The following is a 108,969-nucleotide window of genomic DNA, read 5'->3' on the forward strand; positions in this document are numbered from 1 at the left end:
TATAAATGAGATCTTATATATTTTTTTGTCACTAGCTTCTATTACTTAGTATAATGTCCTCAAGGTTCATCCATGTTCTAGCATATTGCAGGATTTCCTTTTTAGGCCAGAGGAGTATTCCATCTCCTGTACATACCACATTTTGTTTATCCGCTCCTCAGTTGATGGTCGCAGGGTTGCTTCTGTGTTTCAGCTGTTATGGATAATGCTGCTATGAACATAGGTGTACAAATAGTTCTTTGGGGCTCTGTTTCCGATTCTTTTGGGGGAATACTCAGAAGTGGAATTTCTGGGTCATATGGTAATTCTCTTTAATTTTTTGATGAGCCTACATACTGCTTCCCACAGACGCTATACCATTTCCTTAACCTTTTTTTAAGATTTTATATATTTTAATATTTATTATTTTGAAAGAGAACAAGCTGGAGAGGGGGAGAGAGAGAGAAAGAGGGAGAGAGAGAATCCCAAGTAGGCTCCATGCTGTCAGTGCAGAGCCAGACCCGGGGCTTGAACGCAGGAACTGTGAAATCATGACTTGAGCTGAAACCAAGAGTCGGATGCTTAGCCACCCAGGTGCCCTTAAGATTTTATATATTAAAAAAAATTTTTTAATGTTTATTTTTGAGAGAGAGCATGAATGGGGGAGGGGCAAGGATAGGGGGACAGAGGATTGAAGCAGGCTCTGTGCTGACAGCAAGCCCAAAGTGGGACTCGAACTCATGAACCATGAGATCATGACCTGAGCCGAAGTCAGACCCTCAACTGACTGAGCCGCCCAGGTGCCCCAAGATTTTATATATTTTTTTGGGTAATCTCCACTCCCAACGTGGGGCTTGAGCTCACAATCTTGAGATCAAGAGTCGCGCCCTCCGCTGAGTGAGCCAGGAGCCCGGTATCGTTTTTAGTTCCTGCAGCAGTGCACGAGCTTTCGATTTTTCCACCTCCTTGCCCGACACTTGTTTTCTGTTGTCCTTGATAATCACCATCCTAATAATGGTGTAAGGTGCGATCTCCTTGTGATACTGATTTGCATTTCCCTAATGATCAGCGATGTGGAGCATCTCATGTGCTTATTGGCCATTCATGTATCTTTGGAAAAAGGTCTATTCAAGTCCTTTGGACATTTTGAATTGCGCTATTTGATTTTTGTTGAGTTTTAGGAGTTCCCTATGTATTGTGGATATTAATTCCTCATCAGATATGTGATTTGGAAATATTTTCTCCTGAGGGTTGCTGTTTTACTCTTGTGCATAGGGTCTGGTGATGTGTAAAAAAAAAAAAAAGTTTTAATTTTCATGAAGTCCGACTTGTTTTCCATTTGTTGCCTGTGCCTTTGGTGTCCTATTAAAGAAATCATCGCCAAATCCAACGTCCTGAAGCTTTTTTCCTATGTTTTCTTCCAAGAGTTTTATTGTTTTAGGAGCTGCATTTAGGTCCTTTCTTCATGTTGAGTTAATTTACAGGTCTGGTATTAGGTAAGGATCCAACTTCGTTCTTTTGCACGTGATTGTCCAGTTTTCCCGGCACCATTTGTTGAAAAGACTGTTCTTTTCCTATGGGCTGGTCTTGGCACCCTTGTCAAAAATCACTTGCAAGGGTTCCCTTCTGGGCTCTCTGTTCTGTTCCATCGATCTCTATATCTGTCTTTATGCCAGGGCCACACCGTTGTGATGGCTGTAGCTTTGTGTAGTAGCTTTTGAAATCAGGAAGTATAGGGGCGCCTGGGTGGCACAGTCGGTTCGGCGTCTGACTTCAGCCAGGTCACGATCTCGCGGTCCGTGAGTTCGAGCCCCGCGTCGGGCTCTGGGCTGATGGCTCAGAGCCTGGAGCCTGTTTCCGATTCTGTGTCTCCCTCTCTCTCTGCCCCTCCCTCGTTCATGCTCTGTCTCTCTCTGTCCCAAAAATAAATAAACGTTGAAAAAAAAAAAATCAGGAAGTATGTCCTCCACTTTTGTTTTTCTATTTCAAGAATGTTTTGGGGGTGGGGTGCCTGGGTGGCTCAGTCGGGTAAGCATCTGAGGATTCTTGATTTCAGCTCGGGTCATGATCTCGTGGTTTGTGGGTTTGAGTCCTGCGTTGGGCTCTGCACTGACAGCATGGAGCCTATTTGGGATTCATATTTTCTCTCTTGCTCGCTCTCAAAATAAATTTTCAAAAAGGCGGGGGGAGTGCCTGGGTGGCTCAGTCAGTTAAACGTCTGACACTTGGTTTCAGCTCAGATCATGATCTCATGGGCTATTTGCTGACAGTGCGGAGCCTGTGTGGGATTTTGTCTCTCCTCTCTCTCTGTCCCTCCCTTGCTTGTGCCCCCCTCTCCCAAAATAAACTTTGAAATGTTTGGGGAGCACCTGGGTGGCTCAGTTGGTTGAGCATCCAACTCTTGATTTTGGCTCAGGTTATGGTCCCAGGGTCATGGGTCAGGCTCTTAAAAAAAAAAAAAAAAAAAAAAAAAAAAAAAAAAAAAAAAAAAAGAGGAAAAAAAAATTTTTTGACTATTCAGGGTCCCTTCAGGAATGCATGTAAATATTAGGATGGGTTTTTTTGTTTTTTTGTATTTTAAAGTTTATTGGGGCCCCTGGGTGGCTCAGTCAGTTAAGCATCTGACTTCGGCCCAGGTCATGATCTCACGGTCTGTGAGTTCGAGCCCCGCATCAGGCTCTGTGCTGACAGCTCGGAGCCTGGAGCCTGCTTCGGATTCTGTGTCTCCCTCTCTCTCTATCCCTCCCCTGTTCATGCTCTGTCTCTGTCTCAAAAGTAAATAAATGTTAAAAAATAAAGCTTATGTATTTATTTTGAGAGACAGAGTGCATGTGTATGCACAAGCAGGGGAGGGACTGAGAGAAGGAGGGAGAATCCCAAGCAGGCTCCACACTGTCAGCACAGAGCCAGATGCAGGGCTTGAACTCATGAACTGTCAGATCATGATCTGAGCTGCAATGCAGAGTCGGTTGCTCAACTGAGCCACCCAGGCACCTTGGGTTTTCCTATTTCTGCAAAAATGTCACTGGGATTTTGATAGGGATTGTATTGAATCTGTAGATCACTTTTGGTAGTATTGACATGTTTGCGATATTAAATCTTTCCATGAACATGGGCTGTATCTCCGTGTATATATGTCTTTTTAAATTATTTTCAGCAGCGTTTTGTAGTTTTCGTTGTACAGGTCTTTCACCTTCTACGTATTTTATTCTTTCTGATTTTATTGTAAATGGAATTGTTTTTATAATTTCCTTTTAAGATTGTTCATTGTTTGGGTATAGAAATGCACTTGATTTTTGTGTACAGCTTTGGTATCCTGTTACTCTGCTAAATTCACTTACTCTGATAGTTTCCTTGTGGATTCTAGGGTTTTCTATATAAGATCATATTATCTGCAAACAGGTAGTTTTGCTTTTTTTCCAATTTGGATGCCTTTTATTTCTTTTATTGCCTGATGACTCTGACTAGAACCTCCAGTACTGTGTTAAATAGAAGTGGTGAGAGTGGGCCTCCTTGCCTTATTCCTGATCTTAAAGTAAAAACTGTCTTTGACCATTTATTCCGTTTGCTGTGGGTTTCTCATATGCAGCTTTTATTACGTGGAGATAGTTTCCTTCTTTTCCCTATTTTATTGAGTGCTTTTATCATGAAAGGGTGTCGGGTTTTGTCAAATGCTCTTCATTGATTGAGATGATCATGTGTTTTTTTTCTTCATTTTGTTCATGTGGTGTAATCATCCATCGTCCTTGCATTCCAGGAATAAATCCTACTTGGTCTTGGTGTGTAATCCTTTTTAAATGCTGCTGAATTCTGTTTGCTTGTGTTTTGCTGAGGATTTTTGTGTCAATGTTTAAAAGGGATATTGGCGTGTAGTTTTCTTGTAATGCCTTTGGCTTTGGTGTCACAGTTATGCTGGCTTCATAGAATGAGTTGGGTAGTGCTCTCCCCGCCCCCACTTCATTTTTTTTTTGAAAAAGTTTGAGAAGCATTGGTATTAGTTCATCAAATGTTTGGTGGAATTTACCAGTGAAGCCTTCAGGTCCTGGGCTTCTCTTTGTTGGGTGAGATTTGATTACTGATTTAATGTCCTTACTAGTTATATGTCTATTCAGATTGTCTATTGCTTTGTAATTTAGTCTCAGTACGTTTTGTGTTTCTAGGAATTTGTCCATTTCTTGGAGGTTATCCAACTCGTTAGCATACAATTTTTCATAGTATACTCTTCAAATCTTGTTCATTTCTGTAGAATCAGTAGTAATGTCCCCACTTTCATTTCTGATTTAAAAAAATTTTTTTTTCAACGTTTATTTATTTTTGGGACAGAGAGAGACAGAGCATGAACGAGGGAGGGGCAGAGAGAGAGGGAGACACAGAATCGGAAACAGGCTCCAGGCTCCGAGCCATCAGCCCAGAGCCCGACGCGGGGCTTGAACTCACGGACCGCGAGATCGTGACCTGAGCTGAAGTCAGACGCTTAACCGACTGAGCCACCCAGGCGCCCCTCATTTCTGATTTTAATAATTTGAGTCTTCTCTCTTTTTTTCCTTAGTCCATCTAGCTCAAAGTTTGTCAATATTATTTATGTGTTCAGAGAACCAACTTTTGGTTTTGTTTTTCCCTATTGGTTTCCTTTATGTGTGCTGTAGTCTTTACTATTTTCTTCCCTCTGTGAGCTTTTGCTTTAGTTTTTTTTTTTTTTAATCCTAGTTTAAAGTTAGGTTGTTGACTTCAGATCTTTCTTGTTTTTAAATGTGAGCATTTATAGCTAGAAATTTCCCCCTTGACACCACGCTTGCTGCATCCCGTGAGTTCCGACTGTTGTGCTTTCATTTTCCTTTGTCTCTGTTTTCTAGTTTGCCCTGTGATTGCCTCTTTGACCCACTGGTTGCTTAAAATGTATGGTTCAACTTCCACAATATTGTGAATTTTCAGTTTTGTTATTGATTTCTAACTTCACCCTGTTGTGGTCGGAGAAGATACTGTATATGGTATCTTTATTTTTCTTAAGTTTGGAATTTAATTTGAGGATAGTCGGCATACGGCGGTATATTAGTTGCAGGTGTACAATATAGTGACTGGGCACTTCCATACGGCACCCGGTGCCCATCGTGATAAGCTCACTCCTTAATGCCGCTGCCTATTTCGCCCATTCTCCCAATCCACGTCTCCTCTGTTAACTGTCAGTTCTCTATAAAGTCTGTTTTTGGTTTGTCTTTTTTTTTTCCCTTCCTTAGCTTGTTTTGTTTCTTAAATTCCACATGAGTGAAATCATATGGTATTTGTCTTTCTCTGCCTGACTTCACGTCCCATCCTATCCTCTAGCTCCATCCATGTTGTTGCAAACGGCAAGAGCTCATTCTTTTTCATGGCAGAATAATATTCCACTGTGTATGTACACCACATCTTCTGTATCCATTCATCTGGGTTTTTTTTAATTAAAAAAATTTTTTTAATGCTTATTTCTGAGAGAGAGACAGAGACAGAGGGCAAGTGCGGGAGCGGGGAGAGAGGGAGGGAGACACAGAATCGGAAGCAGGCTCCAGGCTCCGAGCTGTCAGCACAGAGCCCGACGCTGGGCTCGAACCCACAAACCGTGAGGTCATGACCTGAGCCGAAGTCGGACGCTCAACCAACTGAGCCACCCAGGCATCCCATCTGTTTGTTGATGGACATGTGGGCTGTTTCCATAATTTGGCTATTGTACATAATGCTGCAGTCAACTTAGGGGTGCATGTATCCCTTTGAATCAATTAGTGTTTTTGTATTTGGGGGGTAAATACCCAGTAGTGTGATTTCTGGATTGTAGGGTAGTGATTTTTTTAACTTTTTGGGGACCCCCATACTGTTTTCCAGAGTGGCTGCCCCAGTTGGCGTTCCCACCCACTGTGCACAAGGGTTGGTTCTTTTTTCTCCACATCGTCGCCAACACCTGTTGTTTCTTGTGTTGTTGATTTTAGCCGTTCTGACAGGTGTGAGGTGACCTCTCCCTTGTGGTTTTGGTTTGCATTTCCCTGACGATGAATCGTGTTGAGCATCTTTTCATGTGTCTGCTGGCCACATGCATGTCTTCTTTGGAGGTAGGCTGCCTTCTAGTTTTGTTGATTGTTTCCTTCACTGCGCAGAAGGTTTTTTATTTTGATGTAGTCCCAATAGCTTATTTTTACTTCTGCTTTTATTTCCCTTGGCTCAGGAGACCTATCTAGAAAAATGCTGCCACAGCTGATGTCAGAGAAGTTATTGCCTGTGCGCTCTTCTCAGGTTTTTTAAGGGTTTAGGTCTCACATTTAATCCATTAATCCAATCTTTAATCCATTTTTTAAGTTTTTATTTACTAAGAATTTTTTTTTTTAATGCCTGTTTTTGAGAGGGAGAGACAGAGCATGAGCAGGGGAGGGGCAGAGAGAGGGAGACACAGAATCTGAAACAGGCTCCAGGCTGAGCTGTCATCACAGAGCCTGACGCGGGGCTCGAACCCACAAACCGCAAGATCATGACCTGTGCCAAAGTCGGATGCTTAACTGACTGAGCCACCCAGTTGTCCTGAGTTTATTTTTGTATAAGAAAGTGGTCCAGTTTCATTCTTTTGCATGTGGTTTCCAGTTTTACCAATGCCATTTGTTGAAGAGACTTTTTCTTGTTGCACGTGCTTTCCTGCTTTGTCAAGGATTAACAGAGCATGTAATCATAGGTTTATTTCTGGGTTTTCTATTCCGTTCCACTGATCTATGTGTCTGTTTTTTTGTGCCAGTACCGTACTGCTTTGATTACTACAGATTTGTAATATAACTTGAAGTCTGTAATTGTGATGCCTCCTGTTGTGATGGCTTTGGCTATTCTGGGTCTTGCGTGGTTCCATGCCAATTTTAGGATTGTTTATGTTCCGGTTCTGTGAAAAACGCTGTTGCTATTTTGATAGGGATTGCTCCGTATGAGGTCTTTGAGACTTAATTTGTGGCCTAATGTATGGTCTGTTGTGGAAAGTGTCCCATGTGTACCTGAGAAGAATGTGCGTGTTGCTCTCGGGCGGAGTGTTGTGCACGTGTCTGTTAGGTCTATTGGTTTACTGTGTTGTGTGAATCCTGTTTCCTTCCTTTGGTCTGGTCTGTCCGTTATTGTGAGTGGGGTACTGAAGTTTCCACCTGTTACTGTACAACCATTTCTCCCTTCAGTTCTGTCCGTTTTTGCCTCGTATATTTTGATGGTCTGTCATTAAGTGCATTTTTTACATATTTTCTTGTTGTATGGAGCCTTTTATTAATAATGTCCTTTGTTGACTCCTGTAACGTTTTTTTAATGTTTAGTCTGGAAAGACCGTGAGCGGGGGAGGGGCAGAGAGAAAAGGAGACAGAGGATCCAAAGCAGGCTCTGCACTGCCGGCAGACAGCCAGACGCAGGGATCGAACTCACAAACCGGGAGCTCGTGACCTGATCTAAAGTCGGATGCTTAACAGACTGAGTCACCCAGGCTTCCCCTTTTTTATTTAAAGTGTATTTTGTCGGGGCCGCTGGTGGCTCAGTTGGTTAAGCGTCCAGCTTCGGCTCAGGTCACGATCTCATTGTTTGTGAGTTTGAGCCCACGTCGGGCTCTGTGCTGGCAGCTCAGAGCCTGGAGCCTGCTTCGATTCTGTGTCTCCCTTTCTCTCTGCCCCTCCCCCACTCACGTTCTCTCACTCTCTCAAAAATAATTAAACATTTAAAAAGTAAAATAGGTACAGGGGCGCCTGGGTGGCACAGTCGGTTAAGCATCCGACTTCAGCCAGGTCACGATCTCGCGGTCCGGGAGTTCGAGCCCCGCGTCAGGCTCTGGGCTGATGGCTCAGAGCCTGGAGCCTGTTTCCGATTCTGTGTCTCCCTCTCTCTCTGCCCCTCCCCCGTTCATGCTCTGTCTCTCTCTGTCCCCAAAATAAATAATAAAATGTTGAAAAAAAAATTAAAAAAAAAAAAGTAAAATAAGTGCATTCGTCTCCCAGATCGTGTAGAAAACGAGATTGGGAGTTATAAACCAAAGGTACAGGAATACTAGCTTTTACGTTAGTTTTCTTTTTTTTTTTTTTAATTTTTTTAATGTTTATTTTTTGAGACAGAGACAGAGCACAAGCAGGGGAGGGACAGAGAGAGAGGGAGACACAGAATCTGAAACAGGCTCCAGGCTCTCAGCTGTCAGCACAGAGCCAGACATGGGGCTCGAACTCACAGACTACGAGATCATGACCTGAGCTGAAGTCGGACACTCAACCGACTGAGCCACCCAGGTGCCCCTAATTTTCTTTAAATGAATTAGTCTCTTAAATTACACAGACAACAAAAAAGTACAATTGCAAGCCAGACGCTACAGTAATACGAATTTTTATCATTGCCTATGTTTACCTTTACTGAGATCTTCGTTTGTTTATATGGCTTCAAGTTACCTAATGTTAAAGACGATGCCTTGTAGGTGATGATTCGCTTCTTTCTCTCTTGCTGCTTTTAAGTTTCGCTCTTTGTCTTTTGAAAATGTGACTGTGGGGGCGCCTGGGTGGTGCAGTCGGTTGAGCGTCCGACTTCAGCCAGGTCACGATCTCGCGGTCCGGGAGTTCGAGCCCCGCGTCGGGCTCTGGGCTGATGGCTCAGAGCCTGGAGCCTGTTTCCGATTCTGTGTCTCCCTCTCTCTCTGCCCCTCCCCCGTTCATGCTCTGTCTCTCTCTGTCCCAAAAATAAATAAACGTTGAAAAAAAAAATTTTTAAAAGAAAATGTGACTGTGATGTGTCTTAGCGTGGGTCTTTGAATTCATCTTACTTGGAGTTCATTGAGCTTTCTGGATGTTGATGTTTTTCTTCAAATTTGGGAAGTTTTCAGGCATTATTTCTTCAAACGTTCTTTTTGCCCCTCCCTCTCTTCTCTTTCCGGGATGCCTGTGACCTGCGCCTTGGTCCCTGTGTTGATGTCCCGTAGGTCTCTGAGGCTCTGGTCACCGTTGCCTAGCCATTTTGTTTTCTCCCCCTTCCTCAGCCTCGGTCATTGCCATCGCCGTGTCTTCAATACCTGACTCTTGGCCCTGCCTGCTCAGGTCTGCCTTTGAATCCCTCTAGTGAAGTTTTCATTCAAGTTACTGTGCTTCTCAGCTGCAGAGATTCTTCCTGGTTTCTTTTTCGGTTTTCTGTCTCCTTAATATTTCCATTTCTCTTCACACTTTGACTTTCTCCACATCTTCCTTTAGCTCTTTAAGCACATTTAGATCACTGTTTTATTTACCTATTTATTTTAAAATGTTTATTTTTGAGAGCGACAGCCCAAGCTGGGGAGGGGCAGAGCGAGAGCGAAAGAGGATCCGAAGCGGGCTGTGTGCTAACAGCAAAGAGCTCGACGCAGGGCTAACTCACGAACCATGGGATCGTGACGTGAGCGGAAGTCGGACACTCAACCCACTGAGCCCCCCAGGTGTCCCTACTTTTTCCTTCGAATGATGGGCCATATTTACCTATTTCTTGGTATACCTTGTGACTTTTTGTTGAACACTGGACATGTGAATCCAGTTGTGTGGTAACTCTGGGAATTGGATTCTCCCACTTCCCCAGGGTTTGCTGTGTTTTGTTACTGCTTTTGCTTTATTGTAAGCTGTCTCTGTAGCGAGGATCCCCTGAGGTGTAGACTTTGTCTTCTTATGTCTTCTCTAAACCTTTCCTTGAGCATGCGCAGCGACTTTCTAATTTTTCCCATATATGCGGATATTTGTGAATGTGCTAGTCTTTTAATGTGTGGCTCCTGAAAGGGGAAAAGTGAAAAACGAAGAGGGAACAAAAGGGCACCGGCCCTTTGAATCACCAGGAAGTCACCTGAACCGGAGTGGGGACAGGCTTGCGACTCTGAGGGGAGGTACCACAATAACGGCTGCCTGCCTCTCTGTGATCAGAAGCGGCGACCAGAACACGGACCCCTGGTGTTCCGAGGACGGGTGCTTCTCGCCCACCCTGACTGCTGTACGTCGCGTGCGGCCGCATCAGGGGGTGGGGAGCCGCTACTGTGCAAAGCGCCGAAACCGCCCAGAACCGGTCAGTTTTGACCCTCCAAGCCTTCCCCTGGAAGTTGCAAGCCTTCGGCAAACCCGCCTTGCGAAACTGGCGCCTCGGTGTGGAGCCAGGGGCTTTCCTGCCTCTTCCCGGAATCCTCCCTGATGGGTCATGTACGTTTCTGATTTGGGGTCAGAAACCTCGCGTGCGCGGGCACAAGTTCATCTGCGCAATACTCGGGAGCCCTGGGCTGCCGAGGCGTCTCTGCCAGCGGGTCCGGTTCGTCGCGGCCCACACACCAGGTGGACAGGTGGCCGAGGCCGCGTTTCCCCACGTGCTGGCGATGTCGGGCGGCGTCCGTTTCATCCGCCGTTTGGAGTTGTTCTGTCTTCGAGTGGCTGTTGAAGTTTTCCTGCCCTTCTGAAGTTTTCTGTATTTTTCGTAGTGACTTGTTTTCCTCGTAAATGTTAGCCGCAAGTCCCTTAATAGTTACGGGTTCAGAGTGTCTTCCGCCGCCGTTTTCTCAGGCTCCGGTATCTTTTGATGTTAGCCATTTGTTTTAAACATTTATGTGGTGCTACTCTGTGCCAGGCAATGCTCAGGGTGCTTTACAAATACCTTATTTTGATGAACATGAGTTCTTAATGTGCTCAACTTCGTCAGCATTTCCTTTGATGTTAATTTGTGTGTATGTAGGTGATTTAAGAAAATTTTCTGACTGTGGGGGAGGTCTTTAAGATACTTTTTTTCTTCTTGTGGTAAAATATACTTAGATGGTTAAGTGGTAAATTTTATGTTAAGTGTATAATTCAGTGGTATTAAATAAGTTCACATTGTTGTCCAACGAGCACCATCCACCTCCAGGGCTTTTTTAAACTCTCTACACAAATTCTATCCCCATTAAACACGAACTCCTGGTACCTGCCCCCACCCCCACCCCCCGCAACCATCATTCTACCTTCTGCCTCCTTTGTATCCTCTTTCCGATGGCTGGCCCTTGTCCCCACATCCAGGGACGTGCGATGCCAGCATTGTCCTCTACCTAAGTTCTGTATGTGTTTGGGTCTATTTCTAGACCTTCTGATCTGTACCCCATTGCACCACAGCTTTGTGTAGGATATTTTGTTCTGATAGGGCTTGTACCCTTCCCCCTCCTGTAGGCTAGCTGTTTCTTAAGTTTTGGAAGTTCTTTATATATTCTGGATACACGTCCTTTATCAGATACATGATTTGCAAATACTTGCTCCTAGTTGGCGGTTTGTCTCTTTGGTCTTTAAGTATCTCATGCAAAGCAAGTCTAAAAGTTCAAGTCCAACTTACCAATTTTTTTTTCTTTTATGGATCATGTTTTTGATGTCATAACTAAGAACTTTGCCTGGCCAAATACCATGAGTGTTTTTTCTTCTTCGAAAAGGAGATTTTGTGTTTTGATCTTTGGGGGTTAATTTTTGCCTCAAGAGGAGTGAGTGAGGCATAGCTATAGCTCCCTTTTATTGCATAAGAATATCCAATTATTCAACACCCTCTGTTAAAAACACTATCCTATCTTGTCTTTACGCCTTTTTCAAAAACCATTTGACCATATTTGTGTGGGTCATTTTAGACTCGCTGTTCTGTTCACTGACCTGTTTGTCTTTTCACTCATCAGTAGCACAGGCTAGTCTCAGATGAGATAGGGTGATAGAACCAGCCTCCAAGTTGGTTCTTTTAAAAATCCTTTGGCTGTTCTCGTTGGTGTTTCCATATAAAGTTTAGTGTTAGCTTATCTGCTGGAATTACATGAGCTCTCCAGACCATTGGGGAGGACTGCTGTCTCACTTTGCTGAGGATTCTGACCCAAGAACACAGTATGTCTATTGAAACAGGTCTTGTCTCTTTCATCAGTAGTTTGCAGTTTTCAGCATACAGATAACAGGTTTTGATATGTACCTAGGTATTTGTTTTGGAGTTCTTTTAAATGCTCTTTTGCAAATTTTAGTTTTAATTGTTGATTACATAGTATGTACAAATGAGGTTGATTCTGTAGGTAAACCTTGTATCCTATAGCCTTGTGGAACTAATTGGAGCTTTTTGTAGGTAGGTTCCTTGGGATCTCCACAACCATGATCCCTGCGAATGAAGATGGTTTCATTTCTTTTTTCCAATCTGTGTGTCACTTATTTCTTCTTGCCTTATCGCACTGGTTAGGAATTCCAGTATACTATTCAATAGGAGGAGTACAAGTACACAGCTTTGCCTTATTTGTAATCTTATGAGGAAAACATCCAGTGGTTAGTTTTATATGTTACCCGTAAGTTGACTCTGGTAGATGCAATTTATCAGGTTAAGGAACTCTCCTATTCCTCATTTTCTGGAAAATTTTATCATAAATTTTGTCAAATGCTTTTCCTACATCAATTGATAGGATCACGTGGTTTTTTTTTTTGGTTAATATGGTAGATTACACTGGTTTTTAAAAATTATACATAATTCACATACTGTACAATTCACCCTTTTACTTATTTTAAAAAGTTTATTTCGAGGAGAGAGAGCATGCATGTGCAAGAGGGAGGGGCAGAGACAGAGAGAACCTCAAGTAGGCTCCGCGCTGTCAGCCCCGAGCCCAACACGGGGCTTGATCTCCTGAACCACGAGTCAAGAGTTGGGTGCTTAACTGACGAGCCACGACAAGGTTCAGGGGCTTTTAGTCCCTTCACAATGTTGTGCAACAACCATCACCACAATCGAATTTCAGAACATTTTCATCACCCCCAAAAGAAACCTCTTACCAATTAGTAGTCACTGCCCATTGACCTCTTGTCCCCAGCACCACTAATCGACTTTCTTTTCGTAAGGATTTGCCTCCTCTAGGGGTTTCATATAAATGGAATCCTACAATGTATGGCCTTTTGCGTCAGGCTTCTTTGACTTAGCAGTGTTTTCAAGGTTCATCCATGTTGTAGCATGTATTCCTTTTTTTTTTTTTTTTTAATTTGAATGTGTGGGAGTGGGAGAGAGAGAATCCCAAGCAGGCTCCACAGTGTCAGTGCAGAGCCCAACGTGGGGCTTGGACTCAGAAACCTGAGATCATGACCTGAGTTGAAACCGAGAGACACTTAACCGACTGAGCCAGCCACGTGCCCCACATGGATTCCTTTTTATGCTGCATAATATTCTGGGTGGAGATACTTTATTTTGTTCATCTTTCTGTCAACTGATGAACAGTTGAGTGATTTCCACTTTTTTGCTATGAGAAATAATGTAAAAATTTGTGTATGTGTTTTTGTAGGAACATTTAAAAAATATATATCCTGCCACCTTTTTTTAAAGTTTATTTTGAGAGAGCACGAGTGGGGAGGGGCAGAGGGAGAGAGAGAACTCCAATAGGGCTGTCCGTGCAGAGCCCAATGCAAGGCTCCTTCCCACAAACTGTGAGATGGTGACCTGAGGCTGAGTCGGATGCTCAACTGACTGAGCCACCCAGACACCCCAAACATGTTTTCAATTGGGTATTAATACCTAGGAGTGAAACTTCTGGGTCCTATCTTACATTCCCAAGCCGGCCTTGTCTTGCTGGGGTAAACCCTACTTTGTCATGATGTATTCTTTTATGTTTTTGGATTCAATTTGCTAATATTAAGGATTTTTGTATCTGTTCACAAAGGATATTAGTCTGTGGTTTGTTTCGTGTTTCTGTGGTTTTGGTACCAGAGTCATTCTCATAAAATGAGTGAAAAGTGGTAGGTCTACTGTTTTCTGGAAGAAATTGCATAGAATTGGTGTTCCATCTAATTTAAATGTTTAGTAGAATCCACCAATAATGCTGTCTAGGCCTAGAGTTTTCATTTTCAGGGTTTTAATGATGGGTTAAATTTCTTTGATTGCTATAGGACTATTCCGATTCTTCCTTTTGGGGTGAGTTTGGTAATTTGTGTCTTTCAAGGAATTTATCTGCTTAAGTTGTCAAAATTTCTATGCAGAGAGTTTGTAACTGTCACTCATGATCCCTTTCAGGTTTGTGGAGACTATAGTGATAGCCCTTGGGGTGGCTGGGTGGCTCAGTCAGTCAAGCATCTGACCTCGGCTCGGGTCATGATCTCATGGTTTGTGAGTTCAAGCCCCACATCGGGCTCTGTGCTGACAGGTCAGAGCCTGGAGCCTGCTTTGGATTCTGTGTCTCCCTCTCTCTCTGCTCCTCCCCTGCTCATGTTCTGTCTTTCTCTCAAAAATAAACATTAAAAAATTTACAGTGATAGCCCTACTTTCATTCCTGATATTAATCTGTTATTTCCTTTCTTTCCTTATCACTAAAAGTTTACTTTTTTTTTTTTTTTTAAGAATCCGATTTTTTATTTATTTCCTCTATATTGCTTTGGTCTTTTCAATTTCATTGCTTCCTGCTCTTAGGTTTATTTACTTCCTTTCTCCTTTTCAGGTTATTTTGTTGTTTTTGGTTTCTTAACATAGAAACTCATTGCATTGAGACTTTTCTTCTAAGATAAGCATTTAATACTGTAACATTTCCTCTAGTGCTTTAGCTGCATCTCAAACGTTGATATGTAGTATTTTTTTTTTTTCAGTTTACAATGTCTGCAAATTTCCTTTGAAAATTCCTTTCCTTTCTGTATCATTTAGATGTGTTATCTAATTGCCAAGCATTGGGGCATTTTCTGAGAGTTTGTTATAGTTAAGTTTAATGGAATTAAATTTTTCTTAAGATTTTAAGTCATTTTGAAAGAGGGAGCGGGGGGGGGGGGGCAAGAGGGAGAGAGAGAATCCCAAACAGGTTCCACACTGTCGAACAGTGAGATCATGACCTGAGCCAAAACCAATAGTTGGATGCTTAACCGACTGAGCCACCCAGGTGCCTGCATCATTTAAAGTTTTTGAAAACTTAAGGTTCATGCCCCAGACTATGGTCTATTTTCATGACTGTTCCATATGCACTTTGCAAAAGAACGTTTCTGCTGTTGCTGGATGTTGTTCTACAACTGGGTCCAACTGGTTATTGGTGGGAATCGTTTTCTCTATAGCCTTGACTATTTTTTATCCAGTTCTATCATTACTGAGAAAAGTGAAGTCTAATGGCAGATTTGTCCATTTTTTCCTTTCAGTTCTATCAGTTTTGCTTTGTTATATTTCAAAGCCATTTTAGGTGTATAAACATTTAGAATTGGGACGTCACTGAAAATGGTGTAGGGAACTCCAAGGCTCTGCCTTTCCACAAAAGCAGCTAATGAACTGGTGGTGGAAACCGTCAGAATCTACTTTTGCAGAACTCTAGAAATCTAGTCAAAAACTTCCCACGACCCGGGGAAGAAAGAAGCGCATGCTTTGCGGTGAGTGTGCTAGGACATTTCCAGTTGCCTGCCTACTACACCGCACGTGGGGGGCCGTAAGGAGGACAAGAGCTCACGGTTTTGGTGCGTGCTGTTAGCCCCAGCGGGAGGAATATAGTCCTTCTCAAAGCTTCGGGACTGTGGGCTTCAACACATCTGGCACTCGCCTGAAAGACCAACCTAAGAGCTGGCCTTTGTTTTGCCAGACTCTGTGTTCCCAAGGCTGGGTGGCTCTGGCCAAAAGTGTTCCATGGCCCTGGAATTGGCTGCAGCAACCTGGACAAGGGACGATCGTTGGGACAAGCAACAGACCTATAAGAAGACTGGAAAGAAAAAGTTGGGAAAGGAGATACTTAGGGAAAGGCCTTTCCGAGCTCCCACAGGCATAATGACGAACTGGGGAAACGTAGCCCATGCCCAGTGCTGATGTACTCCAGGAAAGGCCTGACAAATCACTCAGCTCGCACTCTGGCTCGTCTTCAGGCTCCACACAAGCAGAAGTGGAGGCTGAGGGGCGCCTGGGTGCTTCAGTCGGTTAAGCGTCCGACTGTTGATTTGGTTCGGGTCATGAACCCAGGATTGTGGGATGGGGCCCCGTGTTGGGCTCTATGCTGAGAGTGGAGCCTGCTTAGGATTCTCCTTCCCCAAACTCTGCCCCTTTCTTTCACTCTCTCAAAAAAAAAAAAAAAAAAAAAAAAAAAAAAGTAGAGGCTGAAACAGAGTGTGAATAGCCTGGCTGAGCCATGAAGGAATGGTCCACAAAGCAGAGCCAATTGATTAAGAGGGTATTTTTTCCTCTTTTTTTTTTTCTTTTAAATTAAGTTTATTTCTAGTAATCTCTACACCCAACAAGGGGCTCGAACTCAGGACCCCAAGATCAAGTGTTGCATACGCCAACTGAGCCAGGTGCCCCTTATTTTTCTTTTAATAAGTGAGTTTAGCAAGGTTTCAGAATATAAGAGCAATATACAGAAATCAACTGTGTTCCTACAGGCAGGCAATAACCAGAAATTGTAAGTTAAAAATCTCACAGTGGCATCAAGAAATACGAACTACTTAGGGATAAATCTGACAAAGATGTGAAAGATCTGGATATATGACCTATAAAATACTGCTGAGAGAAGAGCTAAATAAATGGATAGGTCACTTCTCCCTAAATTGATCAATAGATTCAATAACGCTAGATTCTTTTGTAGAAACTGACAATTCTGAAATTCATCTGAAAAAGCAAAGGACCTGGAGCAGCCAAAGTAACTTTTACAGGTATAAAATGGGAAAGCTAACACTACCTAATTTCAAGAATTAGTATAAATCTACAGTAATCGAGACCATGTCGTATGGCCATTAAGACAAATGGATCAATGGAACAGAAACTCAAGGCAACTGATTTTTGACAGAGGTACAAAAGCAATACGGTGGAGAAAGGGACAGCCTTTTCAACTAATGTTGCTAGAAACTGGATATCTACATGCGAAGAAAAGGAACTGAAAGTCCTAGCAGGAGCCATATACATGGATACACACAGAGCCAAAATGGATCACAGACATAAACACAGAACCTGAGATTTTAAACTTCTAGAAAACCTTTACCTCTTGGGTTAGGTAATGGTTTCTTAGAACAACAAAAACACAATCCAAAGAAAAATGGAATTCATCAAACTTAAACCTCTGCTCTTCAAAGACACTGTTAAAAGACTGGAAAGAGAAGCCACAGACTGAGAGAGAATCTTTGCAAAATGGGACCAACAGACTTGTATCCAAAGCATACACGCATGCCTCATCTTATCACACTTCGCAGATACTGTGTTTGTTACAGCTTGAAGGTTTGTGGCAACCTGCATCCATGAAGTCTCTCAGCGCCATTTTTCCAACACAGTTTGCTCACTTCTGGTCTCTGTGTCCTATTTTGGTAATTCCCTCAATATTTCATACTTGGTGATCTGTGATGAGTGATTATGACTTACAGCTCATGATGGCTATTAGCTATTTTAGCAATAAAGTATTTTTTAATTAAGGTAAGTACTTTTTTTTCCCTTAGAACTAATGCTATTGCACACTTAAGGTTTCACTATCCTGTGGTAGTTTATTAACTTCTGCATGCTCTGGGAAACGAAAAAAATTCATTTGACTTGGTTTATTGTGGTGGTCTAGAACCAAACCTGCATTATCTGAGGCATGCTTGGATAGAGAACTCTCAAAACTCAACCCAGTTTTTAAAATGGGCAAAAACCACGACTAGGTACTTGTCCAAACAAGGTAAGCATGGCAAAATAAGCACGTGAAAAGACGCTTGGCATCATTAGGGTAGCGCAAATTAAAACTACAATGAGATAGTGCCTCCTATCTCCTAAAATGGCTAAAATTACAAAAACAATACCAAGTAGTAGAGAAGAGGTAGAGGAACTGAAACCTTCATCTGTTACTGGTGAGAACATAGAATAGTTCAACCACTTTGGGAAACAAACGTAGAGCTACCATTCATCTGACCTAGCTGTTCCACTCCTTGGTATTTACCCCCCAAAAAGTACAGCTCCATACAAAGACTTGTACGTGAACGTTCACAGCAGCTTTATTTTTAATAGCCCTAAACTGGAAACAAACCAAATGTGAATAAACATAAAAAGTGAATAAACTGTGGTCTCCCCATACCACGGAATAGGACTCAACCATAAAAAGGAAAGAAATATGGACACAACAATATGGATGAAATTCAAAATCAAAGTCAAAAGAGCCAGCCCCATGCATAGGGGCACTTGTACCCCAACATTTATAGCAGCACTCTCAACAATAGCCAAATTATGTAAAGAGCCTAAATGTCCATCAACTGATGAATGGATAAAGAAATTGTGGTTTCTATACACAGTGGAGTACTACGTGGCAATGAGAAAGAATGAAACATGGCCCTTTGTAGCAACGTGGATGGAACTGCAGAGTGTGATGCTAAGTGAAATAAGCCATATGGAGAAAGACAGATACCATATGGTTTCACTCTTACGTGGATCCTGAGAAACTTAACAGAAACCCATGGGGGAGGGGAAGGAAAAAAAAAAAAAGGTTAGAGTGGAAGAGAGCCAAAGCATAAGAGACTCTTAAAACTGAGAACTGAGGGTTGATGGGGGGGTGGGGGGGAGGGGAGGCTGGGTGATGGGTATTGAGGAGGGCACCTGTTGGGATGAGCACTGGGTGTTGCATGGAAACCAATTTGACAATAAACTTCATATATTGAAAAAAAAAACCCACACACACACAAAAAAAAAGCCCCCAAAAAGAATATATACTGCAGGATTCTACTTAGCTAAAACTCTAGAAAATGCAAACTCCTCCACAGTGACACAAAGCAGATAAATGGTTGGTAGGGGTGGGGAGGGGAAAACTGTAAAGGGGCAGGAGGAAATTTTGGGGGTAATGGTTATGTTCAGAAACTGGATTGTGGTGATGGTTTCACAAGTGTGTGAAACTGTCAAAACTTATCCAAGTGTACACTGTAAATGGGCATTTATTTTCTAATAAAAATAAAGGCTGTTAAAAAACCAAAAAGCCAGGCCTATAAAAGATGTCCTGTTAGGGACAGAGAGCAGTGCAAATGGAAATTTACGTATCAGGAATTGGACTTTTTCTCTCAAACTTTTCTCAAGAAATATTTAGAAATGCACAGAACATAAAACCATACTCCCAACAAAAAAATCTTATATTTTCTTTTTAGTCTTTTCTGTTTTCCACAGACCAAAGCAACCAAAAAGTGATTTGGCCGGGGAGAAAAAAAAACAATATATCTTTTTGAAAGGTAAGTATACACATTTTAATTTATTTTTAAGAATATATTTATATTTTAAAAACAGGACATGTATATGTCTAAGCAGCATGGCGGACACAGACCAAATCCATGCTGGTGAGTTTTGAGAACCATTGAACGTGCTGACAGAGGCAGACAAGGTAAGAATAAATAGTGCTTTGGGGAGAGCAGTAGTGATCAGTAGGGTAGGTAAAGATGTGGACGCTGGAGCAGAAACAACTCCCCAATACTGATTTGTGCAAAGTTCCAGATCTCCACAACAGAAATGGCCCAACCCATCCAAACAGCCTCCCAGCTCGGCAACTGCCGGGGTAGATGAACTCGGACCTAGCGGGCAGAGGGATGGGGGGACTCAACCCAGAGGAAAACTGCAGAAACAGAGTTCAGACAGGCATGTGTTCACACACACATCCCCACAAAGGGCATTGCACAATAACAGAACTGTACACAGTTTAACAAAGGAGCTCCCAGCCTCCCTGTCACCTCTTTGGCAGTAGGTCAGGCCATCTCCACTTCTGACACACACACATCCTCAGCAGGAGGAAGGCTGTCCTGTGTGGCGGAGACAGATCTTTAGGTGAGAGCAAAGCTACTGTAGCCAGAGCGTTAACTCAGCGTCCCTCAACAAAAAAGATGTTAATTACTAGTGACAGCCTACGAGCCAATATTGCTTCAGGTCCCTACCCCAAGGACCGGCACACTCCTTTTCCCACACCGTGGTGAAATACGACACGCCCTTGCTCGTGCTTCAGCAAGCAGAATTACGGGGTAGAGAAAAAATTAGGTTCCATATGCTAAAATTTGCACTTACTGCTATGAACTAAGTTTTAATGTATTTCTTGGGTCAAAACAAAATCAAGTCTTTGAAGACCCACTAAGCCTATGATGGACTTTGCTCTGTGACACTCATTCACTTGTGTAAGTTAGGCCCGTGGTAGTGGAACCTGTCCAGATTCTCAAGCACACCTAAACTCAAGAAAAATGAAAGCCACATAGATAATTAGATCTCGTCTAGGCACAGGAAGCCACAGCTGGCTGACCGCTCAGGGCCTCTCAGGACTGGATGTTGGTCGAATTGAGGATTCGAGAAGTAGCATCAGATTTGGAAGCCTTTGAAAGTTCTCGCTGTTGAAAAATAAATAATGTCAGTGGCAGTACTGTCCCTCCTCTGCGTGCCCCGCCCTTGTAAGCATGGGTAAATGTCAGCACAAGGTCCCCTGAGGGCTGTTTCTCTGAGACAGAGGTCCTTCTCCAGCACAGGTTGTTAGGAACACAAGATGAGAGGCTCTGAGCCCCGTTCTATTAGTCAGAGATTAAGCACGTGCACACGTATGCCCGGGACCTCGTCCTTAGCCAGTTCGTTCTGTTACAACCTCACAGAACAGCAGTCCCTCAAGTTTCACAAAGTACTCTATTGAGTTGTCAAGCTAGGCAGGCAACAACCTTTGGTCTTTTGAGCCCTGGATAAAGCAAGGGGCCAGACCTTTATCTACCAATCCCTGGGGCTGAGGGCCTTGTAACCTGCTGGTGATATGATCTCATGCTGGAGCACATGGAAAAGAAGAGAAAGCACGAATACCACTGAGAAAGAGGTTAGTAAAGGTTAGTCTACCGGCTTTGGTGCCGCCTGGTGGAGTCTGTTACCAGCCAAAGCAGCCAAAACCAGATTAGAGATAAGCAGGGTACATTTAAGCCCCACGGGGATGATACGGGGCTTGGCTAAACAAGCAAGGAAGAGAAAGTTGGACTCTCTGTCCAGCAATCAGCTAGCCAGAGCAACATACACTTCTATATATAAAACTATACCAATCATTTAATTTGAAACAAGTGCCATAATATGAAACTTGTTTCAATGCTCAAAACAAGCTCTTGCCTTGGGGCAACTGCCCCGTTCTGTCACTGCAGCAGTAAGCGGGCACCATGGCTTTAACGCCGTATCCCCTCCCCCACGGTGAGGAACAGCCTCGCTTCCCAGCAGGAAGATACGGAGGGCAGAGAGAACGCACACTGGTAAGTCAAGGGCACTGCAGTTAGGTGTTAGTAAACACGGAGTAGGTTACTAGGAACTAAAGAGCATCTGGAAACATCTCCCAATGCCACATACATGCTTTAGCAGCTTAATGAGGTAGAAACAGGCAGAGGCAAGGAAATGAACACTGGCTAGCTCACAGAAGACAGAAAGTTGGCAATTCAGCCCTAAGGGGTTAGTAAGTCATATACTCCAGGAAACAATCAGCACACAGGCCAAGAACCTCATGATGGGCAGCACACAGCTGGGGCTCCCCTCCCCACGTGATGGGGCCTCTATTCTTTCTGGCACATTGGAGGCCTCTGATGTCACAACTGGGGAGGGTGAAGGTCTTCTGTTGTGAAAGACAGGATTAAAAAAAAAAAAAAAAACTTTGCCTGACTTTAGGTAGGGCTGAGAATCCAATTCAAGTCTGAACAAGTTTTCTTGTTAATCAGCAGATTAGTCTCTTGGGACTGAAGTCAGCTATCCTTGAGGTCCGCATTAGGACTTCTGCTCCTTTGTCAAAAAAAGGTTCTGTGGTAGTACAGCTGAGATTATTGGTTAGTGTAGCCCTGTGCCCAGACGGGAATTAAGCCAGCAGATGTGACAGGTGAGTTTGGAAAGCGGACATGGGACATGCAGGGGTTGCCATACAGACCTGAAGCCCGACAGTGGAGCTGTCAGAGAGGGACGGATCCTTCTAAGAACAAAGAATTAAGACAATTACCAAGAACTCCACCAAGAGAGCACCAGGGCCGTGATCAGAGGGTCACCTCCTGCAGCCAGGGAATGGTATTTCTGAAGCAGAAGGATCCAGGCTAAATGTCTAGTTGCTGCTGCCAACTTCCTTCTCGTATGCTCCTTAAACCAGCCCACCCCATGCCATGGTCAAGGCAGGAAAGGGATTCTCAGCCTCCAAAGAACTGTCCTCACGGCCTGGGTGCCCTTGGGAAGATACCCACTCTGCCCCAACTGTGTGCTCCCCAGAGACTGGCAGATATTAGAAAAGGTGAATTACCGCAAACTCAGAATAGGTGCTGGCAACAGAATTAATGCTGAAGTTGCGCTGGAGGGGGGCCGAGGCAGGGTACCCACCACTCAGGATGCTGCCGTTGAGCTCCAGGTTCTCCTTGTTGGCTCCATGCCTGCCAGCACGGGGCGTTTTTTTCCCCGAACAAGTGGAAGTGCCGACCGGCTGCAGAGAAGGGAAAGAGAGAGATCCGCGCACCATCCTCATAGTGACCACACACACACACACACACGCAAATGGCTAAAGGCTGATACTGTCTTTGTTATTCATGGGCCTATAATCCTCTACTTGTGGTTTCAAAAAATACATGAATTCTTAATGACTTGCAAAATACCTATCTTGAGCATAGTCTGTAAAATACTTGAAAGACCCACTTAGCACAGATTCCCCACCTCTCCTGATGTGAGAGTACCCGATTCTGTCTAGTGATCCAGTGTCGCTGGGCTTGAACCCACACACAGGGACCTCACTCAGCAGTAGCTGAAGACCAGGCTTTGCACTGAACCTAGTTACATCCCAGTGATTCCCATGATACTACCGGGGTTCAGAATGACCGCTGGGTGTATTTTGTTGTTGTTGGTTTCTTTTTTTGGCAGATAAGCTGGCTTACTCACAGCATCTCCCTGAAAACCGAATCCAGGGTTCTCAGAAACTCGAACGACGAGGTGGGGCCCCTGGGTAAATGGGCTGGAGGTGTGCTGGGGATGTCCCTTGTACACGGAGCATACATACTAACCTTGCTGCCAGAAGGTGGAAGTCGAGACACAGGGGAGCGGTAGATTGTCCCCCCAAAGACAGGCCGAATGCTGCTGTTGGCCGTAGCGTTGGACATGGTGGTAGTGTTCAGCTAAGGGGAAGAACAGAGATTATGGAGGTGGGGTAACACGCCTGGCAGCCCATCCCTACACTATAGAGAAAGGAGTATGGGAAATAGTCTAAGAAAGATGGGTTTACATGGTTAAGAGCTTTGAGGAAAATTGTGACAAGTGTTGAAAGTATTTCTATCCGGACTGCACTATAAAATGGTAGCCATTTTGTTTGTAATTCTATCATATTTAGGTATTTACCCAAGAGAAATGAAAGCAGATATCCCTACCAAGACCTATACATATATAGAGAGCAGCTTTATCTGTAATAGCCAAAACACTGCCTACAAGCCAAGTGTCCATCCACAGGCAAATGGATAAGCAAACTGTGCAATGGAATACTGCTCGGCAGTAAAAAGGAGTGGCCTATTATACATGTAACAACATAGATGAATCTCAAAAAAGCTATGCTAAACGAGAGAAGCCAAACCAAAAGAAGAATACATACTGTATAATTGTATTTGCATAAAATGTTAAGAGGGGCACCTGGGTGGCTCATTTGGTTAAGCGTCCGACTTTAGCTCAGGTCATGATCCCACAGTTTGTGAGTTTAAGCCCCGCATCGGGCTCTGTGCTGATGACTCAGAGCCTGGAACCTGCTTCATATTCTGTGTCTCATTCTCTCTCTGCCCCTCCCCCACTTGTAATGTGTCTCTCTTTGTCTCTTAAAAATAAATGTAAAGAAAAAATTTTTTAAACGTTAGAAATGCAAACTGGGGGCGCCTGGGTGGCTCAGTTGGTTGAACATCTGACTCGATTTCAGCTCAGGTCATGATCTCATGGTTTGTGGGTTTGAGCCCCATGTCCAGCTCTGCACTGACAGCGTGGAGCCTGCTTGGAATTCTCTCTCCCTCTCTCTCTGCCCCTACTTGTGCTTTCTCTCTTAAAAAAAATTTTTTTTTAAATAAAAAAGTGAACAAACAAAACCATAAAACACTTTTCGTTCATCAGCAAAACACCATAAAGAGTAAAAACACAAACTACACAAGACACAAATGCTGCCGGTAGACATGGCAAAAGGTTCAATTTCCATTAGTAAGGAGGGAGATACAAACTAAAATCATGAGACAGAACTTCATACCCTCAGATGGACAAAGACTTAAAGTATGAAAGTATCACCTGTTAACAAGGATCAGAGTCTGACACTTAGGCACTGGCAGCACAGATCATTAATCAGTGCAACTAGGGCTTCAGAAATGTCTGATTAGAGGAAACTTTCAGATTTTATTTTTAAGCAATCTTTATACCCAGTATGGGCCTGAAACTCACAACCTGGAGATCCAGAGCTGCCCTACCAGCCGGGCACCCCTGACTTCACTCTTGAGAGCAAGGGCCTCTCGCTTCTCTTTTATGCTCAGCATGTAGCACAGAGGTCTGCAAACTTTTAATTAAAACAGATCTTTCTATAATTGATTTTTAGTGTTCTAGGTTTTTAAAAGCTTATCACATGTTTTTTAAGTTTATTTTGAGAGAGAGCGCTCTCGTGCACATGCATGCCAGGGAGGAGCAGAGAGAGACAATCCTAAGCAGGCTCTGCCCTGTCAGCGTGGAGCCCCATGCGGGGCTTAGACTCCTGAGCTATGAGATCATGACCTGAGCCGAAAGAGACGAATGCTTAACCAACTGAGCCACCCAGGTGCCCCATCACATGATTTTCATAATAAAAAAACTACCTATTATGGGGTGCCTGACTGGCTTAGTAGAGTGTGTGACTTATCTCAGGGTTATGAGTTTGAGCCCCACGTCGGATATAGAGATTACTTAAAAATAAAATCTTTATAATACCTAATATTGGGGCACCTAGGTGGCTCAGTCAGTTAAGCATCCAACTCTTGGTTTCAGCTCAGGTTATGGTCTCATGCTTTTGTGAGTTAGAGCTCATCAGACTTGGGATTTTCTGTCTCCTCTCTCTGCTCCCCCAACCCCGTGCCACTTGCACTGTCTCCGTCTCCCTAAAAACAGAAAGTGGGGCGTCTGGGTGGCTCGGTCGGTCAAGCATTGGAATTTGGCTTGGGTCATGATCTCACGGTTACTGAGTTTGAGCACTGCATCAGGCTCTGTGCTGACAGCTCAGAGCCTGGAGCATATTTTGGATTCTGTGTCTCCTTCTCTCTCTCTGCCCCTCCCCCCCTCATGCTGTCTCTCTCTCAAAAATAAACATTAAAAAATTTTTTTTTAATCAAAAATAAAGTAAAATCTATCAACAATAGGGAACTAGTTTAATAAATGATGGTATGTCAAGAGAATAGAATATACAGCTAATAACGAGCATGTATTTGAAGAAAGTTTGATACTATGAAAAAAGAACCACAACCAATACCAACTAGGGGAAAGGCAGAAATCCAAATCATATGTGACCTTTATTTTGTAAAAATACGTTATTTAAAAACGAAGAAAAACGGGCACCTGGGTGGCTCAGTTAAGTGTCTGACTTCAGCTCAGGTCACGATCTCATGGTATGTGAGTTGGAGCTCTGAGTCGGGCTCTGATCTTACCGCTCAGAGCTTGGAGCCTGCTTCAGATTCTGTGTCTCCCTCTCTCTCTGCCCCTCCCCTGCTCGTGCTCTCTCTTAAAAATAAGTAAACATTTAAAAAAATTAAAAAGCAGGAAAAACAAATACTCTCAATAGTTCTCTTGGAGTTACACTACAGGTGATTTTTTTTTTAAACTCCCTGCAACGCAGGGCTCACATTCACGGCCCTGAGATCAAGATTTGCACATTCTAACTGAGCCAGCCAGGTGCCCCTGCAGGTGCTTTTTAAAAGATCTATTGGTTATAAATATGAGCTGAGGAAAGAGAAAGGAAATACTGCTCTATTTATCAAAGGAAAAGTTAAACTATCCCATTTACTAAACATGAAAGGCTCTCACAGAATATCATTGTCACTTGTTGGAATTCTAGGATGAACCTCTGAAGGTCTTCATCATTACGGAATGGTGACAGTTATGGTCTCCCAAGATTAATCCAAGACCTCAACCACAGGCACACATCAAAGCCAAGTCCTTGACTGTCATTATCAAGTTATTACTTGGGATTAAGTACTGCCTTCTGGTCACACTTTCAGATGGACTCAACCTGGAAGGTCCCCAAAGCCCTTTCCCATCTGCAGGGCAGAAGGCGAAAGGTGGCCAAGAGCCCCAGCCTCAACAACCCCTCACAAACGGTGGTTCACAAAGCCTCACGTTCACCTTGCGCACTTTGCCCGGTGTGTTGGGTACCAGTCCTCGCCGCTTGCTGGGGGTTCGGGGAGCACTGCCATAGAGCATCTCTGTCTCTGTCTGCTTCTTGTTCTTTAGTTGCTGTATGAAGGTCAGAAGGAACAGTGAAAACTCCCAGGAAAGGAACAGGTCTGGGATGGGGCAGAAGCTGGGCCAGATATCTAGAGCCAAGTGCCTGAACCCAGAGCTAAAAGAGGTGCGGTGGGCTAGCCCTTCAGCCAACCCAGATCCCTGGAAGAGACCCTGGGCTACTCACATTACCATCGTCCTCTTGCCCACACTGTGCTCACTTACTCTCTCTTGCTTGGCTCGCTCCTTCTCCATTCGATGCATCTCCCATTGTTCTGTCACATACTCCATGAATTTCTGCCCATTCACCACAAATGCCTGCGAATGCTCCTGTTCCCACATTTCAATCCGTGCCTTCAGCTCCTCTTCCAGCTGAGACCATAAAGAAAGAAATGTTAATCACTTCAAATCCTTGGTATGAAGCCCGAATGAAAGTATTCTCCCAAAGGAAGACTCCCGCCCCAGAGCACGTAAGCCTAATTTCAGGTAGCTGGACTCACGTGGGCCCAGGTCAGAGTGATCGGGAAGCAAATCCTAGGGACGATTTATTCGTAACACACATGAAGGTGGGAAACAGCAAGAACCCAGAGTCTAACTGGGTTTTGGTGCCTAAAGCTGGAGGCACTGGGGGGACAAGCAACATTAAATGAACAATGTACATTATGGGGCGCCTGGGTGGCTCAGTCGATTGAGCATCCGACTTAGGCTCAGGTCATGATCTCGCAGTTCATGAGTTCAAGCACCGCGTCCGGCTCTGTGCAGACAGCTCGAAGCCTAGAGCCTGCTTCAGATTCTGTCTCTCTTCCTCTCTCTGTCCCTTCCCTGCTCGTGCTCTCTCTCTCTCAAAAATGAATAAACGTTAAAAAAATATATATATTAAAAAAAAAAACCATGATGTATATTAAGAGCACCCCAATCTGGGTCCCGATCTAGAATCTACCTCTTATAGGCTATGAAAAGTTACCTAAGTTCTCAGGGCCTCAGTCTCCTGATGCATAAAAATGGAAATGAATAAAACAGAACTACCCTACGACCCAGCAATTACACTACTAGGTATATATCCAAGGGATACAGGTGTGCTGTTTCAAAGGGGTACGTGCACCCCCATGTTTATAGCAGCACTATCAACAATGGCCAAAGTATGGAAAGAGCCCAAATGTCCATCAATGGATGAATGGATAAAGAAGATGTGGTATATATATACAACGGAGTATTACTCGGCAATCGAAAAGAATGAAATCTTGCCATATGCAACAATGTGGATGGAACTAGAAAGTATTATGCTAAGTGAACTTAGAGAAAGACAAATAAATGACTTCACGCATGTGGAATTTAAGATACAAAACAGATGAACAGATGAAGCAAAAATAGTATAAAAACAGGGAGGGGGGCAAAACATAAGACACTCTTAAATACAGAGAACTGAGGGTTGCTGGAGGGGCCGTGGGTGAGAGGATGGGCTAAATGGGGAAGGGGCATTAAGGAAGACACTTGTTGGGATGAGCACTGGGTGTTATACACATAGAGGATGGATCACTGGAATCAACTCCTGAAATCATTACTGCACTACATGCTAACTAACTTAGATGTAAATTTAAAATGAATTAACTAAGGGGCACCTGGGTGGCTCAGTCGGTTAAGTGTCCCACTTCAGCTCAGGTCATGAGCTCAGGTTTGTGAGTTCAAGCCCCACATTGGGCTCTGTGCTGACAGCTCAGAGCCTGGAGCCTGTTTTGGATTCTGTGTCTCCCTCTCTCTCTGCCCCTCCCCTGCTCTGTCCCTCTCTCTCAAAAATAAATAAATGTTAAAAAAAATTTTTTTTGATAAATTAATAAAAATTAAAAAAAATTTTTAATGGAAATGACTAATTGGAAAATACTTTGGAATAGTATCTGGCACTTAATTCAATAAACACTATTACTATTAAAATAGAGAACAGTAACAAAGCCCACAGCACTTTCTCAAAAGTTTGTCTTTTGTTATAGGCTGAATTGTATCCTCCCAAAATTCATATTTAAGTCCTAACCCCCACCCCCCAATACCTCAGAATGTGACTTTTTTTTTTTTTTTTTCCCCACAAACAGGTAATGAAGTTAAATGATAAATGAGGTCATTAGGGTCAATGTGACTGGTAGCTTTGTAAGAGAAAAATCGGGACATAGATACATACAGAAGGAAGACCATGGAAAGATATAGGGAGGAAGAAAGTCATCCTCAAGTCAAGGATAGAGGCCTCCGAAGAAACCTACCCTACTGATAACTTTGATCTCACACTTACAGCCTCCAGAATTGTGAAAAAATAAATGTATTGTTTAAGCCAGCCAGTCTGTGGTACTTTGCTACACCGGCCCTAGAAAGCTATTAAGCCTTGATATTCAGTCAGGAGGAAGGCTCAGTATGTACTTATCCTGGCCCAAGCTTTAGAAGAGAAGACGGTTCTGGGGCAAGATGTTTCAAAGCCAAGGATATACAAAAAGTAAGGTGTTTTGTAGCCAAGCAACAAAAACTCTCAGTGGCAATATTACCTTAGGGAGTATTTTTTGAAGTTTGGCTCGTTGCTTTTCTTCTTTTAGAAGATTTCCTCCGCGGTTTGTAAATCGACTTGGATCTGAAGCTTTTCTCTGTGAAAAATAGATTTTAATTAGAGTAAGCCCTGAGATGGTCAGACCAGTTACTTCTGCTAAGATTCCTTGCTTTCGTAAACTGATCCATACTAAGGAGACTACATACTAAGGAGACTTCTGCATTCCATCCACTGCAGCAGAGAGAAATGATGGTGTTCCAAGGCAAGGGGAGTGGGGTGTGAGCTCCGTGGGCGTATGCGAGGTCATCCACTGGGGTGCAGGAAGACTATGGTTCGGTTCCTTTCTAATCTCAGAGTGAGGTAAGCTTTAATATGGAGTGCACAAAGTCACTGGCTCCCTTACTTGGTCCAGATGTCAGACGTGACTTGTCACCTACAGGGAATGAGGTATTTGGAGGGACAAGGGAGAGATCTACACTCGGAGGGCTTGGTGGTGACAACCCTGTGTACCCACTCAGCTCTGGCATACTAATGATGCAGGTTAAATGTGCCCAGTTAAGAGGTTCATAATCTGGTTTTTATGAAATTAACACTCACAAAATGGGCAAGTTAAAATGTAAAGTGTTAGGCTTCTTACTCTTTAAAAAAAAATTTTTTTAATGTTTATTCTTGAGAAAGAGAGAGGAGAGAGATTGTGAACAGGGGAGGGGCAGAGAGAGAGAGGGAGACAGAGAATCCCAATCTGGTTCTGCACTGTCAGGACAGAGCCAGATGCAGGGCTCGATCTCACCAAGTATGAGATCATGACCTGAGCTGAAACCAAGAGTCAGACACTTAACTAAGCCACCCACCCAGGTGCCCCCATTTCTGGTTTTTGTTCCTCTATCATGCATATATTATATCAGAACAGTAATCTAAATGTGTAATTTGTAAGTGTAAATTAGGTTTATACACTCAACAGTAGGAGCAGATCATCAGAAAAGTTTAGAAACAATCTTGACAATCTGGGGGCTGAGCTTGTAAAGAAATCCTATCTCCTTTCCAGACCCCTTGATTGATGACTGTCTATTAAACACTAACTAAAGGGACAGTAATCAGTTTCTCATCTCCTTAAATACCAGCACATCAACAAGACTTGCTTAATACTCTTCTTTCTTGCATTCAACCAGAAGTTAAGGAATAACCGAGAACTAGGACGTCTGTTCTGAAACAGCTGTAAGACCTCACGTATCTCTCTCTCCACGTGTTGAGTCCTAGTTTCCCTCCTATAAACCTGAAGGAGTTGAACTCGGGATTCTCTTAGGACCCCTTTGAGCTCTGAGAAGGACTCTCCTTGTGCCCTACATGTCTTGTGTGGCTCACCCAGTCCCAGTCCCAAGCTCCGAAATGCTTTGAGTGCCCAGTCTACCAGAAGAAAAGGAATTCAGACTAAATAAACGTGCCCTGATACCCAGGCAAACTTTCTAAGAAGACGGCAAAAGTTGGACTGGTAGTGAATATTAACTGCCTGCCCCAACATCCACCCTCTCCCTCCTACTAGTACCGAGAACGTGAATTTATCCGTGGCAGCAGGTGCCCCAGGCACGCCAGTGCTGGTGTGGGGAGCTTAATACTGGAAAGAGCCCTTAGAGGGGCTGAAGGGGCAATGCTTGAAGTGCAACGGTGGGGGCTCTAGAGCCACTTCGGACCACCCCTTAGTGGTCGGGGAGCCGTGGGCTGGAGAAGCCTGGGACACCACTGAGTGTGGAACAGCCATACCTGCTCTGGATGCTGTACCTCTAGACTTCCTTCACGCAAGAAATTCCTACCTTACTTAAGGCATTAATTTTGTTCTTCCACGCTCCTGCATATAAGCTTCACAAGTACAGATAGGTTAGCAGTAACTCGGACTTACTGATAAAGACAGGGTTTTAGAAGCCTGGTAAAGGGCACAGGAGAGTGGACTCTGACTGTCCAGGGCAGGCCTTCTTAACACTTGATCGCACTCTAGGGAAACAGAAGCTAGGGCGGTACCTCAAACTCCAAAAAAAGCCTCCAGCTTTCTTCCCACTTCTGGACACCTTCAAAGAGTTCTTTGTGAACCTCATAGTAGTTTCTTAACCGCACGATCTCGGCATCATGGAGCTGAAGCAGATTTTCTGTGTAGTCCTCTGCAAGATACAAGCCCAGGAGATGAAAAACTTCTAGTGTTTAGTAACCCTCATCCTCATCCTCCTAGAATGGAAATCAATCTGTCTTCCATAGAGTAAAAGTGATACGTGAATAAGCATATATCGTGGATAATAAAAGCCAGCTTTGTCACATGATCAGTCTGGGAGGAGAGGAGGGGCTAAGGGATTAGGGTGCAGGCCACAGCGATGAAGATTCTCAAAGCTCTAGGTCATCGCTTGCCTTGTCCTTGGTTTCCTTCATATTCTTCCTTTGCATCCTGCCCACAATTTCTAAAACCACTGCTGAATTTAGTACAGTCTCGTCTGTCAGACTAGAATTCTGCTGAGCTCTTGGGGACAGGCTCTGTGGGCTCAAATGTGGGCTCTGCTGCCTATGTGCTGCCTCTGGGTTAAGTTGCTGAGCATTTATGTGCTTCTGTGTGCTCATCTCTTGACATGAGGACTAAGTGAGATAATATCATTAAGGATTTGACACTGCACCTGGCCCAGAGTAAGCACCTGACAGACTTGAGCCTCACAACCACAGGCTACAGTGATACACTGCTTCAGAAATCGAGAGACCCCTTACTTCCTAGTAGCATTTGCAAATGTCTGTTTATTCAGGAATGGCAACTGATGCTAAATGGCTTGAAAGGGGAGCCGTATCTGTTGGGTAGAGGAAGCACTTCCCAGCAAACGTCTGCCCTCATAAAGACAAGTGAGCAGGCCACACGAAGACCACCACTTTTGTACGGACCAGCATAGTAAGGGGCAAAAGCCTGTCTCTGCTCCTGGCTGTAGAAACACTGGTCCCAGTACTGAGCCAGCTCCACTCGAATCGCCTCAATCACTTTCTTCATGTTCTGCATCTTCAGTTCCTCCAACCGATCCACTTCCAATTGCAGCTGAAACAAGGAGCTTTGGTAAAGGCGCTTGCCACACATTCATTTTCCCCCAGGAATCCAAAAGCTCCCATGCCCCTCCCCCTTCTAAATAAAATTATAACACAAAGCAACAGAGGTAAATCAATACTCTTTGCAACAATGAGCTCATGGGAGCCAGAAATCTAAGAAAGGCACACAAAAGGACAGAAGATGAGCAGCTATCACCACCCTCGTCTGATGCTTGTCTTTTTTTTTTTAAGTCATTTTTTTTTAATGTTTATTTATTTTTGACAAAGAGAGAGAGACAGAGCATGAGCAGGGGAGGGGCAAAGAGAGAGGGAGACACAGAATCCAAGGCAGGCTCTAGGCTCTGAGCTGTCAGTACAGAGCCCGACGTGGGGCTAGAATTCACGGACCATGAGATCATGACCCGAGCCGAAGTCGGACGCTTAACTGACTGAACCACCCCGGCGTCCCTTGTCTTTTTAAAAAATAAAATTTTTTTTAAATGTTTATTTATTTTTGAGAGAGAGAGAGCGCGTGCGCGCAAATGGTGGAGGGGCAAAGAGCGAGGGAGACACAGAATCCGAAGCAGGCTCCAGGCTCTGAGCTGTCCGCACAGAGCCTGACGAGGGGCTCGAGCCCACGAACTGTGAGATCGTGACCTGAGCTGAAGCTGGACGCTTAATCAACTGAGCCACCCAGACACCCCTGATGCTTGTCTTTAAAAACAGGCTCGCTTGAGGCAGGAAGCTGGTAAGGACAACAGACTTGACACTTGTAGACACTGCTGACCTAGCACCCATTGGATTTCTTACCGCTTTCCTGACCTTGGCCTTTGACCCACTCATAACCGTGGCCACAGCTTCTCTCTCTTCTGCAGGTATTTGTAACCTGTCCCAGAGCTCTCGGATTTGAGCCCGCAGACCCTCACACACTGCTTCATTTTGTGACTTTCGCATTTCCAGCTGTGGGGAGGAGAGCTGACAGTTAGGGCAAAGACAGAACAAAGAAGCCCAGCCCGCTGCCTTCCCACAAAGAAATGTCTGGACTCACAAGCAGTACTCTGACTAGATTGAGAAGAAGCGTATTTTTGTGATTCTGAACACAAACTGTATGGCTGTCATTATGGTAGGATCTCAAACACCAAGAACCAAGAATCAAATTTTTAACTTAAAAAATTAAACACTAAGCTAATTCACAGACAGTTAGTATCTCATTCAAATTTCAATTTCACATTCTTTGAGCTACATATAAATTTTTTGCTTAAAAAATGCAAATCAAGGATGTTCATATCATTTGCTATCTTTATCCTTCCCCTTTTCACTTATATGGGCTTCTTATTTAAGACTGAAGGAAGAAACTGTCAGCTTTTTCAAACTGCCGGACACGATGGAGTAGCGAGTGGCCATTACCTGCCGTAGCAACTTTTGTAGTGTTGCGATATTCTCCAGAGACAAACAAAAGGCATCTTCATCTTCACAGACCACATCTCTTTCAAAGCTTGTGTCTGGGGTGTGATCTAGTTCTTCCATACACAGTATGATCTGTCTCTTTATGTTGACGAACTCCTCACGTCTAGAGGCCTATAAAATACAATGATTACGAGCCCCTCCAGGAAAGTCAAACCGACCTTTAGGAAGTATGAGTGCAAACAGTATACCTTTGTCTCCCTCAACGTGGCCACGTGCTGTCTGAACTGGCTCAGCTCCTCTAGGCTGGGAACGGACGAGCTGTCCACGTCATAGTGGGGCAGGCAAAGAATTTCACACAGTTCTTGATCTTGTTCCTGAAGTAGTTTCAGTTCCTGTTTTCTCTCCTTTTTCTGTTTTCGCATCAGTTCTACCTGAGTGCGCAAATCCTTTTCTAGTTGCAAGATGGTCGTCTCTCCTTCCTCCTGCAAGAAACAATGTGCCATTGTTACAAGGTTTCAAGTGGATTTATTCACAGGAAGAGAAGGACAATGGAAGAAGGCTAGAGTGACAAACTTTTTTTTTTAATGTTTATTTATTTATTTTCAGAGAGAGAGAGCACGTGAGCAGGGGAGGGGCACAGAGAGAGGGAGACAGAGGATCCGAAGCAGGCTCCACACTGATGTCAGTAAGCCCTGATGTCAGGGCTTAAACTCATGAACTGTGAGATCATGACCTGAGCTGAAGCCGGATGCTTAACCTACTAAGCCTTCCAGGCACCCCTAGGATGACAGGCTTTTAGTTAAACTTAACAGTACATCAACTCACGGCCAACAAAATATGGCACAAGGAGGGTCCCCTAAGGAAGGTCTCTAGTAAAGGAAACATACCAGGGCACTTTGGCAAGAGGTGAAAAGTGGTTGGAAAGCTTGTTTTGAGTTAGCTATGGGGTAGTCTATTTAGCTCATAACTTGATGCTCATCCTAAAAAGCCTACAAACATCACCTAACCAATACAAATCGATAGTCCTTGCTTTACTCCAACAGATAAACAGGTGGCGGGGGGTAGGGGGGAGTGGCAGTTACAGGTCTTAAAAATTTATAGAATTTTATTCCACACTGGTGAACTAATAAAAACTGCCATGTAATTTAAGGGAGATATATATTTATCACTGTATATCTAACTTCTCACCCGATTTCACACTGAAAGTTAAAAAAAAAAAGACTAAAGAAACTATTTGTTCGAAATCAATGATATATATGCCATTTCTGTAGATTCCAAAAAACTACACTGATATCACGATCTGATTGCTCTTGGCTGCCAGGTATGAATTATCATTAATCCCTTAAAGGCGGTCTCCCTCCTAGCCTGATTCCATCTAGGTACCCACGTAGTTCTTCCTGTAGCAGAGTGGGACCCAAGAATCTTATTGGCACCACATTATAGCCATCCTGTGCTGGCCCTGCACTCACATCTATTCTAATTACCTTGCCAAGCTCCACAGTGGTTTTCACTTTTATGATCCCAACACTACTTATACGGGATCTAACCAGGGACATGTTTTGGAGTCCTGTTATTCATTCCATCCTTGCTGGTGTCCTCATTCAAGCTCTGCCTTGTGCTGGACCACAAAACAGCAACCTGTCAGCGTGGTACAGAGATAATCATGCTCTGAATTTGACTATGCTCTCCTGACACTCCAGCTTTTGAGACATTTCTTCCCAAGTAGCCATTTTGGCTGGTTCACTGGTGTGCAGCTACTGGGTATAAAAAACCACAAAGGCAGGTTTTTTGGTAACTTTCCCTTGTATCACTAGTCCCTTTTGCTTCCTAGGTAGTGCTTTTAATTTTTTTTCAAAGAAAGAATAGCATGGTACCATCTGTACTTAGCTCTTCCTTAGAATTAAAAAAGAAAAAGTACATATTATTTATATATATTAATATCAATATTATATATTAATAATATAATAATATACATAATATGTATATATATTATACACACACCCCACAAATATAGGGCTTGTTTTTGATCAAAGCATTGCACCACTTATTAGCTAGTATCTCTCAACAGGGCAACTCTTCACATAAGTGAAAGGTACTTTGGTGAAACTAAATAACTAGGTGACAAATTCTCCCTGCTTTCATGGCCAGGATTTCACAAGGAAACCTTCCACCGGTAGCCCCAAGTCAGAGTTCCTTCCTAATCTCAGACCCAGCAGGATCCCCTGAGACTCTGCCATGTACCTGAAATGGCTCGACATGTAACTCGCTGCACAGGGTATTCAGCTCTTTTTGACAGATGGATATGCTTTTGATGAGCCTTTCCTTCAGGCTCTCCTCTTCAGCAATCATCATATCCAGGAGGTCCTACAAAAGAGAATACAGTCCCATAAAAGTCTGAGGCCAATGGGGGAAAAAACCCCAAACCAACAAACGACACCAAAACCTTCATAATTTCAAATTCTTAAGAAAGGACTTAAATACAAAGAAAACCAGGAAGAGCCTGTGACATCTTCGTATCACTTCTGTAGCTATGTCAGATGAGACACCAATATCCTTACCCCTGAACCACCGTAAAGAGACCAGTACTACCCAACTCACCTTGATATGCTTCTTTACAACCTCCGTTCTTTGTAACCGCTGGTCCTCTGGAATCCCAATTAATTCCCATATTTCCCGAAGGTGATTCAGAGCTTTCTGGAGACATACTATTGACTCCTCCGCCAGCACCTCACTGAAAAGCAAAAGAGAAGCCAGTAACATGAGCCACTGCCTCCAGACTAAAATAAAAATTTACTGAAACTAAATATACTAGTTTCTCAGTGGCCTGAAGGCTAAAACAAATTGAAAACAAGCATTCAGCTTAACCACTCTTCTCCCCAAAACACAACACTGGCAAAGCAAAATTCAGTATTGCCTTACTCTGGAAGTTCAATCTTCCGAATAATAGAATGTGGACTTTCATCAACAATTCTACTGATGGCAGTACAATACAGAATTATAAAAGAAAAACCAGACAGGAGCGCCTGGCTGGCTTAGTAGAGCATGTGATTCTTGATACCAGGATTGTGAATTCGAGCCCCACGTTGGGTGTAGAGATTACTTAAAAAAAAAAAAAAAAAGTAGGGGTGCCTGGTGGCTCAGTCGGTTGGGTGACCGACCAGCTCAGGTCATGATCTCACAGCTCATGAGTTCGAGCCCCGTGTCGGGCTCTGTGCTGATAGCTCAGAGCCTGGAGCCTGCTCCAGATTGTGTGTCTCCCTCTCTCTGCCCCTCCCCAACTCACACTCTGTCTCTCTCTCGCTCTCAAAAATAAACAAACATTAAAAAAACAAAAAAGTAAAGATAAACCAAACAAAATAAAATCCCACCAACACAAGAGCTTGCTTGGTGAGAAGATCCTATAAAACAGGTGGCAATTTATCACACTAATTTCTTGTTCTTAAATTACAACTACTGACTTACAGAATGGCTAAAATTACAAAAGATAAACATCATGTTTTGGTGAGGAGGCACCTGGGTGGCTCAGTTGGTTAAGCGCCTGACTCTTGATTTCAGCTCAGGTCATGATCTCGTGGTTCCTGGGATCGAGCCCAGGGTCAGGCTCTGCACTGACAGTGTGGAGCCTGTGTGGGATTCTCTCTCCCTCTCTCTCTGCCCCTCTCCAGCTCATGCGTGCACACACGCTCTCTCTCAAAATAAACAAACATCAAACACGAAAGTGATGGTGAGGATATAGAAAAGCCAGAACTTTCATAAAGTTGGAGTATAAACCGGTACAACCACTTTAAAACTGTGGGCAGCACCTATTAAACCTGAACATAGCAGTTCCACTTTTACATGCAGGTCCAGCAGAAACGCACACATATGCACTCAAGGCAAGAACAGGAATGATCAGAGCAGCACTCCTCATAATAGCCTAAGAGTAGAAACAACCCAGATGTCCATCAACATAATAAACAGTACATTCCTATCATGGAATATTACAACAATGAATACACAACATGGATAAATCTCAGAAACATTACAAGAAACTATGCTAAACGAAAGAGGTCAAATGCAAAAAGACTACGTACTATATGATTCCATTTTATGAAGTTCTAGAAAAGCAAAACTATAGTGAAAGAAAGCACATTAATTGCCTGGGATCAGGGCAAGGGATCAATTGCAAAACAGCACAAGGAAATTTTTTCAGGGTGATGGAGTGGTCCTAGATCTCAACGGTGATTACCTAACTGTATACAATGACCAAAATTCGAACTGTACATGTAAAATGAGTCAGTTTTACTGTATGTAAGTTATACCTCAAACCTAAAAGAAAAAAAAGGAAGTAAAACAAACTACTGTGGAAAAACAAACAAAAGTTGGAGAAGAAAAGGAAAAACAGTCTTGAGTGAAAAAAGCCAGACAAGAAAGCATGTATCACTATGTGATTCCATTTATATAAACTTCAAAAAACAGGCAAAACTAAGGTGTACTTTCAGAAGGCAGGACGGTGGTCCATTATCCTGGGAGGTGGTGACTGGGACGGGGTACAAGGAACACTGGTTACCTACATGTGTGCTGACTTTGTGAAAATCCATTGAGTCTGCATTTGAGTTTATGTACATTTCTGTATGTTATTCTTCAATTACAGAAAGCTCATTAAAAAATTTCATTGTTTATCTGGAATACGAATTTAACTGGGTACCCTGCATTTTATCTCAAAAAAAAAAGGTTACTTTAAAAATGATAACCAGGGGTGCTTGAGTGGCTCAGTCGGTTGGGCATCCGGACTTTGGTACAGGTCATGATCTCGTGGCTTATGGGTTGGAGCCCCACATTGGGCTCTGTGCTGACACCACAGAGCCTGCTTGGGATTCTCTCTCTCCCTCTCTCTCTGCCCCTCCAGTGCATGCACACTCTCTCAAAAATAACATTCAAAGAACAGAGAAATTTCCTCTCCTTTCTTAGATACAAATGGATAACAAAGACATTGCTCTGGCACCAGACAAACTAGAATCTGGATGTGCTTTGCCACCAGTCAGCAGTGAGGCCCAGAACAAGTCACTTAAACTGAGGGTGTGCCATCTACAAATGATGGGGCTAGGGGCTCTCACTGGCCCCCTTTGTGCCTCAGGGTATTCAGTGGCTCTTATGAATCACCAGGCTAGATCTCCAAGAATAGCAGTTTCTCCATAGGCTTCAATATTTTCTAGGGTTCTACTCGGACAGTTCAGAGCCTGGAGCCTGCTTCCAGCAGAGAGAGCCTGTCTCCCCTTCTCCCTGGCCCTCCCTGGCTCATGCTCTGTCTGCCTCTCTCTCTCTCTCTCTCTCAAATATAAATAAACATTAAAAAAGATTTTTTTTAATACATAAATAAAATAAAGGTTGCCTGTCCTAGGTGAAGAGAAGTTTTGGCACAAACACCAGTTGCCTATACCAGATGGCCAGTATCAATACCCAGATAATGAATAGCATTTCCGAGAATTTATTGTGGGGCGCCTGGGTGGCTTAGTAGGTTAATGTCCAACTCCTGATTTCGGCTCAGGTCATGATCTCAGTTTGTGAGACTGAGACCTGCACTGGGCTCTGCTCTGACAGCAGAGTCTGCTTGGGATTTCTCTCTCCCTCTCTCTGCCCCTCCCCTGCACATGCTCTCTCTCTCTCAAAATAAATAAAGATTAAAAAATATTATTCATATCCATTCATTTTAGAAACGCTAACATGTAGGGACCCCTGGGTGATTGAGTCAGTTAAGTTTCTGACTCTTGATTCAGTTCAGGTCTTGATCTCAGGGTTGTGAGTTCAAGCCCATGCTGGGCATGGAGGGAGGGAGGGAGGGAGGGAGGGAGGAAGGAAGGAAAGGGAAGAAAGAAAAAAAGAAAGAAGAAAGGTTAATATGTAATTAAGGCATTTATTTCATCTCAATTAACTAAAGTTAATTATTTTAATCTCAATTAACTAAAGTTCAACTACAGAGTTTTCCCAAATAATCCCTTTGCACTCCAATCTTAAGATAAAAGAATGCATAAACCAAAAACCTAATTTTCACATTTTATTAAAAATAACCTACATGGGAATGCAAGCTGGTGCAGCCACTCTGGAAAACAGTATGGAGGTTCCTCAAAAAACTAAAAATGGAACTACCCTACAACCCAGCAATTGCACTACTAGGCATTTATCCACGGGATACAGGTGTGCTGTTTCGAAGGGACACACACATCCCCATGTTTTTAGCAGCACTATTGACAATAGCCAAAGTATGGAAAGAGCCCAAATGTCCATCGATGGCTGAATGGATAAAGAAGATGTGGCATATATATACAATGGAGTATTATTCGGCAATCAAAAAGAAGGAAATCTTGCCATTTTCAACTACGTGGATGGAACTGGAGGGTATTATGCTAAGTGAAATTAAAATTAGTCAAAGACAAAAATCATACGACTTCACTCATATGATGACTTTGAGACAAAACAGATGAACATAAGGGAAGGGAAACAAAAATAATATAAAAACAGGGAGAGGAACAAAACAGAAGACACTCATAAATATGGGGAACAAACTGAGGGTTACTGGAGGGGTGGTGGGAAGGGGGATGGGCTAAATGGGGAAGGGGCACTAAGGAATCTACTCCTGAAATCATTGTTGCACTATATGCTAATTAATTTGGATGTAAATTTTAAAAAATAAAAAGTAAAATTAAACTAAATAAATAAATAGAAGTGTAAAATATAAAAAAAAATAATAATAACCTACAAGATCTGGGGTACCTGGGTGGCTCAGTCAGTTGAGCGCTGACTCTTGATTTCAGCTCAGGTCATGATCCCAGGGTTGTGGGATCAAGCCCCATGTCGGGCTCCACACTGAGCGTGAAGCTTGCTTAAGATTCTCTCTCTGGGGCGCCTGGGTGGTTCAGTCGGTTGGACGTCGACTTCGGCTCAGGTCATGATCTTCTGATTTGTGGGTTTGAGCCCCGCGTGGGGCTCTGCACTGACAGCTCAGAGCCTGGCGCCAGTTTCGGATTCTGTGTCTCCCTCTCTCTCTGTCCCTCTCCCTCACTTACACTCGCTCTCTCAAATTAAAAAAAAAAAAAAAAAAAGATCTACAAGATCCAATCTGTGGTCAATATTCAATTTGAACGTAAAACCCTGGTGTTGAGCCAGACCAGCATGGGGCACTGCTCTGAGTGAGGGTTACTACTTCAGAGAATGCTCTCCAGTCTCTTCCAGGCTGCCTGGCCCACTCCACCCTAGCCAATCTCCACAGGAGAGCTAGGTTCTTCTGAAAACAAAATCCAGTCAGGCTTAACTGCTCCCTTGAAATTTTCCCATTGCCCTCAGGAAACAGTTCAACCACTTTCAAAGGAAAGGCTTTCTAAAACCTTTCTCCAGGTTTGTCTCTTAATCTCTCCTACCCCTCATTCCCTAAGACTCCAGCCAAGGGGACTTCTGGAACATTCCATAGATGTGTTGCTCCTCACTCGACCATGTGTAGCTTTCAGTTGTTGATGCTGCCATGCTTCTGCCCATTACCTTCCACCTGCCATCACCTTCTTCGGACAGCTGTGGATTCCTCACGGTCATTTCTACCCCCCCCCCCCCCCCCCCCCCGTAGACCATAGACTCAAGGACAAGGACTGCCACATCTTATCATCTTCATTTTACCAGGCCCAAATGCACAGCAATTATTCAATAAATGTAATATGAATGGCCTTCAGTTCCTGCCAAAGGTTCATTACGCCTCTAACGTCTAGTTACAATTCAGAGGAGATTTATAAGCAGGGCTGCCTAGCTCTGTAAAACATCCAGAAGGTAAAGCGATCATTTTTCTGAACGATAAAAATCTAGCACAACAGGAAAAGAATCTGAATAGACATTTCTCCAAAGAAAGATACACAGACCAACAAGCACGTGAAAGCAGACTCAACAGCACCCGCCACTAGTGCAATGCAAACCCAAACCACAAAGAGATACCTTCACAGGCACCAAGATGTCTGTAGTAAAAGACAATAGCAAGTGTTGACAGGGAAGTGGAGAAATCAGAAGCCTCATACACTGCTGGTGGGAATGTAAAATGGTGCCGCCTCCTTGGAAAACAGTCTCACAGTTTCTCAGTTAAACACAGAGTTACCATGTAACGCAGCAATTCCATTCCTGGGTATTTACCCAAGAGAAATGAAAACATGTCCACACAAAACTCGTATGCAAATGTTTACAGCAGCATTTTTATAATAGCCAAAAAGTACAGACAACTCAAAATGGCCACCAACTAATGAATAGGTAAATGTGATTTACCCATCCAGTGGAATATTATTTGACAATAAACCTTGAAAACATGATGCCAAGGAAAGAAGCCAGTCACAAATGACAAAGTATCATATGATTCCAAATAGGCCAGTCTACAGAGATAGAAGTAGATTAGTAGTTCTGTGGGGCTGGGGAGTAGGCAGGGAGGGTGGGAAAGGGGAGTGACTGCTAATGGGTATGGGCTTTCTGAAAGGAGGCTGAATATGTTCTAAAACTGACTGTGGTGGTAAGTGCAGCACTCTGAATATACTAACACCTGTTAAATTGTATGCTACACAAAGCTAAGAAATCGTTTAAAAGACCATTTGAGATCTTTTCCAGTCCAGTGACTTAGGTTCAAGAGACTGGAAAAACCAGACCTTTTTACAACCTTTTGCGTCCTTGGGATGTATTCTTGTACGTATCCTCAGCTTTTCAGTGATGTGCTGGAAGAAAAAAATCTCAAATTTCCACCTTTTAGGAAGTTACCTGAATGTATTTACAGGCGGTATATAATTGCACCAAGAGAATTATATTCACAGTGAATGTGCTAAGGCATCTTATGATCATACTTTTTTGTTTTTTTTTTTAATTTTTTTTTCAACGTTTATTTATTTTTGGGACAGAGAGAGACAGAGCATGAATGGGGGAGGGGCAGAGAGAGAGGGAGACACAGAATCGGAAACAGGCTCCAGGCTCCGAGCCATCAGCCCAGAGCCCGACGCGGGGCTCGAACTCACGGACCGCGAGATCGTGACCTGGCTGAAGTCGGACGCTTAACCGACTGCGCCACCCAGGCGCCCCTGATCATACTTTTCTGAAACGTCCAGTTATTCATTCAAATATACTACTTGAATGTTTATTATACACAAGGTGCATCCTAAGTATTGAGGATTCAGCACTGAACAAAACTGACATCCCTGCCATTTTGAAGTTTACATTCTAACAACAACAACAACAACAAGTGATAAGCGAATCTCACATTAAATAGTAGTAAGTGGTGTGGAGAGAAATCAAGCAGAGAAAGGGCACAAGGACTACTGAAGGTGTAGGAAAGGGGAAGTGCGGTTTTAAAGAGATTGGCCGGGAAAGACCTCCCTGAGAAGGTGATCTCAGCAAAGACCTAAAGGTGGTAAGGAGTCAAGCCACAGGACATGTGGGGGAAGAGAGACCTGGGTGGGGGAACAACAGATGCCCATGTCTGAGGTAGGACAGTGCCTGGGGTTCCAAAACAATCAAGGACTCTGGTGTGACTGGAGTAGAGTACAACAGGACTCCAGAGGCTTTTACTCTAAAATACAGAATATTGGAGGATTCTGAATAGAAGATAGGGCATCCAGCCTTGTGGCTCCTTGTCTTGTGTTGACAATAAGCTTCAGGAGGCCAAGGCAGAAGCCGGAGACCAGGCAAAAGATAATGGTGGTGACTTGGACCGGGGTGGTGACAGCAGAGGTGGGGAGGAGTGAGATTATGGCTGGTTTTTGAAAGTAAAGCTAATCTTAGGAATGAAAGAAAGGGTTGTCAGAGTGAAAGAACAATCAGCATGAGTGCTCTCAAGAGTGGAACACTTTTTTTTTTTTTTTTTTTTTTTAAGTTTATTTAGTTTGAGAGAGACAGAGACAGCGTGAGACAGGGGCAGAGGGAGAGGGAGACAGAGAATCCCAAGCAGGCTCTGCACTGTCAGTGCTCTAACGTGGGCTCGAACCCATGAAACCATGAGATCATGACCGGAGCCAAAACCTAGAGTGGAACACTTAACTATCTGAGCCACCCGGGCTCCCCAAGAGTGGAACATTTTTTTAATTCCTTGAAACTTACACTCGTGTGAGAAAAGTTCTCCAAGTAGAAGATTTGTAATTCCAAACACGCATTTTCCAACAGGCCCAATATTGTTAAAGTAATCAACCCTGAGGGATGGTTAACAATTACAATTGTGTCCATACTGCTTTTAGTTGGCGGCCCTAACCTCGCCAGAGGTTAGCAGTCCGTATAGTGTAGATTATTTGTTTTGGTTTAAATTGGATTTGCGATCTACAAAGCTCATGTCACTTAATTTTGTGAAAGTAAGGTGGCTAAATTAATTAGTAAACAGCTAAGTTTTTCAATTAAGTCACAACCCCTCCCCCCCAAAAAAAAGCCTTCAGATGATTGCCAAAATTTTTAAAATACCAGCTTTATTGAGATTATTTTTATTCTCTTTTAAGTTTATTATTTATTTATTTGAGAGAGAAAGAATCCCAAACAGGCTCCGCACTGACAGCACAGAGCCGGACGCGGGGATCCATGTCACTAACAGTGAGATCATGACCTGAGTGTAAATCAAGAGTCTCACATTTAACAGAGTCACAAAGACGCCCTTATTGAGGTTACTTTTAAAGCCCTGCATGTTTTTCCAGTGGTACCATTCTTTGTACTAAATTCCCATTCTGTGGAAGGCAAGCATTTGAAAAAGAACGATGGGATTAGTAATTATGGAAGGAAAAGTCTCCTACAACCACAAAGCAGCCAGTCTGACCAATAACTGCAGACTAGCCATGAATCATCACTGCCTCACCCACTGCTTACAGAAAGTAAAGTAAGGTCAACGTTTTTATTACTCTTAACACAAAACCTGTGCCCTGGTTTTATTCTTATTTTAGAACAAATTTGGCATCTCTGCCCTTTTGGAGGTAACAGTCTAATAGCAAAAGAAAGGTGATAAACCAGCACAGCATACATTAAATGGCAGTAAGTGCTATGGAGAGAAATCAGGCGGAGAAATGGGGATAAGAGAACACGGACATTCACCGTCCTGTCGCAAGTCACAAGGCTGGTGAGTAGCAGTGTGGTGAGTCTGGTCCCAGCACTGCATGAGTTGTTGTTAAAACCACCGGAAAAGAATTCCTTAATGGAGTTTCTTTCTTTCTTTCTCTCTCTCTCTCTCTTTCTTTCTTTCCTTAACGTTTATTTATTTTGGGGAGAGAGAGAGAGACAGCACGAGCAGGGGAGGGGCAGAGAGAGGGGGAGACACAGAATCCGAGGCAGGCTCCAGGTTCCAAGCTGTCAGCACAGAGCCGGACGCGGGGCTCGAAACCGTGAACCGTGGATGACCTGAGCCCAAGTCCAACGCTTAACCGACTGAGCCACCCAGGCGCCCCCTTAAAGGAGTTTACGTTGCAAGGAGACCCGGCTACTTTCCAATTCAAGTAAAATGTTAGCAATGCAGCCCCGACGCCGCGGAAGCCAAGGAGAAATGAGAACGGGCCGGCCTTATTTAAAGAGAACCGAGAAACCGGCCCACAGAAGAGCCGGGACTTGGAACGAGCCGCCGGGCCGAGCGGCAGCACCTGAAACGCGGCGGGCGGGGCTCGCGGACACCCGGCGCGTCGGGGCCTCGGGAGCGCGCGGCCCCGGCCGGTGAGCTTCGGGCCGGCCTCAGCCCCGCCGGCGCCCTCGGGCCGGGCGCCAGCTCTGCGCTCCGCGGCCCTGCCGGCCGCGCCCGGGCCTCCCCCGGCGCGGGCTAACGTGACACCCGCGCCCGGGCCGAGGGTCGTCTCGGGGACCCCGCACCGGCCCGCACCCGGGACGGGTGTCGCTCCCTCCCGCGTCCCCCGGACTCCCCCGCAGCCCGCACCTTCTCCTCATGGCGGACGCTCCAAGCAGCCGGGCGTCGAGGCCCCAGACCTCCACGCAGGGCCGAGCGCAGCAACCTCCCGCAAGCACCGGCGGCCTTGCTCCGGGTCGCGGCTCCGCGAGCCGTTAGGCCCCCGCGGAATTTCAAACCGAGCCCGGAGGCGGAGCGGCTCCACGATTGGCGCCCTGACCCGACGCTCCTCGAGAAGCCCCGCCCCTGGCGGCGCGCCGCGACCGCGCACTGGGTCCCACGCGCCCCGGGGCTGACGGCGGGGGCTGCAGGGCTGGGCGGGGGAGGCGCTCGCCCGCCGGCTTGGGTTGGGGTCTGTGTCTGCGCGTGTGCCGGGTCTCGCAGGTGCGCGGCTTCCTCTCTCAGCTTCGCCGTGGGCGGGAGTCCGGTACCCCCCACGCAGCCCCGCCCCGGCCAGCCGCCGAGTCCCGGCCCCACCCCTTCCAGGCGCAGTTTGGATTCGAAGTGCGCGCTGCCGCCCGGAGGCCGCCGGGAAGGGGCGAGAACCGCCGGGGGCCGGGGGCCGGGAGCGCGTCGCGTTTTAACTTGTTTCCCAGCGCGTCCAGAAGGCGATCCTGGAGGTGATCTTTGGTGGCGGCCTTCTGCCCTGCAGCGGAAAGGGAGGAACGCTGCACCCGTCTCAGGCCGGCACCTTTCTAGACCGTGGTCCCATTTAATCTCCACGACCGCCCCGTTTGGTATTATCGCATCACCATTTCACGCAGGAGAGAACGGTCTCTGAAAGCTTGAAGGGCTTGTCCAGGTCACGTAATTGGCACACAAATGGAGATCGCCTGGGCGTGGTTCTTTCAAGTAACGGGTTATATGGTTGTATAAAAATTTTTAAACTCAAAAGTCGGGGGTGCCTGGGTGGTTCAATGGGTTAAGCATTGGACTCTTGATTTTGGCTCAGGTTGTGATCTCAGTTGAGAGTTGGAGCCCCACCTTGGGCTCTGTGCTGGCAGGGCAGGGCCTGCTTGGGATTCTCTCTCCCTCTCTCTCACCCTCCCTTGCTCTGTGTGTGTGTCTCTCTCTCTCAAAATAAATAAACAAACAAACAAAAAAAAAAACCCTAAAATGGACAGTAAAGCACTTTTGTAACCCTTTTTTCGCTGAACATATGATACATCTGTAAATGCTAATATATAGCTTGGTTTTCAGTGATTCACAGTTGCATGATATTATGGCTGGAAAGTTCTCATAATTCAACTGTTTTGCTAACAACAGTTATTTAGATTGTAATTTTTACAAATAAATGTCTTCATACATAAATCTTTGCATCTTGCTTTATTTTCTTACAGTTGATTCATAGAAGAGGAGCTACTGAATACTCCCCTTCCCATGATGGCAGCCTCCCCAGAAGCATACCTTCCTCTCACCCTCCACAGCTCCTACTGTCCTTTTAAATCTCTGCTAATTTCACAGGCAGAGAGTGTCATTTCCTCGTTTGATCCGCACTTGCTGGATTACAGATGAAAGTGCACATTGTGCCTGTGTCTATTGGCCATCCATAACTTTGATGACTCCTTTTCATTTGCTTTTCCATTAAGAAAAAAGTAATGGATGCTTGTTTGCTTCGTGTGCAGGATCATGTATCTCTTACTTTCAGAATTTAATTGGTGCTTTCAACATCCTTTAACTTGTCAGCAGCACACCAGACATTCACATGGTTCATGGAGTGAACCGCAGACACATTTAAAATTTTTTTTAATGTTTATTTTTGAGAGAGCGCGACAAAGCGTGAGCGGGAAAGGGGCAGAGAGAGAGGGAAACACAGAATCTGAAGCAGGCTCCAGGCTCTGAGCTGTCAGCAAAGAGCCTGATGTGGGGCTCAAACCCATGAACTGTGAGATCATGACCTGAGCTGAAATCAGCTGCTTAACTGACTGAGCCAGCCAGGCACCCTGACACCACATTTTTAAAAAAGTGTATTTATTTATTTTTGAGAGAGTGTGCATGAGTGGGGGAGAGGCAGAGAGAGGGCAACAGGAGACAGAGAATCCCAAGTAGGCTCCTGGCTGCCAGCACCGAGCCCAATGCTGGGCTTGATTTCACCAACAGTGAGATCATGACCTGAGCCAAAATCAAGGGTCGGATGCTTAACCCACTGAGCAAACCCAGGTGTCCCTAGATACCACTTTTTAAATTTACTTGCACTCTCTGTTGATTAACTTGAAACTTATTCAGAAAGCTTCAAAAATTTGTGATCTTCAGACACGTTCCCGGGGCCAGCATTGTAAGTACCCAGAGATAAGGAAATGTTGCTATCACGTCCTTTACTCTGTAATTCTGAAGCCAACAAAGTCATAGGACCGTTGGAAGATAACCAGAGTATATACCCACATGTAAAACACCATGTAATTTGTGTTTAAATAGGACCCTTTTACAGGATCATGTATTTCTGTTGGACAGCATTGTTCTAGAACAATTATGTTCCAGAACGTAAGTGTGGTGCCGCTGTCTTTTCCCTTGGCCAAACAATCATTGTCCTACCACCACATATTCTTTATACAAACAGCCCTGCCACGGTGTCTTTGATCTTGTACACTAGCTTGACACGGCCCTGTAAAAATTCTAGCTGGATACCTGAGGTATGCATTTTCCTTGGAATATGCGCTGACACAGCATTCTGTGTTTTGAATAGTTTTGATGATCCAACAACACAGATTTGGATCTTTCTTCCAAGATCTTTCTTCCACAGTGGCAGCACTGTGAATTGGGGGACAAATAGGAAGCAGAGCAACTGGAATGGACAGTCTTGCAAAAACCCAGGCAAAAAATATTAAGTATCTCTGCCATGGGGACAGTTAGGAAAAGATGAGTCACAAGCGTTTAGAAATAATGGAGGGGCGCCTGGTGGCTCAATCCATTAAGTGCCTGACTTTGGCTCAGGTCATGATCTCATGGTTTGTGAATTCCAGCCTCGCGTCAGGCTCTATGCTGACAGCTCAGCACCTGGAGCCTGCTTCTGATTCTATGTCTCCCTCTCTCTGTGTCCCTCCCCTGCTCACACACTCTCTCAAAAATAAATAAACGTTAAAACAAATTTTTTTCAAGAAATAATGGGTAGTGGGACCAGCTGAATGTGGGGGATAAAAGAAAGCATCTGAGGTCTAGGATAAAATTTGTTGCATGAACAAAACTTGAGTAGACAATGAGGATGTCAACTACAGGATTACAGGAAAAGGAGCAGATGTAGGGATTCAAAGTGAAGACAGGTTCACACGCATAGTGAACATGTTGAGTTGAAAGTGCCTATGGAAGCAGGGAGTTGGAAATACTAATGTCAAGTTCAGCAGCAAGATGAAAGCTTGAGATCTGGAAGTGGATGACAACAAAGGATGGAGAGGGGATAGGCAGAGAGATGTAATCCAAGAAGACAGAAGGACAATCTAGGAGACCACAGGAGGACAACAAAAGAGCATCATGGAAGCTGAACGGGAGAAAGGAAAGGCAGTTATCAGTGAGGTTAAGTTAGAGGAGGACCGAAAAGAGGCTCACAGATGTGGTTACAGCTCACAATTTTTAAATGCTGAGCCTGGCTGGCTCAGTCGGTTAAATGTCTGACTCTTGATTTCGGTTCAGGTCATGATCTCAACATGAGATCAAGCCCCGCATCGGGCTCTGTACTAACAGCAGGGAGCCTGCTTGAGATTCTCTCTCTCTCCCCTGCTCACAAGTGTGTGCTCTCTCTCTCTCAAAATAAATAAATAAACCTTTAAAAAAAAAAAGATCAAGGGAGAGAAAGGCCACTAAAATCATCAATTGGGGAGCACTGCTGACCTTTTTAGAAGCACTGTTTGCCAATGCCTGAAACTGCTCTAACAGGACATGAGCTTTCATTCTGTAATAAAAGACAAATGCTTAAAAGTGAAGTGCCTTCTTAGGTTAAAACAGTAACGGACACATTTTTTCTAAAAGGATAATGAATCACAAGAAGTGCCTGGCTGGCTCAGTTGGTGGAGCACGCAACTCTTGATCTTGGGGTAATGAGTCTGAGCCCTGCATTGGATGAAGTTTTACGGAAGGAAGGAAGGAAGGAAGGAAGGAAGGAAGGAAGGAAGGAAGGAAGGAAGGAAGGAACAAGAAAGAGAGAAAGAAAGAAAAGAAAGAAAGGAAAGGAAAGGAAAGGAAGGAAGGGAGGGAGGGAGGGAGGGAGGGAGGGAGGGAGGAGGGAAGGAGGAAAAGGGAAGAAAGAATAATGAATTACAAATTTTTAGAAATGGAAGGGTGCTTACCGATCACCTATCTAATCCATCCCCCTCATTTTAGGGTTGGGGAAACTCTGGTACAGGGTGAGTTTCGGGGAGCACCAGACCAGCCCCAGAGCTCCTGCACAGTCCAGGCCACAGAACACACGAACCCCCAGTGGAAGGCACCCCTGTACTCCACTGAGCAGACAGAAGTGCATGGCAAGGACTAAACATGACATCTGAGAGCAGAGGTTTTATTTACAATGATACTCAAACAGGATTTAGCAAAAGGTACCTCTTCCTCCCCCTCTTTTCAGCACAAGCTGCACTTCATCAACAAAAAAGAAATTTCCTGGGGGCAGGAAGTGAACGCTCTGCTCAAGTAACTTTCTGCTAAAGCCCACACAAGTTCTGCGCTCCCCAGCTCTGAGTAGGGTGGTTGGTGGACACTACATTAGCAGCTGGGACCAATTCCTGCATCCCCTCGGGAACGTGTCCAGGGAAGACGTCGACAGCGGCAGGGAGAACGTCAGGCTTTCACCTCACTCATGGCTTCCATGAGGCGAGCACTGTTTGTGACTGCCGTGGTCAGAAAAATGAACCTGTACCCTATGGAGTCAAAAGCACCGGCGTCCGTGACTAAGAGCAGGTCGCGGGCCCCCAGCACCAGCCACGTCAAGCCCTCGGGTCCACGGCCCCGGCTAGATCAGACACAGACGCATCCGCGCCCCAGTCCCGCACACGACGACTTGCAGCACTCGGTGGAAAGGGCGCCCTGCTATCCCGCCCACAGCCAGACCAGCGAGCGGTGCCGGGGCCAGTCGAGGAGCCTTCCTGAGCACTGCCCCTTGTCCCCCACATCCCACCTTCTGCTCCCTCTTACCTTTCTCTCTGCCCAGGAAGCGGAGGGCTGAGATCTCAGAGAACGTGCAGCCACCCAGGAACACCACCAAGATGAGGCGCAAGGACTCGCTGGAAGCCTTGTCTTCCTTGGTCATGTCTGCGAAGATCAGAGCAGACACTGCGTGTGGCGCGGTGCCCGCCCCCACCCGCTGCCGGCACCCGCCCCGCCCGCACGGTCAATGCCACGCACCTGTGAACGCCAACTCGCTGCAGTTGAGCAGCCTCAGCACCTCGTCCAGACCCTGCCAGCTCCGCCGCTCCAGCACCTGGGGGGGGGGGGGGGCACAGGCACCGCTTTCAAGCCCGAGACAGTGTCAGGCCTGGGAAAGGAGGGAGGCGGCAGGCGACCGTCGCCTTTCTTGTTAGTTACCGCCTTTCTAGTTAGTTAGCTAACAGTCGGGACAGGCCAGGCGGCCAGAGAAAGCAGAGCGCAGAGTATGAACGGGAGCGGGTCGCCTGTCCTCACCTGCTCAATGACTCGGCAGCTGAGGGGCACGTAAGCGCCACTGAAGACATAAGCCATGTCCCGAGGCACTTTCAGGTCATACTCGCCATCCACACGTGGGATCTAAGGGGTAAAGGGGACTATGTGAGGCGTGTGACAACTCATCCCTCCAGCCCTTTATGCAGTCAGGGAAAAGTAGCATATCCCCCAAAACAGTTCTTATTTCAACTAAAGGGAAAACCGGCAAAATCCCTATTAAAAAAAAGGAAAAAGACTCCATAACCAAAGATTAAAGCTTTTGTTCAGTATCCACTGATTCCCTTGAATGAGCTCCCCACGTTCCCTGTGAAGGGCTGGAAAGAAAGATGCCCCTTTGCTGATTTCTTGGTGACATGGGACAGGTCTGTCACTGACGTGGCACTCAGCCTATCCTCTGGCATTGGCGGGTGCTTGTTACATGTTTATTAAGTAAATGAATTTTGTGTCTTGTCTTGTTACTTTTTAATTTTTTCAATGTTTATTTTTGAGATAAAGAGAAACACACACAGAGTGGGAGCGGGCGAAGGGCAGAGAGCGAAAGAGGGAGACACGGAATCTGAAGCAGGCTCCAGGCTCTGAGCTGTCAGTACACAGCCTGACACGGGGCTCGAACTCACGAACTGTGAGATCATGACCTGAGCTGAAGTCGGGCGCTTAACCGACTGAGCCACCCCAGTGCCCTGTGCCTTGCTTGTCTCATTATTAAATTAAGCTCATGCTGTAACGCTACCGAACAGAAGGATCTTTGTAAGAACAAAACAACAGAGAGGTTTGTGTGAATTCAAAGCGCTCCACAAAGGACTGGACCCACGGCTGCCCCGTCTGTCCTGATCCTACGTACCAAATTCAGCTTCTTACTGATGGCACGAAAATTGCTCCTCTTGGCCAGAGAACTGAAGGCATCAGTAATCTTCCCTGGGAAGGAAATCTGTGCTGGATTTCATTTAAGGTCTACAGGGTCATGACATCGCCACAGGCGAAAGCACTCAGGAAATGACAAACGGCGGGACCGCTCACGTCTCAAGACTCTCCTCAAAGCCATTCACCTAGAATTCCCTAGACCCGATCAAGACATCACCACCCTTCTCCCCAGCACGGTCTCCCTCCTCCTACAGGGTGCCAACTATCTACTAAGCGCAATCCGCAGGGTGAACCTCGCTTACTGGCTAAGTGTGTGGGCCTTGGAGTCAAACTGACCTGGGCTCAAATCTGACTTATTGAGGGATGTTGAACAAGTCACATAACCTCTCTAAGCCTGTTGCCTTATCTATAAAATGGAGATTACGAACTTACTTTGTGAGGATTGACAAACTGTTACCTAAAGGTCTTAGTACTCAGTAAGTGGACAATACGTGGAACCTGCTCGCGGCGGAAGCAGTGGTAATGACAGTGAGAGTGAAGAATCCCGTTCTCCTTCCCCAGCTCATTCTCTCCCTCCCGGGGTGCTCTGCCTGTTGTGAGAAGAGGGGACTCGGGCCAAGGAAGGGGCTACCCGTGCCCTGTGCTCACCTGCAGCCTTGTCCGTCACCAGCTTGCTCACTTTACTCTCCATGGCCGTGAGGGTGTCCCCAGGGGCCTGCTCCGTCAGGAGCCCCGCTCGCCGCAGATTGGAGAAGGTTAGCAGGTGCTCGGGGCCATAGCTCTGAAGAAAATGCAATTCAGCCACTTACTGCGCACCCGCCACACCGTATCACATTGGGTGATATGGAGGTGAGGGACAGAAGGGTCATGTATTCTGTGCCCTGAAGAAATAACCAAACAGCAAACAAAAAAGAAAAAAAAAGCACGGAACTGAGAGAGAACAGAGAAGGCCACTGATGTAAGGGTGGTGGGAAGGGCTTCACAGATGAGGTAAGACTGGAGAAAGACCTAGAAGGAAAGCTGTATCAACGCCTTCCAAGGCGCTGAAGTGAGGGAGAGTCCCCGGGGTGAGAACTCAGCTCTGTGGCTCCAGTTCTCCCAGCACTGGCCATCCACCAAGAGAACCGAGAGTGGGAGAGACAAGGGCGTGGGAGGGTCTCCACGTGCTGAAAGGTGACCGTCCTGAGACGCTCTAAGAGGGAGGCAGACGGGGAACAAAATGGGGACACAGACAGGAAAGGGGCCATTTCTTCTGTGTCTTTTAGGAACGTCCCATGACCTCCCTCCACCAAGTTCCCCCGAGTGCATTCTCCTGGCCTTACCTGCAGATACTGTGTTTTCAGAGATCGGTAATCCTTGGGAATCAAACCTGGTAAGGAAGAGGAGACAGGCTCCTGCAAACACCAGCTGAAGTGTCCTAAAATCTACAGTCAGACCACCCACCCACCCACCCAACCATCCTCTTGCTGCCAAAAAAACCCTTAATCAGGAGGAAAGGAATCGGTAAATGTTAACCTTGCATCCTATCCAGCCGATTCTAAACTGACTCTTAAATTTAAGCTTGCTCAGCGAGAGACAGAGCCTGGATCTGAGAGTTCCATGGCAGAGTCCTGCCTGAGCCCCAGGGCGCAGAGGGAGGGACGAGGGGAGGCGGACTGCTCCCAGCAGGGGTGGCGGAGGGATGCGGCAGGAGGGAGGGGGCTCCTGCGCGTTTCTTCCTGCCGTTGGGCCAGCGCTACTGCGAATCACTTTACCGCTACCGAGGAATAGGACAGATGTTCAGATGAAGTCCAAAAGTGCAGCCTGCCATGCTTTCCTCCAGGGAGGTAGGGAGAATGGGCTTGCGACTCTGATAGTCAAAGGAGATGTAGAATAAGCCGACCACTCCTCGGGGCGGAAAGCAGCCTTGAAGACTAGTCCCCACCTGGACGGCTTCCGCGGTACACACGAGTTGCCGTAAAGGGTGAAGGGAGTGGAAGGTGCCTCCGGCCGCGGATGAGTAAGTCACGGGGAAGAATGGCACAGCACGGGGAATAGTCAATGGCACTGTAACAGCGCTGTGTGGTGACAGGCGGTAGCTGCCCTGGTGGGGAGCCCAGCGTCACACGCACGGTGCCACACACCTGAAACTAACGTGACATCGTGTGCCAACTATACTTCCCGCTGAAAAAAAAGCAGGTGAAAAGGCTGCATAAGAAGGTTAAAAGGTCTGCCACAAAAGGTCGCAGGATCTGAGCTTTTGGAAATGTTTGTGCAATTCCAAAAGGCTGTCCCCTTTTCCTGGACTGTATCTTCATTAGGAAACCTCGTTGAAGGCAGGAGGCCAGATGGAATAAATGCCACTCTGCGCTAAGCCTCTGCGGTCCTACGATGTGACGGGGACTGTTCTGGGGGCTTGGCTGTGGTCCTGCTTAGGGTCGGGATGATAAATTAGGACCTGGGGTGTCTCACTCAGAACAAAAACTGCTTTATTTTACGGGGGAAAGAATCCAAATTACTGGGAAACGTTCTGTCTGCTAGGACATTCGTCTCCGTCCTTCCAAATGATTTCTGAGGGGCGCCTGGGTGGCTCAGTCGGTTGAGCGGCCGACTTCGGCTCAGGTCATGATCTCACGGTCCGTGAGTTCAAGCCCCGCGTCGGGCTCTGTGCTGACAGCTCGGAGCCTGGAGCCTGTTTCGGATTCCGTGTCTCCCTCTCTCTGACCCTCCCCCGTTCATGCTCTGTCTCTCTCTGTCTCAAAAATAAATAAACATTAAAAAAAAATTAAAAAAAAAAATGATTTCTGCCATCCCTAAGGTACAGTTTTGCAATCTGGCGTCTTCGGTTCCAGGGGCTCACCATTCTCAGTGATGGACAAAAGGCACATGAGGCGAAGGCTCTCTATAGGCGACACCTACACGGGAAGAAAGAGTCAAAGACAGTTCAAGTTTCAGGACATACGTTCTCTCCCTTCCTCCCGCTGGAGGCCAACCCCACCGCAAAACACCGTTCCCGGAACCCCAGCCACCTGCTCACCTGCCGGTCTATGTGTTCTTCAATGTAGCTGGTGCTCTCCCGGATGTTGAAGCCCTCCAGCAGCGCTGTGAGTAAAAAACAGGGGAGCCTGTTACGGGGCCGGGGTGGGGGGGAAGGTAGTGGGGGGGGTTGCCACCTGTGCTAACAGGTGTCTATCTCCCCATCTTTCTCCATCCTTGGGGTGGGTTAAGGACCCCCAGGACTTCTAGCAGGGAGCAGCACTCCCCACAGCCAGCATCGGCCGAAAGGAGCCAGAAGGCATCTCTGCCGGGTGGGACGGGGCTGGGAGCAAGGGAAGCCTTAGCAGGGGCAGGAGCCCAGCAGGACCGCCGCAGCTACCGTGCTCGGTCTTGATGAGCTCCTGGAAGTCCTGTTTGGTCTTCTTCTTCATGATGGATTCACAGGCCCCGATATCTACAGATAGGACAAAAAGCGAGCTGACGTACTCCTGGTTCTAAAAGGATGTGCCTTTGGGGCGCCTGGGTGGCTCAGTCGGTTAAGCGTCCGACGTCGGCTCAGGTCATGATCTCACGGTCCGTGAGTTCGAGCCCCGCGTCGGGCTCTGTGCTGACAGCTCAGAGCCTGGAGCCTGCTTCAGATTCTGTGTCTCCCTCTCTCTCTGACCCTCTCCCATTCATGCTCTGTCTCTCTCTGTCTCAAAAATAAATAAACATTAAAAAAAAAAATTTAAAAAAAAAAAATAAATAAAAAAAAATAAAAGGATGTGCCTTTATGTCCAGAAGAATAAAAACTTCTTACTGGCCATGTTGGAGACAGTTATGTGATTACGTGAGAGAGTGCGTATAAATTAGTTAGAATGATACCTGGCGCTTCAACTATGTAATAAAATTATCTAACGTTGTAATCGTTACTGCCGTTAAACCTATAGAAGTATACAAAACAAACGAACAAACAAACAAAACTTCTTAAGGCAAAATGCAGAAGCCCCTCTTCCCATGTCAGACCAAGCAAGATCACTGTGTGCTGGGTGAACAGAGAGCTCCTCTCTTGGGAGAGATCTCTGAGGCATCCCTTCGCCCTCCCCTCATGAAACCTACGGACGCTCAGCAGGCGGTGCTCCTGTTTCAGTCCCTTGAGCTCCTGGGACACGAAATTCTTCATCTGCTTGATGTCCATGCCTCTCCGGCGCTGGCGGAAGATCCCCTAACGTCAGCCTCTCCCGGCCCTCAGACATGAGCAGCCACCCCTCTCTCCCGGATCCCCCCGATGCAAGAGAAAAGACAGGGGGCTGTCGTCATATCAGAAGGGAGCCGAAGGGCAGCAGCCTTGGGAGGCCACTGGGGAAACAGAACAGAGGACCCCCGGCCTAGAGCCTCACGTCATACTGAGCCTGTAAGTTCCGGGCCTTCTGGCTCAAAAAGCCAAAGACGTTGGAGAAGTGTTCATTACGAATCTCATTAAACACCTGCAAGGGGAACAAGACGGCAACGACTTACCAGAGAGACACCTAACCAGCGCCTCCTCCCTGAGCAGTGTGATGAGCGCACGAGAGCAGCGCCCAGCTGTTCTAGCAAAATCACAGAGAAAGCTGAGCTGATCTCCTAAGTGTGTGTCAAATACCAGCTCCGCGCTCGGGGTGTGCTCGCTCCCGGTGGGGAATCCCTCTCCCACAGGCTCAGCCTCCCCTCCCAGAGCCGGGGCCCACGCCCCGGGCAAGCCCACAGCCAGCACCCATCCCCTCACCTTGTCCTCGGCATTGAGTAGCACCTTTAAGCTCCTGTCAGAGGATGTGACTTCTGGGCCAAAATCGACACTCCCTTTGAGAGCAGAGGGAGCAGCTATGAGGACCTCTGCTGAAGCCTTCTTTCTCCTACCCTTTCCTGAACTGCCATTAAAAGTCCCTGAACTAGGGGCGCCTGGGTGGCACAGTCGGTTAAGCGTCCGACTTCAGTCAGGTCACGATCTCGCGGTCCGTGGGTTCGAGCCCCGCATCGGGCTCTGGGCTGATGGCTCAGAGCCTGGAGCCTGTTTCCGATTCTGTGTCTCCCTCTCTCTCTGATCCTCCCCCATTCATGCTCTGTCTCTCTCTGTCCCAAAAAAAAATAAAAAAACATTGGAAAAAAAAAAAATTTTTAAATGGTCTCTTTAAAAAAAAAAAAAAAGTCCCTGAACTATCTGGAAGCTAGCAGTCGGCTCTGAGTCTGGGGCTCTCCCACCAGCCCTGCCCCACGCAAGAGGCCCCGGCCGCCGAGCACCACCTCGATCTTGCCGGGACGCCGCTCACCACACTTGATGCGGAACGTGTCATCCACCAGGCCCTCGTAAACCACCTGGGAGCAAAGTGCCGTCACAAAGTCCACGTCTGAAATGAGATCCCCACCCATGAGGGTCCTCCCGGACCTATACGTCTACCCAGTTCACTCCGCGTCAGCTCCCGTGCCTCCAGAGGGCCCAAGCGCCACGCTCCCCATCAACGATGGCATTCACAGCCCCAACCTGAGGATCCCATCTGGGCCGCCACGTTCGCCATATCCCCACGTCTCCGAGGGTCCAAAGACAACGGGAGTGCTGAGTATAACGTACCTCTGTCCAGTAGGAAGATGTGTCCAATTTCTGGCCTTCGGCCCTTGGTTTCGCCATCCTCCTCCTCTTCCAGTGTCCTCCACAATTCATACGACATCTGCCAGGGACCAGGAAATTCCCAGTCTTGTGTCCAGGTCCCTGTGACAGCCCGCACCTACTGAAGCCCTCTTTTCCACATGACACCTCTATTTGACCCCAGGAGGGAAACTAATTGTTAACAATACGAACTCCTGCACCCGCACCTGTTCCCACCCCTTGCCCCTCCCCATGCCCATAGAGGCGTGTCCTTGGCCCCAAGGAAGACATGTAGGAGTGTTACCCCTGAGGCCCTGGCCCTGGCCTTTCCGTTAGCCACACAAGTCCTCCTCTCTGAGGACCTATTCCAGAACAAGAAAAGCAAGCTAAAGAATATACCTCTTATCACACATGCCCATGGGCAGTCCTTGGTGGGTAGAGAACGGGTGGAATGGGGGCTATCGGGACAAGATTGCTGCCAGTGCCCACCTTGGCACATCTGCCAATTCCATAGCAGTTAGGGAAGGGTCCGTACAGAGTGCTGAGGAGGTGTAAGGCCTGCGCCACGGTGTTGATCCAACGCTGATCTCCCTCCTGCAGGGGCCATATGGGCCACAAAGATATGGGCCAAGCCAGCAGACCCATCTGGAGAGGGGCTAGGGCAGGAAGGCAGGGTGTGGGGACTGCTTGAAAGCTTTCATTCTGATTGGCCCCAGAGCAAGGCCTGCGGACATCAACCAGTAGCATTTGATCTAGAAACCAGTATCTCGAGTTAGGGGAAGGTTCCATCAGTATTTCCGGCCCACTGTAGCCCACTGGACTCCATGTTTGTCCCCACCTGTCAATGCCAAGACCCAAGGACCCTGAACTTACCAGGAAGTAGTCCCTGAAAAATTCTGGGAGCTCCATGCTCAACAGATCCACATCAAGAGGTAGCAAAGAAAAGGCCCATTCGTCACAGCTCACATCTGTGGGTACAGACGGCGTGAGTCTCCCTGCCAAAGGCACGGGGCTCCGCGCTGAGAAGGTCGGTCCCCACAGTCATGCCGAAATATCAGAGCACCTGCCACATGCCCAGCATGACACGAAGCACGGGACACCCAAAGATAAGTTTAAGACAGAGTCTGTGCCCTGAAGGAGTTCACGGTCTGATAACAAAAGGAGACCCGTACACCACAGCCACACCACGTGGTAAGGGGTGTGTGTGCGTTAGGGTGCCGACAAAAGTGCTGAGGAAACATCATTCCCTAGTGGACAAACACTGACAGGAAGCCACACAGGCACAGGCACTGGGGCACTGGGGGTACTGTGGTGAACGGAATGGACACGCTCCCCATCTTCCGCGAGAGAACCTCATTCTAGTGGAAACGCACCAGACACATCTCATCACGGCTGTGCCCCACGGAGCTAGAAGAGGAATCCAGGAGCACAAACGTTCAGGGATCGAACCTCAACTATAGAGAGCATGGAAGAGTATAGGGGTGCCGGGGCAGAGGGAAGACAAGCGACATTTAAGCTTAGAATTTGAGTAAAATTTGGGTATGGAAAAAAAAAAAAGCTGAGGGTGGAAAATATTCTAGGCAACGGGAACAGCATGTGTGAAGTGCCCAAGGCAGGAGGAAAGGAGGGAGCAGCGCACGGTGAGGGGGAGGGGGGAGGGAGGGAGCAACCACAGGAGGCCAAGGAGGCCCCCGGGTCCCAGCACAGGCGGAGTTCAGCGTTCCAGCCAGGAGCACGGGGAGCACTGTGCCGGATGCAGAGGCAAACAGAATGGAGGGCGCGCTCTCCCTGTGGGAAGGAGTCTCGGAAGGTAGGAATGGCGGCACCTGGCATCCCCTTCAGCCCTCCCTTTAGGGCCCTCTCCGGCCCCCCCTCGTCAGGAGCCTCCCCTCCTCCCAGGCCCACAGGCAGACACAGGGAGCCAGCGATCATTCCCTTCTTCGTGCTCCCCGTTTCCACTCACAGTGGCCTTCTCTCACCTCCATAGACTCCCTCTTCCTCCAGCACCATCTCACACGCGTGAAACTGAAAGACAAGAGGGAGTGGCTGGTGACCGCCGCCTTCTCTGTGCTTCCGTCTCTGGAGCTCCACTGTCGCTGCTGAGGACAATACCTACTGAACCCAGCACCCACAAGGGAACGTGGACTCGGACGGCCAGGGAGGACCACTGGGACCGTCTAGCCCAGGGCTTTGTTTCCCTCTCATCCCCTTTATTTATGTATTCAGTCCAGTGCTCCTCTCTCCCCGAGAAACTGGAAAACTGCACAAAGGAGAAGGTATTTCAGCTGTCACCGAAGGGTGAGTCCCAAAGACAGACGTGCGAGGGAGGGCACGACCGCGCCTCGGAGGAAAGGGGTGGTGGCATGGAGAGGCTGGTCAGCGCATGTCCAGGGGACCCCTGGAGTCACTGAGAGGGGTCTGGGGATCCAGCCCGGGAGTCAACGGCACAGGGTGTTTAAAGTAAGTGGTGTGTGCGAGAGAAGAGAACAGGGAGGGGCACGAGAGCTACAGGGAGGATTCTAGGGAACACTGAAATTAAAAGGGCGCACCATGCGAGACCTGGAGAGAAGACAAGGGTGGCATGGAGGGGGGAGCAGGGGACGCAGCACCTCTAAAGGCAGGACGGTCAGAGTCTCAGGAAGAATGGGCAACAGTGTCAATGCTGGAGACATTAGGACGCGCGTGAACCAGGCATCACTGGATTTGACAACAGAGCCCTGGGAGGACTCAGCTTAAAGACCGAGGTGGGCGTGAGGGTGTGGGAGCAGCGGCGGCAAGACCTCTTCACAGAAGTGTGGACACAACAGGAGGCAGAGCCCCCGACAGGGAGAAGACACGAAGCAGGGAGGATCATCTAGAAGACACAGACACGGGGGCGCCTGGGGGGCTCAGTCGGTGAAGCGTCCGACTTCGGCTAAGGTCGTGATCTGGCAGTCTGTGGGTTCGAGCCCCACATCGGGCCCTGTGCTGACAGCTCGGAGCCTGGAGCCGGCTTCGGATTCTGTGTCTCCCTCTCTCTCTGCCCCTCCCCTGCTTGCACTTTGTCTCTCTCTCAAAAATAAATAAACACTAAAAAAAAGTAGAGAAAAAAAAAAAAGAAAAAGTGGCAGACACGGTTGAAGACAGAAGAGAAAGGTCTACCTAACAAAGCAAGAGGGTAGAGAAGGAGCATGGATGTAGGGCTAAGAACACAGGTGAACCAGCTGATCAGGGAGGGGAAGAGGCCAGAGTCACTTCCTCCTTTGAGACCAGTGGGAAGAAGGCAAAATAATTAGAGGCAATGAGAACAGTGAAGCATATCATCTGATACTGACGATGATGGTACCAATGTACATTAAGCATTTTACACGTGCTAGGCATTGTCCTTAGCGTTTTATAAGGATTACCTCACAATCCTAGACTGACTCTACAAGATGTGGAAGATTAATGCTACGTGTTCCTTATTTTACTTTACACAGAAAAATCCTATTCATCCCTCACTTCTTTTTCTTTTTTAAAAAAATGCTTATTTATTTTGAGAGAGAGCAGGGGAGGGACAGAGAGAGAAGAGAGAGTCCCAAGCAGGCTGCACAACGTCAGTGCAGAGCCCGACGTGGGGCTCGAACTCACTTACTGCAAGACCATGACCTGAGCCGAAACCAAGAATTGGATGCCTAACCGACAGAGCCACCCAGGTGTCCCTTTCTTTCTTTTCTTTTCTTTTTTTTTTTAAAGTAGGCTCTGGGGCACCTGGGTGGCTCAGTTGGTTAAATGACTGACTTCGGCTCAAGTCATGATCTTGAAGCAGTTACTGAGTTTGAGCCCCGCGTGGGGCCCTGTGCTGATAGCTCAGAGCTTGGAGCCTACTTTGGATTCTGTGTCTCCTTTTCTCTCTGCCCCTGCCCCATTCTCGCCCTCTCTCTCTCTCTCTCTCAAAAATAAACATTAGAAAAAAATTTTTAAGAAAAATAAAAAATAAAGGAGGCTCTACACCCAATGTGGGGCTTGAACTCACAACCCCGAGATCAAGAGTCATGTGCTCTATGGACTGGGACAGCCAGGTGCCCCATCCCTCACTCATTTCTGTCAGTAAAACTGAAACTGTAGGCCTACTTTTAGGGCTGAGAGTTCCAGAGCCCAGATCGACAACTGCCAATCTTCATAATTAAGAAGAGGAGTCTCGGGAAGAGAGAGAGATAACCTCTTTGCTATGGCTACTGAGAAAGAGGTGGTTCAGTGACAGAAAATTCGGTCAAAGAATCTGATTAGTTAGGATGTGAGATGGAGAAGATTCACTGAAATACCGATTTTGTTTTCCTGTGTAAGAGGGAGGCTTGTAGGATTATCTGAAACTATTACCAACTTGTTCTATCTCATTTAAACAAATCTGTCCTTGGAAGTACACTTTGAAAAAAGGGGTTCTGTAAGACTCCAAAAACTGGAATTTACTGCCACAGCTCCTTTAATAACATTAAAAAGTAACCTGTAACTCCGAACAGTTATCATAGTCAATAATTTCTTGCCCTGGTAATGATGTTATACTTGAAATATCTGTATTTCTAAACAGAATAAACAGCTGTAAGACTCTTCGACAAATTTTCAAATGATCTTCAATGGAAGATCATTGACTCTTTCTTCTTCTTCCTTTCACATAAGAAAACAATATAAGCCTGTGATTTCACAACAAAAGTTGAAAGCCACTTAAATCAAGCGAGGTAACTACTTGCCATTTGCAACGACACGGATGGATCTAAAAAGTGTAACGCTAAGAGAAGTAAGTCGGTCAAAGAAAGACAAATACCATATGATTTCAATCATATGTGGAATTTTTTTATGTTTATTTATTTATTTTTGAGAGAGAGAGAGAGCATGCAGGATGGGGCAGACAGAGACAGAGAAAGAGAATCCCAAGCAGGCTCCACACTGTCAGTGCAGAGCCCGATGTGGGGCTCAATCTCACAACCAGGGGATCAAGACCTGAGCTGAAATCAAGAGTCGGACGCTTACCCGACTGAGCCACCCAGGTGCCCCTCACTTCTGGAATTTAACAAACGAATGAGCAAAGGGAAAACAAAAGAGAGAGAGACATGAAGCAAGAAACACTCCTCTAACTACAGACAATACGCTGACGGTCATCAGATGGGAGGTGCGTGGGGGGACGGGGGGAACAGGTGATGGGGAGTAAGGAGGGCGCTTGCGATGAGCACAGGGTGATGTATGGAACTGGTGACTCACTGCCTTACACACCTAAAACTAATTACGCTGTATGTTAACTATACCGAAATTAAAATAACAAAAAGTGAAAATGCTCAGCCCTGTTATAAAAAAGAGAGGTAAGTACTACTATCAACTCCATTTCATAGATGAGAAAACTGGGACACAGAGCACTGAGGAACCCCATCCAAGATCACACAGTTAATCAGAGCTAAGCAAGGATTCGCAGCCACTTTGGCTTTATTAGTCTTAGCTACCGCTTCCATTTTCTCTAGTTTTTTGGGGAAAATTGAAAAAGAATAAACCCCTGTCCTTTCAACCTTAATTTCCATCTGCTCTACATGCGACATGCACTATTTCGTTCAGCTTTATAGGCCTAGGGCAGGCAGTGCAAAGACCTGGTACATCATTCCTTCTCATCAGTAAGACGGAAGATATACCCATGATGCACCTTGCTGACGTGGCAGTGAGAGTGGAGTTGGATGGACTCAGGAAACGGAGGAGCCACGGCAGGTCCCCAAACACTACAAGTACTGAGCTAAAAAGGATGGAAGAGACCTAGCCTGGTCGTGCTAACTCCTGTGGGACCGTGGGCCTTGCTTCCCTCTGCTGCTCAAAGCTGGGGTGGAGTTCAATGGTCTCTAAGGTTCCTTTCTCGTGTAAGAAAAGGCTTTTCCAAAGTATATCGGTAGAGTTCTAGTAACCCGGAGGCAGCTGGCCACATGCCTTGGATGAGCATGACAGGGGGTGTGGGGTGGGGGTGGGGGGGTAATGACTTATTGTATTTATTATTAAAGGGATAGAAGAAGAAAGTCACTGAAACCATAATACAGTGCACCTTACAGTACAGAAATTTGTGTGAGAAGGGATACACAGCAGGTTCTACTTCACAAGAAGTCTACATAGAGGCCACCTCTCACAATTCCACAGTCCTTAACTGGGGCAGTTTGATGACAGACCCTCCGCTAAACGGTAAGGACCATGTCAATGACAAGACCAGGACGGGTATTTTGTTCAGTCACATAGTTTGCTTCGCAGGAGATACGGCTATTGGGCCCCGGCCCCTTCCCAGCCTTCCATCTTGATCTACCTTCTCCTATTCCCACCAGCACCCAGACTCACCTTCTGAGGGCTGAAGATCACTTTGTATTTCCGAGTTCGGCCAGCCAACTTGTCAGCATTGACGAGACCTACAGACACAAGGAACGCAATCCAGAAAGCCATGGGCCATTTGTTAGACTAGAAGCAAGGAAGCGGATATCTTCTACAAGTGGTATGGCCAACTCGAAACATCTTTTCTTTTTAAAGTGGGTTTTTTTTTTAAGCTTATTTATTTAGACAGAGACAGAGAGAGACAGAGCAAGTGGGGGAGGGGCAAAGAGAGAGAGAGGGAGAGAGAATCCCAAGCTAGGCCAAAGCCCACTGTCAGCCCAAAGCCCGACATGGGGCTCGAACCCATGGAACACATGATCACCACCTGAGCTAAACAGACGCTTAACCGAATGCGCCACCCAGGAGCCCCTCGAACCATCTTTTCTTTTAAAAGGTCCTCACGGCCCAAGCCCTTAATCTTGGCCACTCCTTCCCAGGTCTTAGTTACACGCAGCACCACGGCATACTCACTGGCAACGTATCGCATGTTCTTGATGCGCGGTCTGACCAAGAAGCACAACCTGTGGGAGAGAAAGGGAAAAGAACCAGAAAGCCGCAGTGAAGGAAAGTCATGGAGGCGGTGATGGCAGCTTGGGAGAAACTGAAACGTGAACTCTCTCACCATCTGCTCGTCTTGCCGGGCCTACCGTTCTCAGCCGAGCCAAAGCTCGGCCAGGCTCCCCTGGCCTACAGAAGACTCCCTTCCGTACAACAGCTACACCGGCACTCGGGGTGGGGGTGGGGGGCGCCAGGGGCTCCTGCTCTCCCATAATTTACAATCTACTGGGCAAAATGAGATGCACGTATGTATGGAGTATATTAATAATCAAGTGTTAAAAAACAACACAAGAAAGTATAGTGTTTTTCAAATTGGGGTATTTTCCTCTAAAGGAGGATAAATGTTACTTACGATAGAAAAACAAACAAAATAAAAACATAGGCCAGACAACAGGCTGTATGCGACCGAGTGCCAGGTGAACAGGACAAATACTAAACACCAGGGAAATGCGGAGGAGGAGAAAAGCCCCCAGGAGTGGAAGGGCGACTCAGAGCTTCATGGAGCAGGTGGCACCGGGCTCTGAAGGCTGGGTGGTTTTCGCAGGAGCATTGAGGGCAGGAGAGAACTGCACGCAGTGAATGGAGTGGCCCGGGGCAGGGGGCAAAGGCATAGCTGGGTGGCGTGTGTGTGTGTGTGTGTGTGTGTGTGTGTGTGTGTGTGTGTGTCAAGTAGAGGCTTGAGGGGACAAGTGACAGACGAGGCTGGAAAGGCAGCATGAGCCGCGCTGCAGACAGCCTTGGAATCTGTGATGGTCAATCTGGACTTCACTCAGTAAATAAGGGGAGCCTTGGAGGTTCCTGTGAGGAGCGTAGTGGAAATATTTTTGGACGATTAATCAGTCTGGTTTAGCGACGGCAGACTGGATTAGAGAGAGACGAGAACAAGGGAGGGCGAAAGTGCCGAAAGGGAGACCAGTTACGAGGCCACGGCATGACCTAGGTGTGAGTTGGTAGAAGTGAAGGGAGATGAACCAGAGCGCAAACATGGCACCAGGCTCCAGCCAAGGCCGGACCGGGGGCAGACGTGCGGGGCCCTCCTCCAGCCTGGGGCCTGGACGGACTCTCCCAGACACTCACTGTTCACTGGAGCTGACGGCTGGCTTGTTCTCCACCTTGTACAGCTTGTCTACTTCATGTTGCTACAGAGAGAAGCCAACAAGGCCAAGGATGTAAGTGCTTGAAACCCAAAGCATGACACAAAGGGTGCACTGCAGTAAGGGCTCCTGTTCGTGGTACTTTCTAGGAATCAAACTGCCTCCCTGACAACCATCCCACCGAACTTTCCTCACGCTGGCAACAGAAAAAAATAACAAAAAACCAAGACCAAACAATTCAAAAACAATCCAAACAATAGCATCGATCCCCCTTCATCCACCCGATTCAGCTACTCTGCATTTACTAGTAGGGTAGTCACTCTTTGGTAATTCGTACTGCTCATCAAAAGCAAAACTGCTTAATGAGGAAAGAGGGGCCAGAGTCCACTGGGAAGAGGGGCAGGTACCTTCAAGATGGAGACATTGGCGATACGATCCAAAGGGCTCATGAGATCTGCCTCAATGAACAAGTCTTTTTTCCCTGGGAGCTGAAGGACACAGTATCTTGGGTCACTCACAGGTCCCACACGCTCCCTCAGCTGAGAGCCTGTCCAGCCATCCACTTAATAAAAGCACAGACCGAGTTGGGAGTGTGGGGGGCATCATATCATCTACTCCAGCACCTTATTCATTGTCTATATCCACACTGGACATTTCTTTATATATTCACCCCGTCTGTCTTCTCATTTCCTGTACCAGTGGAAAATTATTTCACCTTCTTTCCAAGGTTAAGGCCTGTCACTCAACACACATATATATAAATCTATACATTTATTAAGCACATGCCATTGCTTGATTCTTCACCACGGACTCATTGGAGACCGTGTTGAACAAAACAGATGTCCTCAAGGACCTTCTAATCTAGTGGGGAACATGGACATTAAACAAATAAATAAGCATATAACCCATTACCACTATAGCAACAACATTATTTTCCAAGTAAGACAAGATAAAAATCTCAAGCTCAGCTTTGCTTCTCTCTCCACCTTCACGAACAATCAGTAGATCTTTGAGTCTTCTTCCGCCCCGACTGGAAATCCATCACTTCCCTTCATTCCCACTGTCACTAATTTTGCCTCATCAATGGTCTCCCAGCTAGCGTTTCTCTTGTTGCCCATGTTACTCCACTCCACACATGGCTATGAGCCATCTTCAAGCATTGCTTCACGCAGTTAAGGGGGGAAAGAAAATCTTCAGTGGGTCCTAAAGCCTACTGCATAATTTCTGATTGCTCTCTTCCCTGTAAATGCCTTGTCCTTCCCTGATTCCTCAACTTCGCTCCTACCAACCAGTCTATCTGCCTGGAACACGGTCCTCCATTTCCAAGGAGAATATGCTTATTCCTCACAATGCTAGAATCCTTGAAACTCCTGACCACTCCAACTAGAAATGGCTGCTTGTTCTGTTTTTTTTTTTTTGTTTGTTTTTTTTAAATTTTTTTTAACATTCATTTATTTTTGAGACAGAGAGAGACAGAGCATGAACGGGGGAGGGGCAGAGAGAGAGGGAGACACAGAATCGGAAGCAGGCTCCAGGCTCTGAGCCATCAGTATGGCTGCTTGTTCTGAATGCTTCTGACACTCTAGCTGTCACCCGTTTACCACGTGATATCACCTATGTGGTTAATTTGCGCTTCACAGGGCTCCTACTAGAGTAAATCCCTAACGACAAAGACGTCTTAACCATCTCTCCATCCCCGGTGATGCGGGGCACGACTGGTCTCCCTTGCCTCTACGAAAAACGAGTGACTTTCATGAACTGTCCGTCAGGTCCCAAGCAGCTCTTACTGCCCTCTGGTTTTCCTCCCTAAATGCATCATTTTTGGACCTGCTATAGAAACTCCAAGGACAATACCAAGGGCCTGGACCCAGACCAAGGGGACTCCGCAAGAAAGAACAACGCGCCCAGCGAGCGCTAAACTGTTGATGCGGAAAAGGCCCCAGGCGTGGCGGGCACTGACCTGCTCCAGCAGATAGATGAGCTGGTCTCGGGCCAGTCTCTTGAGCATGGAGAAGTCAGGTAGCTCTGGGGCGTCCAGCCGATGGGGAAAAGCCATGGCAGCGAAAACCGGAGCCGCAGGGTGGAAGGGGGACGCCCTCCGCTCGGAGAAAGTCGGCAGCAGCCCAGGCTGAGCGCAGGGCGGCGCTCCTTCGGGCTTGGGCACCGTTCGAAAGAGCCCCCCGAAGGGGCTCTCGCTCCTGCACTGGAATGAATGGCCGGGCCACCTGTCGGTCAGACAGCCGCAGCGTCGGAGGACACTCGTCCAGATCAGCAGCCCCGGGACCGACCCGCCCCTCCCCGGTCCACTCCCCCCCGTCCCACGATTCCGGTCTACACCCGCAGGTTTCTTTCGCGGCGTGCGGGAAGAACCCCGCCTCCTGCCAGAGAGCTAAGCGACTTCCTAGACCTCCCGGAAGTCCCGTGCGCTCGACCAGCGCTTAGCGTATCGGGAAGGGGACGGCGTCCTGTAAGGGACAGTTGAAAACGCGGGAGCAACGGGTAAACGTTACAGTCTCATACCTGGCCAGAGGGGAGGGTTCCTATCATAAAAGGATGACATCTTAAACTAATTTTTAAGGGTACACCCAATTCTCCAAGTTCGCGCAAGCGAGGGTTGGACACTTGCTAGATTTTGAGAACTTCGTAAAATGGGCGAGTCCGACTCGGAGTCCGGAGGGCACTGATCCCTAGGGATCTTGACTGTCAGTCAAATCTATTCCACAAACTTGGCTGCCAACTGGGAGCGCTGTGGCTTCCCAGCTGCAGGAGGTAAGACGCGGAGAGATGGGATGCGGCGGAGAAAAGAAGGGGAACGCGTTAGGATCCAATGGAAGCTAAGTCCCGCCCCCTGTGACCTTTGGCTACCGGAGTTTGGATAAATATCCTTCTTGGGAAAACGGATAAATAAGCTGTGGCATATTCATACAATAAAAATAACGGAATAAATGAAAGAACCCACATACAGGGTGGCATCTGTATGATGCCATTAATATACAGTTCTAGAACAGGATAACATAATCAGTGGTGGAAAATTTTTCAGAAAAGTGATTGGCTTTGGGGTAAGAATTGCCTGGGAAGATAAATTAGGGAATTTTCAGGGGTGATAGTAATCATCCATATCCGCCTAGTTTTTTTGTTTTGTTTTTTTTTTTGTTTTTAAGCCATTGTAATGGACGGATCCGCTGAGAATACCTGCACTCACTAATCAATCATAACATCACATCCTCATCTCGTGGTGAGATACATAGAAGTACAAAGCATCACTCAATACCAAAAATTGAATCTGATCAAGTCTCAAGATCCAACTACCAGTTGATAGGAAATATAGAGAGTAGTAGGGACGTGATAATAGACATCATAGGAATAAAATAAACTATATCCAAAACACAGGAAATACGTAAGGTAAATAACCCATAAAACAGTGAAGGGAATAAAGTGGAAGAAACCACTTTAGAATATGATACTCCCGGGACACAACCACATCATGCAATGTTGCAAAATGTGGACCTTGTCTGGATCCTAATCCCAAGAAATCAAACGTGGAAGTAAGTCATTTATGAAACAGTAAGAGAATATTATCGGGATGTTAGCTGATATTGAATACTAAAACTTTTAAGGTATAGTAATGGCTTATGTGTCTATGTTAAAAAGGAGTCCTAATCTCTTTGAAATACATATTAAAGTACTTACAGATGAAATAATGTGAAGTCTAGGATTTGCTTTAAAATAAGCCAGGGGGACCTGTGGGGCAAATAATGAAAAAAGATTGGCCATATGTTAAATGTGAAACTGAGCAATGGTACACAGGGGTTCACTGCATTACAATATTATCCCTACTTTCATATGCTTGAAAAATCCTCTAATACAAGATTAAACAAAAAACAAGAAGCTTTTCTGCTCACACTGGGCTTCACGAGCTCATCTAGTATTTTGTACTGAGCTTTTCCTACTCCCCCACCCCTCAGGAGATTGAATCTCAGCTGCGGAGAGGTGGAAACTGCCCTGAGCAGATTAGTGACACATATACCCTCTGGGGCGCAGGGACTTAAGTCCCTTCTGTTTGTAGTTTGCTAGCCTCTTGAGCTTGGCCCCAAGGTTGCAGAGAGTTTCCATTCCACCCACAGCCGCCTTCTCTCCAACTTGGGCAGAGCCTTGTCAACTGTTGCTTCCTCCACCTGACCCTGCACCTATGCCCCCAAAGTGCAACTCCACCTCGTACGTTGTGATGTCAATGGCTTTCATCGTGTCATGAAATGGGACTCCCTGGGGAGAGGGCACTATAGAGTCCTATGACCCCAGCCCAGTGGAACAGACTGGGTGAATCCCACCTCCCCCTTTCCAGCTTGGGTTGGGGGAAGGGTGTGCAGTTTCCCAAAACACTGCAGTGCTGGTGAGTTAGGATGTGAGACATGCTGACAGAATAAAGCAGGAACCGATCAACTTGGAGAAAGCTTAGGTCTTGTTGTTGGCTGAGGTCTGGATGAGTAGGCTGGCAGAGGTAAAAGGCAGGGCTTTCTGCCATTGTGGACTGGCTGATCAGTGAGGTTTTCCAACCATTTCTTCATTCACTCAACCAATGTTGAAATCTATGTTAGGAGCTGAAAACTACAGCAATGAACACAGACCGGTCTCGTGCTCCCATGGGGTCTACATTCTAATGGAGGCAAAGTATGTGATGACAGACAATACAGTAGCAATCCATTTCAAATGGCAGGGAATATTAAACATGGTGATAGAATGTGAACGTGGTGATAGAATGTGAAGGGAGTTGCTTCAGACTGGGTAATCAGGGAAAGCCTAAGAAAGTAACATTTGAGGGGGGCCTGGATGGCTCAGTCAGCTATGCGTCCAACTTCGGCTAGGGTCACGACCTCATGCATCGGGCTCTGTGCTAACAGCTTGGACCTGGAACCTGCTTCAGATTCTGTCTCCCTCTCTTTCCCAATCTCTCTCCCTCCACCCTCTCTCTCTCTCACACACACACACACACACACACATTAAAAATATGTATTTTAAAAAAAGCAACATTTGATCTGAGACTTGAATGACACGGAACTGGCCATGTGAAAATCTGGAGACAAAGAACTAGTAAGGACAAAACCTTAGATTGGCATTTTTAAGAATGGAAAAAAGATTTAAGCTTGGTAAGTAATAGGATGGTAGGGAATGAGGTAAATGACAAACTTATCAAAGTTTTTAACAACAGCTTCTAATTTTCCGTAGCCAACTGGGGAAAGGGCATGGTCAAATGATTTACAGGAGTTAAAAATGCCCGGGGCACCTGGGTGGCTCAGTCAGTTAAGCGTCTGACTTTGGCTCAGGTCATGATCTAGCAGTTTGTGAGTTTGAGCCCCGTGTCGGGCTCTGTGCTGACAGCTTAGAGCCTGGAGTCTGCTTCAGATTCTGTCTCCCTCTTTCTCTGCCCCTCCCCCACTCATGCTCTGTCTCCCCCAAATAAGTATTTTTTTAAATGCCACTTTAATCAAATAGCATCTTCCAAGGCGCCTGGGTGTCTTAGTCAGTTGAACACCCAACTCTTGATTTTGGTTCAGGTCATGATCCCAGTATCATGGGATAAAGCCCTGCATTGAGCAGAGTGCTTGAGCTTGGAGCTTGCTTGGGATTCTACCTCTCTCCCTTGCTCACTCTCTAAAATAAAAAATGTATTTAAAAACTAGCATCTTCTCGAGCGCCTGGGTGGCTCAGTCGGTTGAGCATCTGACTTTCGGCTCAGGTCATGATCTCACCGTTGGTGAGTTCGAGCCCCACGTCGGGCTCCGTGCTGACAGCTCAGAGCCTGGAGCCTCTTCAGATTCTGTGTCTCCCTCTCTCTCTGCCCCTCCCCAACTCATGCTCTGTCTCCGTCTCAGAAATAAATGAACATTATAAAAAAATTTTTTTTTTTAAAGTAGCATCTTCTACCTCTTAAAACTAAAAAGTTCTGGGCGCCTGGGTGGTGCAGTCGGTTAAGCGTCCGACTTCAGCCAGGTCACGATCTCGCGGTCCGGGAGTTCGAGCCCCGCGTCAGGCTCTGGGCTGATGGCTCAGAGCCTGGAGCCTGTTTCCGATTCTGTGTCTCCCTCTCTCTCTGCCCCTCCCCCATTCATGCTCTGTCTCTCTCTGTCCCAAAAATAAATAAACGTTGAAAAAAAAAATAAAAAAAAAAAAACAAAACTAAAAAGTTCTAATTACCTTATGTTTTAATCATAAAAGTACTGAGGGGCGCCTGGGCATCATGATCTCATGGTTGGTGAGTTCGAGCCCCACAAGGCTGTACTGACAGCTCAGAGCCTGGAGCCTGCTTTGAATTCTGACTCCCTTTCTCTGCTCCTCCCCCTCGCTCGCGCTCTCTCTCTCGCACTTTCTCTCTCAAAAATAAACATTAAAAAGATTTTTTTAGTGTATTAATAGGCTAGTGACAGAGCAGTGATAATAGGACCTTATTTGCCCGCTGCTGTATTACCAGAAAGTGGATTCTCTTTGATTGGCAGGTGATAGGGCCTTGCTATTTATACTGAACAAATGCCCAAGTTAACAGTAATCAATGATACTGTAATGGCTATCAGTGACATTTGAAATAGCAAGGAGATTCACGAACACACTCAATGACAGGTTTGGAAAATCAATTATTTTCATTAAACACCCTGCACTTAAATTCTGAATAACCAGTTTTTGCCAGGAAGTTGTTAAAATGAGGCATGGCTGAAAACTGTCATTGGGCTCTTCTGTTGCGTGCACATGTCTCACTGTATTTTCTACTGATAATCACGCTGGTTATAATGAAAGGTCTCTAAAAGATTTGGGAAATTTTTTTTTCTTTTTTTTTTTTCTTCAACTTTTTTTTTATTTTTTATTTTTGGGACAGAGAGAGACAGAGCATGAACGGGGGAGGGGCAGAGAGAGAGGGAGACACAGAATCGGAAACAGGCTCCAGGCTCTGAGCCATCAGCCCAGAGCCCGACGCGGGGCTCGAACTCCCGGACCGCGAGATCGTGACCTGGCTGAAGTCGGACGCTTAACCGACTGCGCCACCCAGGCGCCCCAAGATTTGGGAAATTAACATAAATTATGTCAGGCAGGAATGGATTCCTGGAATTTTAGAAGCCCTGAACTAAAGGTCAGACCTGGGTTCAAGTCCCTGTGCTACTGCTCAGCAGCAGCCATGTGGCCTCGAGCATATCTGAAAATGAGACTGTCCCCTAATTTTTGAAAGGGGCCGATAATCCGCTCTCGCCCCCATCACAGCTCCATCGCAAAAATCTGATGACAACAGTGAAGATGCTATTGAAGCTTCTGAAAGTAGCTAGAGATGCTGCCGGAGGCCCAAAAGCCTTCGCCTTTTTTTTTTTTTTCCATGGATCAAACCCCCCATACCCTAATCTCTTTCAGAGCCCCACCAACAGAAGGAAAGAGGAGCTCCTTTAGACCAGGTGATGCAGCGAAGGTATGATGTCCTAATTTTTAGCTGTCAACATCAATTATTAAGCAGGGTGATCTGCACAGTGTCCTTTGTTGGGAACTCCTCTGGCCCCATCTCTCTCCTATGTTTAATGACAAAGGACCTCTGGTCTCTTCGAACCCTCACTCTTCCCACCCCAGAGAGCACCAATCAACACAAACTGCTACATTTTATTTTCTTTTGCACATAATGAAAACGTTCTACTGATAAAGCAGTTCCAGAACTATTAGTGTTCATTAATCAAGAAGTAAATGAGATCAGAAGGCAAACTTTTCATTTTTTCCCCAAACATATACTGCAAATTTCACAGAAAAGTTCTAACAACGCATGCAACACGGACTGGTTTCAACATACAGAGAGCCCAAGCAAAAATGGGGAGTACTGAAGATCCACACGGGTCAGACCAGGAGCAGAGCTCTAGGACACTGGAGTCTACCCAGCCAGTCATTAACCCTGCCCTGCCATACACATTGGCCCTGTGAAGTTCACTGCCCTCTTGTCAGACTCATATCTGAGCAGTTATTTCCTCCCATGGTCCAGGCTCATCATTTCCTCCCATCCCAAGGTGGATGATCCACACACAGAAGTCCAGGCAGCTCCAAACCTACTCTCCCAGCTGCGTTTCAGGTGGCATCTCCACAAACCAGGCTCCAGCTCAAATTCTGTACAAGAAGTTCCCGTTACTGTCAAAGAACTCTCGCCCCCTCTGGACTACTTTGCTGCTGAAGTTCTGGTCACCTGGGTCTTGCGCCTTCAACTCTTCCAGCTTCTTGGCAGTTGGCAATCCATCACCGTCAGCTCGTCTAGAACCCGCGCGATCGCTGGTGGAGCACTTCTGCAGCTCTTGCCCGTGACCTAGATCTGCAACAGGCACAGAGTGCTCCCGCTGCGGATCCTGGATTCCTTTATCCCCTCCCTTCTGTCTCCTTGGTGTACTGTGAGTGTTCGATTCTATCACTTTCAAAGCTGTGCTGTGACCCCAGCCTTTGAATGAGGTTTCATCGGCTGGCATCAACGAAGAGCCTGATCCAGAGTGGCTCGCGGAGAGCGGCTTCAAGGAATCCTGAGAACCTGGGAGCTGCCTGAACGAGAGGGCAAGCCCGGGTTTCTTAAGGACTTTTTGATCCTGCTTCAGTTTCTGCTCCGATGTGGGTACGAACTTGCTCTTTAAAACCCTCCGGATCACCTGAGTGCTGACACCAAAGCCTTCAGCTAATCTGGGAACTGACCAGGACTCTGCAAATTCTTTACGCAAATATCTATGGGAAAAAGAAGCAGGTTTTCAAGTTGTGAAAAAGTCTGCTATCAGAGTACCTAACTGACAATACTAGTTATATTTGTGTGAAAAGAAGAGGGCTTGGAAAAAGCGCGAACGCAGTCTCTATCTTGTGCCACTAAATGGCTCTGTTCCGTTCCCATACACAGACAGCAACACCCAACCACTCTTAGGTCACTTTTATTTCACAAGAACTAAACTCCTCCCAATGTGTACCAGGCCCCAGTTAGATCCTGGGGATGCACGAATACTGTCCTTCCTTTCAGAGTACATACAATCTGGCGGTGTAGACAGATATATTAACATACAACACTACTGTGGTAAGGCATAGCAGAGAATGCTGTGAAAGCACCCAGAGGACCCAGGAACAGGCTATCACAACATTTGCCGGATGGCTCAGGAATTGCTTCAGAAGTCCCTCTATAAGGCCTAAAAGGATGAAGAGGAGTAATAAGCTGGCAGAAAGAAGAGAAAGAAGAGATCAAAGGTATTTTTTTTTTATTTTTTTAAACGTTTCTTTTTGAGAGAGAAAGAGCACGAGCAGGGAATGAGTGGGGAAGGGGCAGAGAGAGAGGGAGACACAGAATCCAAAGTAGGCTCCACGCTCTGAGCTGTCAGCACAGAGCCTGGCACAGGGCTTGAACTCATGAACCATGAAATCATGACCTGAGCTGAAATCAGACGCTTAACCGACTGAGCCACCCAGGTGCCCCCTCAAAGGTATTTTTTTTTTTAAGTCTTATTTATTTAAGTAACCTCTACACCCAATGTGCGGCTTGAACTCACAAACCCTGAAATCAAGAGTCGTACTCTTTTCTGACCAAGCCAGCCAGGCGCCCCTCAAAGGTATTGATGGTAGGGAGAGCAGCACGTAAAATGCAAAACAGCACATCACCATTGTTGGCAACAGCTCAACTTGTCTAACAGTGAGGGCAGAAGCAAGATGATGTCATGCTTCCGACTCTGAAGTTTATCCCCAAATCAACAGTGAATCAAGGGAGGATTTTTTTTTTTTAAGTGGGTATATTAAAAAATAGCAGAAGGCGGGGGCACCCGGGTGGCTCAGTCGGTTAAGCGTCCGACTCCTGATTTCAGTTCAGGTCATGATCTCGTGGTTCATGGGTTCGAGCCCCATGGCAGGCTCTGTGCTGACAGTGCGGAGCCTACTTGGGATTCTCCCTGTCCCTGTCTCTGCCCCTCCCCCGCTTACGCACATGTTCTCTCAAAAATAAATAAATGAACATTAAAAAAAAAAAGAATTAAAAAAAACAGCAAAAGAATTGCCATTCAGGACATCCAAGCTATGGCAAACCACAAGCAGATCCAGGAAGGAGTTTAAGCAGTGGAATGCCATGAGCAGCTTTTCCTTTTTTAAGCTCAATCTAGGGGGTAGTTTTCAGTGGCAACACTAGAAATGGAAGGATCAGCCAAGAGGCTTTCATGGTAATCTAGGCAGTCTGAACTGAGGCAGCCGCAATGAAAGCAGAGAAGGAAGAGAGTTGAGGAATATTTTAGGAAGGCCAAACGGAAGAACTTGGTAAGGACTAAATAACTGGAGGTAGTAGGCAGAGATTCCAGATTTCAGTTTGAGTGTTTGGTGGGAACATTCAGGGGTACGGGGAAAACAGGAACAAAGTGAAATTGCCAGGGGACAACAATAAATTCTCTCTTGTTGAGTTTGCGATTATGTTCAGTTTGAAGAACCTACGTGACACTCAAACAGAGATGGGCTAGCGCACAGTTGAAGATATACAAGTCAAAAGATAAACACAGACGGGAAACGGCAGACTTGGAAGTCACAAGCCAAGACCAATGGTGGCTGAAGCCACGCGAGTGGCTGGCTTTAGGCAGGGAAATATGGGGAGATAAAATGACCAAGGACACAACTCTAAGGGTACCCCAGGAAGGAAACTGAGAAAAGGAGTCCTAGAAAGAGAAGTGAGTAGTACCGTGGTCAAGGGAAGAAAGAATCTCAAGAAAGCAGACTACAGGGTCACATGCTGCAAAAAACGTTAGGGAGGCTAGAGACTGGAATGGCAGGAATGCCTAGCACTGAGGAAGTCACTGATAAGATTTGTGGACAATAGTTTCATTGTTGTAACAAAACAACAAAGGGTAGGCAGCCAAAGAACAAACGGGTGAGGGAGAACCTTAAGTTGACTGTAGGTCTCTGGGGAATTAGATACATCTAAGACTTAGTGCACACAGAGGATGGGTCCTAGACAAATGAAGGGCTACCACTTCCCCTGGGATGTAAATAAGGGTATTAACATCGAGCAAGGAAAATAAGGAGGAAGGCTAAGAAGCTTTAAAGGGCTCTAGGGGTGCCCGGGTGGCTCACTCGATTAGGCACCCGACTTCACCTCAGGTATGATCTGAGTTCGAGCCCCACATCGGGCTGGCTGTCTGCTGTCAGCACAGATCCTCTGTTGCCCGCCACCTCCCCCTTCAAGCTCTCTCTCTCAAAAATAAAGAAACATTTAAAGAGCTCTTAATTAATGGCCAATTTTTTCTCTGAAGTAAAAGGACATTTATTAGCCACAGAAGGGGAGGTGACAGGAAGATTTGGAAGAGCAGTTGTTCCAAAAAGGAAAGGAAGTGGACATGAGAGAAGTACTACAGGCTCACAAAATCTCCTTGCTCTATAGAATCCCCTTCATTCTAAGTGTCTGTTTCAGAGTCACTCTGATGGGAATGGGAAATGACACACAACTTACAGAAGGCAACTTAGCAATATTCATCAAAATGCAAATCCATGTGTCCTTCCACGCAGCAACTCTACTTTTGGAAATGTACACAACAAATACACGTGGAAGGTATGTGGAACGAGGTGTACACGAAGTTACTCATCACAGTACTATCTGTGATAGCAACTGAATGTAAACAACCGAAGCACACTTCATAAAAGACTGGTTAACTGAATTATGATTTGCTGGGGCGCCTGGATGCCTTGGCCAGTAGGGCATGCAACTCTTGATCTCAGGGTCCCGACTGTGAGCCCTACGTTGGGCACAAAGATTACTTAAAATTAAAAACAAAAATTACGATTTACTATTACTTCTTCGAAAAGGAGCTTTGTCTTCTGAAGAGGAAAGATCTATGAAATATGTGAAAAGGGGCACCTGGCTGGCTGGGCCAATGGATCATGAGACTCTTAAGCTCTGGGTTGTGAGTTCAAGTGCCGTGTTGAGTGTAAAAATTATGTGAAAATGATATCTTAAAAAAAAACAAACCAAAAACTATATGAAAAAAGAAACATGTAGAACAGTATTTACAGTATTCTACTGTTTGTGCTTAAGAAAATAAAAGTAGGGGCGCCTGGGTGGCTCAGTTGGTTAGGCGACCGACTTTGGCTCAGGTCGTGATCTCATGGTTTGTGAGTTCGAGCCCCATGCTGGGCTCTGTGCTGACAGCTCAGAGCCTGGAGCCTGCTTCGGATTCTGTGTCTCCCTCTCTCTCTGTCCCCTCCCCTGCTCACACTCTGTGCCTCTCTGTCTCTCAATAATAAATAAACGTTAAAAACAATTTTTTTTTAAAACATGCAAAAAAAAAAAAGAAAAGTTAATCTACATTCATAGTCGCTTGTATTTGCTTAAGGAAACCTGAAAAAAGGCACAAAAATTCATTAAAAATAGTCTCACTGAAGACTGGCAGGGATTAAAACTTCTCAATGTGTACAAATAATGTTCTAATTTTGAACTATATGCCACGCATTGTTACTCAAAACAAACTTAAAACTTAAAAAGGGATCTAAGATTTTAATGATATGGGTTTGCTCTTCCGAGAAACGTACATAATCTTGTAAGTCCCCATCCCTGACATTAGCTTAAGAACGTCATGACAACTATTTTGAAGTTAAAGGCTGTGAGGCCTACAGCTTACTATTCTAAAATTTCAGCAAAAACGAACCGTGTCCTCATGTTAAAAACTACTAAATTTAGATGACGGGCTTATGCAAATTCATCTATTCCCCTTTTCATTTAGAAAACTTAAAATGATAAAGAGTAAACTATTACAGTGATTCTCACCGGATCTGCTCCATGGCTTCCCACGTCAGGGTCCTGGGCGGGGCACCCGGCGCCTCCATTTGCCTCCGAATTTTCTGGAATCGGGCGGCTTTTTTCTGTTGTTTCAGGGTGCTGGGGGAGAGAACCAATGGCAGAAGCCAAGCGTGGGAGCAAAACGGGTGGCTGAGAGCCTCGCGCTAAATCACAGGCCCAGCCCTCTTCTCTGTTTGCAAGGGAAACCAGGCCACGTCTGTAACCTCCCCAGAAATCTAATCCCTAAAACAGCCCGTAAGCATGCCGAACTTTCTAAACGGGTGATGAAACACGTCATTGGTGAAGAAACCTGCCGTCCCAAAGGAGCCGCACACCTGCCCCTGCGCCCCCTGACAACGGGTAAGAAACAAGGGCTGCGGCGGATGCGGCGCTACAACGCCCGGCTCCAAGGGGGCGCGAAGCCCTGCTTCAGGCTGAGGGCCCGGGAAGCAGCCGGTACCTCTCCACCTCCTGCAGCTCCCGCTCCTCCGGCTCCCAGTCGGAATCGGGGTCTGGCTCCCGGCCGAGCGTGCCCGGGTCTACCATCCCCCGGGTCGCGAAACCACAGCGAGCCACGGCAGCACGAACACGCAAGCCCAGCAAACGGTTCAGAGCGACCGCCATGTCGACAAAAACAGCCCGGGACAGTCCGACAGGGGCAGAGAGACCGGAAGTCTGGGGGCGGGGCCGGAAGTGGAAGGGCGCGGCGAAAGCCAGGGTGGTCGTGCGAGGTTTCCGCTTCCGGCTGAGGGTGCGTTAGCTGGGATTGAACCTGCTTGCGGTTCACCCTTCCGGAGAGGAACAGTGGCGAGCGTTTACCCTGGAACGCAAGGGCCGGAATGAGCTAGAGAACGCTCCTGGAAAACGCCATAAACTTTAATAAAAAGTCGGAGTCATTTGCCAAGAGCCCCCCCTCCGCCCCAATGGCTGCCCAGGCCGGCCTGTCTCCGCCACGGCAGGGGGAAGGGCGTCTCCTTGGCGGTCGTCCGATGGCGACTGCCCCGTGCCTTGGGCACTCGGCTCCTCTGGGAAGGGGGCCCCTTGTCGCCAGGATGACCTCCAGCCCCGGGCTGCACCCAGCGTTCAGACCCATCTCCTAGCGATAAATCCAGGCTAAGGTTTGAAGGGCGGAGATGCCGGCCCTGGCTCCTCTTCATCTTTTAGTCTTTACGGATCTGGAAATAGTCTTAGGGTATTGAGGAATTCTTGATATCTTTGTGTTTTGCCTTGTTCAAGCAGGGTTCCTGGCCAGGACTTTTCAAACTGAAGCCTGGTGGCAGTCTTTCATTTAGCGAAGATTGAAGGCCCTCTGCGCCTTCGGAAACTTGAGGGGGTTCTCCAGGAGAGGTGGAGTGCTGGGCTTCCGTCCTGCATTTACCGGTGGTGGCTGATGTCAAGGAGTGGAGTGGTATGCTGCATCAGGGGCGTAGAGGCAGGGCAGAGAGCGAGATCCTGGGCCTTGGGTGCACTGTGTTCGGTGTCTACCACCGAGGGCAAGGTGCAATGAGTCCATGAGCTACTTGCCACTCTTTCCGGTTGCAGAAGATAGCCCTGCTTTGGGGTTAAAGAAGATGGCACTGATCCTGCCAGGGCTCTGTTTATGGCTTCTAGCCTTCTGCTGGCTTGGCCTTCTGCAGTGGAAACATGGGTCCCCCTGAGTTGGTATTCACAGGAGATTCACTCCCTCTTTACCAACTGTCACCCAATTACCAACACAGAAGAATGACATCCCTTGCTTCCCTCCAGCATCTTTGCCACACTGTATTGTAATTGTTTACTTGTCTGTTTCCCTGTTGTGTTTGTTGAGTGCTAGGACTGTACTGCCATTTCTCCCAGGGTCCAGTATGTAGGAGGAGGTAATGGGTCCACTACCCATCCCATTCCCACACTGGTGGAAGTGCCCTGTGGTGTTTTGGGACTGTCCCAGCTGTAATGTTTGCCAGTGGGAATTTACACAAGTCAGAGTGACCGGAGCTAGTTTTGCGTACTTACTTCTACTGAGCCTGACTCTGGCACTGGGAAAACAGTGCCTTCCCGATGCTTTCATTGACAACGAAGAGGGGCCGATGGCTGCTCGATCTCCTATCCAGTTGAAGTTCTTGGGCTGTAGATGGCACCAGGAATGATGTGGAATTGCAGCATTCATGCTTGGCTGTGGCCCTAAGATCCTGGGGATCAATTCGTGGGGCCGAACTGGATGCAGGAAGTGAGGAGGGCCCTGCTCTTTGGTGGCCCCTCTCAGGAGGACCAGTGGGACCAGACTCACAGATTGCAGTTCTTGACTGCCCAGCCCGTCCTGGTGAAATCTAGGCTAGAGGAGAAGAGCAGCCCCTTACCACACTTCTTGTGAGGCTGGATGGACTGGAGGAAGAAAATAGGTAACCGAAACGTCTCTTCTAGGCCGTGGCCGCTATTTAACCAATTACTCCCTGGGGGCTCAGCAAAAACAGAAGACCCAACAGGCTTGACACCTGCCCAGGGAACAGTGAATGCGGCAGCTGTTCTCTTGGCCCAAGTCTGTTTGCTTATCTCCCGTTAGAGCCACGGCACTGGCAGGGCTAGAGAGAGATTACACAGAAGCCACTGAGGGTGGTGGCCTTCTTATTCGTCAGGCATGAGTTCGGGGTTATTGCAAGGCTGGAATAAAGAGAACACCCTCTTGCGAGTAGGTCAGGAGCTGCACTTTGCCGGATGTCATTACTAAACACTAGGGAGCGTGGGAGCAAATGCAAAAGCAACCAAGAGACCCCTTCCCAGCGCCCAGCAGGAGCTGCTCTCCCAGGCTCCGTGCCTGCCAGACACCATCACGTTAGCCTTCTGGGCCGCGGCCACCCCTGTGTGCCGGTGCAGCCCTTGTTCCCTGGTTCTGCGGGATGCTGCGCAGGGACCCTCACCCGATACTCGTGAAGCCTTCTGTGGCCCCGGTGGCTGGGGTGCAGCATGTGGCTGAGTTGCTCTATGATACCGAGGCTTCGGATGAGATTCTCCCTTTGTAGCAGGGCCTTCATCCGCTCCAGCTCCTCCTCTTCCACGATTTCTTGAGGATGCATGGTATCCACGTGTACGGGGAGCAGCTGCGAGGTACATGAGGGCTGAACACAAGATCTCCGAGAGCGAGTCCCAAACCATCGACGACGATGGCTGCAGGACTCCTGCCTGCTCTGCCTCTGTGCATTCCCTGACCCTAGTGGAAGGTCCCCTTTGCTGTCCGTTCACCCCCCCCCCAGCCCCCGTTCCGCGAGGTCAGATCCAACGTATTCATTAGGAACTCCTCTCCCTCTCCCTCCCTTCTCTAGACCCAACCTATTTCCTGTTGAAAGGCAAGAGCTACCAAAACCCGGGCACCTCTTTCTCCTGGTTCCGGTTCCTGTAAGCCAAGTGGGCGGGAAGTCCCCGGAGCCCGGCCCTGCATTGGCTCTTCTCTCCCGCTGATTCACCCTGGTTCTGGTCCCGGCTCTCCTTCCGCCTCTTACTTCCTGAGGTCTCCTGCTGTTCCTGCTTAAGGCGGATCTCTTCCAGTTGCTGTCTGACAAGACACAGCAGCTTCAGACACTGGAGAGATTATGTTGGGGGGAAGCAGGGTGAGGGGAAGTGGGGATGGGGGAGTGGGAAATCAGATCTGTCTGGGAGGCAGACAAGAGAAGAATGAGGGGGGAAATGGGAAACCTCCTATATGGAGTTACTGAGTCCGAAAGAATTTATGACTCCATTCCTCTTGGCTCAAGTGTCTGGCTTCCTCTCTACCCTGCTGGCGAGCAGTTCAGCTTCAGGATATGCCCCCGCCCCCCAAGTGGACAGAGGACAAGGCAAGGCAAAGTACCTGGCACACTCCTCTCTAGCCTTGGAAGCAGCAGTCTCCTGGAAGAGGGAGCCATTGTGCTTGAAGAAGGGTGCGTACTTGTCCGTGTTAGGCCCAGGATAGATCCGCCGGTACCCCCCGAGGTGGGAGTCCTCATGGCGCTCCTGGTCCAGTATCGCTGCGTGTGACAGTTCAGTTTGTTCTCGCCTAGGGAAACCAAGCTCCAGAGTGAGTCGGGAGGGCTCTGAGAGTGTTCAGTGGGGAAAAGAAGGCCGGCCAAGGCTTTGAGAACCTTCTGTTAGCTTCACGGCCTTTCTGGCCTCTGCCCATGTAGTGAGGGCTGCGAAGGCCCTCTGGCCAATCCCGCTTGTGTGTAGCCACGGAAATCTGGGCTTGACTTCCAGAAATCTGGTTTTCATCTTAAGTGCAAGCTAGCACTCCAAGTTCTCACAGTCTTTTAGGTTTCTGATCATAGAGTAATCTATGTTAATTACAGAAAAATGTAGAAGAGCAAAAAGATAAAACCTCCCATAATCTTACTGTGCAGTTAGCATATTGCTCATGAGCATGGACTCAGGGGCGGGACCCCCGAGTCTGAATCCTGGCTTTGCCACCGACTACCTTCCTTTCTGGTTTCTGACAAAAATGGGATCATACAACCTTGCTAAATGGCTTCCTAGTAGTCACGTGGTTCTGTGATTGTACTTTCACTTATGAAGTCCAGTAGTTGTGAACCCTTTTCCCCACTGAAAGACATCACTCATGATATAAAGGCACATGTGCAGCCCCACTGTGGGAAGAGCCAGCGTATTTCCAGTAACAGTTCTGCTTCCCCTCCATTCACACATGAGAGCGCCTACTATGTGCCAAGCCCTCAGGATATCCTAGCAAAAAAATACACACGGGCCTGCATATCACAACCCAGGTGGGGAAGAGCACTGTAATAGGAATGCTTCCAATTCCACTCCATTTGTATGTGTTACTAACATTAATTTAGTATCGGCAGCAAATCACCGTGTTGGTAACCCATCTTATAATTAAAACAACAGTGGGTGAAAGATGCTGATTTAAATAACCTCTTATTGTTGCATGACTAGACTGTTTTCTGTTTCATTATTATAACCTGTCTAGAGGACCTTTTTTTTTTTTTTTTTAAATTTTTTTTTCAACGTTTTTTATTTATTTTTTTTGGGACAGAGAGAAACAGAGCATGAACGGGGGAGGGGCAGAGAGAGAGGGAGACACAGAATCAGAAACAGGCTCCAGGCTCCGAGCCATCAGCCCAGAGCCTGACGCGGGGCTCGAACTCACGGACCGCGAGATCGTGACCTGGCTGAAGTCGGACGCTTAACCGACTGCGCCACCCAGGCGCCCTAGAGGACCTTTGTTAAAAAGAAAAACAAGGGGCCCCTGGGTGGTTCAGCTGGTCGAGCGCCTGACTTCCACACAGGTCGTGATCTTGTGGTTCATGGGTTAGAGCCTCACATCCTTGCTGACAGCAGCGAGCCCACTTCGGATCCTCTGTTTCCCCCCCCCCCCCCCCCCCCCCCGGTCTGCCCCTCCCCCGCTCACACTCTGTCTCTCTCGCTCTCAGAAATAAACATTAAAAAACAAAACCAAAAACAGCCAATCAAACCACAAAGAGCTTCTTATGAGCTAATAGAAAATAGCTCTAAGCTGTGTTGCTACACAGAGAGAGTGTGAAGGTTACACTACTGTCTAGGTAGGTAAAGGGAGAAAAACATCTGTATAAGTTATTTCTACAGGTATATATTATACGCACACCTATGTATGTGCGTATATGTATGTGCATTAACTGCTAAAGCATACACATGGCATAGGTTGGCTCCTCGGGGGGAAACTGAGTAGCCAGAGAACAGGAAGGGATTCTTCACAGGATCTTTTGAATTTCCAGCATACTATCTGTGATACATAAATGCGTCATCTACGCCAAAAAACCCACAATTGTGCTTCACAGCTAATCCTTACCCCCAGACTCTCTTCGCCACCTACAGGAGCACTTTTCCCGTCAGGAAAGTAATGACAAAGAAGACAGACACGTGGCCCACCTGGCTTCTCGTGGCTGCTGGTGGCACTGGAAAAGCCGCTCCTTGACTCGCCGCTTGTCCTCCTCTATCACCTTCCTTTTGTCACAGCCCCGGAGGTTGACGAGGGTCATGGCATCACAGAGAAGTGCGTCCTTCACTTCGCGATCAAGGCGGGAGTCAGTGGTGAAGCTCGGGGAGTGGTTTACCTGCCAGGAGGAGTCACCATCCCACCCTTCCTACACTGCCTGAGCACGTGTGGCCTCGGGCAGGCCGGACTGGACAGTCCAGGCAAGACATCCCCCTCCAGAGGCCTCGGCCGAGGAGGCTGGATGTTCTGACTTCCAAGGCCACGGGACCCCGCCACAGAGATCCCTCCGGTACACAGGCTGCTGAGAGCAAACCAGACAGCCTGACTCTACAGATACAGTGTCCCTAAAGACAAAAAGATTCCATGGGGGAACACTTGGGATCCAACTCCTGGATCCCTATGGTGGAGGCCAGAGATCACTAGGCTTGGACTCAGCAGGTCAAGAGTGTAGACGCCTACTGCCTTCTGCCATTCCTACCCACCCCAGGGCCACCATGTCCCCCATTCTCTGTTCCACCACCTGACTGCACTCCTAGCCCAGGCGTCCTGCTCAGGGAGGCCTCAGGCCCCGGGTTTTGCAAAGCCCAGAAGATCATCCTCACCTCCAGCAGCCAGGGTTTCAGCTTGTGGTCCAGCAAGATGTCAAAACCAAGGATCTCAAAACAGGCACGTGTACCTCCGCTCAGATAGTGGGGGAAACAGGTGCGGTAGTTGTGGCGAAGAACAGAATGGGCTGAGATGATGGTTTTGACGATGATGTCCTCGATGTGCCCCCACAGCTCTCGGGGGTCGTAGCCGTGTTCTCGCAGCCAGGCGTTGAGCGTCGACAGCTTCCTGTGAGGCCCAGTGCTCGGAGGAGGACCAGTTCCTACACCACTGGGGCCAGGCCGAGGGCAAGAGGCTCCCTATGGCTAACCCTGATTCTGTGCCTAGATTCCTGACACTTCAAAGGGCTTCTGGCAACTTGGAGCCGGCTTGGTCCTCAGGGTGGGGGCAGGGCTGCATTTAGAGGTCAAGCACAGGACGGGGGTCTGTGAAGGTGGTTTTCCTGAGCGATTGGCCTCCCGAGAGCCAGCTCAGTTTCAGGGGCTGCTGAGACTATAAGGCTAAGGCACAACCGGAGCCGGCGGTACCTTTTACTGCCCGCAGCGTCGTCTCGGACAAAGTTCTCGTTGTGTTTGTTGATGGCATAGTTGGTCAGATGCATGCAGACGTCATCCTGGGAAGAGAGCCGCCCGTGGCGCTCCGACTGCTTCCCCGAAGCACTCCTCTCCAGCCCTTCCTTGCCTTTTCTACGACCTTCCCCTCCCCGGGACAAGGGCTCCTCGGAGGGCCCTCTTCACCTAAGAACTGTCCTGTGAGCTCCTGGGGAAGGGGGTGGGCCGGCGTCCTCCAGGGAGGACCTTTCAGCGGTCACCACCCACCGAATGCTCTCCTCCCAGCCACGGGGTTAGGGTGCTCGCTGGTTCCATTGCTTGTTCATGGGTGACGACAACAAGCCTTTCTACCTGGTCCGCCACAGAACCTCAGCACTCAGGAGAAGAGAGCGCCGCCCTGTCCCCCCCCCAGAGCCACCGTCTGGCCCCTTACCAGGTTGCTGTTGTTGGGCTCCGCGTAGGGCATCGTGGCGAAGCGGGCCAGGCCCTCCTCGTACATGAAAATCCGAAGAGGGTCGCAGGACGTGATGAGGACATAGATTCGGATATCGAACTTGAAGCCGTCAATGAGGAAGGGCTGAAAGCACGCAAACCCGCCGGGGAAGAATACTTCTGAAGCGCTCATTCTATACCACACGCTGTTTGAAGTGTTTCGGATGCACAACCGGTTTGATTGTCGTAATAACCATATACAGCATAAAGTAGTTACTGTTATTTTTCCCATTCAACAAATGATGACATTGAGTCACGGAAAGGGTAAGAACTTGCCCAAGATTTGGGGCACCTGGGTGGCTCAGTCCTTTAAGCGACTGGCTCCTGGTTTGGGCTCAGGTCATGATCTCGCGGTTTGTGAGTTCGAGCCCCAAATCGGCTCTGCACTGGGGGCAGAGAGCCTGCTTGGGACCTCTGTCTCTGTCTCTGTCTCTCTCTCTCTCTCTCTGCTCCTCCCCCACTCATGCTCACTCTCTCTCTCCCTCGCCCTCAAAATAAGTAAACTTAAAAAAAAAAAAAAAAAAGAGGGGCGCCTGGATGGCTCAGTCCATTGAGCATCCAGCTCAGGTCGTGATTCCATGGTTCATGGGTTCGAGCCCCGCATCTAGCTCTGTGCAGTTGGCTCGGAGCCTGGAGCCTGCTTCAGATTCTGTGTCTCCCTCTCTGCCCCCGCCCCTCGCGCTCTGTCTCTCTCTGTCTCTCTCTCAAAAATAAACAAACATTAAAGAAATTAAAAAAAAAAAATTGCCCAAGATCACATATGTAAGAAGTGGAAAAACTCAGATTCAGACCGAGGCAGGCTGGCTCTGAGCCACGGCTCTGATAAGAGGAAATAGGAAGTAGGAGCCGAAGCCTGGCTTCCCCCTCCGGCAGTGGGAGAGATGAGGCCAGGGCAGGGCCGTGGCGGTCCGGAGGCGCCCTTCACCTTGGAGATGTACTGCTGGCAGATCATGTGCTCTCCTGGCTTGATCTCCCGGGGACTTCGGGTGATGAAGATGCCGCGTCCCTGACAGCCGCTGTCCGGCTTGCAGATGTAAGTGCGGGTTTTTCGCTGACGACCGTAGGACTGGAAGTCCCCGTAGCTGTGTGCAGAGGGGGGCTGGTCAGAAGGTTTCTGCGCGTGGCAGCTGTCCCAGGGCCCCAGTGGGGTTCTGCTCTCCTGTCCGTGCTCTTCCTGGAGCGTCAGTCTCCCACCTACTTTTCTGTGACCAGCTGAAACCTTCCAGGTGACAAGGCCAGAGCCTGGAGGGAAGTGAGATGGCGAAACCTTTCCTCCCCCAGCACATCAGCCCCGGGGGCCGGGCTCACTCACTCTGCAGGGAGGCACCAGGTGCGGGGGAAGATGTTGTACTCCGTGGGATAGAGTTTCTGCATGCGGTTGAGGTTCCGAGCCAGCAGATCTTTGCGGCAGATTTCCGTCATGCCAGGGAAGTGGTTGATTTTCTGTAACAGAGCCAGGTGGTGACCTACCCCCACGAGCAGAGTGAGTGGCAACCCCTGGGGTCTGGGGCACACCAGGAGGACTGGGAAGGTCAAGGCAGAAGTCACAGAGGAGGAAACCACTATACCTAATACCCTAAGGGAGAAAAGGAAGGTTCCCTAAGGCAGGTGAGAAGCTCCTCCTTGGCCTCTCCCAAAACACATGTCCACACCGAGGTCGGGAGACGAGGGGCAGTGAGAAGGACTCGCCAGGACTTCGGGGCTTCTAGCCACCTTCTAACATGCCCCAGGCCACCAGCAACTAGTCCTGTAAGGATAACTGGGGCATGGGAGCATAAGCCAACGAGAAACCATTTTCCAAGAGAGAAAAGGAAATCGAGAATGAGTCCCAGGGAGTGCTGGGTCATGGCGCCCCCAGGGTATGACGTTTCCAGGGTGACCTGCTGGAACCCCGGTGCTGGGAGGCAGAATCTCCCATAGGTTCTGGGCTCTCTCACTGGCTTTACCACACCCTAGCTGCATGAACTTAGTACTTCTGAGCCTTGGTGTCCTCTTAACAAGAGAGTATCTGCCACTCGGTGTTCTTTTTGAGGATTTAATTGCGGTAAGAACACAAAAGCAGGTAACACAGGGTCTGACGTACAGTGAGCCCTCAATGAGCGCGGTTAACTGTGCCTGTTTTACAGCCGCCACCTGCATGTGCCTTTTTTTTTTTTTAATATTTATTTTTAAGAGAGAGACAGAGACGAGTGGGGTGGGGGTGCAAAGAGAGAGGGGGAGAACATAGAATGTGAAGTAGGCTCCAGGCTCTGAGCTGTCGGCACAGAGCCCGACGCGGGGTTTGAACTCAGGGACCACGAGATCATGACCTGAGCCAAAGTCGGACGCTTCACCGACTGAGTCACCCAGGCACCCCTCTTTTTTTTTTTAATGTTTATTTATTTTGAGAGCGAAAGAGAGTGAGAATGGGGAGGGGCAGAGAGAGAGAGAGAGAGAGGAAGAGAGAGAATCCCAAGCACAGAGCCCAACACGGGGCTCAACCCCACGAACGAGGAGATCACGACCTGGGCCAAAATCAAGAGTTGGGTGCTCAAGTGACTGAGCCACCCAGACGCCCCACGCTGACTCTCAATGGATGCGGATGCGGGACTAAGCTGTTTAGAAGCCGGCTCACTCAGCTGCCCCTGCGGTTAGTGCTGAAGCTGCCTTCCAGCCTTCCCCTCAGGTGGGCTCACCGGCCCTGGAGGGGGTCAGCTGGGCACAGATGCCTCCAGGCGAGCAGTGCCCAGCATATACCTCCTTCCTATGACAGAAGTTTCAGGAACCCAAGAGGAGAGTTTTTCCAGTGGGGCAGAAGCCCCTAGCCGCGGCCTTTCCTGCTCTGCCCAGAGGGACAACCACAAAGGGTGTGGCGTTGGGCGCCTGAGCAGAAGGGCGGGAGTAACCATCCAGGGCCGCAGCCCCTTGGGGCTCTTGGGTCAGGAGATTGTACCTGAGACCTCTTCATGTCCATGACTCGTTCAAGTGAGACACAGCAGTCCGTCCAGTACACAGTCCACTCTTCATCCTCCCCCACCTCCTTTAGGCCACACATTTGAGCTGCCCGACGCACTGTGGAGAGACGGAGGTCAGCGGGGCCAGCCTGGCCACTGGCAGTGAGTCTCGGGAGGGCAGCTGGCTCGGGTAACTTGACCAGAGAGTGGACTGGAGATGAGGTGGTTCTTACCTCCACTCCGCAGTTTAATTACCATGTGACAATTCCAAGTTCATGAAGCTGTCAAGGCCCTTCCAAAATCTGTGACGGAGAAAACTAGAGCCTGGCTCTCTACTCCCGTCAACCCTCTCTCTCAATTAGGATGGTTTCTGACCTGCAGAGCTGACCCTCTCTCCGTAGGGGTCACATCTCACACTGTGGGTGGCCCCTTGCATAGATGACGGTGGAGATAAGAGGAGATGGAGAGATGGCTGACCCAGCTGGTGATTTTTTTCTTTTAATCTCCCCCCCACCCACCCCCAGAATCTTCCTTGGAAAAAAACTCTATTAGCCTGTTCTCATCTCAACTCCGGTGAAATCTGGGAAGGGTGGGGGCAATGGTGACTTCCGGTCACTTTTTTTTTCTTGTTAGCTAACTGTGGAGATTCCCACCCTAACCCCAAGACGAACTGGAACGGAGATGTCTCAGCTGCTAGTAGCTCAGCCCAGGTTGTAGGCCAGCCTGACGAGATCCAGGGGCTGGGAGCCCGACTGGTGGACCATTCCCAGAGTCAAAGCTGCAGGTGCCTTCTTATGCGCAGTGTTGTGAGTGAGTGAACCGGGTGCTTACCGCTCTCATACTTGCAGTTGGTCAGGTTGATGGCCAGGGGTCTGGAATGAAGGAACAGTAGAAATCAGGCAGAGTGGGATGAAGGACAGACCCTGGGCTGCCAGGCACCCGGAGGAAGAGACACCCAACACATCTACAATGCAGTTCGTTTTCTCTAAAAGCCACGGAAGACCAGGATGATAGAGACATGCTAAGTCTGCAAACCCAGCCAGCTCAAATGGTTCTGGATTTTGTGTTTTTCTCGTTCCAGAAGGTTAATGATGTTCCTGTATCCCCGGTCCTCTTTCGCAGATTAAAGGGAAGACCCCGACTGCTGAAGGGAGGCTGGGGGTGGCTCTCTTCTGGAGCCAGGCAGGTGGCGGGGGTGGAGGGGGGTGTCGTCCAGGGACCGGTTACCTGTGTTTCCGCCTTCTCTTTCTCCTTCTAACGTCTAAGTCATCTGAGTCAGTTGGGGCTATGATTTTCTTTGGAATTTTCTTGGCTACAACAGATAAGGGAACTCCATCCCTAAATTCCTTATAGTCAGCCTTTGGAAGTTCCTGCTGAGAAGAGTTAGAAGGGATGGTAGCTTCCTCTTTAACACACTCCTCCCCAGAGTCCTCTTCTTCAACGTAGTCTTCCTCTGATTCACTGGTCTTACAGGTATCTGGCTCCATCCTCTTAGATTCTGAGGGGAGGGGGTGAGAGTGAAATATATGTCAGAACTTCCTTCCTCCAGGCCGTGCAGGAGTCACAAAAAGCCCCTTCGTGTTATAAGGGAACATTGCTGCTCCTTCAGGACAATCCCAGTGCAGAATGCGATGTGTTCCTAGTAGGTAATGGAGGCTTGGGGTGGGGGTGGGGATGGGGGAAATGCCTGTGAGATGTTGGATTCCCCGACAAGCCCTGATCATCCAAGATCACTACTCCATACAACACATTGGGTTGCAAGTAGAAGCTGGACAGAGCTGGCAGGGATCATGACCATGGCTTTTTTATTTCTGGGAAGGGGGATGGCTGGGCCCTGGAGCGGACCTTCAATTTTAAAATTGAGCTAAAAACCAAAGGTCCCCTAAGCCGGCCCTTTCCCTGTTCCGTGACTCGGTTTCTCCATGTGTACACACTGGGGCCAGGCCCTCGATGGCTAAGTCCCCTTGGGCTCTGACGGCGGAGCGGGAGCCCCTGGCGGACACCGCCCACCCGGGGTTTCGAGGACAGCGGAGGGGCTGCCGGGTCCACCCCTAGCTGCCGGAGGCTGGACTCAGCTGGTCGCTCATGTCAGCCCTTCGCGCGACACCTGCTCCTTCCCGGGCGTCGCTGGGCCTCCGGGACCGCCTCCTTGCTCCACAGGACTGGCAGCCTCCGCCGATCGCGAGGGGGAGCCCGCTCCCCTCCCACCCCGGGGTTAGCTCCTAGCTGGGAGATCCCGGCGGCGGCGGCGGCGGCGGCGCCTCCTGGAGCTAGCGGGCAGCCGCCGCCGCCGTCGCCATGGACACGGGGGCGGTCCCCATCGGAGCGGCGTTCTGGGGGCGGGGCCTTCCCGGGAACCACACCCACTTGGGCGCTCGCCGAGGCCATCTTGCTCCCCCGCGCTGAAGGCCTGTCGCCGGCGCTGGCGGGGGAGGTGCGGGCCGCCTGCGGCCTCGGGGGGCCCGGCCTCCGCGGCCGCCGACGACGGGGCGCATCGGCTGGGACGTGGAGTCCTTCCGCTTTCGCGCCGATTCACGCGCGCCTCACCCCAGGCTATCTCGAGCCCGCGGGCCGAGCCCGGAGCTTGGTTTAACTGTGCTCGGGGAAAAGTACCTGCTGGCCTTACCTGAGCTTTAGTAAGCGTGTGTCGCGCCGTCCCCGCCCTCCGGAGGGGCGGCCGTGCTTAGTGCCCACCCTGGCGGGCTGAGCCAGCTCCGCCGAGTGACAGAACGGCCTCCTCCTCGTAGCGCTCCTTCACTGCTCTTCCTGGCGTCCTCACGCTGACTTCTGCTCGCCACCCCCACCGAACCCAGTCCAACTTGTCACTGTAAGGCTGTCCCGTGTGCCTAAATCTGGGGGACACTTCAGTCTTCTTCCCTTAGAGAGACGTGGACATTTTCTGAGTGACACATTTCTTGCCGTTCCTTCAGCACAGAATATTCTATTACTCCCTTCTTGAAATGATTTGGAGGCTCTTGGCTTCCAGGACTATCATTTTTTCTCATTCTTTCCAAATATTTAGTGTTCCAGGCACTATTCTAGGATTTGAACGTGTCTTGTCTGAATTGCCACCAGGCAGCACCTTTTTTTTTTTCTTTTTTTCTTTTTTTTTGAGAAAGTATCAGAGGAGGGACAGAGAGAGGGAGACACAAATCCCAAACGGCTTCTCACTGCCAGTGCAGAGCCCCACGCGGGGCTCAAACTCATGAACTGAGATCATGACCTGAGCAGGAGATCAAGAATCCATGCTCAACGGACTGACCAACTACGCAGCAACCTCTTAATCGGACTCCCAATTGTTCTCCGCCCCCCGCATCCATCCGTTCCAGCTTAAATATTCTTGCTAAAATGTAAATTTGTTACTCCCCAGTTTAAAACTCTTCAAGGTTTCCCATTAGATGAAACCCCCAACCCCTTCATTACACAGGTCATCAAAAAGCAAGCAGAGATGGAAGTCCTGGGCTGGACCATCCCTTCCTATCTATGGTGTGCACAAAGCCCAGGGCGGAGTACAAAGTGGCCCCTAAGTGTTCCACACCTAAGCTGAGAAAAAGCTTCTAAATCCCTTCCCTGACAATTCATGAACTCCATAAAACAGCTGAGAAGTACCGCCATAAAGAAACCTATTTGACTTTCTCCCCCCTTCTCAAGGAAAAACTTGGTTTGGCCTGAGAAGGCATTCCTCTGAACATAGGTCCTGGGGGAAAACCCTGGTATTTGGGCGCATCACCTGGGACACAAAATCCACTCTGCGCTAACGGTCATCTGTACTTCCTTCAGACTGGGCAAGCAAAGCAAGGTGGCGCTCTTGGAGTTTGCACAGGCAAAGGCTTGCAGAAAGAAGCATAAGCTAAAATTACGGCAAGGTGCTAAAAAGAGGAAGCCGACCCATATTCTATAGGAATTTAAATGTTAAGCATGTAATATTTCAATTTAAATGTTAAACGGTTCTTTCACAAAATTAAAAAAATATATATATATTTATTTAGAGACAGTGAGTGAGCAAGGGAGAGGCAGAGAGAGAGGGGGGACAGAGGACCCGAAAGGTGCTCTGTGCTGACAACAGACAGCCCGATGTGTGGCTCAAACTCACGAACTGTGAGATCATGACCTGAGCTGAAGTCAGATGCTTAACCAACTGGGCCACCCAGGCGCCCCTAAAAAATTTTTTTTTAATGTTTATTTATTTTTGAGAGAGAGAGAGAGAGAGAGAGAGAGAGAGAGAGAGAATGAGCAGGGGAGGGAGAGTGGGAGACACAAAATCTGAAGCAGGGTCTAGGCTCCCAGCTGTCAGCACATAGCTCTACGCGGGGCTCGAACTCAACGAACTGCGAGATCATGACTTGAGCTGAAGCCAGACGCTTAACTGAGCCCCCTAGGCACCCCTAAACTGTTCTTCTTACGAACTTTTACTTGTACATATCCTGCCTTATCTCGATGAGACTTTACAACATCTTTTGGGATATAAAGCACCTAAAGTTCTACGTAAAAATTTCATACAGGCCTGAACAGAGGAAGCCAACTATCCAGGGACGGGAACCTCAGCTCAGCGCCTGTCAACTGTTAAGGACGACACCATTAAGGGAGCAGTTGCCTACAGAGGCAGTCACAAGGGCACAACCCGGGCTTCTGGCACCTGACCGCCCGCGCTACGGTCCCCACTCCAGTACCGGAGAGCTATCTGGCCTTGGGCAAGTTGCAAAACCTGTCAGCCTCCAGCTCCTCGTCTGTTAAGTGTTAAATGGCCGTACTCAAGTTGCGAGGACAACTTATGATGCAGATGAGGAATATTCAACTCAGGGCTGAGGGCTGGAGGAAAATTCAAGGGTGGCCTGGGAGGGGAAGGTGCTGTAAGCAGGGCCGAACAGACGGGAGGGATGAAGAAATGATAACCAGTGGGGGGTGGGCGACGGGAGAATAAGCAGAGAGGCGAGAGCAGAGGAAACGGGGGCACAGTGCCAGAGGCACATGAACTATCACTCTGCCAAGACGTGACCGGAAGGGAAAAGTCCAGATACAAAGTCAGGAGTACGGAACTCTTGCGCATACTCCCTTCTCGGTGACAGGTTTGACATCCCTGAGGCTTGTCCAAGACGGAAGGTGAGAAGCAGATACATGCACGAAGGCTCATTTGTTCGATCTATTCTAACGTTTCTTCTCTTTAAAGAGGCCACTTGTCAATTCTTTACCCGTCCCCTTAGGCTGAGACAGGTAAGAAGGCAGTCACAGAAATGCCCAAACGACCCCTGTGGACCCTGTGGACGGCTTTCTGGAAAGGGAGTTAGACCGGGTAGAAAATAAATACTTCCGGAAGGATTACTGCTCGTCCTGGGCTATCAAGGCCACTAGCGCTGCCTGGACCTCTTCTGCCTGGGCGGGGGGCAGCAGACAGTCTTGAATGAGGGCCAGAGCAGCCGCCTCTGTCAGACTGCTGAAATCCTGGGGCGTCTTGACAGGGAGGTGCCCGGCCAGCTCACAGAGGGCCACGTTGAACGCCTCGCCTTCCTTTACCCCAAAACTGGACTTCCGGGCCCACAGAATCACTCGGACCCCCGTGAGAGCCGAGGAGTGTGATGTCTTTCCAGGTGGGGCCCCCCGGGTCACAAACAAATTATGGGCGATCTCGCGGTCAGTCAGATAGTCGGTGGCCCGACATACCCTGCCTATCAAGGCTTCCAAGTCAGGCCCCGGCCTGCTAGTGTAAAAGAGGAAGCCGGGCGCTGGGACGGCCTGGAGGAGGTGCAGATGCCCGCCGGGGTCCAGGGGCTCGCTCGGTGCTCCCTCCACAGGCAGTCTGTGGGCCAGGTAATACCCGTGCAGGTGGAGGTGGTTCACTGAGGCCAAGCCACCCAGGCTGTTGAAGCCGACGCGGAAGCCTGGGTGTGAGCTCAGCAGCACAGCCTCGACCCCGGCCCGCAGCGCACCGGGCAGCAGGCGCTGGGGGAGCCCACGGGTGGGCTCGGGCACCAGCAGCACGTGGCCCCACTCCAAGGGGCTGACATTGATCATTACGAGGATGTCCTCTTGCTGGAGAGCTCCTGGCAGATCGGGCTCCCGGAGCAGACGGAAGAGGACTTCTCCTGGCCGGATCTTGTTGAAGTTAAACAGTGCAGGGTCAAACGCCTGCTTCACACTACTGATGCTCTGAGGGCGCCTCCTCTGCGCACCTCGCTCCACGTTCAGCTGAGCCACAAAACCCACGGCACCGGGGAGGGTTTGGGTCTGCAGCTCCCCCAGGCGGTAGCGGAACAGCCCCAGCTCCACCCGCTGCCTCCAGGCGGAGCAGAGCACAGAGTCGAAGCGAGACGGTGGTACGGAGTCCTCCGGGAGGCCGGGCGCGTCCCTCGGCCACTGAATCCCTTCCAGCACCAGCTCCTCCTGCCCGTAGACAAAGTCAGGAATGCCATGCCCTTCCCAGTCCTTACTGTTTGGAGGCAGCAAATAGGAAGTCTCGTGTGAATCGTGTGGAACGGCCATGGGGCTGACCTATAACAGTCATAAGAGGTGAAAGATACATGATGCTAACCCATCTCCAGAGATTGTATTTTTATTTTCAAAGAAATTTCACTTTTTGTTCTGATTACAAAACTAATAGATGCCTTTGGGAAAAGATGTCGAAAACACGAAATCACTCATGATTCCATCGCTTACACGTTAGCATTCATTTTTGCTGCATTAAAATATACATGTTCTTTCTAAAAGTTACGTATATTGAATAAACTTTCTCCCCCCCCCCCTTTTTTATGTTTCTTTTGTTTTTTATTTTTGAGAGAGAGAGACAGAGTGTGAGCAAGGGAGGGGCCAAGAGAGAGAGGGAGACACAGAACCTGAAGCAGGCTCCAGGCTCTGAGCACAGAGCCTGACGTGGGGCTCTAACTCACCAACTGCGAGATCATGACCTGACCCCATGTAGGAGGCTTAACCAACTGAGCCACCCAGGTGCCCCTCACTTTCTTTCAAGTCCCAATGTGGGGGTTGGACTCACGACCCTGAGATCAAGAGTCAGATGTTAACTGACTCAGCCACCCAAGCGTCTTGTCAACTTTCTTGAGTAGAGAAGCAAACAGAGCTAAAATACAATACTCGATTCCAACACCTGGGGGGGAAAAATCACCATTTACATTCAGCCTTATTTTCATATATACATGAACTTCGATTTTTAACCAATCTTAATTATACATATAGGTTGTTGCTAATTTCATACCTGTTGCAACGAACATCCTGTGTATCTGTTTCCAGACATGTTTTTATTTTCCTTTTAATTTTTTTTTTTTTTCAATGTTTATTTATTTTTGGGACAGAGAGAGACAGAGCATGAACGGGGGAGGGGCAGAGTGAGAGGGAGACACAGAATCGGAAACAGGCTCCAGGCTCCGAGCCATCAGCCCGGAGCCTGACGCGGGGCTCGAACTCACGGACCGCGAGATCGTGACCTGGCTGAAGTCGGACGCTTAACTGACTGCGCCACCCAGGCGCCCCTTTTTATTTTCCTTTAAGATAAAATCACAATAAACTACTGGGTCAGCGTAGGCCCGTGCATGGCTCAGGCTTTTGACACATTATCAAAGGGCCCTACAGAAAATTGAAACAGCATTCTTTTGTATAAGAATGGCCAAGGTTTCAAAGCTGACCACTCCTTTTACAAGAACAGCCTTTCCACTGTTCAGTAGTGATTCCAAATGGCCACGTAGAGAGCCATTTGGGTGTGGACGTGCGTAAGCACCAGGGTTGATTCTTCAAGGGGGAAATGCATGGTTGTCTCCCATCTCCCACGCGGCCCTTGGAGCCCTGTGGACCCAGGTGTCCGGGAGAAGGGCCTGCTGTTGGCTCAGACAGGACCTCACAAGGAGGCTTACCTCAGTAGAGTTGCTTCAGCTCAAGTTTGGGCTTCCTCAGCTCTTCCGGTCCAGAAACTTCATATTAATGAAACAGAAAGGAAACATTAAAAAACATACAAAATCACACACCAAAGGTCTAGTTCAGGGGCGCCAGGGTGGCTCAGTCAGGTGTCTGACTCCTGATTGCGGCTCAGGTCATGATCTCACAGTTCAAGGGCTCTGAGCTGATGCAGAGAACCTGCTTGGGATTCTCTCTCTGCCCTTCTCCTGCTCACAGATGCACACGTGCACTCCTTCTCTCTCTCAAAATAAATAAATAAACTTAAAAAAAAGGTCAAGCTTAATAGGTCTAGAATTTCAATTTTGTAGATGAGAAAATTGAAATCTACCCCAGAAACCAAGAGCACACTTTACACACTGTATGTTAGCCAATTTGACAATTAAAAAAAAAAAAAAGAAATGGTTAAGATGGTAAATCTTATGCTGTTACCACAATTACAAGTCTTTTTTTTTTTTTTTTTTTAAGTTGATTTCTTTACTTTGAGAGAGAGAAACATAGCAGAGCCTGAAATGAGGCTAGAACCCATGAACCGTGAGATCATGACCTGAGGTGAAATTAAGAGTCAGAAGGTTAACCAACTGAGCCACCCAGGCCTCCCACCACAATAACAAATCTTTTTTTTTTTAATTTTTTAAAACAATTTCCATTAACATTTTTTTCTTTAATGTTTATTTATTTGAGAGGAGAGAGAGAGAGAGCAAGAGAGAGAGAGAGAGAGAGAGAGAGCGCATGAGCAGGGGAGGGGCAGAGAGAGAGAGGGAGACACAATCTGAAGCAGGCTCCAGGCTCTGACCTGTCAGCACAGAGCCCGATGAGGGGTTCAAACTCACGGACCGCGAGATCGTGACCTGAGCCGAAGTCGGACACTCAACCGACTGAGCCACCCAGGCGCCCCTGTTTTAATTTATTTTTGAAAGACAGAATGAGCGGGGGAGGGGCAGAGAGAGAGGGGGACAAAGGACCCTAAATGGGCCTCCAATTCACGAACCATGAGATCACGACCTGAGCCCAAGTCAAATGCCACCCAGGTGCCCCTGGAGCATGTGATTCTTGATCCTGGGGTTGTAAGTTTGAGCCCCACATTGAGTGTAGAGATTACAACTCAAAGTAGAGGCTCAAACAGATATTTGTACACCTGTGTTCATAGCAGCATTTTTCACAGCAGCCAAAGGCAGAAACCACCCAAGTGTCCGCTGACAGATGAAAGGCTAAACAAAATGTGGTACATTCACACAGTGGAGGATTATGGAGTCTTACAAAGGAAGGAAATGCTGGCACACGTCACAACATGGATGAACCTGGAGGACGTCATGTTCAGTGAAATAAGCCAGGAATAAAAGGATGAACACTACCATATGATCCCATCTATATTAAGTACTGAGAGCAGTCAAATTCAGAGAGACAGAAAGTAGAATAGTGGCTGTCAGGGGCCGGGAGAGGGGAGAGCGAGTTTTTTGTTGTTTAATGGTACAGAGTTTCACTGTTGCAAGATGAAAAGAGTCAATGATGTGGTATATTTAACACTACCGTACGATACACTTAGAAACAGTTAAGACATCGGGGCACCTGTGGGGCTCAGTCGGTTGAGCGTCTGACTTTGGCTCAGGTCATGATCTCAGGGTTCATGGGTTAGAGCCCCGCATCAGGCTCTGTGCTGACAGCTCAGAGCCTAGAGTCTGCTTCGGATCCTGTCTCCCTCTCTCTCTGCCCCTCCCTTGCTTGCACTCTGTCTCTCTCTCTCAAAAATAGAAATTAAAAAAAAAAAAAACATTAAAAAAATAGTCAAGATGTGAAATTTTATGCATATTTTGCCACAATTAAAAATAATTTTAAGTGAGTCTCGGAAGAGATTTAAGAAATCCAACACTTTGCTATTTATTTGAGCTATACTTAAGACTATTCGCTTACTCTCTCCTTCATTCATTTATTCAGGGTCAACGGCCACCTCACACCCACTCCCGATATTCTGGGGGCACCTCTTCCACGCACCTGCTCCGTGTTCAGCTGAGCCACAAAATCCAACTATTTAAAGTAACCACTACAGGGGCACCTGAGCGGCTCAGCTGGTTAAGCGTCCAACTCTTGATCTCAGCTCAGGTCTTGATCTCAGGGTCCTGAGTTCAAGCCCAGTGTTGGGCTGCACGCTGGGCATGAAGCCTACCTAAAAAAACAAAAGTAACTGCTACATATGAGGCAATGAGGACATAGGAGCAAATAAGGTAAAAAGGGTCCCTATTGTCATAGAATTTATATCCTGTGGTAGAGTCAGACAACAAGCAAAATGAACACGGTGATAGTATTCTGTGGGAAATAAAACATGATACAAGAGACGGTAACCAAAAGGTGGGATCAGGGCATCGGACTTCAATAATAGGGCAGGGCTCAGCTCTTTGAGGTGACAGCAGAGTGAAGACACGCAGAATGAGAAAAACCCTGCAATGAAGAGTCGAGGAGAGTGTATTCTAGGAAAGGAAATAGCAAGTCCAAGGTCCTGAGTCAGGCAGGTGCTTGGTCTATTCAAGAGCAGAAAGGAAGCCACTATTAACTAGAACATGGCCAACAGGTGGTGGTGGTGGTGGTAGAATGAGGCTGGAGAGGAAGGCAGGGGCCAGACTAGCTGTAGGGCCTTATGCATCATGGTCAGGAGCTTGGGTTTTATTCTAAATGGAAAAAGAAATCCCTGGGAGGTTCTAGGCAGAAGGACCATCTGATACTTTATAAACCTTTTTCCCAAATGCTGTGGGGGAAGTGGATGCAGGGGAGCAAAGCGGAAGGGGACCATTCGGGAGGCGACTCTGACGGCCAGGTGGGCGAAGAGGCAGACTGGCTGGCACAGGCGGCAACAGATGGAGAGGAGCAGGGGACGTGGGCCCTGCCTGCAGGCAGGGCCCAACCAACAGGGCCCGCGACAGGCTGCCTAGGGGCACTGAGGCACGGGGAGGACGTAGGAGGGACCTAGCTTCAGGGACAAGGTACACTGCAGTGGCATTTACAGAGCTGGTGGAGCTGATGGTGGGGTGGGGGGTGGGCACAGGCTGATTAGAAAACGGGAGGACTGAAGAGGAGGAGCCCAGGAGGAACCTGGGCATCCGAGACATGGTGTAGACAGCTGACAGTCAAACCTGGAGGTCAAGGGTAAGGTGTGGGCGAGATACAAATTTGGAATAACATGTAAAGCCAGGGGCTAGGACAAAGGACCCAGGGCTAAGATGACACCAGAGGGCTAAAAATACAAGTAAAGATATACCGATCAGTTGAATCAATAGAAAATGCATTTGGCGGACCGCGAGATCGTGACCTGGCTGAAGTCGGACGCTTAACCGACTGCGCCACCCAGGCGCCCCAACATTTGGTCATATTTATACTAAAGTGAACCAGTAGGCAAAAAGCATTATGGACTTAGAATAAAGAAGAATAATTTAGAGTGGTCAATTAGTAGTGAGCGTGTGACAGGATCAAACCTTTACAGGAAAACCAGGAGAAAGGGGACACCGGTTGCACGTCTATCTTGCGCCCGGCACGTTCTAAGTTTTCTCTAGTGACCTGGACGAGTCTGTGAGGTGGGTGTCATCCTGGGACAAAGGTGAGAGATTAGGTTTTACAGGCTGACGAGGTGCTTGAATTCCAGCCCTAGCATTCACTAGGAATGTGACCTTGAGCCCTGAGAATGAAGTCCATTTCCTCACCGCGGGCTCTGGGCTCTCAAGCCTTAGCTGTGCCTCTCTCTCTCACACCCCTCTCTGCTCTTCACTCTTACTGGACTTGTTCCTGCTCAGGGCCTTGGTGTCTTCTGTGCTTCCTGCCTACGACACCCTTTTCCCAGATTTTCTTCACATGGCTGGCTTTTTCAGGTCTCAGATCAAATGTCACTGCCTCAGAGAAAGCTTGTGTGGCCATCCTATCTAATGTCCCAAGGGAAATAGGAAGAAAGAAATAGTATTATAAGCAGGGAAATAAATGTCGTGGAAAACAACCACAACAACAAAAAAATGGAATTCAAATCCATGAGTTAGTAGTTATGAACATAACTTTAAAATTTTTTTTTTAATTTTTTTTAAATTTAGAGACAGAGCATGAGCAGGGTAGGGGCAGAGACAGAGGGAGACACAGAATCTGAAGCAGGCTCCAGGCTCCGAGCTGTCAGCACGGAGCCCGACGTGGGGCCGGAACGCATGGACTGTGAGATCATGACCTGAGCTGAAGTCGGATGCCCAACTGACTGAGCCACCCAGGCGCCCCTGAAAATAACTTAAAAAAAAAAAAAAAAAAAAAGATTCAACTAAGGGAAGCCTGGTGGTTCAGCTCAGGTCATGATCCCAGGTCATGAGATCCAGCCCTGCATCGGTCTCTGTGCTGGGTGTGGAGCTTAAGATGGTCTCTTTCTTGGGGCGCCTGGGTGGCTCAGTCAGTTAAGCATCTGACTTGGGCTCAGGTCATGATCTCACGGTTTGTGAGTTCGAGCCCCATGTCGGGCTCTGTGCTGACAGCTCAGAGCCTGGAGCCTGCTTCGGATTCTGTGTCTCCCTCTCCCTCTGCCCCTCCCCCACTTGTGCTCTGTCTCTCTTTCTCTCAAAAATAAATAAAACATATAAAAAAATTGTTTAAGAAAAGAGTCTTTCTCTCTCATAAATAAGTAAATAAATAAAATAACTTCACAGGAAACACTAGAAGCTACTTTTTTTAAAATTTATATTTTGAGGGGCGCCTGGGTGGCGCAGTCGGTTAAGCGTCCGACTTCAGCCAGGTCACGATCTCGCGGTCCGTGGGTTCGAGCCCCGCGTCGGGCTCTGGGCTGATGGCTCAGAGCCTGGAGCCTGTTTCCGATTCTGTGTCTCCCTCTCTCTCTGCCCCTCCCCTGTTCATGCTCTGTCTCTCTCTGTCCCAAAAATAAATAAACGTTGAAAAAAAAAATTTTTTTTTAATTTATATTTTGAGAGAGACAGAGAAAGCACGTACGCGCGTGCAAGCAGGGGAAGGGCAGAGAGACAGGGGGACGAGGATCCAAACTGGGTTCCTCACTGACAGGCTGATGGTAGCAAGCCCAATGTGGGGCTTGAACTCACGAACCACGAGATCATGAGCTGAGCCAAGAAGTCGGACTTTCAACCGAGCCACCCAGGCGCCCCTAGAAGCTATTGTTAAAAGCATTATCAGCAACTCAGGTTTTACACTGTTTCAAGAGTTGATCAGGCAAGGCAGGACGGTATGCTAACCAGGCTCAGAATGCCTATTTAATAACTTACAATGAGAAACGTGCCAAACGGCACAAAATGTTCATATTGGCTAATCAGTATAGTCCCTCCTCTATATAAAAATGTACCAGGAAGCAACATTATAATCAGAAGGCTGTTCAAAGAAGGGCTTAGCACCAAGTGAGGTGGCTGGGAGATCTATGTCACTGATGGTCACTACGGCACAGGGCCTATTTCCACATCTTCACTGTGAAGAGACAGTCTCACCATGAAGTGCAGGGACTGGCCTTGGCTGGCCAGTGCTCCCTCCCCTCAGTCTAGTACAGGAGACACTATGACCAGCTTCCTGTTTCCTGTCTATCCTTTTACTACCCAAAGATGAATCCTTTTTAATTTTTTTCAACGTTTATTCATTTTTGAGATATATATATAGAGAGAGAGAGAGAGAGAAAGAGAGAGAGACAGAGCATGAGTGGGAGAGGGGCAGAGATGGAGGGAGACACAGAATCCGAAGAGCACTCCAGGTTCTGAGCTGTCAGCACAGAGCCCAATGCGGGGCTCGAACTCACAGACTGCGAGACCATGACCTGAACTGAAGTCGGACGCTTAATGGACTGAGCCACCTAGGTGCCCGAAAAATCCTTTCTTGCACAGGAAGAGCCAGCCTACTGTCAGGATGATCAGGTTGGGACTGGGCTACACTCCACTCACCTCGACTGGTTTTGGTGTTCTCACGGCTCTGCAGCCCCCGCTTCTTGGAAGAGAACATTTCCACAACAGTGGGACTCACATGCTGATATAGTGAGTCTTACTAAAGTCACTCTCAGATAGATGAAGGCCTTATTCAGTGCTGGAGAAGTCACTCAGCAACATTTACTCAACAACTGCCACCTCTCAGATCCTGTAGATCGCAATTCTCCTAGCTCTTCACGGGGCTTACAGACAAGTAAGTCAAGTCAACATAAACTGCACTGGGGATTCTGTAAGTATAAGACTCCTAACCTAGTCTAGGGAAGCAGGAAAGGCTTCCCTGAGGCTAAGACGGAAGAGGAACTGAGAGCCAAGAGAAAGGGACAGAGGCTGAAGTCAGATTTCAGAGGGTCCTAGACTGGTTTTTAATCATTAGTTTTAAGCTGAAATCAACATGATCAGGCTTAGACTTCACAAAGATCAGCAAGCAGAATAAATCAGGAGAGTCAAGAACGAATTCCAACAAGTGTGTCAATTATACCTCAATAAAGTTGAAAACTCCCACCTCCTCCTCTCAGGAACCTGTAATCCTCACCTTCTGGACTAGTGTAGGTTCGTTCATGCATGCATGCATCCAATTCGTTGAAGCCTTCTACGTGCCAAGCGTTTTCCTAGAGATTGAGAGGGGACAAGAGCAAACAGGTCACCCTCGGTCCTTACCGCCTCTGGAAGCGACGTGGGTCAGAAGAGAGCACGTCGGCTGGAGTAAGCAGTATGGCCATGGAGAGCCGTGAAAAGAGACTTAGACTGGGGTGACCTCTTTCAAAATGGAGCTTAGACAAGTCACAGACACCCCCCCCCCCGCATCGGACCTGTTCTCCCCATTTGTAAAATGGGAACCTACCCTGCAGGGCCCTTGTGAAAATCGAAGATCACTAAGCACGGCTCCCGGCACTCTGCGTACAGCCTCAGTGGGCCGCAAGGTTCTGTGATTTCTGGAGGTGGCATGCGGGCTGCAACACGTGCGGCGAGGGCACAGTGGTACGAGCTGAATGAAAAAGCCCTCGCCGAGCGGATGCTTGGCCGGCAGCCTTCGGCCACGTAGCGATTCTCGAGGTTTCCCGGATATCCAGGCACCAGGTACTTCCCTGATGCCCCTACCGGACCGCGCCCAAAGCCTCCGCCATCACCGACTGCAGTCGAACCGGACGCAACGCGACACTCGCTGCAAGCTCCTATCCCAGCCATGGCGAGGCAGTGGCGTGCCGAACGCATGCGCAGTCCGCACGCCCGCGCGCGGCGGGCCCCGCCCCGTCCGCTTCAGAGGCGGTGCCGTGCGGGCTGGGCTCCGCCCCCGGAGCGTCCGGCCCCGCCCCGGGCCCCGCCTCCAGCTAGCCGCGGACCTCCTGAAGCGGGCCCGCTGAACCCGGCCGGGAGGGCCTGGGCGCTTTAAGGAGGGGGCGGGCCCGGGGGCGGTGGCCCCAGGAGCGGTTGCCGCGGGAACGGGGCGGTGACGCGGCCCGAGGGCGGAAGTGAAAAAGTTGCCGGCGCCCCGAGACGAGTTGGCGGAGTTCTGCGTGCGGCGCGGCGATGGGGGGCTCGGGCAGTCGCCTGTCCAAGGAGCTGCTGGCCGAGTACCAGGTGCGCGGGACGCCGGTTCCCGGGGAGTTTGCGCGCGGGCCTGCGCTGCGGAGCGGGGTCCCGGGGCTGGGTCCCGGGGCGGGCGGTAGGACGGGCGCGGCCTCCGGGAGGCCCGCTGAACCCCTCCCGTTTTGCTTTCCAGGACTTGACGTTCCTGACCAAGCAGGAGATCCTCCTGTAAGTGCCGTCTCGAACCTCAGCTCCCGGATCTTCTAGAGGCGACTTCGGGGGGCTCTGTCCACAGACGAGTTTAACAAAGGGTCCCCCAGGGGGAGGGACGGGGCCCGCGGCCGAGCAGGTGCCCGCGCCCCGGCCGCGAGCCCTCCCCGCCGGCTCGGGGGGCTCCGATGCGCACCGCAGAGCCACCTCGAAGCCTCCGCGCGGGCTGGGCGCTCCGGGGCCTGCGCTCCCTGGCTCCTGCGTTATCGAACTTCCTGCCCCAGCCCGGCGGGGGCTCGGCGGACTTCGCCTACCGGGAGCCCGGCCCCTCGTAACTTGACCTGAATATATACAGTAACCGTTAACGCTTACTGAGCACTCGTCGTGCGCCAGCAACTGTGCGAAGTGCTTGCCTATATTACCTAATTCAATCCTTAGGAGGGAGGTGCGGGGACCATGAATCAGGTTTCCGAAAAGTTTGTTTACTTGCCTAAGAGTACGCTCCAAGTGAGAGGATTTGAATTCGGGCTGGAAACCCCTTCCTAGCCGTGTGCCAGCTTTTTGTGGTGAAGGCGCTTGAGTGAGGCGATTCCTTGGCTTCTCTTGGCAAAAATAATCCCAGTGGGAAGGAGCTGGGGGCGGAGGAAGAGATCGTTTAGGTAGCTGCTAAAATGGAAGGCTTTGAGGAGCTGGAGATCCCTGGAGTGAAATGAAAGTGAGGTTTCGACTTTACTCTTTTCTCACTGTTTTTCAGGGCCAACTGCTGGCTCCTTCTGCATCCTCTCCATCCCTCTGGGAGCTCTAGAGCCAGTCCCAGTACAGTGCCTGGCACACAGTAGGCCCTCAGTAAATACCCATTGCACGAATGGACTCCCAGCCTGTAGTCTTGTGACATGTCTCCCTTTGGCTTATGCCTGATGGCTGAGAAGCTCTGTGTATGTGGCTTAGCTTGTCACCTGGTTTATAATGGGTAGCAAGGCAAGGAGTGGGGATGTGATACACACAGGAAGGTTTGCCAACAGGTTCCTCTCCTTCTGCCAGAGCCCACAGGAGGTTTTGTGAGCTGCTTCCCCAGGAGCACCGGAGCACGGAGGAGTCACTGCACACACGAGTGTCCTTGGAGCAGATCCTCAGCCTTCCAGAGCTCAAGGTGCCAGTCCCCCACCCTGCCTGTGCTATTCATCTTGAGATCATGTGGTCACTAGTCCCCCATTCTGGTCTTTCCTCCATTTAGTCCCAATTTCCTGGGGACAAGGGCTTTATCAAAATCACCCAGTGGAATTAACCAGAATGGTGTTTTTCAAACTGGGATTCTTGGACATATTATTGGAGAGTCAAGTAAGTTTTGTCCTTTATTATATTTTTTAATTTTATTATTTTTTAATGTTTATTCATTTTTTTTGTTTTTTTTTTGTTTTTTTTTCAACGTTTATTTATTTTTGGGACAGAGAGAGACACAGCATGAACGGGGGAGGGGCAGAGAGAGAGGGAGACACAGAATCGGAAACAGGCTCCAGGCTCTGAGCCATCAGCCCAGAGCCTGACGCGGGGCTCGAACTCACGGACCGCGAGATCGTGACCTGGCTGAAGTCGGACGCTTAACCGACTGCGCCACCCAGGCGCCCCAATGTTTATTCATTTTTGAGAGAGAGACAGATAGAGTATGAGCGGGGCAGGGGGGCGGGGGGGGGGGTGCAGAGAGAGAGCAAGTCACAGAATCCAAAGCAGGCTCCAGGCTCTGAGCTGTCAGCACAGAACCTGATGCAGGGCTCGAACCCATGGACTGTGAGATCATGACCTGGGCCGAAGTTGGCCGCTTAACCAACTCAGCCACCCAGGCACCCCTAAGTTTTGTCCTTTAAAAGGAGTTGAGGGGCGCCTGGGTGGCTCAGTTGGTTTAGCGTCCGCTCTTGATTTTGGCTCAGGTCATCTCACAATTTGTGAGTTCAAGCCCTGCATCGGGCTCTGTCCTGACAGTGCAGAGCCTGCTTGGGATTCTCTCTCTCTCCCTTTCTCTCTCTGTCCCTCCCCTGTTCTAGCTTTGTCTGTCTGTCTCTCTCTCTCAAAATAAATAAGCCTAAAAATAATAATAAATAAATAAAAGGAGTTAAGTTACTGTATTAAAGTTTGAGAAGCTCTATTCCAGAGGCCAAATGCCTCTCCACAGGGTTGCTGTGAAAATTTTTAGGCAAAGGGCCTGGCCTGGTGCCTATAACACAGTGAGTGTTCAAGTAAACGTGTTTTATAGTAACCAGCCCATCTTGTTCTCTGCTTAGGATGCTTTCATCTTACTTCTCTGCCCCTAGGCCTGCTGTTGGGTCAAACTGACTCGGTTACAGCCGTCCCTGTCCCTTCCTCAGTCAGTTGGCTCTCCCACCCTCCATGCCGGTCCCAAAACACTGAGCATGCTCTCCCGTGAGCCCAAGCTCATGGTACCGTGACCTGCGCCCTCCAGTTCCTGGCAGGGTTTGAGGAGTGTGTGACCTGGGCTACATCCCATGGTGTTCACAGAAGGCTCTCTTGCCTAGGCCAACCCCTTCAAGGAGCGAATCTGCAGAGTCTTCTCCACATCGCCAGCGAGGGACAGCCTGAGCTTCGAGGACTTCCTGGACCTCCTCAGTGTGTTCAGTGACACAGCGACTCCAGACCTCAAGTCCCACTATGCCTTCCGCATCTTCGGTGAGGGCCAGGAGCAGCCTGGCGGGACACGGCCTGCTCCCACATGGTCCTGGTGGTGGTGTTCCTGCTCGGGAGCCGGGGGTCTCTGTGGAGCCTTGGAACTCACGCTGACCACATTCTTTCCGGCTTCCTGCGTCTGTCCATAGACTTCGATGATGATGGAACCCTGAACCGAGAAGACCTGAGCCAGCTCGTGAACTGCCTCACGGGCCCGGGCGAGGACACGCAGCTTAGTGCTTCAGAGATGAAACAACTCATTGACAACGTGAGTAGCCGGGCCGGGCCGGGCCGGGCCAGGGATCGGGAGGGGAGGGCTAGGACTTGGCCTGAAGCTGTCCTTTCCCAGATCCTGGAAGAGTCCGACATCGATCGGGATGGTACCATCAACCTCTCAGAGTTCCAGCACGTCATCTCCCGCTCACCAGACTTCGCCAGGTATGAGGGTCATGGTCCCCCTGCGTTCTGGTTACCCCTGGGTCCCCGCCTGCTGCAGCTGGGCCTGGGATGTTGGGATGGGAGGTGGCAGCCGGGCTGAGAAGGCCCCAGTTCCTCTCAGCGTCTCAGGGCAGCTCTTCCAAAGGGGACGGACAGACGTGGGTCAGCCCATTCCAAAGGGTCTTAGGGAAGATGTGGGTAAGTTTGGGGTTAGTGTCTCCCCTCCTCTTCCAGCAGAAAACCCGAGCCACTCTTCTCTTGTTCAGCTCCTTTAAGATTGTCCTGTGACCGGAGCCACAGCCATGTGTCCCAGCAAGCACCCTGCCCAAGAGCCTTTCCACTGCTGAGCTATGGCCGAGGTCATGCCTGTGTTGCCACGGCCGGCCGAGCTGGCCTAGCCCAGAGCTGGCACTGTGCAGTCCTGCTCCAGGCAGGGGAAGGCCCTCCATGGCGGGGCCTCTCCTGTCACTGTCATCGCTCTATTTGTGTTCTACTAATCTATAATAAAGGTGTAGATGTTTTGACCCTTTGCGTGATACTAGAAACACAGGTATGGGACAGGACTGGACTTCCAGGAACCTTTGGTCATACTGGGAACAACAGGATTTAAAGGGCCAGTGGGGGGGGGGGTGGGGGCGCGGTGGCTCAGTTGGTTGAGCTTTCGACTTCAGCTCAGGTCATGATCTCGCATTTCGTGGGTTCAAGCCCCACATCGGGCTCTGTGCAGAGCCTGGAGCCTGCTTCAGATTTTGTCTCCCTCTCTCTCTGCCCCTCCTCTGTTCTCTCTCTCTCAAAAATAAACAGACATGAAAAAAAAGTTTTTTAAAGGGGCAGGAGGAAGTGAGACTGTAGCTCGCCTGGCCCACTCACCCCCACTGAGGGTGTGAGTATAAAGGGTAGCAGGACAGATGGAACCCCTCTATATCCTCATGGTGGTGGTGGTTACATGAATTTCTACACGTGTGAGAATTTACACAACTGTGTGCCAAAAGAAAAAAAAACATCAGTTTTACTGTATGATCGTTCAAAAAATAAAATTTTGGGGCACCTGGGTGGCTCCATCGGTTAAGCGTCCGACTTCGGCTCAGGTCATGATCTCACGGTTCATGAGTTCCAGCCCCGCATCGGGCTCTGTGCTGGCAGCTCGGAGCCTGGAGCCTGCTTCCGATTCTGCGATTCTCTCTCTCTCTGCCCTTCCCCCACTCGCACTCTTTCTCTCTCAAAAATAAAATGTTAAAAAAAATTTTTTTACACAAAAAAAAAATTGTAAAAAAATTTTGAAAACTAAGAAAATGACAAAACCCCTGATCCCCTGTGCTGTCACCCTGAATGGACTGGGGAAGGTGCAGAGTAAAGGGGCTGAGGGAAAGCAAATGAGTTCCTTGCCCCCAAACCATCAGGGCATTACACTTCCCACCTTAAGGACCATACTCCACTGAGAGATGGAGTTAGCCAGGCCAGGCTGGTTCTGGCCCACAAGCCCCTGGAACGAGGAGGTTCAGAACCTTTCAGAACTCAGAGAACTAGACCAACCTCAAAAAATAACAGTCCTTTGGGGTGCCTGGGTGGAGTGTCCCGACTCTCCATTTTGGCCCAGTTTATGATCTTGCAGTTCGTGAGTTCGAGCCCTGCATCAGGCTCTGCACTGACAGGGCAGAACCTGCTTAGGATTCTCTCTCTGTCCCTCTCCTTCTTGTGTGCATGTGTGCATGCTCTCTCTCTCCCTCTCTCTCAAAATAAACACTTAAAAAAAAAAAAGTAGGATCTCCTGGGTGGCTCAGGTCATGAGCCAGGTCATGATCTCACCGTTCATGAGTTTGAGCCCGAGTCGGGCTCTG

The 108,969-nt window shown here is 48.1% G+C and overlaps 6 protein-coding genes across 19 annotated transcripts; 1 reads left to right on the top strand and 5 right to left on the bottom strand.

Annotated features, from left to right (window-relative positions):
• Positions 1–4,448: 4,448 nt before the first annotated feature.
• Positions 4,449–45,298, bottom strand: PRC1 (protein regulator of cytokinesis 1). 6 transcript variants are annotated; one of them, XM_032593568.1, is made up of 15 exons: positions 45,123–45,298; positions 35,843–35,975; positions 35,486–35,608; positions 33,493–33,726; positions 33,245–33,415; positions 32,648–32,797; positions 31,703–31,850; positions 30,809–30,945; positions 28,797–28,892; positions 26,497–26,643; positions 26,173–26,283; positions 22,854–22,964; positions 22,106–22,282; positions 21,746–21,787; positions 19,058–20,201 (listed from the first exon to the last, which is right to left on the bottom strand). In XM_032593568.1, exons 1-15 carry the CDS (start codon positions 45,131–45,133, stop codon positions 20,130–20,132), a joined length of 1,863 nt encoding a protein of 620 aa, XP_032449459.1. In that variant the 5' UTR covers positions 45,134–45,298; the 3' UTR covers positions 19,058–20,129. The 6 variants fall into 6 exon arrangements, 5 of the variants coding, with proteins under 5 accessions (XP_032449459.1, XP_030173214.1, XP_030173209.1 ...); XM_030317354.1 differs by lacking the exon at positions 21,746–21,787 and having other exon boundaries at positions 19,058–19,628; positions 22,183–22,282; positions 45,123–45,297; XM_030317349.1 differs by lacking the exon at positions 21,746–21,787 and having other exon boundaries at positions 19,058–19,628; positions 45,123–45,297.
• A 4,259-nt stretch (positions 45,299–49,557) lies between these two features.
• VPS33B (VPS33B late endosome and lysosome associated) lies at positions 49,558–67,576 on the bottom strand. 6 transcript variants are annotated; one of them, XM_030317355.1, is made up of 23 exons: positions 67,105–67,576; positions 65,552–65,632; positions 65,128–65,189; positions 63,964–64,013; positions 63,463–63,530; positions 59,127–59,172; positions 58,021–58,115; positions 57,637–57,741; positions 57,133–57,229; positions 56,834–56,911; positions 56,293–56,366; positions 55,928–56,014; positions 55,647–55,737; positions 54,928–55,002; positions 54,589–54,653; positions 54,412–54,466; positions 52,895–52,941; positions 52,221–52,353; positions 51,553–51,626; positions 50,694–50,795; positions 50,418–50,493; positions 50,208–50,324; positions 49,558–49,933 (listed from the first exon to the last, which is right to left on the bottom strand). In XM_030317355.1, exons 1-23 carry the CDS (start codon positions 67,198–67,200, stop codon positions 49,854–49,856), a joined length of 1,854 nt encoding a protein of 617 aa, XP_030173215.1. In that variant the 5' UTR covers positions 67,201–67,576; the 3' UTR covers positions 49,558–49,853. The 6 variants fall into 6 exon arrangements, with proteins under 6 accessions (XP_030173215.1, XP_030173218.1, XP_030173217.1 ...); XM_030317358.1 differs by having other exon boundaries at positions 65,552–65,706; positions 67,105–67,187; XM_030317357.1 differs by having other exon boundaries at positions 65,552–65,834; positions 67,105–67,182.
• A 5,177-nt stretch (positions 67,577–72,753) lies between these two features.
• On the bottom strand, positions 72,754–78,589 carry NGRN (neugrin, neurite outgrowth associated). The gene is made up of 3 exons (XM_030317366.1): positions 78,380–78,589; positions 77,908–78,018; positions 72,754–73,862 (listed from the first exon to the last, which is right to left on the bottom strand). The coding sequence occupies exons 1-3, from the start codon at positions 78,541–78,543 to the stop codon at positions 73,259–73,261; spliced, it is 879 nt and encodes a 292-aa protein (XP_030173226.1). The 5' UTR covers positions 78,544–78,589; the 3' UTR covers positions 72,754–73,258.
• A 185-nt stretch (positions 78,590–78,774) lies between these two features.
• On the bottom strand, positions 78,775–91,603 carry LOC115515492 (tubulin polyglutamylase TTLL13P-like). The gene is made up of 15 exons (XM_030317346.1): positions 91,063–91,603; positions 89,664–89,934; positions 89,268–89,308; positions 88,436–88,554; positions 86,816–86,946; positions 86,429–86,585; positions 85,445–85,588; positions 84,988–85,073; positions 84,457–84,688; positions 83,788–83,972; positions 81,740–81,925; positions 81,265–81,445; positions 80,814–80,993; positions 79,912–80,230; positions 78,775–79,550 (listed from the first exon to the last, which is right to left on the bottom strand). Exons 2-15 carry the CDS (start codon positions 89,921–89,923, stop codon positions 79,294–79,296), a joined length of 2,478 nt encoding a protein of 825 aa, XP_030173206.1. The 5' UTR covers positions 89,924–89,934; positions 91,063–91,603; the 3' UTR covers positions 78,775–79,293.
• A 1,147-nt stretch (positions 91,604–92,750) lies between these two features.
• Positions 92,751–103,468, bottom strand: GDPGP1 (GDP-D-glucose phosphorylase 1). Of its 4 annotated transcripts, none has more exons than XM_030317363.1 (4): positions 103,122–103,468; positions 102,813–102,888; positions 96,293–96,349; positions 92,751–94,922 (listed from the first exon to the last, which is right to left on the bottom strand). In XM_030317363.1, the coding sequence occupies exon 4, from the start codon at positions 94,911–94,913 to the stop codon at positions 93,753–93,755; it is 1,161 nt and encodes a 386-aa protein (XP_030173223.1). In that variant the 5' UTR covers positions 94,914–94,922; positions 96,293–96,349; positions 102,813–102,888; positions 103,122–103,468; the 3' UTR covers positions 92,751–93,752. The 4 variants fall into 4 exon arrangements, 2 of the variants coding, with proteins under 2 accessions (XP_030173223.1, XP_030173224.1); XM_030317364.1 differs by having other exon boundaries at positions 102,759–102,888; XR_003969296.1 differs by lacking the exons at positions 92,751–94,922; positions 96,293–96,349 and adding an exon at positions 98,460–98,496 and having other exon boundaries at positions 102,759–102,888.
• A 266-nt stretch (positions 103,469–103,734) lies between these two features.
• CIB1 (calcium and integrin binding 1) lies at positions 103,735–107,655 on the top strand. Its single transcript, XM_030317367.2, has 7 exons — positions 103,735–103,858; positions 104,001–104,035; positions 105,059–105,167; positions 106,546–106,696; positions 106,843–106,961; positions 107,043–107,131; positions 107,398–107,655. Exons 1-7 carry the CDS (start codon positions 103,808–103,810, stop codon positions 107,417–107,419), a joined length of 576 nt encoding a protein of 191 aa, XP_030173227.1. The 5' UTR covers positions 103,735–103,807; the 3' UTR covers positions 107,420–107,655.
• The last annotated feature ends 1,314 nt before the right edge of the window (positions 107,656–108,969 follow it).

This window comes from Lynx canadensis, chromosome B3 (assembly GCF_007474595.2).
Source record: "Lynx canadensis isolate LIC74 chromosome B3, mLynCan4.pri.v2, whole genome shotgun sequence".
Lineage (NCBI taxonomy): Eukaryota > Metazoa > Chordata > Mammalia > Carnivora > Felidae > Lynx > Lynx canadensis.

What these genes read in the sequence shown, in the direction of transcription:
- PRC1 (XM_032593568.1), bottom strand. An exon ending in AGGCCAAGGTCAGGAAAGCG is followed by an intron (nt 31,851 to 32,647) that starts GTAAGAAATCCA and finishes TCCTTGTTTCAG; the next exon opens with CTGCAATTGGAAGTGGATCG. An exon ending in AGCGAGCCAAGCAAGAGAGA is followed by an intron (nt 26,284 to 26,496) that starts GTAAGTGAGCAC and finishes ACCTTCATACAG; the next exon opens with CAACTAAAGAACAAGAAGCA.
- VPS33B (XM_030317355.1), bottom strand. Translation starts at nt 67,200, where the DNA reads ATGGCTTTTCCCCATCGGCTGGACGCCCCAGAGCTACCTGACTTCTCC. An exon ending in TCATCTATCTGCTGGAGCAG is followed by an intron (nt 65,633 to 67,104) that starts GTCAGTGCCCGC and finishes TGTGTCCTTCAG; the next exon opens with CTCCCAGGGAAAAAAGACTT. An exon ending in CACGTTCCGCATCAAGTGTG is followed by an intron (nt 56,367 to 56,833) that starts GTGAGCGGCGTC and finishes CTGCTCTCAAAG; the next exon opens with GGAGTGTCGATTTTGGCCCA.
- NGRN (XM_030317366.1), bottom strand. Translation starts at nt 78,543, where the DNA reads ATGGCGGTCGCTCTGAACCGTTTGCTGGGCTTGCGTGTTCGTGCTGCC. An exon ending in GAGCTGCAGGAGGTGGAGAG is followed by an intron (nt 78,019 to 78,379) that starts GTACCGGCTGCT and finishes TCTCTCCCCCAG; the next exon opens with CACCCTGAAACAACAGAAAA. An exon ending in GAAGCCATGGAGCAGATCCG is followed by an intron (nt 73,863 to 77,907) that starts GTGAGAATCACT and finishes TTTTTCCCATAG; the next exon opens with ATATTTGCGTAAAGAATTTG.
- LOC115515492 (XM_030317346.1), bottom strand. Translation starts at nt 89,923, where the DNA reads ATGGAGCCAGATACCTGTAAGACCAGTGAATCAGAGGAAGACTACGTT. An exon ending in TGAAACCCTGGCTGCTGGAG is followed by an intron (nt 83,973 to 84,456) that starts GTGAGGATGATC and finishes TCCTCCTGGCAG; the next exon opens with GTAAACCACTCCCCGAGCTT. An exon ending in GAAGGCTTCACGAGTATCGG is followed by an intron (nt 80,231 to 80,813) that starts GTGAGGGTCCCT and finishes CTTCTCCTCTAG; the next exon opens with CCTAGATTTCACCAGGACGG.
- GDPGP1 (XM_030317363.1), bottom strand. Translation starts at nt 94,913, where the DNA reads ATGGCCGTTCCACACGATTCACACGAGACTTCCTATTTGCTGCCTCCA.
- CIB1 (XM_030317367.2), top strand. Translation starts at nt 103,808, where the DNA reads ATGGGGGGCTCGGGCAGTCGCCTGTCCAAGGAGCTGCTGGCCGAGTAC. An exon ending in TCAGCCTTCCAGAGCTCAAG is followed by an intron (nt 105,168 to 106,545) that starts GTGCCAGTCCCC and finishes TCTCTTGCCTAG; the next exon opens with GCCAACCCCTTCAAGGAGCG. An exon ending in CTATGCCTTCCGCATCTTCG is followed by an intron (nt 106,697 to 106,842) that starts GTGAGGGCCAGG and finishes GTCTGTCCATAG; the next exon opens with ACTTCGATGATGATGGAACC.